This window comes from Cydia fagiglandana, chromosome 16 (genome assembly GCF_963556715.1).
Source record: "Cydia fagiglandana chromosome 16, ilCydFagi1.1, whole genome shotgun sequence".
Classification (NCBI taxonomy): domain Eukaryota; kingdom Metazoa; phylum Arthropoda; class Insecta; order Lepidoptera; family Tortricidae; genus Cydia; species Cydia fagiglandana.
In genome coordinates this window covers 5599920-5740895 of record NC_085947.1, presented here as the reverse complement: position 1 = coordinate 5740895, position 140976 = coordinate 5599920, and the positions used below count along the sequence as shown (strand labels likewise).

At 38.2% G+C, this 140976-nt stretch overlaps 7 protein-coding genes across 14 annotated transcripts; 4 read left to right on the top strand and 3 right to left on the bottom strand.

Annotated features, from left to right (window-relative positions):
- Window positions 1-18226: 18226 nt before the first annotated feature.
- LOC134672293 (venom carboxylesterase-6-like) lies at window positions 18227-20544 on the bottom strand. Its single transcript, XM_063530188.1, has 3 exons — window positions 20205-20544; window positions 18745-20033; window positions 18227-18425 (listed from the first exon to the last, which is right to left on the bottom strand). The coding sequence occupies exons 1-3, from the start codon at window positions 20406-20408 to the stop codon at window positions 18227-18229; spliced, it is 1692 nt and encodes a 563-aa protein (XP_063386258.1). The 5' UTR covers window positions 20409-20544.
- Window positions 20545-31697: 11153 nt separating this feature from the next.
- Window positions 31698-37201, top strand: LOC134672203 (uncharacterized). The gene is made up of 6 exons (XM_063530104.1): window positions 31698-31989; window positions 32135-33477; window positions 33982-34177; window positions 34858-35097; window positions 35296-36641; window positions 36961-37201. The coding sequence occupies exons 1-6, from the start codon at window positions 31792-31794 to the stop codon at window positions 37187-37189; spliced, it is 3552 nt and encodes a 1183-aa protein (XP_063386174.1). The 5' UTR covers window positions 31698-31791; the 3' UTR covers window positions 37190-37201.
- Window positions 37202-51677: 14476 nt separating this feature from the next.
- Window positions 51678-97424, top strand: LOC134671835 (aldehyde dehydrogenase, dimeric NADP-preferring). 5 transcript variants are annotated; one of them, XM_063529684.1, is made up of 11 exons: window positions 51678-51854; window positions 64313-64356; window positions 66485-66724; window positions 69833-70054; window positions 70596-70759; window positions 77178-77408; window positions 79416-79619; window positions 85909-86024; window positions 90782-90917; window positions 92597-92747; window positions 95785-97424. In XM_063529684.1, the coding sequence occupies exons 1-11, from the start codon at window positions 51707-51709 to the stop codon at window positions 95803-95805; spliced, it is 1677 nt and encodes a 558-aa protein (XP_063385754.1). In that variant the 5' UTR covers window positions 51678-51706; the 3' UTR covers window positions 95806-97424. The 5 variants fall into 5 exon arrangements, with proteins under 5 accessions (XP_063385754.1, XP_063385753.1, XP_063385755.1 ...); XM_063529683.1 differs by lacking the exon at window positions 85909-86024 and adding an exon at window positions 83620-83735; XM_063529685.1 differs by lacking the exons at window positions 51678-51854; window positions 85909-86024 and adding exons at window positions 56307-56427; window positions 83620-83735.
- A 12940-nt stretch (window positions 97425-110364) lies between these two features.
- LOC134671806 (ras-like GTP-binding protein Rho1) lies at window positions 110365-111873 on the top strand. Of its 3 annotated transcripts, none has more exons than XM_063529632.1 (2): window positions 110365-110484; window positions 110876-111873. In XM_063529632.1, the coding sequence occupies exon 2, from the start codon at window positions 110881-110883 to the stop codon at window positions 111457-111459; it is 579 nt and encodes a 192-aa protein (XP_063385702.1). In that variant the 5' UTR covers window positions 110365-110484; window positions 110876-110880; the 3' UTR covers window positions 111460-111873. The 3 variants fall into 3 exon arrangements, with proteins under 3 accessions (XP_063385702.1, XP_063385701.1, XP_063385699.1); XM_063529631.1 differs by lacking the exon at window positions 110365-110484 and adding an exon at window positions 110554-110668; XM_063529629.1 differs by lacking the exon at window positions 110365-110484 and adding an exon at window positions 110584-110748.
- Window positions 111874-112292: 419 nt separating this feature from the next.
- Window positions 112293-121168, bottom strand: LOC134671803 (polynucleotide 5'-hydroxyl-kinase NOL9). Of its 2 annotated transcripts, none has more exons than XM_063529626.1 (6): window positions 121103-121168; window positions 119338-120945; window positions 118056-118272; window positions 115370-115852; window positions 113554-113714; window positions 112293-112691 (listed from the first exon to the last, which is right to left on the bottom strand). In XM_063529626.1, the coding sequence occupies exons 2-6, from the start codon at window positions 120941-120943 to the stop codon at window positions 112420-112422; spliced, it is 2739 nt and encodes a 912-aa protein (XP_063385696.1). In that variant the 5' UTR covers window positions 120944-120945; window positions 121103-121168; the 3' UTR covers window positions 112293-112419. The 2 variants fall into 2 exon arrangements, with proteins under 2 accessions (XP_063385696.1, XP_063385697.1); XM_063529627.1 differs by having other exon boundaries at window positions 121024-121139.
- A 506-nt stretch (window positions 121169-121674) lies between these two features.
- On the bottom strand, window positions 121675-129370 carry LOC134671805 (ATP synthase subunit alpha, mitochondrial). The gene is made up of 10 exons (XM_063529628.1): window positions 129216-129370; window positions 128697-128819; window positions 128191-128304; window positions 127006-127270; window positions 125607-125831; window positions 124767-124936; window positions 124181-124275; window positions 123504-123723; window positions 122641-122808; window positions 121675-122132 (listed from the first exon to the last, which is right to left on the bottom strand). The coding sequence occupies exons 1-10, from the start codon at window positions 129279-129281 to the stop codon at window positions 121920-121922; spliced, it is 1659 nt and encodes a 552-aa protein (XP_063385698.1). The 5' UTR covers window positions 129282-129370; the 3' UTR covers window positions 121675-121919.
- A 464-nt stretch (window positions 129371-129834) lies between these two features.
- Window positions 129835-138581, top strand: LOC134671875 (PX domain-containing protein kinase-like protein). Its single transcript, XM_063529734.1, has 11 exons — window positions 129835-130071; window positions 130169-130357; window positions 130430-130526; window positions 130636-130742; window positions 133119-133235; window positions 134174-134417; window positions 135021-135263; window positions 136346-136563; window positions 137201-137281; window positions 137639-137738; window positions 138427-138581. The coding sequence occupies exons 1-11, from the start codon at window positions 129970-129972 to the stop codon at window positions 138552-138554; spliced, it is 1626 nt and encodes a 541-aa protein (XP_063385804.1). The 5' UTR covers window positions 129835-129969; the 3' UTR covers window positions 138555-138581.
- Window positions 138582-140976: the final 2395 nt, after the last annotated feature.

The following is a 140976-nucleotide window of genomic DNA, read 5'->3' as shown; positions in this document are numbered from 1 at the left end:
ACAGCTCAGCATCTAGCATCACCGGGGAAAGCAGCCTGTCACCCCGCTGCATCTGAGGAACGTTTAAATTCTGAGGTCGGTCCTTTCCATGATTTAATTTAGTAGGGCATCAGCGCCAGCTGCAAAGTTTAGAGTAAATTTAGAATTTTGAGCAACCACTAAAGTAAGATAAAGACATTTGAAAATCCTGGTACATAGTTATTTAGTATTAAAATAAATTAGTTCTTAAATAAGTAGAATTCTGTGTGAAGCTTTATTCTGGACCTGTTAAGCGGCCCAGCTTTCCACTGAGCTAAGTTCTAAAATTAGGTGTCGTCAAATCAAGTTAAAGGTTCACACAGATTCGCAGGTTAGGATTAAATCACTAACTTACCACTGGCAAGATCTTAGGTTTAATAAAGTTTCTATAATATAATTTGTGTTCACTTTTTCATCTCCCAAATTAGGTTCCTCTAGCAAGCAATTTTAGACACCACATTTTTTACTGTTTTAATTTCATTTTTTTTGTGCTAACGTGCTATAGCTTTCTTTGAACAAGCCGGAGCTTTGCAATTTTATTTAACCCCTTTAAAATAGCACGTTTCAATAGCACGGAACCCTTCGCGCGCGAGTCCGACTCGCACTTGCCCGGTTTTATTACATATAATCAACAATGCCTATATATACAAAATAAATGTGATTTTTATGTAATTCATCAAACTAACGCTGTACAAATATAGAAATTGCGTCGACAGGAGCCCATCTATAGAAAGCATTCCAATCCCTTACATAGCACATATGACTAGAAAGATCTACGGTCGAGATTTCCTAACCGGCTAACACACAAAGGCCGATTTCCAAATCGCCTCTTTAATTAGTATGTGTCGGCAAGCAGGGACGATTTTCTAGATAAATCCTGCGACAGGGCGGCAGGTACGCAGGAAAGCTCCCTAGATTGCCTTTGACGTTCTGCTTGGCTGTCACATCTAATCTCTACATGATGGGCCAACGCCGCGCCGGCCACTCCAAGGGACGCATTTATGCGTTAGAGGGAGCAAGTGATATTGCTATCTCATACTACCGCATGGCTGCGTCCCTTGAAGTGGCCGGCGTTGGCCCATCGTGTAGAGGAGCCATAAAGAGCAAGCGGGGCAATTCCGCAATCAATTTATAGAGGTCCACGAAAGCCGACTTCGATGTGGCACCATGAAAAGAGCCGGCTATACGAATTATTTGGGCTGCAACAAAAGTGATGAAATCTCAAGACGTGTGCTCAGCAAGACGAACGTTCACTGAGCGGGATGGCATTTATATTTCAAATTTGCCCTCACGCCGTGCCTATTGTTTGCCCGGTATACCTATGCCTTTACGGCTACCATCAGTTTGGTATTGACATAAACGCTATCGTGAAAGTAATTTACTTTCTATATATCTCTTTCGCACTAATATGTCAGTACGAGCGAGATGCATAGAATATTCCGTTCACGATAGCGTTTATGTCAATGCCAAATTGATAGTATAGCCACGTCAAATTAAGCCGAATTTGGGCAAGCTGCGGAAATAATTCGTGTAGTTTTGAAAATTGGTACAGGCATACCTTGTGGTGTCTAGATAAACATACTAAAAGTCCTCGAGGGTAGGGGGTGTGCTGGGGGTGTAGAGGGGGGTTGAAGGTACTTTTTTTCATATTTTTGCTCATATCTCGAATATCTGTACGAATAGCATTATAATTACTTAAGACAAAAGTTTTAACATAAAATTTACTACAAATTTGGTTGTTTATTTTTACTCTGCGATCAATACTTTAGGAGCTACAGGCTGTTAAAGTTAAATAAGAGATAAAAAATAGACGGTTTAAAAAAACTTCGTATTTTCATAATTGTTCATCATAAATAAAATTTTTAATTGAGAATAAGCAAGCTAAATGACCTGCTGATAAAATATAAAAAGAACCGGCCAAGAGCATGTCGGGTCATGCTCAGTGTAGGGTTCCGTAGTTACCCGTCCGTCAAAATAGACTATTTGCAAAAACTCAAAAACTGCTATATCGATTAGGTTCGCTATATTTTTCTCTGAAAGTCTTTACTAAGCTTTACTTTCACGATTTTTTTCATATTTTTTGGACCCATGGTTCAAATGTTAGGGGAACTAAAGTGGAAAACACACCTTTTTTTCTTTCAGATCGATTATTTCCGAAAATATTAAGCAGATCAAAAAATGGTTCTCGAAGACCCGTATTCGTTTTAAAAGACCTATCCAACGACACCCCACACTATAGGGTGGAAGCGAAAAAAAAATTCATCCCCTTTTTAATGTACGGCAGCCACCCTAAAAAAATATTTTTTCTAATTAATATCTTACAACTTTGTCAGCGTAACTGATTTATATATTCGTGTCAAATTTAAACATGAAAACTAGAAAAATTTTGTTTTATGGTGGTTGCCCTACATTAAAGTGGGGATGAAATTTTTTGTTTCTATTTTGACAGACGGGTAACTACGGAACCCTACACTGAGCATGACCCGACATGCATATGGCCTATTTTTTATATTTTATCAGCAGGTTGCTTAGCTTGCTTACTCTAAGCTAATTTTTTGATTTGTGATGAACAATTACAAAAAAAATACGTTTTCTTAAACCGTCTATTTTTTATTACTTATTTAACTTTAACAGCCTGTAGCCCCTAAAGTATTGATCGCAGAGTAAAAATAAACATAACCAAATTTGTAGTAAATTTTATGTTAAAACTTTTGTCTTAAGTAATTATAATGCTATTCGTACAGATATTCGAGATATGAGCAAAAATATGAAAAAAAGTACCTTCAACCCCCCTCTACACCCCCAGCACACCCCCTACCCTCGAGGACTTTTAGTATGTTTATCTGGACACCACAAGGTATACCTGTATCAATTTTCAAAACTACACGAATTATTTCCGCAGATTTTTCTAATTTGCTTAGGCTAGTAGCCGTACTTACGGCATATGTGAGAGTATCCGGCTTTACCCTAGTTCAATGTGGTTCATTCAAACTCGAACCGCCCACGCTCGCGCCACCAACGAGAATACAAGTCCATATCCGAAATGATGTTTCATTGTCAACATATTCCGATATGGTTGCGGAAAAGCGTAAATCAATTTTGTCATTTCTAGCATTCAGATAAAACATGTAGCGGTGAATAACGTTTTTCCTTGCTTTGTAAAAGATGGGCTGCCTCATGTTTGTTTACCTGTATATAAGGACTGTATCGTTTATTATAAATACAAATAAAACCTGGTCTAACTGTTGACGTGTGTATTATTTTGTATTACTATGTTCTTAAGGTATACTCTGGGGGTATTTTTAAGCCATATCTGATATAAGAAGGTTTTACATTTATTTTATTTTAGGGACTTTATGATGATTTTAATACCGTCTAGCAATTGTAATTTGGACAAGCCTATCGAGCTTAATTTGAGACTATTTCACCGATTCCTTGGTACGATTTAAAGAAACAAAAGGTTAATATGCTGCCAAAATATGCCATCTAAGTGTCCTTTTCATGATTGCTCAATTGAACATCCACAGAATAAATGTGGTGATTTTTTATCTTTACATGAAAACGACTTTTTATGCAACATTTTGGATGCCCGTCAATTTCTGACGCCAGCGAAATGAGGGAAACAGCTAAAAGAATCTACCGAAATCCAAAGCCTAACGGACATTCATGGCGTTGAACCATGGCTAGAACAGGTCGATAGAAACGCTCCATGATGGTTATATTGTATACCAAAGTCGGGGTTGTCGTAAGTAACATGCCATATTCTCTAAAAGGCCACCAAGCACAGATTCAAAACTTTTTTTCCAACTAAAAGAAATGATTAGACTATGCCCAGATGTTTCGCTTTACGAATCATATGTAATTGCTGTTTACATAGTACGATTTTTTTTGTGTAATATCTCGTCTTGTTCGCAAACCGTAAATTTTCTTGTAGTATTTGTCCAAAATCGTTGTAGTTACTCGGGAGGATTGGGTAAATATTGTCCAAACCATATGCTTTACGTGATCTCCCAGGACGAAATGTTACTTATTATTAAAGCACTAATTAAACTATATGTGTAATTTTTTAATAAAAATATAATACCAGAAAAAACGGCTAAGTAAAGTTGTATTTATAATAAACGATACAGTCCTTAGTATAGGTAGGTACTGTGACGAGATTCATGTGGGGTATAGTGGGGAAGGATAATAATATTAACCTTCAAGAACCTTGTGTTAGTTTTCTAAATACGTCATATTTTAACACTAGCAGGTTCACTAGTTATGCTACTCAACGTTCTCCAAAATCCATCTGATGATGATATTTATGAGAACTAGAAGTCCTGAAATATTCTAGACTTGGATCATTCAGTTGTTTGTGTGAATTGAAACTCATGAAGAAGACCACATATACCTATAAAACTCCATTATATTTAATGCCAAAACTTTAGTACTTTAGTTATCGTCAGTAACTGACGCTGCTCTCGCGTATTTTGTAAAAACACTGTTATCTTTCTCATAAATTATTTACCTTACTGATGCATGACTAAATATTTGTTACTTAACCTCAAAAATATGCGGTTAAAATCTATATCAAGATCCCGAGTAAAATAGGCAAAGGACTAGTATGTAAAATTCCTCTTGAGTTAGAGTGCCGTACCCATATCACTGTCGCGGGGCAATTACCTGCCGTCTATTAACGCCTGCTGGGACCGCTTGTGATTGAAATATATGCCAAATTGATATCACGCTGTCAGGGTCGGACATCGGATCGTGTGTTGATGGCTTTTGGTTCGTGGCTCGTGTATGTTTATGTTTAGTGTACATAATAGGGCAAACATATTAGCAAAGACATTGTAACTTCGTATAAGATGAATAAAGTCTGAGGAAAAAACGTGCCTCGGAAATCAAGAAAAAGTCATTATCGGATAGATGCCGCACACACCTTTAGCCTATGCTCGGCTAGATGGCGTGACGACACCGTTTTATATTTAACAATTTTAACACATAGATATCAGTGAATGAGCATGGGTCAAAACAATATAAAAATAATAAAATCTTTTATCCATATATATACATTTATTTGGTAATTTTATACGTGTTTATTTTGAGTTTTAGTCGTGTGTCGATAGATGGCAGTCAATTTACAGTGACTACAAAATTTACAATGACAGGACCCCTCTATACTATCAATTCTCTTGGATATTAGTAAACGATACTATTAATGGGATGGTGGGATTACACACGCTGAAAAAAGTATTGTCTGGCTTAATTTCGTATCAACTAGAAACGTCTGCGAACGATAGCATCGACATCGGTAGCAGACAGTTAAATTTTTTCACTTTTAATTTATTTTGTAGTGTCTCTGATTCTGAATATTAAGGCGCCATAGTTTTTAAAATTTTGGTACAGAAAAAACTAATTTTAACCTTAATCTGTGTGAGCTGGACTCTTTGAGAACCGTAGGAATATTTAAAATTTTGTACCACAGTGATCTAGCTAGAGGGTCCAATTTATATTGTAAGGCATTTTTCCCGACCTCGATCAGACTTAAAACGGTCGAGATTGTCCGTCCCCGATTAGCTCTTTTCGGTAAAAATTACCATTATTGGCGAAAGCCGGCCTAATCTTTATCGGTTCAGGGCTATAACCGCGAAAATCGAAGTTCGCAAATTGCGGGGATTTTTCTCTGTCACTCTAATCACGCCTTCATTGGAGTAAAAGAGAAAGATCCCCGCAATTTGCGAATTTCGATTTTCGCGATAGCCGCTCAGATACAACGGGCTTGAGCACGCGATCCACATTGAACTTTGAACTAAAACCCTGTTACATACGCTTCTGAAGACATGTGCATACGTAGATACTTTTAAAATCTTATACCTTAATGATTTTGATGCAATTGTTTATCACGCTCGTATCAATATAATTTCGGCTGCAGCTGCACAGATATTTATCAAGGTTTTTATAGTTCAAACAGGGCGTCTCGTCTGCATTGGAGTAGGTACAATACAATCTTATACGATATAAGAGATACCACACTGTCAACTGACCTGTTACTAAGGTCACAGAATAAATAATAATACTAGGTACAGAAGACTCACTCTCTAACAAAACGCATCTGTTACGATCAGGACAGATATGGCCGCTAGGTGGCAACAGCGCGACGCGCGGCTTATGGCTATTAGCCACCAAAATTGGTGTGGAACGGATGTACTTTTAGCTACCTGTTGCAAAGCGACGAAATCGCGGAGTGAGTCACGCCTGCTAAGGTACAAGGTCCACCAATGATCTTCGGGTGTTGCTGTTAGTATCTACTCATTATACATGTACCCGCGGAGTGTCCATTTGCCACAATTTTACTGTCAGCAATAAACGTTTACGGGAATCAATTCTCGCGTAGCCATCAATACGAGGGGCAAACTGAAAGTGTTTAGAATAGAAAAAGCTGAAGTAGGGTAACAGCACCAGTGGCCAGCCAGGGACCAGTGGTCAGCCTTTTGAGTCGTTTATTGGTCATAAATATCTGGTATATTCGTTTAAACAAATCGCGAGTACTCAAATAGGAGCTTTGATTCCTTATTGGTTAATACGTCACACGACAGGTGCGGTGAGGGAACGGGGGGAAGAAATATACTCGTTCATACAGGTGCTGTTTGTCGATGAGTGCAAAAGTGTCATGACCGCCATATTTTTTACTGCACGTGGTGTTCTCTTAACAGGCAAGCAAAACTATGTTTTAATGTTATAAGTTATTATTTTTGTTAATGATTGGTTTGTTTATTAGTTTATCTATTAAATTGGATCATCTTTTGATGAAAATATCAATATTTCACTTATAAATTGAGGGGGCTGGCCACTGGATAACACTTTTTTCCAAAAAATCCAGTGTTCAGCCCCCCACGGCTGACCTTTGGGTTATTCGTTTATTTTATTATTTTCGAGCCAATGCGACCGTTAGGACCGTTAAATTTACATTTTCAAATTTAGTTAGGCATGCCCTAGTCAATTTTAAGTAAAAGCCAGTAGTCAGCCGCATTTGAAATTACGTTATAATGCGGCTGACCACTAGAACTTCTTCACTTCACTTCGCGGATCCAATACTCAGCCATTGACGTTGCTTGGTACGTCGCCGCCAAAAATATGTCCACATTTTTAAACCCTATCTCATTGAAATAAGGTTCAAAAGTGTATACATATTTATGACGTTAACTATACATAACTATCATTTTGCTTTTTCCTGGTAGGTATATGACTTTGTTTATTAATGATAATTAGATCTGCATAGAATAGTTTCATTATTTTTTACCGAATAGGTACTTTCTTCTTCCTCGCGTTATCCCGGCATTTTTGCCACGGTTCATGGGAGCCTGGGATCCGCTTGACAATTTTTTTTATTAAGTACATAGTACTTAACTAAAAAAAATCATGTCATAAGAATTGTATGTACTTATAAGAAAAAATAATGATAATCATATTGTTGGTTAAGATATAAATATACGTGATTTTGATCAAATTATTATGAATATTATAAAGGCTGAGTACTGGGTACACAGAGGCTGCTTACTGGATTTTGGAGGCTGACTACTGGAGAAAAGTGCCACTTTTTGTTTAAACTAAATTAGAGATATTATAAAGAGGATTGTTATTTTTTTAAATATTTTGTTTTAAAATTATGATAAACAATTGATCTAACTATGTCATTTGTTTAATTATCCGAGTAATCCTGTAGAAATGCCGAACGTTCAAACTTAAAAAAGTCGTTATAAGGCTGACTACTGGTGCCTTTACCCTAATTAGGACGTTACTCTTTATTTGAATGCGTGCTTTATCTCTTTCTGACCACGCGTACAAATTTTCATTAGGATAGGATTACCCTGAAGCGCACACAGCTCATTCTTCCAATGCCTTTTTTGTATGGCGATTTTAGGTCCTCGGAGGTTTTGTATGAAATTCATGAGGTACCCATCGGGATTCAAGCTTTTTTGACACAAAATAATTTAAGTAAGATTTTTTTAACAGTGTCATATGAATACTGAGGGATATCAAAAACTACTGATATACAATTTTTTGCCAGTATTTTTTATTAACCGCACAGCTGTGCGATGTAAACTTTTGACGTCACTCTTGAATGACATGCTTCTCTATGATCATCCGTTGAATAACTACAAAAGCGATTAAATGTGTAATTTAAAAAATAAACAGACGTACAAGAACTAGGCTTCATTATGAAACTATAACTGAAGCCTACTGTAACTCTGTTGTTGGCTGAGCCCACAATGAAAATCGTTATAAATAGTAATACGAAAAAATTCTTAGGTCGAAATTGGAATAACGCTCGACGTACAATTTCCAAATTGCCATCAATCCTGAAACACAGATAACGACCAAATTGCATATACCTCAAAAAAAGTATAAAGAGTTATATTTTCATAAATAATATGCCTCTTTTCGTTATATGATCTCTAAGTAGCCTTTTCTAAGAACTTTCAGAGTTGCCTACGTACTGTGACGTCATCTGACGCCATTTTGAATCTCTGCCTGTTAAGTTCTGGCGATGGCGCATTAATTTTAACATCCCACTCAATTTTCCTCGTCTATAGAATTATTATGGTCTGTAAAATTGTACTTAAGATATGGGTTCTGGTTTGGACGTTGTGATGGCAACAAAGGGTTTAGACATAGAACTCGCCCTCTTATACAAATGTTTACCCTAGTTATTACATGATTACGTAAAATAACTGTCAAGCATAATATTTTTACATTTATGAAATCATAACATTAGAAGGTACGAGTACCTACCTAAGAACTCTGACGAAGTAGGAATGTAGGATGCTTTTCGGGTGTATTTAAATATGCAGGGCTTAATGAAAACAATGGTGGTTTATTACATGAAATGCTTAAGCATACAATCCTTTTTTTTACTACATGAGACCAACAGAGAAATCAGCCCAGTAAAATTACGTCTCAATCAAATCTGGAGCAGCCCAGCTGCGGAAGTAGATACATTACACTGAGAGAAAAATCATCACCAGGAATTAAAAAACAGTTCTGTACTGGGGGAAAAAATGAAGTTTTAGTAATAATTATGGACGTTTCACTATTTCTGTAAAGTTTATTTATTTCTACAAACAGCTCAGTAAGTTTATTTTTGTAATTCTAAGTGTATTTTTGTTGTACTTTTCTCTAAGTGTACAGAAGCCCTGGGGGCCGATTTTTGAATTTCGACCACTCGATTTCGTGTATTTCGTTCAATAATGTCTCCACTACTAGGCATTTAAATTCTACTAATAGAATTGAAAACGAGTCGTCATTACCACTCGATTCCAAATTTCTATCTCTCGTATTTCAAAAATTTGCATTTCGCTGTTTTCCACAGGTTTTCGAGTGACGAAATCGAGCGATCGAAATTCAAAAATCGGCCCCCTGGAGAAGAAAGATAAAACATAAGCCTTCTAATAGCTATGTTTCTAGAAAACAATTGATACCATCTTAAATAAGTCTAACGTTTCTGAGTCAATTAAATTTAAATCAAGAAATTGCGTAGGTAATTTGGCTTTACAATATAATTTTACAGTAATATTTCGCTCACAATCAGCTAAAAGTGTACATCATCGTTCATATTCCGCGTATACGAGAATTTAATTCAATCTCCATTGCGCCGAGTCATACAAACTTGCATTACGCTGAATAGCATGAATAATAGGGTTACCACTGTTACCAGGGCTATAACCGCGAAAATCGAAGTTCGCAAATTGCGGGGATTTTTCTCTGTCACTCTAATTACGCCTTCATTGGAGTAAAAGAGAAAGATCCTCGCAATTTGCGAATTTCGGTTTTCGCGGTAACCGCTCAGCAGACGTCAGGAATTTTGGTCGTTTGTCAGGAATGCGACCGGAATACGAAAATATCAGAAATTTTAGTGAATTATCAGACTTTTTTATTCTATTTTGTCGAAAGTTGTGTGTAAGTCACAGTGAAAATAGTATGAGGTCTCTAGCAACAAGGAAGGAAATGGGTCATAAATTAATACTTTCGACTTTACCTAAAATGGTACATTATTCAAATTTAAGTACATAAATCCAAATCAAATCAAATATATCAAGAATTTTGTCAGGAAATTTTCAAATTTGAATCTGGTAACCCTACATGAATACGACATGAACGAAGCATAAAAATGGCGCTTAAGAGAAGCTACATTGTAGATTATTATGTAGATTGGGGTGAAATCTATATTGACTGGGTAAACTTGTTTATATATGGGCAAACCTGCTTCTAAACACTTCGAGTGCTAATTTGAATATTTTTAGGAGTGAAATTGTGAGTATTTTTTTGGTGTCACCGAAAACTACAAAAGACATTCACTGCAAGCATTCCGTTCCAGAGGGCCTACCGCTACCCACGTTCGACGTGTTGCCTCTCTGTCGCACTTGTAAATTCGTACGTAAGTTGCACTTGTTTTGAGGGTAGGTATCGTCTTGGATCGTCCCATTAATTGTTCGTCAAGTTCTTAAATTAATCCTATTCTGCTTTCGTCACTCATTCTATATTCGTCACAATCGTCGGTGGCTTTCAATGTAGAATGAGTGACGAAAGCAGAATAGGACTAATTTAAGAACTTGACGAAAAACGAATGGGACGACCCAAGACGATACCGTTTTGAGGTAAGTATTATGTAACAATAGTTATTTGTTTTACTAGGGGGCAAAGTTGTTGTTTAACCGCTGGTGCTAATATTGATACCTGAACAAGCGAAAGATTCCAAAATTGAACCACAAGCGTAGCGAGCTGTTCGATAAATGGAATCTTGATCGTTGCGAGGGTGTCAAAGCACGAGGGTTAAACAAAATTTGTCCCCGAGTGAAACACAAAATTTTTCACCACACCAACCCGAAGCAAATATTAAATGTTATAAATCAAACAAAATCAAATCCAAATGAATGAAAATTTATCATCCAAAATCTTCATTTAAAAGTTATTTCTACCAGCAAACATAAGAAAACAACTCAAAATTTGCATTTAATTACTTTCCCTCACATGTGAATAAAATGCAACTTTGCTATCAGTTTTAAAAAGTGTAAGCCTTTCCAAGCTGGTGTGGTGAAATTGCCTTATCGTATTTATTGAAATATAAAAATATTTACATTTGTACCCATTTATTGCGTATACCTAAGTACTTTATATAGCCAATTAGTTTATGCATATACCAGTAGCGGCTGTAAAAAAGGCTTTTAACCGAATACATCATAAAAAACCCATTAGCAAATTGGTCCGACTAGCCATTAATGAACACGAGCGCTATGGTGAGCGCGGTCGGATTTTTGACGACTTGCTATAACCAATATTATGAGCGGTTAGATATTAATTCGAGATAGTTAGGTGCATTGGGGTAACTTCTAAAGCACGGTAATTTTGAAAACGCAAATATCCACAAAACTAGAAGCAATTTCTACTGGAGCAACAGTAACCAAGATGCCTCAGTGAATGTTGCAATAGCGTAAGTGTTGCTAAAGTATGAATTTAATTGCTTCAGGTTTTATAGCCATTGCCATGTTCAAAATTATACAAATTTCGGATTTACCCCAATGCACCTTATTTATAGATATAAATAATTAATTTAGATAATGGCAGAATTCTATATGTGCGTTGTGCGCGACTATGGCGCCGCCCTATCGGGCATAGGACACATTAATTATCAGCTAATCTCCAGTTGATAGCTAACTATCAAATAATATAAAGATGTCGTCAAAAAATCGGGCGTTTAGTACCTACATATGACATTATCCTGAAAAATAAGTAAGGATATATGATATTATTGATAAGTTTGCGACAAAAATTAGAGTTTCCTCGTAAAATTAAGTACATAATGAGGAAACTCTAATTAATTATGTTATCCTTCCATAATTAACAATATTAAGGATTAATTATTTCGCAAAATATTTGCTACATCCATGGAATTTAATGAGGGTTGACGTAATCATGTTTCCAGCAGGTAATTTGGAGCCCGTTTATCGTATACATATACATGGTGTGTCTGACCATGGGGCTTTAAATCCAGGGCTTGATTTTACTCGCTAAACAGAGCTACTTTTACTATGGGACCAACCCTAAAATCGGGGAATTTTTTTTGGCTTTTCCATAGAAAACGTAGACATCTGATCAGCCAAAATGTATGAAAAAGTTAAAAAAAATTCGGGATTTCGGGGTTGGTGCCATAATAAAAGTAGCTCAGTTTAGCGAGTAGAATCGAGCCCTGGATTTAAAGCCCCAAGGCCAGACACACCCTGTATAGTTAATACAAGCTAACGCTGTATGGTAACTAAGCGCTTAAGATGCTTAGTAACTAAACAATAACTTGCAAATACTGTGAATTCATATACATATTTTACTGTATCAAAAAGAATAGATAGTATAGAGGGGTCCTGTCATAGTAAATGTTGTAAACTTGGAGGATATAACCAACGGAGACGCCATGTCTAAAATTTTCGGTACAAAATAGTCTGCCGTTTTTTGCGGGGGAGGGGCACATCAAATGTATAGGTACGTCATGTCAGATAAACGTCAGTCCATACATATGGTTGACATGAGGTTGACCATTGGCCGCCTATTTTCGACAGAGGGGAACGCCTGTTAATGGCGGCTCCATTGTTAATTACTCCGAGGTTGTAAACGTTGTAGTCACTGTAAATTTACTGCCATCTGTCGACACACGACTATAACTCAAAATAAACACGTATAAAATTATAAAAAAAATGGATAAATGATTTTATTATTTTTACTATCAGTTTGACCCATGTTCATTCACTGATATCTATGTGTTAAAGGTCGTTTCTCAAAAAGTTGGCACCGCCACCTGTAAATAGGTTTATGTTAGAACTTTTTTTTCGTTATGTACTATTTTTATATATAAAAAATTAATACATATTTAGAGAGACTTTTTACACAGAGGCCTAATACTTTGAAAAAAATTTAATAAATATTGATTACAAAAAAAAATATTGTAACTACGTTTATCCGTTAACCTGCCGTGTCCCAACGCGAGGTACTGATGTTCCGAGCTATGAAAACCACACAAAATATTAACTTAATTTAACGGCATTACCGTATTTTATTAACATATATCCTTAAGTTTTAAAGTATTACTATAGCATAACAATATTATACTTATATTTTAAGTTATTCGGCTTCAAAGTTTGTCCAAGGCAATTCTTAACAGTCACCTGGCGCGTCACATTCACGACGATTGTATAACCCCCACCGCACCTTTCCCGTCTCACTCCGCACGAGCTGAAGCCGTCACTCATCAGCTATCACCTGGTAGGACGAAGACGTGGTTATTGTGCTTCGCAAATAAAACACAAACGACAAAGTATCGGAAATTGGAGTTTGTAATGGGTAAGTACTCTTTATCCTGGAGTCGATATCTTGCTAATTATGTAACCTATCGCATTACTATCAAGATATGTAACGTAAACAATAGTTTAGTTTTATATGCCTAAGTATGGAGTTCATCAAGCTAATACATTTTGTGTATTCGCGATATAACTGCCATTTTCCCCATCACCTGCATATCGTCCACCTGGCTAAAACTGCCAGGTGGATGAGATTTTGCGGCAGGTTAATGTCACTGATACCACAACTAATACTCGTAACTATATAATTATATAGCGGTTATATCGCTTTTGTGTGTTAATTTAGGAATAAAAACTATCCTGTCTGTTAAAGCTGCATATTATTGAAATTTTTGTACTTTTGTCTTAAGTCTCGTTAACCTGTCCAAAAAAGTCAGGTGAATGATGCAATGGCAGGTGAACGAAGCGTCCTTCACCTGCCATATGACAGGTGATCGATAATTATTTAAAATCCACGTTACATATACTCAAACTAGATTTGTGACGTCCCACGGGAAAAGGTACCTTATGAGGGTTTTTAGTTTTAGACATATATTAAAATGTTTTGTAAAAAGTATAAGTATATGCAGATTAGTCCCGTTCTTGTCAAAACCCAGTTCTGATGATGGGATCTATGAAGAATCGAGGGAACTCCTCAAATCTTAAAGGCATACATATAGTGATTTTTGTGTTTTTATTTACAAATCAAGCATATACATTCACAAAAGTGACATTGGATGAAGTGGAACTGCTGATGAAGATCAGAACGAAACTCTTCAACGACGCATAGTTCACGTTTGGCGATTTGTCCTCTTCGTTATGTTTGTTAAGCAAGATAAGTTTATAAGCTGCATTTTTGTCAATCTCGAGTTCTGATGATGGGATCCATGAGGAATCGAGGGAACTCCTCAAATCTTAAAGGCATACATATAGTGATTTTTGTGTTTTTATTTACAAATCAAGCATATACATTCACAAAAGTGACATTGGATGAAGTGGAACTGCTGATGAAGATCAGAACGGAACTCTTTAACGATGCATAGTTCACGTTTGGCGATTTGTCCTCTTCGTTATGTTTGTTAAGCAAGATAAGTTTATAAGCTGCATTTTTGTCAATCTCGAGTTCTGATGATGGGATCCATGAGGAATCGAGGGAACTCCTCAAACCTTAAAGGCATGCGTATAGTGACTTTTGGATTTACATCAGAAAATCAAGCATTTTCATTAAAAACTGTCGCATTTGATGAAGTGGAACTGCTGATGATGATTAGAACAGAACTCTTCAACGATGCATAGTACACGTTTGGCGATTTAGATTTTGACTTGGATTGGGACTGGGGCTGGGACCCGGACCCAGACTCGGGCCCGGACTCGGACCCGGACTGTGACTCAGACCCGGACCTAGACTCAAACCCGGAGTCGGACCTGGACCTGGATCCCGGCTCTTATCTGAACCTGAACCCGGACCTAACCTGACCTGACCTTGCACCAAACCTGAGTTCCACTAGGTACTGCGAGGGTTCAACATCAGCTCTATCTTGGGTACTGCGCTCCCAAGTGCTCATCAAGACGTGTCGAATGACCAAAACAGCATGTGTCTATGTTGCATCAAACCTGAGTTCCAGTAGGTACTGCGAGGGTTCAGCATCAGCTCTATCTTGGGTACTGCTTTCCCAAGTGCTCATCAAGACGTGTCGAATTACCAAAACAGCGTGTGTCTATGTTGCACCAAACCTGAGTTCCACTAGGTACTGCGAGGGTTCAGCATCAGCTCTATCTTAGTAACCACTTTTCCAAGTGTTCATCAAGACGTGTTGGATGACCAAAACAGCGTGTGTCTATGTTGCACCAAACCTGAGTTCCACTAGGTACTGCGAGGGTTCATCATCAGCTCTATCTTGGGTACTGCTTTCCCAAGTGCTCATCAAGACGTGTCGAATGACCAAAACAGCATGTGTCTATGTTGCATCAAACCTGAGTTCCAGTAGGTACTGCGAGGGTTCATCATCAGCTCTATCTTGGGTACTGCTTTCCCAAGTCCTCATCAAGATATGTCGAATGACCAAAACAGCGTGTGTCTATGTTGCACCAAACCTGAGTTCCACTAGGTACTGCGAAGGTTCAGCATCAGCTCTATCTTAGTAACCACTTTTCCAAGTGTTCATCAAGACGCGTTGGATGACCAAAACAGCGTGTGTCTATGTTGCACCAAACCTGAGTTCCACTAGGTGCTGCGAGGGTTCAGCATCAGCTCTATCTTGGGTACTGCTCTCCCAAGTCCTCATCAAGACGTGTCGAATGACCAAAACAGCGTGTGTCTATGTTGCACCAAACCTGAGTTCCACTAGGTACTGCGAGGGTTCAGCATCAGCTCTATCTTGGGTACTGCTCTCCCAAGTCCTCATCGAGACGTGTCGAATGACCAAAACAGCGTGTGTCTATGTTGCACCAAACCTGAGTTCCACTAGGTGCTGCGAGGGTTCAGCATCAGCTCTATCTTGGGTACTGCCCTCCCAAGTCCTCATCAAAACGTGTCGAATGACCAAAACAGCGTGTGCCTATGTTGCACCAAACCTGAGTTCCACTAGGTGCTGCGAGGGTTCAGCATCAGCTGTATCTTGGGTACTGCCCTCCTAAGTCCTCATCAAGACGTGTCGAATGACCAAAACAGCGTATGTCTATGTTGTACCAAACCTGAGTTCCACTAGGTACTGCGAGGGTTCAGCATCAGCTCTATCTTGGGTACTGCTCTTCCAAGTGCTCATCATGACGTGTTGGATGACCAAAACAGCGTGTGTCTATGTTGCACCAAACCTGAGTTCCACTACGTGCTGCGAGGGTTCAGCATCAGCTCTATCTTGGGTACTGCCCTCCCAAGTCCTCATCAAAACGTGTTGAATGACCAAAACAGCGTGTGTCTATGTTGCACCAAACCTGAGTTCCACTAGGTGCTGCGAGGGTTCAGCATCAGCTGTATCTTGGGTACTGCCCTCCCAAGTCCTCATCAAGACGTGTCGAATGACCAGAACAGCGTGTGTCTATGTTGCACCAAAACTGAGTTCCACTAGGTACTGCGAGGGTTCAGCATCAACTCTATCTGGGGTACTGCTCTCTCAAGTGCTCATCAAGACGTGTTGGATGACCAAAACAGTGTGTGTCTATGTTGCACCAAACCTGAGTTCCACTAGGTGCTGCGAGGGTTCAGCATCAGCTCTATCTTGGGTACTGCTCTTCCAAGTGCTCATCAAGACCTGTTGGATGACCAAAACAGCATGTGTCTATGTTGCACCAAACCTGAGTTCCACTAGGTGCTGCGAGGGTTCAGCATCAGCTCTATCTTGGGTACTGCCCTCCCAAGTCCTCATCAAAACGTGTCGAATGACCAAAACAGCGTGTGTCTATGTTGCACCAAACCTGAGTTCCACTAGTTACTGCGAGGGTTCAGCATCAGCTCTATCTTAGATACTGCTCTTCCAAGTGCACATCAAGACGTGTTGGATGACCAAAACAGCGTGTGTCTATGTTGCACCAAACCTGAGTTCCACTAGGTGCTGCGAGGGTTCAGCATCAGCTCGATCTTGGGTACTGCCCTCCCAAGTCCTCATCAAAACGTGTCGAATGACCAAAACAGCGTGTGTCTATGTTGCACCAAACCTGAGTTCCACTAGGTGCTGCGAGGGTTCAGCATCAGCTGTATCTTGGGTACTGCCCTCCCAAGTCCTCATCAAGACGTGTCGAATGACCAAAACAGCGTGTGTCTATGTTGCACCAAACCTGAGTTCCACTAGGTACTGCGAGGGTTCAGCATCAGCTCTATCTTGGGTACTGCCCTCCCAAGTCCTCATGAAGACGTGTCGAATGACCAAAACAGCGTGTGTCTATGTTGCATCAAACCTGAGTTCCACTAGGTACTGCGATGGTCCAGCATCAGCTCTATCTTGAGTTCTGCTCTCCCAAGTGCTCACCAAGACGAGTTGGATGACCAAAACTGCATGTGCCTATGTTGCACCAAACCTGAGTTCCACTAGGTACTGCCAGGGTGAATAGACAGTAAGATTGAATGTTTAGTTATTCACAGAAACTTGTTGTTAAATTGGGAATCGAATCGAAGGTGAGGTGGGTCAGAATCCAAAATTTTAATCATCATGGTGGACAATAAGGTCCCTTTTTACAGAAGATGACACATTTTTCGATTATTTTTAGAAGGCATTGAAAATGATGTGGTGGACAGGTGGATGACACTCATTACAGGTGAACGATGACAAGAAACCAGGTTAACGGCAACGGACACAGGTTAATGACGCCTCTCGATAACCTGTCAATATTTTCATTGGAATTTGTACTTATTTCTCGATAACCTGCTTCTACTATCGATAACCTGGAGACAAAATATCTTTCACCTGTCCTTGATATCATTAACCTGAATTTCAAACGCCTATATCTCCTAAACTAATTGAAGGAATTGCTTCCCTTCCACATTTTCTAATAGTTAAAGTTGCCTTTTAACGATCCCAATAAAAAAAAATGCGAAAATGCAAAATTTTTGAAAAACGTTAACGTTAACCTGGCGGTGCCAACTTTTTGAGAAATGACCTAAAATTGTTAAATATGAAACGGTGTCGTCACTCCATCTAGCCGAGAATAGGCCAAAGGTGTGTGCGCCATCTATGCGAGAATGACTTTTTCTTGATTTCCGTACTTTATTCATCTTATACGAAGTTACATATGTCTTTGACTGTATTAAACTATATAAACAATAATGTAACTACGTACATCTACATTCTGCTATGGCCACTCTTTACCTAGGTACTCATAATCTTTGTTTTATATCATCCACATCATCATAGTTCGTTCTTCCAGTTCTTTTCGGGATAAAATTCTTGCCGTATTTCATCCCAAAACTCAATTCTTTTCTGTTCAGGAATGTCAACCATCTTGATCTTGGCTCCCAAATTTAGCGCTCTGAGTGGAAATTTGTCTACGAATGGATCCCAGTGCACATTTCCCAGCTGGGATGCGTCGGCTTGCGGTGTCGGATTTCTGTAAAATACGTTAAAAATGGAGATCACTTTTGAGTAGCCAAGGAATGCCGTAACCTCGTAACTATAAATATACGTAGAATGAATATTATTATCTTGGTAAGAAAAACGCGAATTTTAAGAAAACACTAAGACTGGTAGCGATTTATGACGAAATATGTTATATTTCTCTGGAACAGTTTTTAGTTTTACCTGTTTTCCTCAATGACAGTATTAACCTCCAAGTACTATACTAATCAACGAACGTATTTATTAAACAAATTGAAATTGAAATGTAATTACTTTAAGAGCGGATTCAATTAAACTCCTCCCTCCCTTACCCGTATTTAGCGAAATTGGACCATAGTCTAGTGATTTTCTTAATGAAGTCCCTTTCAGTGGAACCCTCGCCGCTATTGTATATGTCATTTGCCGATTTACATCTGAATAAGTAGCAGATTTCATCCCCAAACGTCGCGCCAGACAAATTGAAATTTCCCACCGATGAAATCCAAGCGCTATTGAGTTCACCTTTGAATGAGTACCGGTACAAGTAAAGTTTGGCACACGACACTTGAGCGTGTAATCTCGCTTGCCGAATCAACGGATAAATAACTTGGTCTGACACGTATTTCGCGTACCGCCTCAAACATTGCTCCCCAATCGTTCCGTTCAAAAAATAAAACTCCATTATTTTTCTAAGTATCTTTCTGTATCTCTTAGAGCCGTATTCATCTACCGCACCTTCGAACGGCACCAAATATTGGAAATTGTAATTTAAATACTTCAGAAGCTTCCGATTCTTCGCTAAGCCTTTCAATTTGTAAAGGGATTCCAAGTTCGTGTACCCCATCATTACGTCGGCGATGTTATTCGTCATACGACTCCTGTATATATTTATTGGCAATTTATGTACAAAAGCGTGCTTCTTTGTTTTCTCCACTGTAGGCCCAAAGGCGTTGATCAATCTCTGATTATCTCTAACTTCAGTACTATCGAAGAGATCTTCCGACGCAGATAATAGCTTACGGGTGGATGCTTTAGAGAGTAGATCGTAAAGTTTGGTGCGGTTGAATTTGTCAACAAGCCCGTTCATATTGTTGTACAACTTGTTGGCAATCTCAAAGCTGTAACTCCTGTAGTCGGCGGGTGAAAGTGCGCTGCCACTTTGAATGATTACCCTTTTATACAAATCTTCAGCTTCGCTCGATATTAAGAGCGAGGCCACCAATGTCGCCCCTTTCCCGTGCCCAATTACGGTTACTTTTGCGGGATCTCCATTAAACATGCTGATATTGTCTCGTACCCACTTTAGGGCTGCTAGAATATCCTTGGCACCCATGTTGCCAAGAGCAAAATTGTCTTCTGTATTCAAGAACCCTAATATGTGTGTCCGATAAGAGACCGAGACCACTACGAGGTTCTCGTCGATAAAGAAGTCAGGTCGGTGGAATCCAGAGGTCTCTTCAATCCATACTATCACGGGGAAAATACAGGTACTGTTCAGAGAGAGAGGCATATACACGTTGAGGTGCAGGCAATCCTCATCACACATAGTGGAACATGTCTCTTCGTAAAGAACGCTATAGTCGTACACACCTTTGGTGGGGTTTTCCAATCGCTTCGGTGGCTGAAATGTAGAGTCGGGTAATCATTATAAAAAATTGCATGAAATATGATACATCTTCAAAAATCTTCTTCTTCTTGAAGTTCATTCAGATTAATCTCCCGCATAGTGTCCTGCAAGAATCTAATTTATCCAGTTTTGAAACGCTTATAAATTTAATATGTACAAACCTACCTTAAACCTCAGCAGACCGACCGGCGGTTCGGCGTACGGAATACCCCAAAATGCCGCAAATGACTTATTCTCAAACAAAGTTAATAATTTTCTTCCAATGATCACAATTCCGTCTGATTTTAAATTCACAATGTCCTCAGAACTCCATGAAAACAAATTTAAATACAAAATGAGTTTTACTATAGCTATAATGGAAAATAACATGGTCTCAAGTGCGATATGTTTAACACATTGAATTATATGATATGCTACAAGTTCTAAGTCACAATGGACACGTAATGTAAACTATATTTAAACCATGAAAATGTTTAGAAATGTTGCACCATTTCATTCATAGTCGAATCAGATCATTTTGGATGTTTTAGCCTTATCGCCTGCGCGTTTTAAAGGTCTAATGCGTAAATTATTCAGCGTCTCATACACGGTGTAATATGAGGAAAGGAGGAAACCGAATAATTTTAACAGCGTATTCCTGATCATATTTAGAGACAAAAATGTCCTATAAACTTTTTTGTAATTCGTTTTATTCTAGTTTCAGAGCTAATATTAATTTTAAAAATAACAAGTTTTTATTGTTACATAGTGTAAAAGCCCTATTTGATGGTGATGTTGCTGCTATGGGACGTAGTCTAAATATCCTTATTGGTAGATGTCAAAAAGTGACAAGTAACACTTTGCAAAAAGTAGGTTTTACGAAAAAAAATTTAAAAATCAATTTTTAGTGACAAGTTTACCAATAACTTAATTACTGTAGTAATTTTTTATGTACGTACGTAACGTACGTACGTAATATGTATGTAAAAAACAAAACAAAAATAATTTTTTTTTTGGCGAAACTGACCTAAACTCGTATTACCTTTTTTCCTTTTTTTGAACTCAGAAATGCGTGGTTAAAATTATTCGGTTTCCTCATGTTACACCGTGTATATATTACTTGGCAGTTAAAACAGAAGAAATATTTTCCTGTTTCTGCAAACATGAGTAGGTATTATTTAAATTAGGTATGCTACTAGTGAGGTAAGCAGTGCCACCCAATGTATGGGACGTGAAAATTTTGGTATCAGATGAATTCACTTGGCACAGATGTAGTATACGTAAAGCTAAGCCAATCCAGCCCGGTAGCCAAACGCCACCCCCTGGTGGGTAAGCAGGGGGGCATCCAAAGTTACACGCTGCATATCGACTTCTATTTACCTACCACCTCGAGTTTGGTATCATTTCCAGATAAATCGGGCATAAGGAATTCATTTTTGAGACATTTAATGTAAGTACAGTTTAATAGAAAAAAAATTATTCAATTATTAATATTATCAGCCGAAACTACAACTGCTAGAAAGTTGTAATTTGCACACCAGGTTACATTTATAATGTGTACAAGAGATAAGAAGCGATTTTGAAAAATTCAACCCCTAAGGGGGTTAAAAAGGGGACGAAAGTTTATATGGAGTTCATGTTTTATTTTAAGCTAGGAATTTCAAACTTCGTTAAAAGATATATTATTAGAATACAAGAAAACTAATTTCAGCGTTTTTGAAAATTTATCCCCTAAGGTGGTGAAATAGGGGTTGAAAATTTGTATGGAGATCAACATTTTTTTCGAGTGTGGGGCTTGAAACTTTTTATATGCGCATATTATTAGAATACAAGAAAAGTAATTTCAGCGTTTTTAAAAATTCATCCTCTAAGGGGGTAAAAAGGAGTTCAAAGCTTGAATCCATTACAAATTGGAGCCAGCCAGGGGGTGGCGGATGTCTACCGGGCTCAATTAGCTTAGCTTTACGTATACATATTACATCTGTGCTAAGTGAATTCATCCGATACCAAAATTTGCACCTTATGACACTACTTCCCAGGCTATACGTGTGCAACTGGACAAAAAATTGTTTACAAGATGGATTTAATTTTGGCATATTATTTTTCACACTTTCGTAATTTCTTATTGTTGTCTACAAACATGCAAATAATATGAAACGGAAATTAATTGATACAGGAACCGCGATTACTACCTATTACCTACTACAGTTAGCGATTATTACAGTAATCAAGTTTTAGGACAACCATATAGATACAAACGATAATAATGCTCAGCTATTATTCAAAGTCGATAATTTAACACTACCTTTGTGGCTAGGGTTGCCAGATGGTCGGGATTTGGCGGGATTCTCCCGATTTTTAGCATGTGTTCCCGATTCCCGACAAAGTGTAAACTGTCCCGAAAAACAGCTTCACATTATAAAACAACAATTTCAAGTCCCGAACTGTCGTCGAGCAAGCGAGCTGACGTAGTGCCAATAATGTAAAATATCGTTGTTTTTAATGCAATTACTTTAATTTGAATGTATTTTTTTTCCCGACTTAAGACCCAAAATCCCGAAAAATTGATATTGTTTCCCGATGATAGCGCCTTTCGATCTGGCAACCCTATTTGTGGCCCTTGCCATGTATCAGTGTATTTATGTGTTTTTGACAATTATAGAGCCATCCGTTGGTGGAAACTACTCACGGAATAGTGGCTGCCAAAGTTTTAAGGACGTTGCTCAAAGATGTGGTATACTACGCCTTCATAGGGATACCTTATGCAGCGTTCATACGCTCCGATTTATGGCAGGGTGTTGGTCTAAAATTATTATGCACTGGTGATTCGGTCAAATTATGTTTTTTGAAAAACTAATTATAGCCAGCATTTTATGAATGTAGTATGTAGTATGGTGCTTTACACACACTAGCGTCCCTCCCCCTCCCCCTGACGCAACCCCCCCTTTTAGCTTGAAATATGTCCCGGTTGAGAGTGTTTTTTGTTTTTTGGGGAAAGTATACAATACATATAGGAAAAAAGTGTCAATGAAAGAAATGTTCCCTATTAAATTCTTAACAATAAAGGTTATATTAATTTTTTTGGTACGACGCACCATATTGATGTTTTAGCTAGATGAACTTCGACAAAATTTTACATTCGACAATATAACAGTACGTGACAGTACTGAAAGAAATCTTCACGAAGAATAAGCTTGCAAGCTTATTCACCGTATTATTTCAGTACTACCACAAACTAACTTATATTGAACTTCAACAAGTTAATACATGAATATGGTGAGTCTTACCAAAAAGTTGTATATAACCTTTTTTGTTTAAAATTTATTAAGAATTATTTCTTACCTTGACACTTTTTTCCTAACTCTAATACTTTTCTCAAAAAAAAAAACCGTAAACCGGGACATATTTCAAGCTAAAAGGGGGGATTGTGTCAGGGGGAGGGGGAGGGACGCTAGTGTGCGTAAATCACCATACCCAAAGGTATCATACTACATTCATTGAATGCTGGCTATAATTTGTTTTTCTTGCCCATACATTAGAACATAATTTAACCGAATTATGGAGCGGTATTCGACTAGGGTCATCGCGGTTACATATCGAGAAAAAAATAATAATTTATTAACAACATTAACGATGTCACAAGCTGTGGACAAGCTAAGCCGCACAGCACTCTTGATTTTTAGTGTTCCGTACAAAATTTGTTTACGGAACACTTATGGGATCACTTCGGTCTTGCAAATCAGTTAAATACGTTTTTCTCAGAGACCGTTTGACATAGATACCTAAAATTTGGAACAGTTATAGCAATTACCACCACTCATATTGTGAATAAGTCAAAACTGCTTATTTCTTATTAAAGGGGGAAATTTAGGGGGTTGAGAGGGGTAGGCTGAAACTTTTTTCATTTGTAAGAATCGTGTGGGGTACCATTAGAAAGCTTGCAAAAAATTGAGTCGATGGACTGATTTTGACTTCATTTTAGACTGCAATAGTTTCGTCAAAAAATTCATTAAAAAGTTGCAAGTTTTCATACAAAAATTTTCACCTCTGTCCTGGCGATTTTCGCGAAAACTATAGCTAACAGGCAGCTGACCAGTCAATACCCAACTTAAAGAAGCATGGAGACGGCGGGAAAATTATCAGCTTAACTTTATCTTTATTAGTTTTTCAACTGCAGCTTGACCTTTGGTTGCTTAGGGCTAGCTAACTGATGCTTACACTGGTCAATTCATATTAGGCGAGAAACATCCTTAGTTAAAACTTTGGCATTGAAGTTTATGACTTATGTCTTTGACATAAAGTTTAATTCTGCTTGCTTATTTTTGTGGGATATTTAATTTTATCTTAATAGCCTACTATAAGTATGAGAGAGATCTACAAAATACGACCTTATTATATTGCAAGTAAGTTTCAATTTCGAACGGGCTTTCCAAGCAATGGACTAGCATCTCAAAAATCTGAAAAATTCAAATTAAGAATTCCGTTCTTGACTGTCGTTGTGTTTTTTTTTCCACAATAGGACACATAGAGTTAGTAAGGCGTATAGAGATAATAAAGTCATTTAATATTTATGAACAGCTTTGGCCTCATGTATAGATTTTATTGAGAGTATCTGATTCGTCGAAACAATATACACAATATTCCTTTTCATTAAGTACCATTACATTTCTGTATTAATTGTATAATTATAATATCTATTAATTATATTCAGTACTTATGTATATTTTTGAACGGATCGGTGAGCAACAAGATTCAGGGCTATAACCGCGAAAATAGAAGTTCGCAAATTGCGAGCATTTTTCTCTGTCACTCTAATTACGCCTTCATTGGAGTAAAAGAGAAAGATCCCCGCAAATTGCGAATTTCGGTTTACGCGGTAGCCCCTCAGTCCTGTTACGAGAAAATAATTTTGGAAGACATTAATAAATAGTACCTATATGACAGTTAAATATCACAGTTTTTTAGAAACAAAGGTAAAATTGACGAAATATTTAAAGTAAGCCGATCTTGTTTTTTAGCAGTTCTAAATAATATTAAAGTCTATATATATGGCATAGAACTAGAAACAAAATCAAATAAAATATAATAATGAGTTCTAAATTCAAATTGAAGGAGTTATGTTACATTTTAAGGTATTATAGGCCAAGCGCGCACCACGATATAAATTTTTGCGACACGATTTTAGAATCGCGCTGTAATATATCGCAGAAAATTCACTGCGCGCACTGCGATGAAAATGAAAAAGTCGACCAGTCGCTTGTCATGAAACGTCTCTTTAATATGCGATTGCTGTATGACTGGTGATCCCCGTCTATTTCCATAATTAAATGGTCAACATCTAGCGTCTCATTTTGAGACTCCATTGGAGGTGCAGGTGCCGAGATGTTGGGGTTTGGAGAGCGAAATGCCGACTGAGGTCCGGCCGGGGTGCGATTTTATTATCATAGTGCGCGCGGGGCCATACAACTCCGCATGCTGCAATTCACTTTGCGACAATCGCGTCGCGAACAATTGCGGAAAAATGTGACAAATCACAATTTAAAAATCGCTGCGATTTTTTTGTCGCATATGCGCGCACTAACATATAAACACATACGTTGCATTTCTGCGACAAAATTATCGCAGGACAAAAAATCGTGGTGCGCGCTTGGCCTTACTCTAAATTATTATAATACATCAAGCATTCGCGAGATGCTCGACTTCGGTATTCAAACACAAAGCAATAGTACAAGAATCTAACTAAATGCAAAGGCCGAAGGAGCGATTCGAAGATCCGAAGCGTCCGACAGACGCGCGCCTCCCGTAACTTTTCCAAGTATTTTTAAGTACAAGTGTCTAAGTCGCAAAATCCAAAGGCTGAAGTCGCATTGGGCCGAAAGTCCGAAGCATCCAGGAGGTCAGTTCTAAACACAGGTAATTAATACAAGTGTCTAAATGCGAAGGCCGGAGGCCGAGCTCCGCGTAGGGCCGAAGGCCCGACGCCTGCAAGATGTCAGTGGTTAAACACAGAACTGACAGCCTGGACGCTTCGGGCCTTCGGCCCTACGCGGAGCTCGGCCTTCGGCCTTCGCATTTAGATACTTATACTATTGTTCTGTGTTTAAGTACTAACATCCTGGACGCTTCGGGCCTTCGGCCCTACGCGGAGCTCGGCCTTCGGCTTTCGCATTTAGACACTTGTACTATTGTTCTGTGTTAAAGCACTGACATCCTGGACGCTTCGGGCCTTCGGGCTACGCGGAGGTCGGCCTTTGGCCTTCACATTTAGACACTTGTACTATTGCTCTGTGCTAAAGCGATGACATTTTGCTAAAGCTCGGCCTTCGGCCTTCGCACTTAGACACTTTGTACTATTGTTCTGTGTGTGTAGTTGAATACGGTACCCTAAAAACAGGCAAACAACCTCTGTAAAATGTAACGATGCGAGCGGTACGGCTACCATCAGTTTGGCATTGACGTAAACGCTACCGTGGGCGTGAACGTAATTTACTTTCTATGCATCTCGCTCGTACTGACATATTAGTGCGAAAGAGATATACCTATAGGAAGTAAATTACGTTCACGATATCGTTTATGTCAATGCCAAACTGATGGTAGCCGTACGGAACACTAAATGCCTCGAGCTATCTCGGACTTGGCCAAATTATTTTCATAAGTAATTAAATTATATAGGAATAATAAGATAGTATTAGTATAAAACGAAGTGTCCCGTTTCATTGCTCTCTTGAGTTTGTTACAATTATTCAGTTACCTACGTCCCAATATCTTTGTTGCGATACAATGTAAATTAAATTTTAGATACTTGTCTAAAGGTTAAAAGTACGTAGGTACGTAGTAGACGTCTGACGAGTTTCGATCGTTATAAACGTCGTAGGTAATGTAGATATTATATCTGTTATGTATTAATGTTGTTTTCTTTTTACTTCTTTTCAGGCCCCGCAACCAAAAGAACCATGAAATGGAATCCTTAATACTACTAAGTACAAGGAACCGTGTTATTAATTCAAGCATGTTGTCAAAACTGCGCTACCCTTCAGTTATTTTGGCGCCGAGTATTGCCTCTACCTAAACATTTTCACTCCAGCCATAGACGAAAACAAACGCCCTATTATTGTTTTCCTCGAAAATTCCCGATTCAGGTATTCATTGGATAAATCAGATTACGGGCCGGATTTCTTCATCGAGGAATACGATATTATAACAATAAATTATCGCATGACTTTGTTCGGATTCCTTTCGCTGGAAGACGAAATTGTGCTCGGGAAGGCAGCATTAAAAGGCATCGTTGCCGGCTTGAAGTGGATAAAAAATAACGCGGTGTACATCGGGGGTGATCCTAAACGAATTACATTGATGGGGTCGCAGTAGGGTTGCCAGATGGTCGGGATTTGGCGGGATCCTGCCGATTTTTAGCATGTGTCACCAATTCCCGACAAAGTGAAAACTGTCCCGAAAAACGGCTTCTCGTTATAAAACAATAATTTTCAAGTTCCGAAACTTCCGAACTGTCGTCGTCCGAGCGAGCGAGCGACTGCTAGCGCGCGCATGGCGATATCCCCCCCCCCCCCTCGTTTTATCACCGAAACTTGTAGTTCTGTATAGTTCTTTATCCTATAGATGACAGGAAAACCTATTAAAAATATGCAGTGAAGCGTGAGTCGGACTTAATGTACGGAACCCTTGGAACTTGGGTCCGACTCGCACTTGGCAGGTTTTTTGTTTCCGACTTAAGTCCCAAAATTGATATCTGTTCCCGATAATAGCGCCTTTCAATTTGTAAACCCTAGCTCGCAGGGAGGCGCGGCCGCGGCCGACCTCCTCATATACTCGCGAGCTGACTAATTATTCAATTCGGCCATTTTACAAAGCGGTACATCCTAGAGCACTATGTAGGTCCTAGAACGCGCCTCTTGCCTCGTCGAGCTGTCAGCAGCAGCAAACGCCTACTAAACGAACTCAGAGAAATTTCCCCCGAGACTTTACTAGCTCAAGAAATTGCTGCCAATACTGAAGATTACACAAAGGAGCATCAAAGAAGTGCGCTTACGTTCGGACCTGTAGTCGAAACTCATCCGGATAGTCTACTGAATGAGTTCCCCGAACTGGTCAGTAAAATGAGCACGCCTGTTTTGATTGGGTTCAACTCTCGGGAGGGCTTGGAACCGTCACTGCGGTATCTCATAGAACCCAAGTACAAAGTTTTCTAGAGAATGACTTTCCTTTGCTGTTACCGAGGCGCGTCGAGTTTAAATTCGATCGTGACAGCGATAGTTACTTCGAAGCTGTAAAAGAGGTTAAGAAATTTTACTTCGACGGTAAAGTTAAGATTAGTAGTGTGCCTGAATACGTGACTTACATAGGAGATGTTTTAACCGCTTACTCTGAGAACGCCATGGCGGAAAAATACGCGAATATTTCTTCAAGTTCGGTGTTTTATTACCAATTTGACTGTTACAGCGATTTGAGCGAGAATAAAAATAATTTATTGAAGCTATGGCCGGTATCAGAGGGCACGGCCGCGGTGGCGGGGGACGAGCTCTAATAACCTACTCGCATGCCCCAAATTAAGGAAGAAATATGCGAAATACTACAAACAACAGAGGAAGTTAACGTTTCTCGGGAATTAATGAGGCTGTGGAGTAATTTCGTAAAATACGGGTAAATATTTACTACTCAAGTGCTTAGTTGTTTATTACTGTATTAAATTTAGTCAAGTATGATTTTTATATGTAATGTTTTTTTAACGTAGGTATCATTATAATAATCTTAATTTTGATACACAGCTATAAGACACTTTTATTCACTAAGGTACATCAAAACAAAAACCCATCCATATCGGGCAAAAATACAACCATTTATTTATTTAAACATATTGTACCTACAATTAGAAATAAAAAGTAATTAATTATCTGTACAAAGAACAGTCAGCCATAGTGCAGTAGGTACATATGTATTATTGCACAATTAGTATTTATTAGAAAATGTTTCTACATCGAATAGGCTTTCCTAAACACATTTATCCACATCACCAGGCCCCAATTTCACATCGGTGAAAGGTGCGAGAATTGTAAAACACCACTATTGCTGACGTCACAGGCATCCATGGGCTACGATTACCACTTACCATCGGGCGGGCAGTATTCCTGTTTGCCGCCATCATTATTATTAAAAAAAACTTCATTATATTGGAAAAAAACAGATATTTCTCTTGCGACGTTTCTGACAATTGTCAAGATTTAGAAGAATTTTGTAGATAATTCTTGACAGGTAATGAGTTATTTATGTCGGAATTTTGTGACAATTGTAGTGTTTCTTGTGACAATTGTCAAAAACTTAGCAAGCGAAATATCTGTTTTTTTCCGATATAATAAGGTGTTTTTTAATAATACAATGGTGGTGGCAAACGGGAATACGGCCCGCCCGATGGTAAGCGGTAACCGTAGCCCATGGATGCCTGTAACGTCAGTAACAGTGATATTTTACAATTGTCGCACCTGTCACCGTGGTGAAATTGGGGCCAGATGAACAGAATACAATCCGTATTACCGTTAAGCTGGAAACAAATTATCGGACGCGGCTGACGGACCCGGCTGACGGGCGCGACATAAAAGTGTGCACAGTGTTGAACATCCAGCGCGCCAGATTTCTGTCGGATGTCCGAAGGCTCAAGGTCAGCACAAGGTTACGTCCACGGCTTACCTCCGATAGTTTGCACAGTTCAGTGTATATTCATTATCTAGATACCTATAAGTCGCGGCTGTGAGCCGCGTCCGTCAGCCGCGTCCGATAATCTGTTTCCAGCTTTACAGAAACCCAACACCAGACGGCGACACCGTGCTAGATCTCAAATGGGCCCCTCACAGTAAAACAAAAGACTATCTCCACATCAACAAACAATTGGAAGTACGTAACTCAATCAATAACCGATTCCGATTCTGGGAGCGATTCGTCGGGAACATAGACTAGGAATCCTCTAGACGGAGTTTAGAGCAATTATTTCATGAAACCGATGCTGCCAAAAATACGGGGGTGCGGGGGACGAGGTGAGCGAGGTACCGTGCCGTGATTGGTCCGTTCAAAGACACGGACGTCACACAAAGATAGGTTCGACTCGAAAATGGAGTAAAACTAGAGTCAGTCCATGAAATGTCTGCAGCACATTTGATAGCCCACGCAGTGCACGTGTTATTTTAAACGTCAAACTTCTATGAAATTATGACGTATAAATGACACTTGCACTGCGTGGGCTATCAAATCCGCTGCAGACTTTTCTTGGTCTTACTCTACCGTATTTGTGGCAGAGGGGGTAGAGCTACTATGCGCAGTCTGGAGGATGTCTTGTCTGTGGTCGGGAAGTGGCGCGCGGCCCGCCGAGGCCGAGAGACGGTTGCCGCGGAGACAAATAAATGCGAGCTTTGATTCTGTTGTTTTGTGGTTGTTTTATTGAGTACTTCCTTGCTTTTCGCGATTGGAATTTTACTTGATTTACAGTTTATTGTCAAATACTTATAGCACATCATTTTTAAGTATTTTTACCGTATGTATGTTCAAGCAGTTCAAGTATAGACTTTAGTACAAACAGACATGTATAATTGGCTTAGCGTTGAGACTAGATAATTTCCTTAAATAGCCTTTAATTTCTAGGCTAGCGTTAATCCAAAACTTAGGCCTTAAACGTTCTTGTACAGTCGTCATCAGATATATCGGAGCGTCCAAGGTGTTCACAATATCTGAACACGCACTCTAACGCCCTGACAACAGAGGCGTGTTCAGATATTTGTGAGCGCCTTGGCCGCTCCGATATATCTGATGGCGACTGTATGTATAATAATGAAAAGATGCTTGTGAGAGACTATCCAAATGGGCCACCTCAGCTTTAATAAATATTATTTAAAGAGGGAGAATTCTATTAAATTCTAAACTGATTAAACAGTTGTATATATCTCGGTCCTCTGGAAACCTTACTTCATTGTGACCCTGTCAGATTACTTCAAAACGATTAGGTAAGGTAATTCCGAATTCAGAACATGAAATGCTAAAATGCGTTGGCTTCGCTCATTAATAACTCATTTTTTTTTGGTAACTCAATTATTGAGTGTTAGTTGTTACTGCGGGTTGTTCCTAGAGGATAATGAATGACCTTCTCCATAAAAACGCAGTCCTCATTTTCCTTTCTGGATAACCTCCTAAGACCTACCATATAAAGTATTCAATTTTTTAATTTGAACCTTATTCTTTAAGTAAATTAGAATGAATTTCGTTTGTTTTAAAAAACAATGATACAAAAGAAATGCTACTTTATTTGGTTCATAAAAGGTTCAAATTAGGTTGCACGAATATGTACATTGTAATGTACATTTAGTCTCAGGAGGATATTATGGACTACCTCGGCAAAACGGTCCACTTTCGTCTAAATGTTACTCGTACATATGAAAAGGATGTGCAGTCAGCCAAGTGGTAGACCATTTTCTTGGCTCACCGTACCTTAATAAATATAAATGGGACAAAGTTCACCTGTAAATTTTAATAAACAAAAAAATATATAAAACATACTTTAAAAATCTCAATGTACATACATATGTATTTTAAAACCACTAGGTAACGTTAACCTATACTAATTGATATCGATTAATGCCACTATCGTTCACACAATAGATAAACCAGTAAGTATAACAAGAAAGATTAACGCACACGTATCTTTAGGACACGTCAGTCGTCCAGCAAATAATGATATCAATATTCAAGACTCATAAATTTGACAACCGGCTATAACATGAGACATAAAACATATCTATTTTATTACCTTGCAATTTTATGCTTCGTGCATAAAATTAAAGGAAATTTGATCGTAAATACGAATTCGGGAAAGGTCGAGGGTAAAGAAGTGCCGTCTATATTGCAAGATGAGAAGTACTATACTTTCGCAGGTATACCATATGCTAAACCACCCGTCGGCAGCCTCAGATTTATGGTAAGTGAAAAAAGCCGTTACCTAAACATACATCACTAAAAAATAGTCAGTATCAGATTGAGTGAAAGCGTTTTAGTCTCAAAAAGTTTCAACACGTATTTTATTTGTTTATCCACCGAATCAACGCATTCCATAACATTTTCAGCCTCCAGAGCCCCATCCTGGCTGGGAAGATGTGTTAGAAGCCAAAAAAGAAAAGAAACACTGCGCGCAAAATAATATTAGAAGAAACAAAGGCTTCAGCGGAGATGAAGACTGCTTAACTCTCAGCATCCACACTCCCAGGCCTCCGGCGAGTGACCTCAACTTGCCCGTTATAGTGTTCCTGTACAGCGAACAATTTCGAACTGCCTATAATGGCTCCAGAGAATACGGTCCAGACTTTTTCATGAAAGAAGATGTAATTTTAATCAATGTTCACCACAGACTTGGTGCCCTTGGCTTCCTGTCTTTTGAGGACGATTTACTACCCGGCAATAATGGATTGAGAGACGTAATTTTGGCATTAAATTGGGTAAAGGAAAATATTAAATACTTCGGAGGTGACCCCAGCCGAGTCACATTGATGGGCAGTCAGTCTGGAGGCGTGTTAGTAGAAACCTTACTGCATTCGCCAAAATCAAAGGGATTATATAGTGCCGCTATTATACAAAGTGGGACACTGTGGAACTCGATGTATTTCAACAACAAAGGCCGAGAAAAGGCCATAGAATATTCTAAAGCGCTGAAGGAAGAGACTGCTACAAGTTCCCACTTGCTGAAACGGTTGGCTATTATTCCTGCTGTGAAGCTTGTGGAGGCAGAACCCTACGCCGTCCATGCGGATGAAGCAAGAGCTATCCAACGTGGTGTTCCTCCTTTCGGGCCGGTCATCGAGCACGATCACCCTGACGCCATAATCACTGAGCTGCCGGACAACAAGCCACTTGATTTAGGAGTACCCGTCATGATAGGGTTTAACTCTCGAGAAGGTATGGAGATCTCCGAACGCTATTTGCAAAAACCTCAATACCTCACTTTTGCTGACAGAGATTTCCTTATGCTATTTCCTATTCGAGTCGACTATCATTTTAAATTAAACGAGAATATATATGGCCATGCTGTCCAAGACATCAAGGATTACTATTTCGACGAAGGTTACATTAAAGTCAGTAAACCAGGGGAATACGTAACTTACCTTGGAGATATTATGTCATTCTATCCCACGGACTATGCTGTGAGAAAATACACAAATACTTCGAGCAGCCCTGTTTTCTACTACATGTTTGATTACAGCGGAGAGCTGAATTTAAGAAAGAAACTGATTCTGGAAAACGCACTGAGTATTGATGGGGCATGGGGCGCTACAACAGGGGATGAACTTTGTTACTTGTTTGTATGCAATGGTTTAAGAAAAGCCTACACTAAGGCTTTAAAAGACGAAGATTCAGAGGAAATCAAGGTTTTGAAAAATATGGTCCGATTGTGGACAAACTTCGCGAAAACTGGGTAAGAAAACAAATTCCTCATTATTTTTAAAAAATCTGTAGAAAAGCACGATTTTTCAGAAATTTCAAACTGCATGTAAATAAGCAACCCATTTTAGGTACATTCGAAATTTCTGCAACAGCAGCACACGAATAGGTTGGTTTGTCCTTTCTTTGCTACATGGAATCCTTGCTACAGTGGCTTTCACTTGTAGCGTATTAAAAGCATAATATATATAGTCATCATCATCATCATCATTAGGCCTTGTGCATCTTTACAGCTGATTTAAGCAGCATCTATGACTTACTTATTAATCTTATTATCTATCGACAGCGTCGTTCGTGGCTATATAACCCGATCCTTGAACGGCACAGTCGTCCACATTTGACTTGAATTTATATATATTTGATTGGAATATATATAGTAACTGTGGCAGAATAACACTTGTATCCTCTTTACCTGTTAGATAACCTATAATCTTAATTTTTTAACGGCAAAAATGCAATTTTATTTATTACTTTTTAGTAACCCAACCCCACCGGGCGACGAGTTCAGCTGGCATCCCGCCTCGCATCAGAAGAAGGAGTGTCTGGTGATCAGCGACGAGCTGACGATGGCCGAGCGACTCTACGACGACACCGTCAATTTCTGGGACGACTGGATGGCCAAGTACGGAGCTCTGGCTGTCAACGGGGTTGTGCAAGATGTTAAGGACGAATTATAGAAATAAATTATGTGTTTAAAATAATGTCTATATTATTAGGTGTTACTTCTTATTGGAAGTATCCACCAAGTACATACATACATACAAGTTTATAGCAAGTTTTTTGTTTCAAAACACCCTTTATAAATTATAATTCTCTTGATATTTTATTTATTGATAAAAACAAACAAAGGAATAAACAAACATAATAAAACTTACAAAACTATAGATAAAAAATTTGCCCCAGGTCGCCGTCAACGGGCAAGGTGCCCAGAAGGCTGGCCGTATTTCCCCGCTGTATAATTAATTCTCTTGAATGTACTGTAAAGATACTTCTAACATGGTGAGATTGGTGAGTTGCAACCTATGCGGTAGCTAAATATTCGCGAATGTCAAATTTAGCGACAACATAGGTAATGTAGTTAGTATATGAAAATTAAATATCGTTATCAGCTTTTTGTAAAGCTTTTGTAAGCTTTGCAGTGTCTGTCACAGGCCATCAAAAATGATGGGTATTTACGCCCCGAATTTTTTTCCGATACGGTATTATTTGAAGTAACTTAATTAACTTTGTCTTGGATTAATCTTAATTCCAATGAAACTCGTCTTACACGTTATCGATATAGGTAGATAAACAAAGTACACGTTAGTATTTCTTATCATACCGGTTCACTCGCCGTCACTAATGTTTTTTCAATCACTCTAATCGTTTAAACCTTAAAATGATATTGAGAAATACGTTAAATATCGTGCTGTGTTGCTTAGGTATTATAATAGTAGTTATAGAATCGTGTTACAGTGAAAATAATGTTGATGTGATTTTAAAACAAGGAGTGTTGTCAGGGACGTTGGATAAAACGTTATTCAAGAAACGAGATTATTATGCGTTCAGGGGTATACCTTATGCAGAACCGCCAATAGGAGCACTTAGGTTTTTGGTAAGATTTATGTGGAAATAGTCAGAATATATACATATTTAAGTATTGGATTAAAGTAAATGTTACAACAAATTGAAGTTTCATTATTAGATAAGCACTGCTCGTAAAGAGCTTCTGACCATTTTAAAGAGTATTGACATTTAAAATGTTACACAGAAAGACTATTCAATACTTATAGTATTTTCATTACATTTTCAGCCTCCAAAACCACATCAAGGTTGGAAAGGCACACATGAAAGTCACAAAATCAAGCCAACATGCATGCAGTTCAACTCACGAAGCCGCAACGGCGAACCTATTGGCCTCTCCGGCTCCGAAGACTGTCTCCACCTCAGCGTGTTCACACCCTCCCTTCAAGGCCCCACACCAGTCCTCGTCTTCGATTACAACGACAACTTTAGAACCGGTTTCAACAGCACTGATACGTACTCCCCTGACTTTTTCTTAGAAGAAGATGTCATAGTCGTGACAATCAACCATCGCTTGGATATGTTCGGCTACCTCACTACTAATGACGAAGTTATCCCTCCTAATGCTGGCTTGAAAGACTTTATCTTGGCTTTGGAATGGATCAAAGAGAATATCGAGCAATTTGGTGGCGACCCGAACAGAGTGACGTTGATGGGAAGCAGAGGAGGAGCTGCGTTAATACACATATTGCTGTTTTCTAAAAAAGCTAAAGGCTTGTTTTCAAGTGTGATCATGCAAAGTGGTACAGCGTTAGAGCCTGTATACTTTCCTAATAATTCTAGGAATAAACCTTTCATGCTTGGTGAAGAAGTTGATATCAAGACTGATGATAGTCAAACTTTACTGGAAGAACTACAAAAAATTGATGCCGAGGAGTTGTTTTATAAACAAGTGAACCTTCTTGACAATGAAGATATTACTGAACGGCAAATGTCTATTTTTCCATTTGCACCTGTTGTTGAGATTGATAATCCTGACGCCGTGCTCACGTCTCTACCAGATAACTCCAACGTCATCAATGACGTGCCAATCCTGATTGGTTTTAATTCTAGAGAAGGCTTAGATTTAGCGTTCCCCTATATAGCCTCGCCGCGTCTTGTAGAAATAACCCAAGACTTCTTCATCCACTTTCCAATAAGATCTGGGTTTAGATTTAATCGCAACAGTACTGTGTTCCAAAAAATGGAGCAAGAAATAAAAGAATTTTATTTCCAAGATGGCTACTTTCATGTTGGGAATATTTTGGAATATGCAGTTTACATTGGGGATGTACTGCACAACTACGCATTGGACTATACGGTAGCAAAACTTGCGCATCAATTGTCTTCTCCGTTGTATTACTACATGTTCGACTTTAATGGGTTGTTGAATGAGAACAGCTTGCACATATCCAGTCGAGCCCTTAACACCGTAAAGAACTGGGGTGCCACTGTGGGCGACGAGCTCTGTTACCTGCATGTGTGTACTAGGATTAAGAAGAATTACGAATCACTCACGAAACTTGTCAGCGAGCAAGCTGAGATAAAGCTCCTGAGGAAAATGGTGCGAATGTGGACCAATTTTATTAAAACTAGGTAAGAATTATGTATTTTTATACAGTAAACATAAATAAAACGATCACAAAATGAAAGTTGATGAAACAAAAAAAAAAGTTACAATGGTCAATTGATTTTCCTACTCGTAACTTGACACTTAAGAAACCTTTTCAGTAGTTAGCTATTATTTGTACTGCTATGAGTATGTGCGTACTTATTGCTATACTACCTCTATGATATATCTTAAACAGTAGGTACCTACACAGAATAAGCGCTATTTAAATGTTAAAGTTATTTAAGGTCTACTTACTACAAAAACAGCATAGGTGTAAATTGAGTAACTCATTCAAAATTTCAGCAACCCTACGCCGGATGAGAAAGACGACACCTTGAATAAAATAACATGGACTTCAGTCAACAAGGACTCCAAAGAAAAGCAATACTTGCACATAACTAAAACCCCGCGGATGAAAGCTGGTCCTCTTGGCGAACGAGCTGCCTTCTGGGACAACTTGCTCGAGAAGTATTCTGCAATGGCCGTCGACGGTGTTGTCACGGACCCTGAACCAACACATGAAGAATTATAAATTGAACGAGTACTTAGCTCTCTATTGTTTTTATTCAACGTCAACAAATAAAGTCCAATGCTTATCTACAATACTCTGTCGAGAGAGGTAGAGTTACAAGAAGTCTGCAGAGATTTTGAGAGCACACGCAGTGCTGACATTATTTTAAACGTCAAACTTCTATGAAATTATGACGTATAAATAACAATGGTACTGCGAGTGCTGTCAAAATCTCTGCAGACTTTTCTTTCCCTTTATTGGGATCAACTCTATCAAAAAAAAAACATTTATTCCGGCGATATAAGACTTTATTTGTACAGATTTTTTCTTCTGCCAAACCGCAGGACAGTTTATATAAACCACAGGTTTACTCGTTTAACTGAACTACTATCTAGGCCGTTGGTCGTATTGGGCTCAAAGAAATGTGCAAAAGATGTTGGAAATATCTTATGGATGTACTAATGTAAGTACAAATAAATGAATCATGATGATTTTTCCACAAGAACGATGTATCGTGGGCAGCCGGCAGATGATAATATAAACAAGACCGAAGTGATCCCATAAGTGTTCCGTGAACAAAGTTTTGTACGGAATAACGGTTTCTAGTTTCTATTGCTCTAAATTGAACATTATCGATTCTCATTAAAGTTTGTCTACTTTTTTTATCAAATTAAGTAAACAGAAACACATAAGATAGATAAGGGAATGAAGAAAGTTAAACAAAAACTTGTTAAAACTATCTGCGTTGGACTCGAGATCCACTAAGAGGATGGTGAAATACAATAGAGAACTATAACTATAACTTGTTCAAATATTATAATCATAAAGTTGCTGGCGCTAACGAATAGTGATTTAGCACGGGGGAATTATTTAATTCCCGGGAATATTTCTCTAACAAGAGAATACAATGACTACCTGTATATGAAAACTTTGTATTTATTCGCACTATCAAAATGATTTATAATGTTTTATCTTGATAAATTGTAACCCTTTGGAAAGTATTAAAATAAATATATTTCTCTCGCAGAATAAAACACCCCATTATTAACCATTATTGGGCTCAGTACGACGATAAACTGAAATTAAAATTTCATTATACTCTATCGCACTTGCACATTGATGAAGATATATTTGAGGAATATGTATCTGTACCATTTCGTAGTAATGTAAGTATGTCACAGTTACAATAATATATATGCATTTTAGCGGCATTCACACTGGTTGTAACTGACAAGGCCTAAGTACAGAAATCAAATTCATTGACTGTACATTTAGGTACATTGGGTAAAACTCTTTAATAATGCTACATTTTTGACCAACCTTTGAATGTACGCATTTCTATCATACCTAATCTGGGTACTAACCCCGCCGATGCATTTCCACTAAGCAATTACATCGCTACTCTATAAGACAAAGAGAGGGATGCTGCTAACTCAGCCACAAGTTTCCACTCAACAGGTATTAGTATAGTTGCCGGCTAATAAGTGGCTCAGGGTTGCTAGAGAATTTGCACTGCGAAAAGACTTACTGGGGCCACGGTTAGATTCAATTAGCAAACTCCTAAGCCATGCAAACTCTTGAGAAGAGGAGCCAGTAGGAACCGCCAGTTTCAAGAATCTAAAGCTACTGATTATTAACTGACTTCAAAAAGGAACAGAGTATCGATTCGACTTTTTTATGTTTTTTACCTACCTCAGAACTCCGTCATGTGTGAACCGATTTGATTTTTCTTGTTCAAATGTATACGAGCCCCGATGCACATGTTTTCGTCTAGTGAGACCATTTTTTGAGGTTCTCGCGTTTGTTCAAAAATAATGTTTTTGTTTAAAAATTACTAATATTGAATGCTTATACTAATGTAATTTAATTTTATATGGTAATACTCTGCAATAACTAAATCAAAATAGGTACTTACAAGAATACCGTTTGTACTGAAATAAAAAAATATATATTTTTTTATTGACGGGTAGGATTACAACATATGTGAAAAGGGCAGGGCTATTACTAGGGAAAGCAATAGGGCTCTGCCAATGTACTGACAATTTTGTTTCGAGCCCATGCATGCAGCAGTGCTGTAGGAGAGGACAATATGATTTGGACAACGTTTTTGAAAAGTCCTTTTTACAGCAATAAAAGTCTCATACAATGTTATTATACAATCAAAATAAACTACATTAAACATTGCTATTATGGTTCCCATTACTGGGTCATTTTATGTTCATGTGTAAAATTTATTAAAATAAACAAAATTGTTGCGTGGAACTAGACGAAATAATTTGCATCGGGGCTCCTAGTTCTAACTTGGTCCCATTTTGGGTAAATCCAGTTCTGAGGTTAGTATGCATGTGGAATTAAGGGAACTCCTCAAAGATTTGGTTTGGTACCAACTTCAACATATCATCAGGGATATCACCATATTAAAGGTATAATATTTTATTATTTTTGAAGTTGGTTTTTGAAAAGGTTAATTTATGTGGTCTAAGAACTACAAGTGAACTCAATTATTGAGTGACTTAAAGAGCTGCTTTTGTACAACCAAAGAGCAGCATTGCGGCTCGCAAGCGGCGGTTCGTCAACCCATATTATAAGTGTTTGACGTTTAAGGGACACACGAACCCACCGCCAAAAAGGCGCTCCCATACAATCGAAGTTGCGCTCTCATTTTAAAACTACATTCTGAAATAACAGGGTTGTTTTATTTTGATTAGATAAGACTCAGCTAGCGACATCTGTCTAGCGAGCACAGAACTGCGCCAAGACCAAATACACATTTATAGCTTTCAACAGCTACAGCATTGAAGTTCAGTATTCTCTTCATAGGTGGCGTCACTTAACTTTATCTCAATTTAATAAGCGTATATCTGTCGCAGTCGGATCGTATAATCCGCCGTATTACATTACGGCTAGCCGTTTTCAAAAACAGGGGCGTTTTGAAATGCGGCGGTTTAACGATTAGCCGTATTGAATGCGGCTGAATGAGAATCCGCCGGAATGTATTCGGCGCCATACGTTCTTCAACACGGCTAGCCGTAATGTAATACAGCGAGTCATTAGCCGCCGCTTTGACAGTTTTTAGTTCCCATTTTTAACACTCGTGGCGCTGCCTGACAAACGCTGGGGTGTCCATCAAATCTAGAGTTTGTCGGACTGTTTCTTTTCAAAAAAAATTTTCCTTCGCAACTTAACTAGACGGAGCCCCGCTTCGCGGGGCTCCTATTTCTGAGCGGTTTGCCCTTCGGGCATCTGAAGCTACCTAACGAACCTAACCTACCTACCTATTAATTAAGTGAGACGTCCGTGAAAACTTTACACTTTGGGGAAAAAAGCGTAGGTAGGTAATTAGGTTAGGTTCGTTAGGTAATAACTTCAGATGCCCGAAGGGCAAACCGCCCAGAAATAGGAGCCCCGCTTGCGGGGCTCCGTCTATTTAAGTTGTGAAGGAAATGTTTTGGAAAAGAAACACATGTAGTGCGGTGGGACCATGGTAGAAATAAATTAAATTGCAAACATTGTCAAACTCCGGTTACGTAGGCGACCGAAAGAACTGGTCACTCTACAATGTACGATGCGGCTAAACGTGGGCCGCCTTATTGAAGAACGTATCGCAGTGACAATCCGGCTAATCGTCGAACCGCCGCATTTCAAAACGCCCCTGTTTTTGAAAACGGCTAGCCGTAATGTAATACGGCGGATTATACGATCTGACTACGACATATCGACAACGACGATGACGCGAAATTTATTTTTTTATTTATCTGCGATGAAAATTTAGTAATACGTTATTAATCTCAGTCAGTGCTTAGTTTTTGAGTATTTTATATGATAAAAATACATATTAAAAAAATATTACTTAAATTGACCTAATTCCACCTTAACCTCAATAAAACCTGCCTTCTGGGTATCACCTAAACGACGATAATACACATATAACGTAACCTAACGTAACCCACGAACAAATATTCAAAAATAAATATCATCGGTTTTGAGATTCATGAACCTCCACTATGAGTACATACCTAGACACCGGAGAGGGATATATTTTACGCCAAAACATAGGCGTAACTCATCTAATTAAATGAGATAAGTACGTATTATTGACTTTTTGAATTATCACTACACCTTATAAAACCAAGTCCCCCGCCACGTCTGTCTGTTTGTGTGTTTGCACGTTCACGATAAACTCAAAAACTATTGAACGGATTTTCATGCAGTTTTCACCTATCGATAGAGTGATTCTTGAGGAAGGTTTTTGTATATTTTTTAACCCGTGCAAAGCCGGCGCGGGTCGCTAGTGCAGGTATAAATATTCATCTATGTCGTAAATGCAGCGGCCGTGGGTAAAGGGAGCGGTTATATAATGTTGTTCTGGGTCAATGCCCAGTAAAGTAACTTGATGCTAAATGTATTTCAAGTACAACGAGAAACCTGTCGCTGAATTAATGAGCTTGATCCATAACAAAAAAATTAACTTCTTGTGCAATAAGTTTTTGGCAAAAATTTCATTTTTTTTATCGCTGACTGTACTTTTCTTTCCACAGGCAATTAGAATAAGAATAAGAATAAGAATAATAAATTAATACTCATCGAGACAATTCTAAAAAGCCCAAACACAATTAGGTTTCATTGTTTTATCACGTATAGTTCCTATGGCCACCTCCGGTCTCCGTCATCAGATCAGCTCAATGACACCATAATATTGCATTGTCACCCGATTTACATATGTATGCCAAATTTCAGCTCAATCGGAAACCGGGAAGTGGATCAAATTTAACTTGCAAGATTTGATTACACACAGACAGACAACGGTCAGGTGAAACTAAATAAAAGCTTGTAATAAATAACGAAATAAAAAATAAATAAAGAAGTAGGCCAAGTAGTCACTTGGCCTACTTGGCAACATTCATACCTATCCGATGTTTCATGAGAATTGCACGAGTGCACATATCGAGAGTACTGAATAATATATGTACAAAAAAAAGGAAGCACAGAGTATGACAATACCCTCTTTCTTAAAGCAGGCCACTGACGAGCCTTCCAAATAGATACCGTTACAATGGATTCATCCAAATGGACGGCATCCTAATATTAAACATTGTACGTTTTTGACATTCACGGACCGATTTTGGATTGCAGCCACGCTGTGTGGACTGTTGGAAGGCTCGTCAGAGGCCACCTTAACGTTGCAGAAAGTTAGTTTTATAAAAATACTAATTAGTTTATTTTTGTTTGGCTTTATAACGATAAAGACATATTTATACCTACATGCCTTCACCTGAAAGACAACGAATGTGAATAAAAACTTGTTTTTTCAAATACCATTGTCATTTTAACCAAAGGATAATAAAATATTTAATGCGGAATCATGCAGACTTGGTAATGTCGCAGGTCATAAAAATACTATAAATAAATATGGCAACAAGGATACACGTGGAGGCAGAAAATGTTAATAGACATGCTCAAAATAGACTTGAAGATGTACCTATTATTAAGAACGGGTCACTCACGTATTTTAATTCGAATAAGTTTTTGACAAAAAAATATTTTTGGTATAAGCTTTTATCGCTGACTGTACTTTTCTTACGACAGACAACTAATACTCATCGAGACAATTCTGAAAACCCCTAACACAATTAGGTTACGTTGTTTCATCACAGAGTTCCTATAGCCACCTCCTGTCTCCATCATCAGATCAGCTCGATAGTACAATAATATTGCATTGTCATCCGATTTATATATACATGCATGCAAAATTTCAACTCAATCGGAAACCGGGGAGTGGATCAAATTTAACTTGCAAGATTTGATTAGGTACACACAGACAGACAGACAGACAACGGTCAGGTGAAACTAAATAAAAGCTTGTAAAAAACACTCGACATGTGACGGTCTGCGCCGGTCCGTCACCGTAAACGCAAGCTCCTGATGACAGTCCTCGGTACGGAGTGAAACATGTCGAGCGTTTTTCGACATAAAATACGTGAGTGAACCGTTTTTAATATATTTAATATGTCTGTATCTCACGGAAGTTTTGTGACCGAACGAAAAAAACGTACTCCCATCTTAAATGCCGGCAACACACAACCCCTCTGGTGTTTCCGGTGTCCATGGGCGGCGGTAATCGCTTACCATCAGGCGATCCGTCTGCTCGTTTGCCTCGTATATCATAAAAAAAGAGATTCCGCGTAAAAAAATATATGTAGTTAGCGCGTCGGGGTCTCTATTGTTTCCCAAATAGTTTTAAGTCATAATGTATTGTTTATCCGAATTTTCGTTAGTCATAATTGGTTTTTCTCAGAAACGCGTAACTTTTCAGGATTGCCATAAAACAAACCTAACCTAACCTATAGTTCGTTTTTTTAGCATTAGAAAGAACTTGCAAGAAGGTAAACGATCTTGACATGTCTTTTAACGTTTTTCAACGCTTTTTAAAAATCAAATCTATTACTTATGAAAGCAGAAGAATATAAATGATCGTATTAGATTCATAATTGTTACATATTTGCCGTGACTTATTTTTAAAACGTGTTTTTCAATTAAAAGACACATCAAGATTGTTTACCTAATTTCTAATGCTAAAAAAACGAAGTATATCTACAGAATAACCTTAGGAAAATCCTGAAAAGTTAACGGTTTCAGTTTTATGACTAACGATAATATGACAAACAATACATGATGACTTAAAACTTTATGGGAAACAAAGGGACCCCTAACGGGTCGGCCGGTAAAATAATTGTTTGTGATTGTTCATGAATTTTAAAAACGAAGTGCCGGTGCGTGGCTATTATTCATCACTTAGGTTCAATTGGTGATGGATGGGTTATATTCTCATAATCGGTGCAATTTCCTTACAACGGTAGGGTACATGCTGTGTATTTATTTAAAAACTAATTCCACGCTAGTGTAAATAAATTATAAATATGGTTTTTTTATTGCTGGGTTGCATGGGTTCAAAATAATGACATTGCCATTACCAAGTTGTCTTTAGTACCTATTTATTTTTAATTTCAATGCATTAATTCAATTAACCTTTTGGACGCCAATGACCGATATATCCGCACCGCAGGTTCAACGCCAAAGACTGATTAATCGGTCACAGACCACAGAGCAACATAGACCTACGTGCATTTGCATAAAGTTCAATTTCAGTTTTGACACTTCGATGACGTGGCGTCCGCGTGACAGCTTTTGTGTTTGACACGGCGTCGAAAAGGTTAATGGTAACATTCCATTTCTAACCGCAGCTGCACTACCGGTACTGAACGCGTCGATGTCATTGTCAATTTCCATAGTAAAATTGACAGTAGTGCAACTGTCGTTGGAAATTGAATGTTACCCTTACTTTGAACATGAGCAAGCGCACGAGGCAGATAGTGCTTTAACAATTATGTTTTTTACCTTGATCGTAAGGACCAATATCAATTATCATTGTCTAATCCAGCGGTCGGCAACAGGCGGCCAGGAGGCCGTATGCGACCCGCGAACCCTTCACTTGCGGCCCGTGACAAACGACAATGTCTGATAAAGTCATAAATATTAACAAAGTGCGGCCCGCGTCAACTTCGTTAACTACTGCGGGGCCCTTGGCTGCTAAAAGGTTGCAGACCGCTGGTCTAATGGCTCACGCTGATCGAGACGAAAACGATGAAAACCATATCAAATTGTGAAAACAGAATTGGCCTCGTCATTTAGATATAGCCAAGGCCATTGAAGATTAAAAACGGAGCCCGATTCAAATGTAATAACTTGTTACGGTTTTAAGCTTATTTTGATACGACCTGGATGATTGCTCAAGTGCGTAAAAGTGAAAATCGTGCGTAAGAAGTGCGCCATCGTGCGTAAGAAGTGCGCCAATTACTAAGATTGCCGTCATGGTCGTATCAAAATCAATTCAAAACCGTAATAAATTGTTAAAAAATCTTAATGGGGATCTAGGTATACTAGGTACCCATAAAATTGGGACTACAGCCGGCCTAGCCAAGGTTACAATCGCTATCGCTTCGACAACGAAAAGCATTATGTCTCTCTATCACTCTTCCATATTAGCGCGACAGTGACAGTTGCGTTTCGATCGCTACGGAGCGTAAGCGATTGGCATCTTGGCTACGCGGTCTGTCCTGTATATTGTCGTAGGGAGCCATAAGGTTATTGCATAAGGATACTTGATTCGTACACTTTTTCTATAAAATAAAGTACAATGTTTTCCAACACTTTATTTTTTATTTGAAAGGGTTTCAGTAGAGTGGTAAAAAAATGTTCCAGTCCAAGGATCCCTATAAAGAACGTTTATTTATTAAAATAGGCAAGCCCGTATCGTATAGTCTGTAAGCAATATAATATTCAGTGAGGTGTTGTCGGTTAGCGTGATCGCTCAACTAATACAATACGTTGCATTTTGTGCTGTTAGTGTTCGGGAAGCGTGCAAAAATAAAACAATTTGTTCCTTTATCCCAGGTAACATTGGCCCTAGTCCCACCATACTTTATTAACGTAAAAAACCCTTCACAGCAACATGTTTGTGTTTAATTGATTGATACGAGTTTTTTCCACATTTTATTTGTGTAAAGGGTTTTCTTTTAGTGAGTAAAATTACGCCTTAAGGGGCCCACAGATTACGAGTTCGCCGGACGATATCAGCCTGTCAGTTGTTCGGAGCTGTCAAATTTTGCGTTCAACTGACAGGCCGATATCTTCCGGCGGACTGATAATCAGTGGGCACCTTTAGTGCTAAAGTAACCCGGGCTTACACTACCTACAGTTAAACGAATACCTATACTGCAGTTTTGTGCACTTGGTTCGTCACAAAAAAGGCATAAAAAAAACAAAAACTGGCGGTGACGCGATGTTTATGCTAATCAGTCAATATTTTCTTTAAATGTTTGAGCTATCTCTTGCTAAACAGTTTACAATAGAATATAAGGACCTCTAAAAATATAATCGGCACCTACCTATAAAATTTATATTTATCTTTTCAAAAACTTCTTAACTCGTAGGCTCCATATTTATCCGACGGGAAAATTTGCCGTAAATTTTGATTATTTATTTGTTATGGAGAATTACGGGTAAAGATTCTTCCCTTGTTCATATTTTTAAGCATTTTATTGGCTGGCCCAGTGGCGGATTTCCCATAAGGCACAGTAGGCCCGGGCCTAGGGCGGCAAGATATGAGGGGCGGCAAATTGTGACAAAAAATTCGCTGATGATAACAAAAAATAACTCAAAATTAGACCAGGCAACAAATTCTCAAAAAAAGTACCTATAGAGGGAAATGGGGAGGGGGAGGCCTATGTTCAGCAGTGGACGTCTTATGGCTGAGATGAGAGGGAAATGCTTGCAACACAATTTTTGACTTTGTACCTATTTTTATTTGAACTATCTAGGAGGTGAACATATCAAAAGGCCCCGGCCGTAGCCCTTGAGCCAGGGGAAGAGAGAGGTCTCCGAAACTGCCAGACCAATTAAGTTGAAATTTGGCACACATATGTAAGTTTGTGACCCAAAGATGGACGTGTAACGTAATTAATAGTACATTGTGCAACATGAGGCGTAAGTTGAATATTGCAAACAAGAGTAAGTTAAATCGCGACGGCTTGCCGGAGCGATTTATAGGCTCGAGTTTGCAATATTATTACGCCCCGAGATACACACAATGTTTTTCATCACACTTGCGATACAAAAAATAAGTTTAAAGACAAAAAACTGTTAATTATGGCACTAGAAACTTCATAACTACCTAGGGAAAACGAATTTTCTATAACTCCCGCTACGCCTTCGTGCAATTCCACATTTACTGAGCGAGTGTGATAAAAATGAATTTTAAATATGGCCTCCATATTTTGGGGGGTAAATGAGAAAATTTAAAAATAAAGTTTTTCAAACTATATCGTGTTACATATCAAATCAAAAAGCTCATTGTAAGAATCTCAGATTTTTTTTATAATTTTAGGATAAATAGTTTAGCAGTTATTCAAGAAAATAGTTTTTAATGTTTTTGTAGGTACATGAAAGTAGTAGTAGTAGTAGTATATATAGTCCTCCTCATCGTTTTCGATGACGGCGACCCCAGATAAACATCATGGACGTTGTCTAGCGTGAGCTCTTATGTGGCTGGCCAGGCCGAACTTGGTCTTAAACACTCTATTGCACGTGTGACAATAAAGTTGGCCAGCTTCGTTGAGCGTATACACGTAGCGTTTTGTGTCTAAGCTTTTGAGACGGTTAGTAGTAGTAGTAATCACTTTATTGTACACAACACAGGTTTACAAAAAATAAATAAAAAAAAGTCAATAAATAAAGTCAATGTTATTGGTAAAACTGTCACTTAAAATGAATAAGTATTTGCTTATTTTTTTCATAAAACCTATGTTGCTATGATCATGTCACAAGGACGTATAGTTTCTAAGATATAATAAGCGAAAAACCGAAAAATGTGACCTTCAAACCAAACCCCCCAACTTTTGATATGTTCACCTCCTAACGAGTCCAAAAAAGTTACTAAGTAAAACATGTGTCCCAAGCATTTCCCTCTATAATATATCTTTCCGTTGCCTGATCTAAATGTAGTCAATATGATGGGTGCTGATGCTGAGTAAGGGGCGGCTACAAGGCTTGGGGCCTAGGGCGGCAAAGACTGCAAATCCGCCACTGGGCTGGCCTAATACGAATTTATGCAGAATAAAACGCCGATGCGTAAAAATAACGTGTAATAATCGTGAAAATTTAAAGACGTAAAGGGTCGACTGGTAGAGAATGCCGTGGAGTATTAAATCCACCTTTTGTCATTGTATATTTTTTACTACGCAAAAAAGTTTAAATAAGATATATAAATAAATAAATACTCTCATTCCTAAAGTATGTTAGACCAGTGACTTTTATCAAAGATCATAAAATACATAATTCTCTTTGCTTTCATATATTGTGATTTGCTTTTTGAAAACGATTATTTCAGGCAATTGGTCTCTAAGATAAGATACCTATAATAAATTACAATAAACACAGGTTAAAGGTACGTATTGTGTCTTATCTCTGAAGATAAAAAAATATACATTAATAGGATTTATAGAAATCCCGATAACGGCGATAACCCTAACGAGCATTTTACCACATTTGTATTTAGTATTTAGGTATTCCTATTTTATATCTTAATATGCTAAAAGGACAGTTCGATGGGCCAACCAACTACCTAATGGTTCTGCTATTGTCCCAATTTCGTATTAAAATAACAGATCAGCTAGCTAGAACAATCAATTATAATATCATATATTATATAATATTATGTAATAATGTAATAAAATAACGTTTATTGCTTTCACATTGGTTTTCATAGATGTAGATGTTCTTAACGAATAATGTTCCACAATATGGTACCCTGTAAGGGTATAGCAATTTTATCTAACACCAACACATAATATAGCAGGTAATTCCCACAATTGAGACGAATTTAATACAATCCGTCAAACGGTCTAGGCCAGTGTTTTTCAAACTTTTTCATGACGCGACTCCCTTAGTACGAATATGTTTCGCTTGATTTTATACAGGGTGCCCAGAAATTAGCGGATAACCTTCTAAACACCGACAGAACACATCAGACCGGTCCAGAAAAAACACTTATAGTTCAGTAAAAATTTCGTGGCTTTCGATATAATCGAACTTTTCTGTCTAGTGAAACAAGGAACCAAAATTAGAAAAGTGCGATTATCTCGAAAACCACGAAACTTTAACTAGACTTAGTGGCAGTCGGTGGTTAGAAGGCTATTAATTACTGGGCACCCTATATATCTTGAAAATTAATACTTAACCCTCTTTCTGCATTCCAGTAAAAAGTGTTAATGAAGTAATGGAATTTGAAAACACAACATAATACTTCCAATATAATGAAAATCCTAATTACGAAGATTAGTTTTCACTTGTTTCGTAATACTATAAACACTATTGTGCTAATAATTCTAGAACTTTCAACACCTAGACAGGAAATAGGTATTTAATACTTGTGGAGATTAATCGCTAATGAAGATGCTTAAGATATTAAGTTTCTAATGATGCCCAGACTTATTAAACTCGTCGATTAAACATTGTTTTAAACGATAAGCAATTATATATCCATTATTCATAGTTATCTTTACTTTGCAAAACGGGGTTGAATCTTGTTAAATAACTAAGTTTAAGTATGTATACCTATGTCAAGACAGATAAACAATAAAAACTGTAAATGTCTGTACTGTTGTAGATATTTTAGCGTCACATTTTAGTTTTTTAAATGTCTGTACTGTTGTAGATATTTTAGCGTCACATTTTAGTTTTTTAACGTCTGAAGACCGACCGGTTTAGCCTTGTCGGTGTAACCTTGCGCACAAAACCGATGATCCTGGGTCAAAATCTCAAAAGAAACTTGCTTTTGTAATGAGCAAAATATGTATAACCTTACTAATTTTAACATACCATGCGACTCAATCTCGAAAACAGTATTTGCAGAACAGATCATTTTAAAAAGCAAAATGAATAACTCCGTAGAGTCCGTAGTCAGGTAGAGCGACAAAGATGGTGTGATGAACTCAGGTATATTTCGTGGTCTACGTGGCTAATGACCAGTGACCACACCAAAGGAGGATGGGCTAATTGGCCTATTCACCAATAAGGACAAGCGATATGTCACTGATTAGCTTATTCTAGGCTAGTCCCAAATCTCCGCAAAAAAGTGAAAAAAGCTCTGTGTGAAAAAAGTTATCGCCGCAGAAAGTAGTATGAGTTGAATTGAAACGTGACTGTTTAGTTTTTTTTTCGATACTAAGTTCCTGTGTCGCAGATCATGAAGGTTTTGTTATTGTAGATGATTTTGTGTTACGATATTTTAGTTTTTTATTCGTTTTCTTACGTTTTTTTATGTCAAAATTTTTTTTAACAGCGATTTGACAATTCTTGCCATACAAAAAAATAGAGTACAAAAAAACTTTTCCGATGGTATGTCACTTATTTTTATTGGCTCATGGGCCAGTGTCCATACAAATCTGCCCATCCTCCATTGAGACAGAGTTGATTTGATCGCGATCATCAACAATAAACGAGCAAGATAAGAAAATTAATTAACAAAAATGAAAGCATTCAGTTCAGTGGCGGTCAAAGGACTATAAAATTGCAAAATACATTTTGTGTAAATTTAATAACATCGAGTATTTAAACTTAACGCGTGTCTTAATAGTATATTTAAACGTTAATAAGAAGATACGAAGACTTTTATTAAATTTTGTCTTAATTGCTATAGAGAAATTATATTACTCCAATTTGGAATTTGTAATTCTTTCAATGGGAAGCTATACTTAAATTATTTGCTAAACTAGATCATTCGATTTCTTTATACGAGTAATGTTCTTATTGCATATATACTATCTTAACGAATTGTATGTTTTTTAACAAAACAGTAATCGATTTTATTGGATTTAAAGACACTACAAAGCAATACAAAGTGGCGCGTTGTGGCTTGTGGCGCCATCTCTCGTACTAAACTGAACAGACAGAGGGATTGACAGTCTACATTATTGGTTAGTCACAGGTAGTACAGGTATGTGTTTCTAGTGTTTCTACCGCCTCCGTAATCGGTAATGATCATGTAATGATCCAACGTGTTATGGAGTCACGCCAGTTTTTCTTCCGGCCGGCGAGGTGCAATTATGGCCGATTTGTTACATGCACTACTGTACTAGTATAGTCTCACCAATAAAATTCTGCAGCGGATTTGATAGCCCACGCAGTGTAAGTGTTATTTATACGTCATAATTTCATAGAAGTTTGACGTTTAAAATGACACTTGCACTGCATGGGCTATCAAAATCGCTGAAGACTTTTTACGGTCTAACTCTAGTCCGTTTTCTATTGGGAATGCTTGTATGGAGAGGTATACAATTTTGAGTAGGTACAGAAACGCCATTTGTTACGGGTATTAGATGCACAATTTTTTCCCCATACACACTTTTCGCTTAGCTTGGGCTTGTGATTTATATTATGTAGTGTTTAGTTTTGGATCCCTGTAGCTAACTTTTTTAAGGTTAAATCGATAATAAATTCGGCGTAATAAATACAGTGGCGTAGCTAGGCGTGGGCGAAGTGGGCCCTCGCCCCAAGGGGGGCCTCGCGCGAGAGCTCTTCGGGCATCGGAGATGCGACTTCGCCAACAGCAGGTGTGGCTCACTCCGCGATTTCGTCGCTTTGCTACAGGTAGCTAAAAGTACATTCGTTCGGCCCCAATTTTGGGGTTTGCCATAAGCCGCGCGTGGCGCTGTCGCCACCTAGTGGCCATATCTGTGCTCATCGTGACAGACGCGTTTTGTTAGAGAGTGAGTTTTCTGTACTTTTATAGTACTATTATTTATTCTGTGTCACGGCTAGATTAGTTCACGCTACACCACTGAACCTATATCTACATATACCTGGAAGCTCTACAGATCATCCGTTGTATCTCTTTCCCGCAAATCACAGTAAATAATTAAATATTAATTATTAAGTATTAGCTCAGTCCGTCGTCTAAGTTGTTTACATTAGTTAGTCGCGATGCCATCGCCGGGCGACCAGCACGCGAGTGATAACAGTGACGTGCACGTTGTCGATATCGATGCCGATATCGATCGGATCATTAGCGGTATCGATAAGAAGGATTCAGTCGTGGTGCAGATCGAGAACGGAAACATGAATGGAAACGGTGAGTCTTAATTTTTTCTTTTGATACAGTAGGTACACGATAATAGGCTGGCCCAAAATACGTTGGCATTTTGTTTTTACTATGGCATAGGTACAGTTTTAATTTTGTTTTTTGTAAAAAACTTGTCAGTAATAAAAATGTTGTCAACGTATTTTTGAGCCATCCTGTACAGGGTGAGTCTGAATTAGATGCTTTATTGGAGTATTAAAGTAAAAGTAAACCAACTGTATTCATAATATTGTTTTATGTAAAGTAAAACGGCATAGTTTGTGTGGTTGGAGTCTCCTCTTGCAAATATACTTAATCTCCATATAATTTCCGTGTGAATTTTTTCATGGAATATTTTCCTTTGTAAAAACGTGTAACAATTCAATATATAAACTGCAGTTATGCATTACCCTCCCATCTTAATACTTACGTAGAAATGTTAATTTACCTATAATACCGTCAGGAACAACATATTAAATAGGAATGATGGTGTCACGTGTTGTATTTTATAAGATTGGATCGAAATGATCTTCAAACAAAACTAATTTCTTTTTATGAATATACAATGTTAAATCTAGCTAGAGTAGGTACTATTCGATACATTACACTACACTGTTAAATAAACTATGTAGATAAATACACACATAATAAACAACAAGGTAGAAAATGATTTACGTAGGTACCTACACATAAACTACTTTATACCTAAGCACAGATTATATAATAGTTCACCTAAGCATAGTTTACTACTGCTATAATAACAATTTCCTTGTTATTCCACACATTCCGAGGCTGCTACTGCGACAGACTTATATATAGGGTAATTCGCCAGTAACTGGCCACCGGCAAATAACTGATCACCCTAAACTACAAATGAATTCGATTCACCTTTAAACAGAATTCATATTAGTATAGGAAGGTTTCAATAAGTTAATTGCTTCACCCGGAATGAAACTTGGATGTTGCCTTAAGGCCCATTTACACGATACAAGATTCTTGTACAAGAATCGGCAATAATTGTATTCAAGTTTTGCCGTGCAATAATTGAATTCAAGAATTGAATCAAAATGTTTATACATGAACAATAACCAAAATCTTGAATGCAATTATTGTATAGAATTCTTGATGGGCAATATTCTTGACCGTATTTTGTTTACACCAAAGACATTTATTGAACGGCAATAATTGCATGCAAGTCTTGACAGGTCTAAACTTCAAATTGAAGGCCCATTTACACGATACAAGATTCTTGAAAATTCAATACAATAAAATTGAGGCAACAAAAAACTTGCACTATCTAAACATACGTGACAGTCTTGTATTCAAGTAGCAACTTGAATTCAATACTGGCATACGTATAAACGAAGCCTAGTGCAGTTAATTGAATACAAGAATTGCCAATCCATATTTTATTTTCGACATGGATTCCGTACGCGAAGGTGTGTTCCTTGTCGCTGCTATAGTAGCAACTGTGTTACGAGAAAAACGTCAGCACTGCTAGATCCAGTTCCCATTGAATCCTTCACTTTCTTATTTTCAGCTAGATATTGCGTTCTTCATTATTTCTTTGGGACCAAAACCTTCTACCCCAAATTCTATAGCAAAATCTACAAGGGCAACTTCTCGAGCCTCACGGTTTTTATAATTTTTAACCTCTGTGTCCCACAAACATTGATGACTTCTATAAATTTCTATGAATTTAATTATCTCCGAACTACCTAATTTAAAATAATTTTTGCTCATTTTATCAGTTTTACCACCCATTCAATATTGAATGAAAATCTGCCAATGCAAATCGGTTCAATTCTTGCTTCAATATGGCTTCAATACATCATACTTGATTCAATTTGAAGTTTAGACCTGTCAAGACTTGCATGCAATTATTGCCGTTCAATAAATGTCTTTGGTGTAAACAAAATACGGTCAAGAATATTGCCCATCAAGAATTCTATACAATAATTGCATTCAAGATTTTGGTTATTGTTCATGTATAAACATTTTGATTCAATTCTTGAATTCAATTATTGCACGGCAAAACTTGAATACAATTATTGCCGATTCTTGTACAAGAATCTTGTATCGTGTAAATGGGCCTTTATAAATAAAAATACTGTGTATACAATTTTTACATATGTGACCATATCGCCATACGATTAAATAAATTCACCCGGAATTTCTTAACAAAAGTTAAAAGTTAAAAAAATCATAACTCGAAAACTACGAAAAATCGCTAACACATGGTATATTCTGATAGCCCAAGATGTGAGGAATCTAAAAAAAATTTGGACACAAGGTTTAGGACACCCTGTATAATATTCACCGTTGTTCCAAATTTCATTAAAATGACAGACGGACAGGACATGACGTAACTATAAGGGTTCCGCTTTATGTCATTTTGGCTACGGTACTCTAAAAAACGTGAATTAAACTATAAAATAAATTTTATAAAAATAATTGATTATTTTACGGTTTATACTCGTTAAAGTTACTCGCGCGACATGATTCGGAGAGAGTCTTCTTTTCTCAAGCACTAACAGTGCGTGGACCTAGGCTCTCCGAAACATATCGCGTGAGTGAGTTTTTTTCGATGTGGCGCTCGCACAGCTCTTGTGAGCAAGGACCCCTAAGGATACGGGCGAGCCTTGCTCATATGCATATCGGTCGCCAGTTTTCCCTTAGTCGCCTTATACGACACCCACGGGACGAGATGGGGTGGTGCTATTCTTTCGCGTGAGTGAGTTAAAACAAGACAGTCTAAACCGTAAAATTATTCAATGTTATTATGTCTACAACAGTTTAAATTCGATTATAGGCACGATGGCACAAACGTTTCTTTTCGAATTGACTCAGAAATACTGATGACATTTTCCTATTTACACATGTTGTCTCTAAAATAAGTAGTGAAAACATCATATAGGTACCTACCTGGTGATGGTGATGTAAAGAGCATGACTCCCATCTTAAATATCGACAGCGCACACAGCTTACAACGTGTGGCAACTGTGTACAATTTTATAAGGTGTAGTGATACTGATAATCCATCTAGTTATACTAGTTGTGTGCGTAAAAGATCCATAATAGTCTGTATAGTTTTAATGGAGTTTTAACGAGTAGAAGTCGTCGTCGCCATTCATAGATATTTTGTAGTTAAGATCAATTTGATAATTGATAACATGACTCTGTTTGTATGGACCTCATTCTATAGTCCAAGTCGGCGTCTATAACCGGCTTTCTAATCACTGTGGGCATTCCATAAGCATTTTAGTCAGTCGATAATTATTTAACTGAGAGTTTGACACATCCATTGTGATCAAGAAAAACTCCTATACCTCCAAATCTTCTTTAAATTCCCGTTTGTACGGTCAAAATCTTCGTGGAATGGTCCAATTGGCAGTACCTTGTCGGGTCGCAGTGCACACCGACAAGTGAGGAAGTGACCGAACCGTGATTAGTTGATTACCTACTTTTTACTTTACCGTGGACGTCCACGGAAAAGGCACTTTTTCGCGATAAAGAAGGGGACCTATAATGGTATATATATACAGGTCCAGTCGCTTTTAATTTACCGTGGACATTACCTACTACTGCATATAGCGCATCATCCAGGGTTGTACACAGCTGTATACAATTTCATAAATTTTAATTCCCTACTTCAGCCATTCTCAAACTGTGTTCCTCGAAACCCTAGGGTTCCACAAAGCCTCTGTTGGGGTTCCGCGAAAATACTTGTAATAATAAGAAAAAAACCAGCACTTCTATAGGTATATCTGGTCCACAGTGACGAACGAAAATTTTTAATTTGGGGTTCCGTCAAATATTTCGCTTTCCAAAAGGGTTCCGTCACTAAAAAAGTTTGAGAACCGCTGCCCTACTTTATCGTGACGACAAAACGTACCATGGCCATGAACAAATGGACATCCACGATAAATTATGAAAGGGGCCAATTTGAGAAGGCGGCATCGTCCCGCCCCGTCCGTCCGTGCCCCGTCTGTGTAAAAAGTGTAAAAACTACATTATAACCAGTCTTCATCTTTGTTAGTTTTACTTTGATCTCTTTGACTTTGATCAGATAAGTGACATGCACACTACGCACAGGCGCGTATCACGGGATACCAAAGAAATTTTGATCAGGATTTGGTATGGATATGATGGACAGATTATTCATCAACCAAAAATGTCACTTGACAGTTAACAGATCATAAAATAAACAAATTTAAATTTTAAATTTTGCATTTTACACCAAGCAGGGTATGGTTGAACTAATTAATTTAATATGTTATCACCTTTGTAGGTAAACTCATATTCAGCAAATAAATACAAATACATACAAATCCGGATCATATTCATAACCTGTTATTACAATCCGAATAAGCCTCCTGCTCCATTTTATAATAGTTCCTGCCAAAACGCCACCGGTTACATTACATACCATTACATACCGGCCTGATTACGGCTAGTCGGCCAGTTATGATGAGCCCGCCGGCCTCGCAGCACGGCGTTAACAGCGTCGCACCAGTGGTCGCGCGCGAGTGTGAAACCGTTGTGACCATAGACACCGTAGACCAGGATTGTAAAATGAGTGAAGGTAACTCACGATCCAAAAAAGAAAAAGAAAGTTTTTTTTCTGTTGGCTAGTTCAGGATGAGTGAAGGGTAGTGACCCACAAAAAAAGACAATTGTTATAATTAGTATGTAACTCATTCAATTCCAATTCATTCAGTCTTATCAATCGTAACATGATTAAAGTACTCCCAAGAGTCTTAGAAGTCATAAAAAAATGTGTATATTTTTACATTTGAAGTAGTACTATTTAATATAGTTCATCGACATTCTTCAGTGTTTTCGCTGTCGGCATCGTCGTCATGGTGACGGTTTTCGGCGTGTAATCGGTGAAAGTAATTGTGTAGCAGATTGTTAGGTATACAATATGCTACACTACTCGTGGTATACCTACTCCATGTGATATTATTCTTCTTTATTTATTTATTATTATGCAGAATTTGTGGACTACGCTTAGTAATCTTTGGTTTAGGGTTAATAATTAATACTAATTAAAGCTACTTAAATCAAAACATTTTTCTTTCTGTTTTGTTTTGTCTTGCTACGCTCGTGGTTCAAAATTAGAATATTTCGCTTGCTCGGGTATCAATATAAGCACGAGCGGTTAAACAACAACTTTTGACCCCTTGTAAAACAATTGTACATTGTGCAACGTGGGGCGTAAGTTGAATATTGCAAACGAGAGTAAGTTAAATCGCGACGGCTTGCCGGAGCGATTTATAGACTCGAGTTTGCAATATTATTACGCCCCGAGTTACACACAATGTTTTTCATCACACTTGTGATACAAAAATTAAGTATAAAGAGAAAAAACTGTTAATTATGGCACTAGAAACTTCATAACTCCCTAGGGAGAACGCTTTTTCTATAACTCCCGCTAAACCTGCGTGCAATTCCACATTTACTGAGTGAGTGTGATGAAAATAACTAATCTACTCCTGAGCTTAAGGCTGGTTTCCGAACCAGCATTATATTGTGGCTGGTACCTTATTCTGACGTCTATTTCACGTTGGTCCAATAATGTTTACAATCTACTTGATATACCGCCAAAATGTTTTTTTTAAGTGTAGACGGTATCTTCATGCTAAAATAAACATAACAACGACAACGATTTGACGCCGCGGCGGACATTAGTACGAGCATGAGTACGAGCTATGCATACAGAATTAAATAAACAAAGAGTTTTTATGACCGGCACACAACCGGAAAATGTCAACAAACAATACATTCTTACAATTCCTAAGACTAATATGTATGTCTTTTGGACAATTAATAATCTGTCTGTATCTTTAGGTATTTAAAAAAAAGTCAAATAACAATTTTTATTCCTACATTTTCGGGTAGTTATAACATTTATGGGGTTACCAACCAAATACAAAACCACCTGGATCAGTCAATGAACGATCTGACTTTAGCCACCTTTAGCCAACGTTACCTATTTGATCATATAATGTTTTCAAGTACCCTCAATTGGCTTAAGAAGCCATTTGAGGGTAGATTCTGTTTACTTTTATTTAAATACCTAAAGATATATATATAGTATAGTTTACGAATTAGCGAACACTATCTAATGTAAAAATTTGGAATTGTTGTGGTTACCTTACATTAACTAAAACAAAAGATTTGTTCTCCAATTCACACACACCCACACACGCCCACAAAGGCGTACCTACTTATTAAATACTACCTATATAAAAATTTTCAGGAATTATCCCTATGCCTCTATAATAATCCCCGCCTGAGTCTCTTTTCAGAAATTTACATATTATGGACAAACTATGGTCACGGAAGATCTGGATTCATTAAGTGACCGTAGAAATTCATGCTCTGAATTTCAGAACATTTCAGCTGAAGCCATAAACTGATAAGTGATAATGAGGGAAAATCATCATCACTGTAAACAAAAAATTATATGTAAGTAATAAATGGAATGGAATCCCCACTCGAATCGTCTTGTGTGGCCCAACAGATCGGGGAACAAAAAGTACAGCCAATTTGAATGTCAATCGGTCTTTTATATTCGCAGCACGATTCGCATCTATCTATTACGATGAATGATGATGAAGCGTCAAAACTTACACGCACAGCACCCACAGTTGAGAAAGCCTTTCATAATTAAATAAATAACGAGTTACGAATAGGTAGGAATATTACTTAAAAATATATCAAGTTATTTTCAAGAGACTAAGGGCCAGTTGCACCAACCACATTTGACAGACTGATCAACGAAAGCCGGCGCGCCCCCGCGCCTTACTATGAAACTTTCCATACATAAAAATTTAGCAAAATCTTTAACGATGCGAACAGTTTGGTGCAACCGACCCTAACCCTATAAAAAACAAGACAGACATTACTTGATACGCAATCTCCTGCTTATAAACTACTACTGAACGGATATTCATGCGGTTTTCACCTATCCATGGAGTTACGGCACGATTCGGGAAATGAATTAGAGACTCGCTAGATATGAAATAGTAAAGATATGTGACGTTCCATTGCAAAAGGTACCTTATGGCGGCTGGCGCCGCGATTCGGGAAATTAATTAGAGATTCACTAGATATAAGTAGTGAAGATATGTGACGTCCCACGGGTAAAGGTACCTTATATCGATTGGCGCTTACGCTATTAATAATTTAATAACGCCACTCCAATATTATATCGTATCTAGTTAATCTCTAATTCATTTCCCGAATCGCGCTGTGACTCTTGAGGAAGGTTTAAGCGTATAATTTGTTAACCCGTGCGAAGCCGGGGCGGGTCACTAGTTCTTTAATAAGCTACTATACTATAGATATTTGTAGCTATAATTTGGACCCCATAGGTTAGTTTAGTTTTAATTTGTATATTACGTTTATTAAACTTGTTTAGTTAAAGCTTGAATATGAAATAAAAGTAACTTGCTTCTCGTTGGCGTGATTCGTGGTCAAGAGAAAGGCAAAGGAAGTAGGAAGTAAATAGGTATACAACAAACAACTGTCTAGATGGAGGACTGGTAGTTATAATAGTGTTTCTTTGACTAGGACGCCAATTGTAATTTATATTAGGTACAATATCAAAACGCATTTTGTATTCGCGTGCGCATTTTGCTCGTATGTAGGTTGTTCGCATAGGTATATGACTAATATTTTTTAGGTATCTAAAAAACTACATATTAGTTATACTATACCTACATAAAAAGAAACAATAAGGTATCCCTACCCTACCAACACCCTGCCGCAAAATTGCATGGCCACTTTATGAATTAATTCATTCATGTGTCCATGCAATTTTGCAGTTCGCTGTACATTGCCACACATTCTATACTACTTACAGTTTGACTTTGGAAACCACGTGGAAACGGCAGAAATTCTCAGATCACATGGCAGTCATTTTCGTAAAACCAAGTGCCCGTGCCATATCTTCAGATGTTTCCGAGCGTGTCCCAGGCTTCCTAAATGAACTGTGCCCAAAATGCTGGGAAAATCTTGAACGATAATAACTGACCTAGTACTTACCTGAAAACTGAAGGCACTAGGTAGGGTCATTGCGTCAGTTTACCGTCCAGTGCCTGTTTCCGTCCACTTAGCGTAGTTGCTACTATTTCTACGAATTATGGATGCATCAGTGATGTTCTTGGTTTCTTTTTCCATTTTACTTGTTACAGGTACACATTAACACGCACACACGCATCACACACGTACAGAAGTCCAAGTTGTGGAAAGTTCCCAAAAAGTTGGAAATGTTCTCAGTCCCGTCAGGAAAATTTCGCAGGAAACAAAAAAACTTTATTTTTGGAAATGGACCATTTCGATTCCCGTACAAAAACATGATATATTGCCAACTTTTCCACGTGGAGATTTCGCAATTTTGGACATTTTCCGGCGGCACATCACATCACACACACACACACACATGGTGTGTACTTTGGCACTCGCGTTTAGTGTTTACGTTCCTGATATATCAGTAAAGCAAACAATACACACTATTTTTATACCACAAGTTTAGAAACTTATACAACTTTGGTTCTAAATAAACCACTACGTAAATAGCAGCCTCGTTGGCCTTTGAATAATTAACTTTGACTTAGAATACATGACAGCAGGAGTTCATGAAGACCGGTTTAATATCTGTGTTAGTATTTATTGTCAAAAGAGGTTGTGTAAAATTTCCAGCCAATTAGAGTTACACCAAGAAAAGTCTGCAGCGATTAGTAATCGTCGATTACGATAGCCCATCCGATACAAGTGTTATTGTTATTTTAAATGTCAAACTTCTATGAAATTGTGAATTATAAATAACACTTGCACCGCGTGGGCTATCAACATCGTTGCAGACTTTTCTTGGTCTAAGTCTATCAATTTGCATTTGCACATGTAACTTGGAGGCATACAGGGTGGATTTGCGTGCTTCATCGTATTGAGACAACTTTAAACCCGGATCATATACGTTTACCTATGCAGTGGCCTGTGGCTGATTTGCCCTAAGGCCCACTAGGCCCGGGCCTACGACGGCAAAATAATTAGGGGCGGCAAAATGTGACAAAAAATTTGCTGATGATAACAAGAAATAACTCAAAATGTAGTCAATATGATAGGTGCTGCGAAAGGGGCGGCTATAGGGCCTGGGGCCTAGGGTGGTAAGGACTGCAAATCCGCTACTGCGTTTACCTATGTATGCCTATGTATACATTCCGTAACAGTTATCTAATACCTGATAGATTCAATGCCCTGACGAGGACAGGACAGGCTCGCTCACCTTGTACCTCTAATGGCCTAAACCTAAACGAACATGTGTATAATTAATGCTAAGTTGATAAGCAGTGTTAATAATACCTATCTAATGTGTTAAGTAAATGACAATTTTATATTACCTAAGCGTCGTTAATTGAAGCCATCAGACGTGAAAATAAAGAATCAAAATACAAGACATTGTTAAAAAAGTACTTCCATTTCCATACACTGCAGTAATTAATTGCTATATAAGTAGGTTAAGTAGGTACATACATACAAAATATTGTTTTTTGCGCTGTATAATCAATACTTATCTTAGTAACTAACTAGAGAGACTGATGATCCCACAGTCAAACTGGTCATTGGGTTTTGTGGGGCACTGACTATTTTGTAAGATTAACATGTACCTACCTAGGTTCCTAGAATATATTGTATGTAGGTAGATGATTGAGTTATATACGAGGACCATTTCAATGTATGAGTCTGATGAATAAGGTTTTTTAATATAATTACTATCCTTAGCTGTCCCATTTTTCCCCTCATACAATGACATTATTTTAGAACAAAACAAAACTGAGTTAAGCCTCATTAATCTCTCGCATTTTGCAATTTAAAGTATTGTACCTACTTCCTATCAGTAGGTACCTGCTTATAAAAACACCCTGTATCATCAAAACAATCTTATTGTTTACACATGTTTACTACCAAAAAACCTGTTACAATTTCGTCATTTAGGAAATGTCAAGATTACCTACTTATAAAATGTAGCTTTGCGACTCTCAATATGACCTCAATAGGAATCATTGACAATGTAACTCGTAAAAGTCTAGATTAATTCAGTCAGGGTTGTCCCAATGTTGTCCAGGTTGTTAGGATGGTGACATATTGACAATGAAAACTCTAATCTCAGATTAATATAGGGTCATTGAGCTAGTTTTCGTCCGGCTTTTTCGGCCACTTGACGAAATTTGAATATATATAATAAACCTTCATTACTACACAAATTTGGACTTATTGCAATCCTTAATATCTAAACAATATCTATCTAGATAACAATTATATTTTGCAAGTAGCAAATTATAAATGAAATTACCAATAACATAACAAAATACTTAAGTTTCATACATCACTGCCTACTTTCATACTTAATGCCCTTAATGGTATGTTGTGATACATATTGCAACAACACTACAAACAGGCGCTTAATATTTTGATCAATCCCACGTTTAACGCTATACCAAAATTAAAATTATTACCATTTCATACCATTAAGTACCCAGTATCTTTTGCTTTGATTTTAAAATCTTAAATTATCCCAAACTTACCGCAGGTGGCATGATTTTAAAAATCCCCCCACTTCATTTCATTCGTCCATTCACAGCTCGTGAATGCGATAGCGAAGTACGATTCGAACTGTCAGTGTCAGTGTAGTGTCAAAAGTGAATTGTGCTTATTCCGTGTTATCGTAAATTGCTCAATCATTATTCCATTAAAATACGATTTATGCGGTGAGCTAGTTGTCTTGGCACTTAGATAAGAAAGCACGGTTGCTACTTATTTTAACTTTGTTTACTCTTCCTCGAAATTTAATCCAAAACAATGACTCTCGGTAAGTTATTTATTCCAAACTTGTTTGCTTCATATACTATGTTTTATACATTATCAACCACCGCGTACATTGAACTTAAGATGTCTACTTTGCTATATAAATAATTTACTAGAAATAAAGCGACATATATTTTGCCAGATGCCACAAAAACTACATAATGATATGTTTACCTTTCACAACAAACATTAACCTAGATAGGTAACTATGTATCGCGCACTAAGTTGCTAGATTGATTATGTAAACTATATGTCAGATTGGTAAACACTCCAAAGCTTAGAACTTTAAACTCTAGAAATGTTGCTGCTAGAATCACTAGTTGGTATGTTTTAAAAAGTGTGTGCAGTCTCAGAAATGTTTTAGTAAAAAAAAAGTTCACAAAGTTGTAGTGAGGTGAACAGGTTAGCCTTGAATGTGAATATTAAGTGGAAAAATTTAGCATTCAGGTTTTCCTGTTGTTGTTTTTTTAGTAGGGTACATAGTGTATTTAATACTGATACTTTTTAGAGTTCAAAGCCGCTTAAGATGATTCTAATGGGAAATTATCAAAAAAGCATTTTATGCGGGAACATGAATTAAAATATATAAGAACAGGGACCATTGTAAATTGGTGTATTACATGAGAAGTCATATTGAAATGTGATTTTTATGTGGGTTCTACTGTATTATTATTTTGATAAAGTAGGTGTTTGTTTTGAAAATATTTCATGTAACTTAGGTTCATGTATTAAATCAGAAACCAAGATATTATTATTAGTGATGTACCGACTATTGATTTGGCCGACTAGCCGACTAGCCGACTAATCGGCGCTAGAATGGCCGATTAGTCGGCCGACTAGTCGGGTAGTCGGCCAGATTATTAGTTTCGTATAAGTTTAGGTGAAAAACAATAGTTTTGCTCTTTTGGTTGCGCAATTCATATATTAGCTTGGCTAAAAGGTATTCTCTACAGGTTCAAAGACCTATTACAGGAATCCTCGTTCAATTTCTGTCTTTCTTTTATTTCGCGATCCTGAGCAGATCGTCAGTAGGTACAACTTGTAGGAGGTATTTCCAAGGCTCTATTTCTCGTACGTAGTCGCCAGTTAAGAACCTATCCCCTGTGGTCAGCGTTTTTACGAGCAACGTGCCCTGTTTATAAGTCTCTAAAATTTGCAATAACATTAATAAAAACTGAATTATAATAAAATCCTTTAAGTATAGAACTTGGCCATGAAATTACACGAGAATCAGTTGAGATCGACCTGTAGAAGAAAACACCAGCCACCACCACCATACGATAACGATCAAACGGTCAATTATATGAACAAAAGTTTTCACACCCTGAATAGGTATTTTGGTAAAATAGACATAATATGCTAAATATTGACTGTTGGTTTCATTTTTTCTGTTTTTCTTTCACTAATAAAGTGCCGACTAATCGGCCATTTTTGCCGACTAGTCGCCGACTAATCGCCGACTACAAATGTGGCCGGATAGTCGGCTTTCCCGACTAGTCGGCGACTAGTCGGTACATCCCTAATTATTATCCTTTAACCCTTTAAGGGCAAACTGATTTTTTTTTATTTAATTTTGTTATTTTTCTTTGTTACAGGAGCAATATCAAGTTCAAAGCCAAAGCCGGTTAACATTGAGGAGGTATGTAACCTGGACACAGTAACTATAAAACAACCTAACTATAGTCCAGTACCATAAAATGGTCCTACTTTGCTCCTTAGGGGTAACTATGATAACTCCTTAGGGGTAACTATGGGGTAACAATTCAGAAAAAGAACTTAACATCTAAAATGTATTATTATTTGTATGTCTTTTCCATATCTCGGGACCATGGGGTCCCGGACCTTTGGGAGGCGTACGTGGGGCCGAAGCCAACAGCGCAGAGGCCCTTTAAGACACTTTAATCTAAAAGCAAGGGATACACGTGGCGGATACCATCCCCGAACGCACAATGTGATACATCCGGAGATGGTCCCCGCCAGGTGCAAAGACTATTGCAGTGCAGCACTTTTGTGCTGCGATGGGAACTAAGGTCATGGGCTATAGATTTGAAAGTTGGATGGACTGGATAATGGGCTATGGGAGAGACTAGCGGACACCTGCCGTGACAATCAGTCTCAAAATTGTATCAGACAGGTGGTGACTCGCCAACTCATTGAGTGGGCCCCGCAATGGCCGCACGCACAGTGCGACAACAGGGCAACACTTTGGAGTGGCTGTGAGGTTGTCGAGAGGTGAGTCTGCGGTAGCCAGATCCCGGTAATCCGTTCAGCAGGCCGCCGGCGTTATGACATTTTACACTTCCAACCTGGAGCATAGGTCCCGCTCTTGTGACTCCACTCTGGCCGGCCAATCAAGGCAAGCACAGAGGCGAGGGCCAGATGACAGGGCCCTCTGGAATAGGGGTCCGCGGTGTCGCCACTCACCGTCAGCTCGCCACAAGCTGCCCCCGCGGGGGTATTATTATTATTATTTTATTTTTATTATTTTATTTGATACACTAGCAGCTCTTAGAGCTGATGCGTGTATATCAAAGCACTTGTATTTTATTTTGCACTTTTTAAAGTTCTAAAATGTGTATCCAGTCTATTTTTGAAAGTGTTGACCGACGGTGCACTAACAACAGTATCTGGTAGAGAGTTCCACACATTTACCACACGATTCGGCAAGAAGTGTTTTCTAGGGTTACTAGCACACGGAGGTTTGACAAGTTTTTTAGAGTGTCCTCTCAACCTTACATTCTGACTTGATGTGTATAGGTCTTTAATATTTGGAACATTGTAGTGACCGGACAAGATTTTGTAAGTCTCAATAAGATCGCCTCGCTTCCTTCTGTCCTCCAATGTTGTAAGACCTAATTCTTGAAGCCGTTCTTCATATGGTTTGTCTTTCAATGAAGCAACCATTTTAGTTGCTCTTCGCTGAACTTTTTCCAGTAATGAAATGTCCTTTTTAAAGTAGGGGGACCATATCTGAAAAGCATACTCAAGTAAGGGACGAAGATATGATTTGTATATTCTAATAAATAGTTCCTTAGTAATAACATGGAATGCTTTCCGGATCATATACAGCATAGAGTTTGCTCTCTTGGTGATTTTGGTGATATGTGTGTCCCATTTCAAGTTATGCGAAACAGTGATGCCCAGGTCTCTTTGACTAGCTACAGCTTGTAGGGGAACAGAGTCAATGTGGTAATTTAGTTTAGGGTTTGTATTCCCTATGTGTAGAACTGTGCACTTGTCAGCATTTAGTGATATGAGCCAGTCTTTAGTCCACTGAATTATGCGATCTAAATCACTTTGGATAATATTATGAGTTACCAATGGATTACCCATAACTTTGGTATCATCAGCAAATATTGACAGTTCGGAATGTACTACACTCTTCAGGTCGGTTATAAATATGCCAAACAGGATTGGTCCAAGGACTGATCCCTGAGGAACACCACTATAGACGTTGTGTGCATTCGATAGAGTTTTCCCTACTCTTACTTTAAATATCCTGTGGGTTAGAAAGTCCGATATCCATTCAAGGAGCTGACCACGTATTCCAAAGTGCTCCAATTTAGCAATAAGCCTTCGAATAGGTACACGGTCAAATGCCTTTTCGTAGTCTAGGTATATGACGTCCGTAGGCTGACGATTGTAATATAATAATTCTATATTATTATTTTTTGTCACCACTTATGTATCTCCCTCAGGCCTAATCTTTCCCAAAAATGCAACACACAATATTTAGCTAGTTCTTGAGTTTGAGTTTTTTTTAACAGGTAGTCCAAAGGGCAAGAGACACATTCGCTCGCGGCGTGACCAAACCGCTAGCATGGCGCAAGCAACAACTGAAGAACCTCTTACGTATGTACGAGGAGAACTACAATGCTATGGTCGAAGCCCTGCACAAGGATCTGAGGCGATCCAAGATGGAAGCCGTGCTGCTGGAGGTCGACTACCTTATCAATGACTTGAAGAGCATGTTGCATCATATTGATGAGTGGGCCAAGCCAGAACATGTAAGTGAATAGGGTCCATACGGAACCAGTGTGTTGCTTAACTTCAAACTCGGGTAAATACATTCAACCCGCAGCAAATATCTAATCTTTTACCTAAAAAAAATTAAAGTTTGAAGTGTATATTTCTTATATTTGTTAGCTTGTTGTGTCCCACTGCTGGGCAAAGGCCTCCCTCTCTTTCTTCCACGCGTCTCGTTCTATGGCAATATTAGGCCAATCTTTCCGAAAGACGTCAAGATCCTGCCGCCACCTCCTTCTAGGTCTGCCGTGACACACTACAAACCAAAAATAGTGATGATTCCATGCATCATTAAGTCTGTATTTTTATTTTTACCTGTACTTTTACAATTAATATCAAAGTCAAAAAATATCAAACTTGTTATGCGAACTTATGAACCGTGTACTCAAAACATAAACATATAGGTAGCTAATATGTTAATTATGTAAACATGCGCAAACCATTGATGCAAGTTTCCGACAGTTGATAAGTCACAATAACACATTTTTAATGCCTTTATTTACCTCTGTCCTGACTTATTTTATTAAAATTAGGTACCTACAAGTACCTAGATCTAGGTACCTACTGTAACAAAACAAACAATAAAGAAACATTTTCAAGCGTGGACATATCTGGTGGACTAGCCAGAAACTTTACAAAAAATATTTTAAATAACATTGTTTGAAATGGCTAGTTTTTTAGCTATTAAACACCTTCGTGTTGTGACTGCGCCAACAAGTGTCTAATTGATTCCATCAATTAACATAGCCTATTGTGATATCGAGTCTCGGCCGCATAACTACCTATATCTTAATTGAGACGTAACCAAGCATTGTCAGTTAATGAGTCTTAGTTTCCCCTTATCATGTTGCGATTGTGTTCAAAGGTTAGTAAGGTGCAGTACATGCCGGTCAATAATAAAATACATACATCCATCTATATCTATACACGGTGTCGCGTTCAGGGGCATTCCACGAGACTGTCGCTTACATAACGCTTTTGCCTTGTATGGCAGCTATCTCAATAAAATACGTGAATATACTCGAGAATATACTGACAATTTGTTAGCCAAGTCATGAAATATTACCTGACCCAATATCGCTTACTCAGCATTTCCAGAAGTATTAGAAGAATTGCGTTATGTAAGCGACAGTCTCGTGGAATGCCCCTTCAGTCCTCCTGAGTCCCTGAGGCCTTTATAAAAGATTTAATCCAAATGGAATTTTGAATTAAAATGGAATATAAGAAGGTTCTAAATTCAAAACTGCAATAATGACAAGGGGGATTTAGGACGATACCTACGTAGCGTAAACGATTGGCACGTTGGCTATTCTCGCTGGCTATATGTTATTTACTTTTCGATTGGCGTTTACGATTACCGATTCGCCTTGGTATGTAGCCAACATGCCAATAGTTTACGCTCCGATGCGAACGAAATGCAACTGTCGAGAACACTAATATGGAAGAGTAATAGAGACACACAAAGTGTTTCGTTAGAGCAATCGATTGTCACCTTGGCTAGGCATCCTTGTCTCTCGGATCTCCTGCTGCATTAGGCTTAATATCCTCGAGAATAAACGTTGCTAAATTAGGATATTATTACAGATGTATTTTTCGATAAATGTTATTTACTTACATAAGTACATGATTACGGACGAACTTAGTTACATGATAAATACTAATACCTGATTAAATAAATTATGTTGTAATCTTTGATTGAAATATATGATAACTAAACTGTCTCATTAAGCCAAATGCATCTTTTTATTAAATTGCTTGATTTTTTTAAATTGTTTTTTTTATAAATCTTTGCAATTTGAGCCGTTGTTCAATTCAATTCAGTCGCTGAGCCCTGAAATTATTATACACTAACTTTTCACCGCGACTTCGTCTGCAAATAATGATGATTATAGGTACTATTTTAAACTATCCTATGTGCGTTGCGTTGCGTATGTCTTCCGATACTCGTATAATAGTCAATTTTACTTGACCCCATAATACAGTACTGTTAATATAGTATTACAGTTCGAAATCCCACCAAAGAAAATGAGTCGTGGCTGAAATTTTGACAAAACAAAACAAAAGTTTTTATGTAGGATGAAATGCACCGCCACTGCAACAAATTCAACTCACAAATGCTCATACACATTACCCGATATGGTCAGTGACATTGTAAAAGGACAAGGAGGGCAATGAAGGACGATAAGAAAAAAAATTAAAACCTGTAATATAAAATAAAAAATATCAATAAGTCCTATGAATTGAGGAATTTATATGGTGTGTTTTTGACGTCCATACCTACTTCAACCGTGATAATGACCGGCGTCCGATGTCCGTGGGTCATTACGGACATCGGACGCCGGTGTCCGTAGTGTCCGTAATGACCGCCGGTTTAATGATGTCGATGACTTATCGCCGCTGTTGGTAAGGCAACCCTGTGCGAGCAATCAAGAGGAAATTAACTGATGAATATATAAAACATATATATGGCCTTTTGATCCCTAAGTGTCGAATAATAAAAATAATGTGCCATAGATGAGGTAGGTGCGAAGGACAAGACGATAAACTTAAAATAATGAAATTCAATCTAAAATCGAAGCTATTACGTATTTGTTGACATGTCTGACCTCTGTCCCACGATTTTAGCAACACATATACGAAAAGTTAAAGTACATAAGTATATTAAAATTGTTTAAGGTTTTGGTAACGTAATAAGTTAAAGATAATGAAAGCGTCACTATTTGAATGGTTTCAATTTTCTATAATGATGATTATCAAGGAGAGACAAAATAAATAAAGGTATCAATTGTAATACATACATACTTACGCCGGGGCTCGTATTCCGTCCATATTGTGTTGTCCAAGTAGCATTGATGTTGATTTAAACTTTCACGATTATTAAACATTATCAAACTGCACAACGGGATTTAATCGCGTATTTAAGTTTTAAAACTTACCTCCGACGTTTTGAGGACGGCGTTGTCCCCGTGGTCTCGGAGAGTCAGTTTGATAGCATTGATGTTAGCAACATGACTAAGAAATATTTTGAAAAGGTAGGTAACTATAACATACTTAATTCGGATGAAGTTGACCCTTAATCTGTTCCACAGCCGCCAAAAGGCTTCGTGAACATGCTGGACGAGGTGGTGATCTACAACGACCCGTACGGCGTGGCGCTGGTCATCGGCGCGTGGAACTACCCGCTGCAGCTGCTGCTGCTGCCCATGGCCGGCGCCATCGCCGCCGGCAACACCGTCATCGTCAAGCCCAGTGAGCTGTCCGTCGCCTGCGCCAACTTCGTGGTGGAGACGCTGCCGAAATACTTGGATAATGTGAGTTATCCCACTTCTGATGTCGGGGGTTGATGCTATCGCGGCCGGCAACACTCATCGTCAAGCCCAATGGGCTGTCCGTCGCCTGCGCCAACTTCGTGGTCGAGACGCTGCCCAAATAATTGGATAATGTGAGTAATATATTGATGCAGTGAGTAAATACCTATAGTGGTATAAAACCAACTTTTGAAATTGTGGTCGGTGTCATCGCGGCCGAACACCCTCTACTCCTATCAGAACTAAAATTATACCTATTAGCTAGTAATTACCAATTTTACCGATAATATCAGACTTATAATTGTTAATTATGTCACTGGGTAGTGTGAGTTCCTATAATTGGCTTCCTGTATCCACTATATTTTCTATGTCAATGTCATAGCTGTTATTAATTGGATCTCCAAATGAATAAAATAAAATAATTGCTTTAGAATCGATATAGTGCTCGTACGTATATGTATATACGAGTATATTCGTCCCATCAAGGCTTAGTATGATAAACAGCCTTTATTTTGAGCATCCTTGAAGCAAATTTCCCTTACAGGACGCAGTGCAAGTGGTAGAAGGAGGTCCAGCAGAGACAACAGAACTGCTCAAGCAGAGGTTCGACTACATCTTCTACACGGGCGGCACCAACGTCGGCAAGATCGTGCACGCCGCCGCCGCCAAGTTCCTCACGCCCGTCACTCTCGAGTTGGGAGGCAAGAGGTAATAAAGAGTTAAACCGAATATTGTACATAGTGGTCCAGCAGAGACCGAGCTGCTCTAGTGGTTCGACTACATCTTGGGTGGCACCAACGTCGGCACTATCGTGCACGCCGCCGCCGCCGCCGCCGCCATGTTCCTCACGCCCGTCACGCTCGAGTCGGGTGGCATGAGGTAAATAGACAGTTACATAACACGTTAACGTTTATTGTATGTTTGTAGAGCGGTCCCACAAAAGAACTGCAAGTTTTTCTCACCTTCTTACATAAAATAAAATATTTCCTTAAACGTTAATATTGTTGATTTTTTGATGTAGGTAATTGGAATGGAAGGAGAAGCGCCCCAAAGAATTTTAAATTGTCAAAAAAAACAATTATAGTTATATTTAGACTTCATTGTTGTTTAAAAAGTACCTACATGATTTCTCTCAAGAAAAAATTCCGCTTGCTTATCCAATACTGAATGACAAATAGAGTCGCCGAGGTCGAGGTCGTTTCTTTTCGCGTCGTATATGTGTAGGTACAGTCAGCCAAGAAAGTGGTCTACCACTTTTCGACCACTGACTGTACTAGTAGAGAATGCGTCTTTTGATGCTATGAAAAGTTAACGGTTTGTGAAGCAAAGAAAAACACAAAAAATACAATGTATAACAATTTTAGTCTTTTAATAAGCAATTGCGTTGAAACTGTCAGTTTACCCGAATGTGTTGTTTCCATAATAACCGGCAATTTGAATTGTTAATAGTGCTATAACGAGTTAGCGTGTATTTTTAACTGACTTGACAAAAGGAGGCGAGTCCAAGAACTGTTGGTATCTTTTATACCTACATATTGTATGTATGTATATATTGTACTCATACGTATAATTTAATAAGGATGTGATGTTCGTATATAACGAATAATTATTGAATGATTGGTGGTAATAAGTGTGATGACGCGATTCGCGTCCAGAAAATGGTAATAGTATGTATGTATTTTACGATTTTCAACTACAATTTATATATTATGTATGTCTCTTTTAACAAACTTTATCCATTGCCTTAAATTATAAAATCTTACTTCATAATTTTTAAGAAAAAAAAACCGACTTCCATGGGGGCCGATGAAAGATTATTGTAGATGGTACACAATGTAGAAAAGGAGGTAAAACCACTCACTTTTCTACTAGCATTTCGCTTCTGTATAATGGCTCCTCTACAGGATGGGCCAACGCCGGCCACTCCAAGGGACGCAGCCATGTGGTAGAATGAGATAGCAATATCACTTGCTCCCTCTAACGCATAAATGCGTCCCTTGGAGTGGCCGGCGTTGGCCCATCGTGAAGAGGAGCCATGAGGGTCGTAGTTCTAGCCTAACCTAACCCACTCCTCAGATAGCAGTTCGGTTCTGTGCGGATCGCAGTTCGAACCTAATCAAACCCACTTTTCAAGTAGCATTTCGTTTCTGTAAGGCTCGCAGTTCTAACCTAACCTAATCCTTGTTCGGTTCTGTGAGGATCGCAGTTCAAACCTAACCTAACCCACTTAATGGCGCATGCCGTGCGGTGTACGCAGTGGCGTAGCTAGAGGATATGGCGCCCGGGACAGGCACCAAATTTGCGCCCCCAAAACTAAATGAACTAACGAAAGGGTCACTTTGTTACTTTACTTAGTTTACTTTTAACTTAGACAAATACAGAGTATATGTGTTTTTTTAGTACATCGGTGGCTAACAAGCTTACGACCCACCTGATGGTAAGCGGTCACCGCATCATATGGACGTCTACACTCCAGGGGTGTTATATTACATGCGCGTTGCCGGCCATTTTTAAACTTATACACTTCCTTTTTGGAGGTCACCATAGTCTGTAGCCTCTCGAGAAAAGGGAACTTATTGTGGAATGAGCTCCCTTTTCTCGACGAAATTCCTCCCGCCCGCTGTGAAAGGAATTCCTCTTAAACCGCACAGAGCGCGACCATTTAGATTCTAGGGTGTGAGGATAAACACTCTGCCTATGGCGAGCGGTGCAGTGATGGCAAGTTGTAACTTGGCAGTTGCTTAGTTAGGCAGCATGTCAAACAATTTTTCAGACAACAGCTCATTGTACTTTACCTACGAGCGGTAGAGAACACCCTGTATAAATGGTAGCTAAAAGATTACTGCATTCCCGTTGGCAGGGAGGGTTTGGGTTTATAATGAGCAACTTTTACTATGGGACCAACCCGCGAAATCCAAGTCGCGAAAAAAAATTTGGCTGTTTCATACATTTTGGCTGGTCCATTTTCTTTATAAGGTAAACTTTTTTTCGCGATTTCGGGGTTGGTCCCGTAGTAAAAGTTGCTCAGTATAACCCCGAAACCTCCCTAGCAACGGGAATGTAGTTATTTTTAGCCACCCTGTATAGGAATCCCCAGTACCTACTGTCGTCCGACAGATATGCAGGAGCAGCTATTGGAGCAGGTTCCGCGTCTACTACGGCTCATATGCGCCTGCCGGACAAAGGGCTAGCGATCCATTTGCATAGGTAGTCTCTTGGACAGTCCATAAAATGGTAACTTCCCGACAGGAGACCCCTGACGGAAAAGACGCGCTAACACGGGACACAACTCTGAAGCACTCGGCCCGCTCGCCTTATAAAATGAAAGCATAGCAACTCCCGCCGAATATCCCTCTGCTTGATAGTTTCTGGCATAGGCGCTACCGTCGTCTTTCAAGGTGGAGTTCGAGGAAAAAAAGAGTACCTAAAAGATCGGCTTTCTCTTTTGAGCTGTGGGCCAGATTACCATCCGCATTTCACACTTCACAGTGGTGGTAAATACGACTGACGAAAGTATCCCTGCTGTGCCTTTGGCAAGACGGAGAGGTAGTCTTTTGCCCATTTTGGCGCCCCCCCTTGGACGGCGCCCGGGGCACGTGCCCCCTCCAACCCCCCCCTAGTTACGCCTCTGCGGTGTACGGGGGTTTAAGCGGGAGGGGCTAGTAAGATTGGCATCTACGTACTTTATACCTACATTAATTTTATGGTAGGTAATCAATAATCATAGTTGTTTATTTAGTTAAGGTATCATAGTGGTTTTCTGGGTCAAGATCCGGGTCCGAGTCCGGGTCCGAGTCCGGGTCCGAGTCCGGGTCCGAAACCGGGTCCGTGTCCGGGTCCGAGACCGGGTCCGAGTCCGGATCCGAGTCCGGGTCCGAATCCGGATCCGAGTCCAGGTCCGGGTGTCCGAACCGGATCCGGGTCCGAACCGGATCCGGGTATGAGTCCGAGTCCGGGTCCCAGTCCAAGTCAAAATCGAAATTCGTAATCACCAAACGTGTACCATGCGTCATTGAAGAGTTCTGTTCTGGTCATCATCAGCAGTTCCACTTCATCAAATGCAACAGTTTTTAATGAAAATGCTTGATTTTCTGATGTAAATACAAAAATCTCTATACGCATGCCTTTAAGATTTGAGGAGTTCCCTTGATTCCTCATGGATCCCATTATCAGAACTCGAGCTTGACAAAAATGTGGCTTAAAAACTTAACTTGCTTAACAAACATAACGAAGAGGACAAATCGCCAACCGTGAACTATGCGTCGTTAAAGAGTTCCGTTCTGATCATCATCAGCAGTTCCACTTCATCAAATGTCACTTTTTTGGGTGTATATGCTTGATTTGTTGATAAAAACCCAAAAATCACTATATGTATCCCTTTAAGATTTGAGGAGTTCCCTCGATTCCTCATGGATACCTCCCCTTATTTGTTAAGTAGACTTAGCTTTAAAACCCCCCGCTTGAACACACGACGTAGCAATAAATTATTCCATATTCCCTTCACTAAAAAGAAATACAAATCAAACTCCTTTCTGATAAGAGCTTGTAGATTCCACAATGACTTTTTCTCAAAAATTGATATATTTAATGACTCCTTGACTAAATTCAAACATCAAGTACTTCTGGTTTTAAATGAACGATCGAATTAAAGACACTGTAACTTTACACTTTAATTGTATATTTAATGTATAAAAATAGTTATATCTTCATTAATTAAGCCCTTGTCCTAATTTGACTGTTGTTGTTAATTTTTAATTTTAGTTATCCCGTATTTTGTTTTTCTTTAATGAGCTAATAAGTGGTGGCAACTGTATTGGTTTATGAAGTTTGTATAGACATTAGTTATAAGAAACATGTACCGTTTGTGCCCAAATAAACATTAAAACCTCCCATCATCAGAACTGGGTTTTGACAAAAACGGGACCAATCTGTATGCATATGTCGCAGTAAGATAGATGTAGCCGCCGTGCAGGTCAGGATCTCGACGACTCAAATAAAAATCTTCGATTTGAAGTAAACTATTATAATTTCAATAGGTACTGGTTTTACAAGGGTTCCTTGACTAAACGGTTAAATGTAAAAGTGGTGTGGTGATTGTATGGAGGCTGATGAAAGAGTGATTTGCATAATTTGAATGTCCTAAAATAGTGGTTAAAATTTGGGTGCCTCTAATTGGCCGCGATACATAATATGTGGAGCGCTCCTATTGGTGCTTTAGAAAAAGCTTCCAAATACTAGCCGAGCCCGACGGCTGCGTTTAGTTACTGTATTATACAAATAAAGGTTGCGTTCGCAACAATAGATATAGCCGTTATATAGTTATAACCCTAGGGATATAATTATATGACGTAACATAGTTATAGGAAAGCGATTCATTACTATCTTACTAGGTATATAACTATAATACGGCTTTAGTTTAGTGATATAGTTATATTACTGGATTAAGTTTAGTGAAATAATTGTAAGTAGGAGTGCAGCGGTGCGGCGGAGGTATAGTTATATCCCTAGGGATATAGTTATATGCCGTATAGTACGTAACTACGTATTATAATCATATTCCTAGTAAGATAGTAATTGTAGGTATTAGGAGTGCGGCAGTGCGGCGGAGGTTTAGTTATATCCCTAGGGATATAGTTATATGCCGTATTATAATCATATTCCTAGTAAGATAACTATTATATATATTTTCATGCTGCTATTTTTAAGGGTTTATGAGGCATTGCGATCGATTCACGAAAGCTGGCGCGAGATTTGACAGAATTTCAATGAAAATAGCTGTCACTCAGTAGAAATCTCGCGCCAGTTTTCGTGAATCGACCTGTACTTTTACGTAATATTGCTAAAAAGTATTATACGGCATATAACTATATCCCTAGGGATATAACTATACCTCCGCCGCACCGCTGCACTCCTACCTACAATTATTTCACTAAACTCAATCCAGTAATATAACTATATCACTAAACTTAATCCAGTAATATAACTATATCACTAAACTAAAGCCGTATTATAGTTATATACCTAGTAAGATAGTAATGAATCGCTTTCATATAACTATGTTACGTCATATAATTATATCCCTAGAGTTATAACTATATAACGGCTTTATCTATCTTACTGCGACACATATACATTCAAATAAAAAAATAATTTTCAAAATCGATCTAGTAATGACGGAGATATGGAGTAACAAACATAAAAAAAAAAACATACAACCGAATTGATAACCTCCTTCTTTGAGATTTGGAAGTCGGTTAAAAACTGCATACCTATAGCTTTTATACTGTACCGTTGAAATGGTGACATTTTTATTAAAGGATTTTAAGTTACTTATATTTGGTCAGGCCATGTTTATTGACCTCAGCATAGTTATCGTTGAAAATTGACGAAAAAACCGGCCAAGTGCGAGTTGGACTCGCGCACGAAGGGTTCCGTACAATTACGCAAAAATCGGCATAAAAATCCCATTTGTTGTATGGGAGCCCCACTTAAATATTTATTTTATTATGTTTTTAGTATTTGTTGTTATAGCGGCAACAGAAATACATCATCTGTGAAAATTTCAACTGCCTAGCTATCACGGTTCATGAGATACAGCCTGGTGACAGACAGACGGACTGACAGACAGAGTGGAGTCTTAGTAATAGGGTCCCATTTTTACCCTTTGTGTGCGGAACCCTAAAAAACCTCATTGCCTCATTATTTACGTCGTCATGCAAATAATGCTTTATTATACTCTCTCGTCTAAGCGCCACTTGCACCATCCCGCTAACCCGGGGTTAACCGGTTAAACCATTAACCTAGTGTCAAATTGTGCTGGCAATCATGGTAACTCACGGGTTTAAACGGTTACGTTACGGTTACGGCACAGAATAAATAATAGTACTAGGTACAGAAGACTCACTCTCTAACAAAACGCGTTTGTTACGATCAGGACAGATATGGCCGCTGGGTGGCAACAGCGCCACGCGCGGCTTATGGCTAGCCACCAAAATTGGTGTGGAACGGATGTACTTTTAGCTACCTGTAGCAAAGCGACGAAATCGCGGACTGAGCCACACCTGTCAATGGTGCAAGTGACCCTAAATATGTTTACTGCAAGGATTAATTTTATTTTTTCCCACAGCCCAGTGTATATCGACAGCACAGCGGACCTCGAGGTGACCACGAAACGCATCCTCTGGGGCAAGTTCATCAACTCGGGCCAGACCTGCATCGCGCCAGACTACATACTGTGCAGCAAGGAAATTCAAGATAAATTTGTGGCCGAGGCCAAGAAAGTTTTGAAGGAGTGGTATGGCGAAGACCCGCAGAAGTCTCCCGATCTATGCAGGATTGTGAACAGCAGGCATTTCAGGTAATATTTACTAATATAGGCTATACTTTAGCAACTTCTCTGGCCAGTTTTCGACTACATACTGTTCAACAAGAAGAATAGTCAACCAGGATATAACCAAAATTTAAAAATAACATGGCCATATATCTCAAATATTCCATAGTCTTCAGTATTAGGGTGGTATTCCACTGATATGGAATACCATCTGTCCAATATCTTGGTCAAAGAGAATTATACTTTCCTTTGTCGATGTCTTGGTCCAATATATGTACATTGCATCTAACTCTCTCATTAAGCAAAATGTGAGACGAAAATACACATTGGACGAAATATGGGACAGATGGAATGCCACCCTTAGGATTAATTGCGAAACATCTTCCATAAGCCGTGGCTAAAAGCCGGCAAGGGAAGATGAGTAATCAATGATGTGTTCTTTCTACAATGTATATTTTAGGAGCATTCCATGCGAGTTTTTTCTCGGCATTTAAAGCAGGCGATTATTTTTCAGTGCATATTTTTGACCATTTGTCATAGAAAAGGAAACTCTTATACCTTTAAATCTTCAGAAACTTCGCGTTTGTACGGGACAACGGTAGACAATTTCATGGAATGCTCCTTTATTATTTTACATCGTCAATGAGGGTTTCCGCGATCGAGATTTTCACTAGATGACAGCACCGTGGCGAGATCTAGCCGTCATAATCCACCAATCATGTTTAACCATGTTTTTAGGGTTCCGTAACTCAAAAGTAAAAAACGGAACCCTTATAGGATCACTCGTTTTATTAGTGTATTTTGACAGCAGCTGTCACAACGACCTGGTCACGGTGCTGCCATCTAGTGAAAATCTCGATCGCGGAAACCCTCATTCTTCTACTTACACGTGTCTGATAGGTTCACGTCAGAGCATAATTATGTTATTAATCTCACGGACCTTGCTACTTAGTATACTGCTTGTAAATTACAATACCTGCAATAATTTTATTGTTTATGATTCAATTTATAGACTTACTGTGTAGGATAATAAATAATATAAGAAAAAGTGGAAAAAGAAGCGTGCGAAATCTACGATTTATACCTATTGTTTACACGCCTAGGGCTGATTTAGACGGCGCGCGAACTCGCGCGCGATTTTAGTTACATTGCGTACTGTTGGTTACGTCCAATTCAACGAACCAATCAAAAACCGCAATGTAATAAAACTCGAATCCTTACATCGTCTAAATGAGCCTTAAGGGTGGTATTCCACCTGTCCAATTTCTTTGTCCAATGTGTATTTTGTCTCACATTTTGCTTAATGAGAAAGGATCAATATATTGGACAGATGTAATACCACCCTTAGGGAGTGGTACCACATCTACCGTGATGGAATACCACCCTTAGGGAGTGGTACCACATCTACCGTGATGGAATACCACCCTTAGGGAGTGGTACCACATCTACCGTGATGGAATACCATCCTTAGGGATTGGTACCACATCTAACGTAAGTTCTTGGCCTCTAGTCAAACTTCTATAGTTATTCTAGTCCGCTGGTTGAATGTACTTTAATTATACACGGTGTAACATGAGGAAACCGAATAATTTTAACAGCGTATTCCTGATCATATTTAGAGACAAAAATGTCCTATAAGCTTTTTTTGAAATTCGCCTAGTTTCAGAGATAATATTAATAAAAATAAAAACAAGTTTTTATTGTTACATAGTGTAAAAGGCCTTTTTGACGGTGATGTTGCTGCTATGGGACGTAGTCTAAATATCCTTATTGATAGATGTCAAAAAGTGACAAGTACTTTGCAAAAAGTAGGCTTTACGAAAAAAAAATGTTAAAATCAATTTTAAGTGTCAAGTTTACCAATAACATTTATTTTATGTACAAATACATTCAAAAAATTGGAAAAAAACAAAACAAAAAAATTTTTTTTGGGCAATGTTGACCTAAACTCATGTTACATTATTTCCTTTTTTTCTCCTCAGAAATGCGTGGTTAAAATTATTCGGTTTCCTCATGTTACACCGTGTATTTCAGCCGCCTCCAAGCCCTAGTTGACGCCAGCAAAGACAAGATCGCCATCGGCGGCAAATACGACGCCCAGGAGCGGTTCATCGCGCCCACCATCCTCACCAACGTGACAGGTTCCGACAAGATCATGGAGGACGAGATCTTCGGGCCCATCCTGCCCATACTGCCCGTGCAGAACGCTTATGAAGCCATCAAATTCATCAATGACAGGTAAACCTGAAAGTTTTAACCTTTATCTAGACAGAGGTGATTTAGCTTAAAACATGTATCTACAGGCTTAAAAATAACTGTATACCCATTGCCAGGCAGGTTTGGGGATTATACTGAGCAACTTTTACTATTTTAACAAACTCCGAAATCGCGAAAAAAAAAATCCCTCCTATAGAAAATGGACCGGCCAAATTTTTTTTTCGCGATTTCGGAGTTTGGTAAAATAGTAAAAGTTTCTCAGTATAATCCCCAAACCTCCCTGGCAATGTGAATGTAGTTATTTTTTAGCCACCGTGTATATTTCATAAGTAAGACTGACATTCGACTGTTATTTTCTACCTGTCAGCCTGGATAAGAGTTATTCAACAACAGGCAATGTTGTGTGAATCGAGCGTCATGTGGGTGACGTTTTTTTGTTTTTCTGGAGTTGCGTTTCTTTCGTTTTGTAATCGGGTGCTGTACACAGTTCTTGTAATTACGTAATGCAACGTTTTTTATACATCGTGTATCGCCTAGAGTTAGACAACCTGATGTTATGAGCGTTGTGTGCTAACCGAGTAACAACATTCATGTAAGGGTCTCCCCAGATATATTGACGCGCATTCAGCAAAAGTCTATAGGAAAAAGCCTTATGTCCGCGCAATAAGAGCGAAAAAACCGCAGACGCGTCGGCAGGCGCCGGACGATGCGAGCCGAGCCGAACAACGACTTTCGCTCTTATTGCGCAGACATACAGCTTTCTCCTAACGTATTTTGCCGATTCCGCGTCGACATATGTGGGGGAACCCTAACATGCACTCGGTATTTTAATAACATGAAACATGTTATTAAAAAGACCAAGTGCGGTTTGTTCAAAATACTCGTACGGTTATGTATGTATTTACTCAGTCATTATTCGAGGCCACGAGCGCAATGTGGACTTGAAATATCAATAACTACATTCCAAATCTATGATTAAAATGTATATGCTTAAAACCAATGTCTCTCATATGGCTTAAAAGTCTTAAAACTATATAGATATACATACATATGTATAAATAGATATTACAAGAACTGTGTATTCCGGGATACATCACGTCCAATTATTTTAACAATAGGTGTGTGTCATCGTTTTAGGTGGATTATTCATCTCAGAAATTCGTTTAATTGGAGGTTTCCATTAAGATAACTCCATGTAATGGGCTCCATATTGTAACTCCAAACTTATCAGAAACATTACAATTTACATACCATTACTTTAATGGAATTCATAGTACATCACTTTGAAATATCGTCACGCGATGTTCCGTACAGTCAGCGACAGAAGTTGCTACGGCATAACCAGCTATAAAATTGTCTGAGTCTTCTCTTGACATTAGAAACGCATACGTGGCATATTGTATGCGCGTTCGTGTCATTAATAAATATTATCAAACTGCACAACGGGACTTAATCGCGTATTTAAGTTTTAAGATTTACCTCCGACGTTTCGAGGACGGCGTTGTCCCCGTGGTCTCGGAGAAGACTGGCTCAAGTTGACATCAACATCTTCTAGCCGCGCGAGTTTTTCGAACTACCCGCACTTGGTCTTGTTTACCCTAAAATCCTCTCCACGGATCGCCATTTCTACAGTAGAAAAGTGCGGGAAGCCATTGAAATCAAAAAACATTGCAATTTTAATCGGGACGAGGGTTTTAAGATCTCATCCACATGGAATCCAGTCATTAGTAAATGTAAGCGGAAACGAATATCGACAGTCGATAAATCGAATATCGTTAGTGTTGTGTGTCGACAGAGTGACATCCCTAGTGCGCAAAACGTTCAAACTGATAAACAAGACCAAGTGCGGGTAGTTCGAAAAACTCGCGCGGCTAGAAGATGTTGATGTCAACTTGAGCCAGTCTTCTCCGAGACCACGGGGACAACGCCGTCCTCGAAACGTCGGAGGTAAATCTTAAAACTTAAATACGCGATTAAGTCCCGTTGTGCAGTTTGATAATGTTTAATAATCGTGAAAGTTTAAATCAGTGTCATTAATAAATACATTATATACGCATGTTTTATGAAAGTTCGTCTCGGTACATATCTTTAATTGTGATTTATATTTGGTATAATTATGTTTATGATGAATGGGAATTTATTAGTCAACAAACAATGAATCTTAAATACTTATATAAAACTACTTTATAATAAAATTAATACCTAAAATTAAAAACTAAACTAATCTAAATTAAAATATAACGTCTAAATAAGATCCCCGCGGCATTGTGCCAAAGATGCTGGCAGCATTCCCTCGGTGAATGGCAATGCTAATGCGCTGCGACAGAAAGCTGCCAGCTCTATAAAAACAGAAGCTTAATCGGTTTTTATACATTTATAGATTTTGACGGTGACGCAGACAGAAATTCGGAAAATCACTACAAAAATACCTACATTAAATTGACGTATATATTTACCAAATATGTACCTACATATGTACTGATTGACATAATAGCAACTTTTGTCGTTGACATCGTATCATTAAATCTGACTATTCATGGAAGAAGGCCGATCTTATCATAGTCATTGTTATAAATTGTCGCCTAGAGGCCGGATGTATGACGGCTGCAATTGGTTTCCATACTTATCAATATGTATGGCTGTCGTAGGTACTTATCGTCGACTACAGTCTCTATCGACCGGTTGAGGGGTTTGCAACTTTAAGTATTGAGAGCTAAAGACGCAATTCCCTTACTTACCTCTTTCAAGAGTTACGTTTGTATATGTAGTCGCAGTTAGGTATTTGAAATACTAAAACTAAAGAACATAGGCCACGAATAATAGCCGAACATTTGTGACGAACCTACAAAAAATGTGTAGACGTATAGGTGGATTATTTTAAATTAAAAAAAATTGTGGCCTACTGGTAACTTACATATGTCATAAAAGTATTCAATCAATCAATCAATCAATCAATCAAAATATACTTTATTCATGTAGGCCTAGCAACAAGCTCTTATGAATCGTAATTAATCTTAATCTAATTATCAGAGCAATTTATTGAGGTTAATATTATTCCATAATAAAATTGGATTATTATACATGTCAAATTTAACACTAAGAATTTCACAAAAGGATCGTCATACATTTAAAAAAAAATTGTATAAAAAAAAATATTGATATTTAAATGAGTGCTGAGAGTAGGAGAATAATAATAGCTTTACTGATTGTAGTATACTGTTCAAAGGTTAATGTCATTCAACACATTACATTACTGAACTCGTACGCATAATACGAGTGACGTATCATATAGACCAGAGTCAACAAGGTCAAATATCTTTAAACTGGAGTACAGACACGAATAAATTGTTTATGGTTTGTCGATGCAATTTACTCTTTTGTACCGGCCCATACAGTATTATGTCAGAGTATATTATTAGTCCAAGTTTGGAATGTTTTAGAGTTTGAGTTTGGTACGACAGTTGTCTTGCCGTACTCAAGTCTCCCATATCAGATCGTGTTAATGTAAGAAATCAAATAAGTGCGAAAGCGTAAGAAAACAGATGCTTAATCGGTTTTTTTTACATTAATAGAATTTGACGGCGACGCAGCCAAAAATGCGGAAAATCACTACAAAAAAAGTCCGTATCTTAAGGTATTTAAAAAAGAGTAAACCAAACCAGGTTTTAGGTAGGTCCTACCCTCAAATGACTTCTTAAGACAGTTGAGGGTAGATGAAAACGTTACATGATCAAATAATGTAGATTAAAGTCATGTCGTTCAGTGACAGATCCAGGTGGTTTTGTATTTGGTTGGTTAATCAATAAAAGTTATAACTACCCGAAAATTTACACATCATTTGTTTACTTTTATATAAGTACCTAAAGATACAGAGTAAATAAATATCATCACCATCCAATACATCGCCGATTTCCTGATTGGGCCTCATGCCATAGCTAGAGGGTTATTTCCACAGCCATATTTTTTTGTTTCCGTTTTTTTTCCTGTGTTGTCATTGTCGTGTGTTCATCGCCGGTTCCAGGGAGCACCCGCTAGTGCTTTACGTGTTCAGCACGGAGGGCAACATTCAGCAGTTGTTCAGGGAGCAGACCCGCTCGGGCAGTCTGGCCTACAACGACACTATCATGTTTTACGGCGGTAAGGACTGGCACGGCGGGAACTCGGGAAATAGATGATAAAAGGCCTTTTTTATCTATATCATAGAAATAATAACGGCCCAATTACACCGCGTCGATTCTGGGTCGTTCGCCGCATCACAGAAAGTTGATTGATTGTATTAAAGTGTCATTCTATGGAACTTGCTAACTATGTAAACAAACCGCCACATTGAAATTGTCAAAGAATGATGAATTTACTATAGTTCATTTTTTTTAGCATTAGAAATAAGTTAAACAATCTTGATGTGTCTTTTAATTGAAAAACACATTTTAAAAATAAGTTACGGCCTTTAGCAGAAGATGAGATGCTATAGGCCGTAACTTATTTTTAAAATGTGTTTTTCAATTAAAAGACACATCAAGATTGTTTAACTTATTTCTAATGCTAAAAAAAATGAACTATAGTAAATTCATCATTCTTTGACAATTTCAATGTGGCGGTTTGTTTACATAGTTAGCAAGTTCCATAGAATGACACTTTAGGTGAAGAACCCACTGTAATTGTCCACTTAGTCGACTTGCAAAAAACAAGAATTTGTGGCATAAATATAGAAGCATCACTAAAGGACATTTACACAGTGCTGTTTTGTAGTTTGACAATTATGTCACCACGAAATAAATGAAATTGCGAGTATATCAGTGCAATCTAGTGATTCTATTCATATATTGCAACCAATTCCAATTTTATTTCAGTTGCCTATGAATTTACCTTCTAAAACTACTTCATCGCTGTTCATTTATATTTATTAGAGTTCGAAAGAAAAAGGCCTTTCATCACTATATCAATCGATTTCCTTTCTGACATTTAGATAGCCAGTATAGGTAATGGGCCAGATTTGCTTGTCCATCTATATAATAACGGTGGAGGCTAGGCTCACACGTTCCTGCTAATATTGTGGTGTAGGGTACCTACAGGTTGTGGTTCATGTTTTTGGTGGTGGTAAAATGCAATTTTTAGTTTATGTTTGTTTTTTTTTTAATTAAGTTTATATCTTGTTGTTATAAAAATAATCTCAAACTTACAGCCTGGCAAAAAAAGAGTAGAAATTAAAAAGTAACAACACTGTAGTGTCGTCCCTTTCAAATCAATTTATATAAGAGAACGGGGCAACACTACAGTGTTGCCACTTTTTAATTTCTACTCTTTTTTGCCAGGCTGTACAAGCGTTTTAAATATTGTTTTTTTTTTGTATTAAGGTAGAGAATATGGTTTTAAGACATCAGTGAAGTATAAACTCACTGTAAAATACCTGCAATTAGAATTAGACGCTATATATATGTTATTTGTACATATAAACTGACAGCTAGATTTTTCGTATATTAATATTTTAGTGAAACAATTATTATTGGTAGATTAGATCTATATAATTTTCCTATAAATGCTACTTTGTAACAATTTAATCTATAAATTTAACCCAATCTTCTGCATAGCATACCAGCAACACCTGAATATGCCTTAGAGAGTAGATAGAAACCACATACTGACTGTAATAAAAAATAATGCACTAAATTTTTCTTTACATAATTCTAATTAGATTACATACGTGGTCCTCTCTAAGGCAATGAGGTTGAAAACTTGACAAGATTAATACAAAGGATGACTTATCCATTAAGATCAAAACTGTATAACTGATTTATACTTACATCGCAAGATACTTGCCAGTGTTCAATTAAAACCAATAAAAATCAATTAAAAAAAAGTTATACCATATATGGGTGCCAGTATTCGAATGACCGGATCAGTAATATATTACTAAATTTTTCTGATTCGGCTCTACGACCGCTTGCATTGAGAGACGCGAGTAATGTGAAATCTTGACAACCCTAGAGAGCCAAAAGAAAGCGGGCCAAGCCTAGAACGGTCTGCATGATTTGATCTTCAACTGTCGAAAATCAATTCAATTATTAAATGACATTTCTTTACGATAACATATCAATCCCGTGAACGGGCAACCCCGGCGCGGTATCAACATTAATCAAATTCATTTCTAAATTTAAATCCGTAAAGTCGTTTTTTGTCTAGCAAAAGATTTCCGGGAGAGTTAAAAGCCTGGCATCCGTACATTAATCTGAAGAGGCGCCCTTTTAATCAAGTCAGTTTTCAACGTCATCCGCACGGTGGCAGCTCGCCTGACCCCTCCTTTGCTTGGTAGAGAGAAGCCGCTGACGATGTACGTGTTCAGCAAGGACAAGGCGCTGGTGTCCACTATAGTGGACAGCACCAGCTGCGGCGGCATGTGCGTCAACGACACGATCATGCATATGGGAGGTTTGGAACTTGCACCTTTTATCTCTATGATTTGGTCGAGCGTAATGTGTTGTGTGTGTGTGTGTGTGGCTTTGATTTGCCGCTCGCCGCGCGCTGCTTGCGTCCAGTCCACGGCATCTATCTTAAGAAGGTCAGTTTTGAACCTCATCCGCACGGTGTCAGCTCGCCTGACCCCTCCTTTGCTTGGTAGAGAGAAGCCGCTGACGATGTACGTGTTCAGCAAGGACAAGGCGCTGGTGTCCACTATAGTGGACAGCACCAGCTGCGGCGGCATGTGCGTCAACGACACGCTCATGCATATGGGAGGTTTGGAACATGCACCTTTTACAATGTGTGTCAGTTTCAGTGGGAGTTGAAAAGGTTTTGAATGAGTGAAAATCTTTATTTCAGGCAACTAGTGGCCCATAGATATATACCATACAGATGTAGTGCATAATTATTTTCCATCGTATTTTCATGGAAACGTACGAACGTGTCTTACTGTTTCAGACAGTGTCGGTCCAAAAAAGCACTGAGGTTGACTGAAGTAGCATGACAAATACGAACATTTCCGAGAAAATACGATGGAAAACAATTGGGTAGGTAAAGTTTTTTGAAGATAGGCAAATTACATTTTTTCCCGATAGTATTCATTATAGCGATCACGGAAATGCAGCTCTTTTATTTTTATATTATTTTATTGATTAAATATAATTTTTTAAATGATCGATATGACGTTTGTGAGGTGAAATGGCAGATTCAGGTAATTAATTCCTTTGCGCGTAGTAAATGGGACGAGATAGAAAAAAAAACGATGTCAACTGTCAGTGTCATTCTTTGAAAATAACTTGCAAATAATTGGAAAATAATGGTCGGACGAAACATTTGTGTTTTCTTGTAATTGGATGTCGGTGTGATTTCTAGAATAAGTATTTTTAACGTCCCTAGCACGATCAACACGGATATTTTGATAATGATAACGATTGCTTTCGACTACTTGGCACTGCTTCTTGGAGAACATTTTCATTAACGCCTCCACCACGACTCTTGGACTGCTACACGAGTCATTTTGGATCTCAGTATCAACACAATAGATGGAGACGATCCTGGAAACGTTCGAATGGAAATATAATATTACAGAGATGAACTCAAAGTGCGTCGTACCGTCTTGTAGGAAGTACAGACGTTACTTTCCAAATTCAGCGTATTTGAGCACACCAAAGTCTTTAACAGCGATTCGGTGCCAAGCTTTGAAGATATATTGGCCAAAATGGTAACTTATACGTTTGTGAGGAACTATATAAACGTGATTGTTGTATTATACATACATAATGATTAAGATTGTAATAGTCTTATAACTAGGTCGTTATTGGCTATTATATATGGGCTCGGCAAGGTGTTCACAATATCTGAACACGCACGCCCTGATAATAGAGGCGTGTTCAGATATTTATGAGCACCCTAGCTGCACCAATATATCTGATGGCGACTGTACTTTAGAAAACTTATAATATAAATCCAAAATAATATAATATAAATCCAGTAAATTTCGTTTCGTTTTATTTTATAAATCCACAAATTATTATCCTTAAGCATTAACATTACAACAGTATATAGAATCACGCTGTGTGGCGTGCCCTTGAAGAGAGTTGAGAGGTTCAAATATGGTCAATATGGATAAGTATGTCTGTAGGGTAAATGTGCTTCACGTTGGGGCCTGTTTACATATTGATTAGTGTTGATTGCGGGTTTAATACATTTGCCACTATACACAAGTAGCAAGTGTATCAACTCCCAAAAATACTACATTTTTGCTTCCATTGAGGTATACATAGTAAGCACTATTCTCAAATTATGTGAGGAAATAAAACAAATTCAATTTAGTAAAGCGTATTTAATAGGGGTAAAGTGACGCGAATACAATTAAAAAAACAACGCATATTCTTAGTTTATATTAAATGTAGATGGCTTTTTAGTTTTCACTTGGTCACAGAAATACGCTAAAAACCACTTTCAGAGTAGGTGTTTCTTGCGTTTTGGCTGTCCTTCTTGTGTCCTTCCACAGCATGAGCATGTCGTAAGTCCTGTTGTATTTGTCGCTGGACTTAGCAGGAAGCTAGTTATTCATTATTAAGTTTGCTTCTGCTTTCAAATGAGGCGGTGTGCCGTCTATTCCAGGTCGTTTTCGTCACTTGAACTCATTTTGTTTATTACGAGTATTAAAATAACAAGCGGTAACTTATTGAGTATTACACAACGAATAAACTTTGCCGCCTTTTATTTGCATATTTTTTTAAATTATATTACCATAGATACTAAGCATACGGTACGCGCATATTTCAATCCGCGCGCACCGCGCAGCGCCCTTTCGCGGTGCTAAAGCGGTATCCAGACGGGACTGATCAAATCGGTCGATTTGATCAGAAATAAAATTGGCGTCAATCTCCAATTTTAGATTTATGGTGATATTAGAGCCATTTAAATTGAAAAAATGCTCCATAACGAAAATACTAGCCTCACAAATTGGTGTTCTTGTGTCCGCACCTCATTTTATCGGTCATTATCGGCGGCTGAATTCGGCGAGCCAAATTGGCGTTTGCGTCCGTACGTCCCGATTCGATCGGGCAATTTAATCAGATTGGCGAAAAATTGACTAATCTGGATACGCCTTAAGATACATCGAGTTCACGATAATTTTACATACAATAATAATAGATTTTTAGCATAAGTTGCATTTCATAAAACTTAACCCAAATCATTTGTACATTTTCAAGGCAAAGATAAAGACATGTGACATGTTGGTTTTAAAATTTTAATAAGTATAGACCATAACATTGTCATGATCTTGTAACATTGTTAAAATAAGAGAGTCTCCCATTTTCATTTTATTGCATTTTTTTATAAAATGTCTTTAGATTCTCGGGATATCTTGGTCCTAATTCGATTGCTCTTTTTTATGGAAATAATTATATCCTTCAGATTCACAGGATGCTCGAGGCTTAGCCGAATAACACTGCAAGGAAGTATGTCATGGCTCAATGGTTCTAATTAGCCATCAGTATAATACCGCCAATGAATGTTTACATCCACCTGAAAATAAGAACAACATTCATAAAATGAGGATAACCACACAAAACTAACAGATGGTTGAAATTGTTAGAAAAAATTAGACCGATTTCTTGTTTACGAACTTAACAGCTCATGGCAATTTAATAATAAAAATCAAAACACAAGTGAAGAAAGTTTTACGTACCTATGTATTTCACGGATACGTACTCCTGTACGGCCATTGCTCCTCTAATTCAACGGCATTGTGCTTATCACTGTTATGATAATAATTTCAAATTTGTAGAATCTGCTCGCAATCTCGTATGAACTCGCTTATTTTTCTTGCAAAACTCTGTCCAAGGGTCAGCGTAGGGGCCGTCGTGTAGGGGTGGGGAAGAAAACGTTGTCCAATAATTATGCAGTGCCAAGTTATCGAAAGTAAATTCAATCTTTGTCCAAATACGCGCAGATGTCGTGGGGAATCAGAAGTCCGTGGGTCGTGCTGAGGTCGTCGAAAATCTCAATGATAACATTAATAGCAATTCGCAAGGTAACATGAGGCTTGTCCGTTATTTTTCGGGAATGAGAGCTAAGTGACACTGACAGTTGACATCGTTTTTTTTCTATCTCGTCCCATTTACTATGTGCAAAGGAATTACTCGGATCTGCCATTCCATCTCACAAACGTCATATCGATCATTTAAAAAATTATATTTAATCAATAAAATGAAATAAAAATAAAAGAGCTGCATTTCCGTGATCGCTATAATAAATACTATCGGAAAAAAATATAATTTGCCTATCTTCAAAAAACTTTACCTACCCAATTATGCACTACATCTGTATCTGATATTTATTAGAAACTTCGTGGTGTAAATGTTCACTTTTAGATTTGCCACGGTCGAATATAAATTAAATTTTACCAAGTTCTTAATGTTAAACAGTTTTCTTTTTTAAATAAAAGCAACAAGTACTTTTCTACTGCTTTTAGAAGTAGTTGCTTATAACTATTATGTAGATTTTGGGTACTTGATTACCTATTTTGTATATGGCATGCTTTTTAGCTATGTATTACTGAAGTCACTAACAAAACAATAGCATGCTCAGCGCAACCATAGGCAAAGGAATACTAAGACGCACATAGTAGTATACCCGTAGAAATTTACTAGATGGCGCTGTACGGCACCTCCGTTTTTTCGTAATTTAAGTATAAAGATTGCGCCACTTTGTACGTCTTATTATTTCTGGCCTTATGGCATAATGGCACAACTGTAACTTGCTTATATTTATTATGTATAAAGAACTTTAGCTATAGTATTTACCGCAGGACCATAGATTGAAACAAAACCACCTGTCGATTTTTCATACCTTTAATATCGTTACTGTTTGATCTTTTCCTATCGACGCCATGTCTTCAGCAAAGAGAATAAAAATTCGCTAATGTAGTTAGAGCTTTCGATGTTGATAAGTAATGATTTATATTGCACGAAATAGTAGCTTGACTGATCGGTGTTACGTTGACTTCAATATATGGTTTGTGGTATTAACAATGAAATTAAAAATCGTTAACACATTCACTGCCACGCTGCGTGTGTGCTCATTTTGTATTTAGTAATGGGGCGATTACGCTTGGCACTGAAAGTGTTAAACTGGACTAATTGACTCCAGTTTTCGTGTACTTTCAATCCGTAATATGTCGTAACTCGTATATAATAACGATGAATTTGCAGTTGAAACGCTACCCTTCGGCGGAGTGGGGTACAGCGGCGTGGGCGCGTACCACGGCAAGGCGACCTTCGACACGTTCACGCACAAGAAGAGCTGCCTCATTAAGAACTTCTCGCCCATAGGAGAGAAGCTCGCTTCGTGAGTATAACAATTTTTATGGAACCAATATACATATCTAGAATAGGGTCTCTATTGTTTCCCAAATAGTATTAAGTCATAAATGTATTGTTTGTCCGAATTTTCATAATTAGGGTTGCCAACTGTACTGTATTCTATAGTATTGTACTATATTTTGGCTCTCTGTACTATATACTTTTGGAAAAATACATAAATAAATAATAATAAATAAATAAATAAATATTATAGGACATTCTTACACAAATTGACCAAGTCCCACAGTAAGCTCAAGAAGGCTTGTGTTGTGGATACCCAGACAACGATATATATAGTACGCTAAAATACTATATTTCCGATTAAACGTATATTACACTCATGTTTAGCATTTTATCTAAAAGTACTATATTTTTTGAAATGTACTATATTTTTGATGCCTTATTCTGGAAAATACTATATTCCACCAAAAAAAAGTTGGCAACCCTAGTCATAATTGTTTTTTTCTCAGAAATGCGTAACTTTTCAGGATTGCCATAACACAAACCTAACCTAACCTATCTATAAAATAACCTTACGAAAATCCTGAAAAGTTAACGGTTTCAGTTTTATGACTAACGATAATATGACAAACAATACATTATGGGAAACAAAGGGACTCCTCTAGAATATTATATCCCATAGATGGATGTCTCGTCACGTGTTGAGCATCGGACTACAAGTTGCCTTCATAAAATTATGATATATCGAACAATAAATGTCAACTTAAAGTGCATACACAAAGTTTGTGAGAACGGCCAGATCCTTTTGCATAAATGTTAATGCTTGTCTTATAAATACTTCGTGTTTGGGAAATCCTATTTACCATAATCGATTTCTTTTTTGTTACTTAATTTTCCAGATGTAATATAATAGTATATTTAATTATTTATCCCTCGTTTAATGACCTGTTTTGACGTCTGAATGGAAAAACTGCTTCCGGTTACTAGTTAGGTATTCGCTTGACGCTCATGTCGATTTGTTAATTCTTTATACGACGGCTCTGGAAGCCAGCAACCGTACAGGTATCACATACGCGTTGCCGACTCCTTAAAAACCTGTACACTCTTTTTTTTTTCCTTTTGAACGCCAAACGGCGCATCCATTTGCTGTGCCACTGACGCCACGGGGGTAAATTTTTAGTTTTGTGAGTAAATAATGCCAACCTAAAAGAGGGGTGTTTTTAGTAGATTTTCATCAGAAAACAATCAACGTCAAATGCCGTCTTTGGCGTCGTTGTCACGAATTTGCGTTGACGTCAATTGCAGTCTGTGGCGATCAAAAGGTTAAGAACCGCATACTGTACTCCCTCCCGATGTAATACGTGATATTTTATTGATAAAAACAAAGAAAGAAATAAACAAACATAATAAAACTTCTCCGTCAACGGGCAAGGTGCCCAGAAGGCTGGCCGTATTTCCCCGCTGTATAGCGATACTAATACGCTGGGCGAAATAATGGCCAGCCCTCTGGACACCAGAAACCTCTATTAGGCGCGCCGACAAGTCTTTGTACAGTCGACGCGCACTTGGCCCCCACGGCCCCAAAGTTTCGACACCAAACGCCGCAAATATGTAGCTGCTTCCCAGAGCGGCATATTTGCGACGCTTGAGGCTTTCGGCTGAGGAAATACATGACATTGAAATAAAATGGTAATTGTTATCCAGCGGTCGCTACCCGCCGTATACCGACGGCAAGCTGAGCTTCATAACCACGCTGATGCGCAAGCGTCACGGCCCCTCGCTCGCCGCGCTGCCCTACCTGCTGTGTGTCGCGCTCGGCGCCGGACTCACATACGGCATCGTGGCTTGGAACAAGGTAAAGAAGTAAATGGTAGCCTACCCTCACTACTGAACTGTTAGTAGGCACCATGGACTAAGAATCCTCTAGACCGAGTTTAGAGCAATTATTTCATGCAACCGATGATGCCAAAAATGAGGGGGCGTTCAAAGACACTTTCGACTCGAACATGAGTAAAATTACCGTATGAGTGACAGAGGGGGTAGCGCGACTATGCTCAGTCTGGAGGATGTTTTGTCTGTGTTAGGCCCACTTGCACCATCCCCCTAACCCGGGGTTAACTAGTTAAACCATTAACCCAGTGCCAAATTGTACGGGTAACCATGGTAACTCCAGGTTTAACCGGTTAACCCCGGGTTAGTGGATGGTGCAAGTGACCATTACTGTAATAGAGAGATAAAGTCTAAGAAAAGTTCATGGCCCCTATACTCTGTATCTTTATTATTATATCTTATATCTGTATTTCAATAAAAGTAAACAAAATCACCCTCAAATGGCTTAAGACAGACTATAGTTTACGCTGTATTGCGCCATGTTTTGTGACTGTCACTGAACTGTCAAATATCTACTTTTGACAACCCGCATAATGTACCTACAGACCAGTACAGCGCCATCTATTGTCATAGTCGAATCACGAATTTGAGTTAGACTTTACACCTCCTACACAATCTTCAATCAATCTTAATCAATGGGTCACTCATGCTCGAGGACGCTCAGAAGAGCGTTCGGTCCAGCCCACAAAGGTATATATCTAAAGCGCAGTCAGCTCTACGACCAAAAAGTGCGATGCGAAAGAAATCATCAAATCCAAGAACTGCGTCTCACTCAGGCGTCTCACTCAGTATTGACATCTTATATTCTCGTATTTATTACTTTGATTTTTCTTTCGATCACACTTTTTCGTTGTAGAGCTCACTCTGCTTCTAGTTATACTTTCGTGGCCCAGTAACAGTCACTGCCATGTATCTCCTTCGCTGGGTAACTAATGCTAATATTTGTTGCGCGTTTCACTTGAGCCGGTATCCTAGAGTAATATAGATAGTTCAATGCCAGCTCATTCGGCTTCAGTTCAGCTATGCTCGTTTGCCACAGTCTAGATATTTAAATCTGTTCTGTCACTAATAAATTTTATATAAATCGAATGTATTCCAATTCTTGTGCTATTACATTCAATTGATAATACGACAGACGATTAAATGTTGACAGCCGTTGTTGATTAAGGATGCTGTTTAGCAAAAATGTGTCAAGCCACATTCATTCATTCATTTTGCAATAAAATGTTAGGCGTCAATTTTTGAGTTGACGTCTTATTTTAAAATGAATGTGGGTTGACACATTATTGCTTATCAGGCCGCGTAGTCAAGATGCCAATCGCTTACGCTCCGTAGCGATCGAAACGCAACTGTCACTGTCGCACTTATATGGAAGAGTGATAGAGAGACATAAAGCTTTTCGTTGTCGAAGCGATAGCGATTGTAACCTTGGCTAGGCCGGCAGCTACTTACTAACAGCAAAACTTTTGTAATTACAATCTATAAATATAATAGATCCTATGTCGGGCAATAAAGTGTCAAAATATTTTACTTTTATGTCAAAAATATAACAAAGCACATAATTATATTATGTATAGTAGGTTATTTTTAGTATTATTAGGTAGGTTTTAAAAAACATATTTCAAATTCGCATACTTACCTAACAAAAACATACAAAAGGCCCCAATCGATGATGTTCAAAATATGTTTGTGATAATATTTAGTTGCTAGTTTTATTTATCTAATGTTGGTAAGAATACTTAACTTTCAAGCAAAATGTAGTTCAAATAAAGTTGTAAGATAATCTTGTTATTGTTTCAAACTGGCAAATAACTTGTGTATATTGCAATAAATATTTAAAAAAATAAACTTTTTGTTTTATTATAACGTCAGTCTCGAAAGCTGAAGCCACTGGTTCGATTCCAGACCTGGGCATAGACATTCCATCTAATTACGGCAGGGCCATACCATGATACTTCTATTTAATTGATTATATTAAGATTTGGTCAAATTAACTTTGTGATTTACACAAGGAAATATCTATTAGAGTAATCATGCCAAAACTAAATCAAAGAATGCGTATCTTATCGACATAATCGTGTAATGATTATCTTATCAAGACATAACTAGTTTTGAATAGACAATAAAAGATAGCATAACACCATTTGAAAAAGAAAAAAGATCTAACGTGAAGTTGCCATTCGCAAAAATACAGTACCCTATATTTGCTTCGACTTATAAAACAATATTATCACACATATCCCATGTATCAAAATCAAATGAAATTAATGATCGTTAATTATTAATGATTTTATAGGTACTGGGGGGGCTACCGCGAAAACCGAAATTCGCAAATTGTGGGGATCTTTCTCTTTTACTCCAATGAAGGCTTAATTAGAGTGACAGAGAAAAATACCCGAAATTGACGAACTTCGTTTTTCGCGGTTAGGGGTCATCCATTAATTACATCACACGTTTAGGGGGAGGGAGGGGGTCAAGAAAATGTGACATATTGTGACATGGGGGAGGGGGGAGACACAAACTTTGTGACGTCACTTTAACTTCAACAGTAACTGAAAATTTATTTATATTATTTTATTCGCTGTACATTTAAATAACAAATTTTTAAAACGATAATCGTTTTTATTCGTTTAATTTTCTTTCCTAAGCAGTTTTGGGTTTTAAAATTAATAATATTTATATCGTAAAAATATTTTGATAAAATATTAGTAATACTTAGGTACTTACTTAATTCGATTTGGCGATTTCGTAGGAAAAAATGTGACGTCACACTAGGGGGGAGGGGTTTGTCAAATGTGACCAAGTGTGACAAGGAGGGGGGGAGGGTCAAAAAACCTAGAAATTCCTGTGACGTAATTAATGGATGACCCCTTATAGCCCTGTTCCCCACAAAATTTAATTGAATCGTAGCTTAGAGTGGTGGTATTCCACCTATCCAATTTATTTGTCCAATGTGTATTACGTCTCACATTTGGCTTTAATGAGAGCTTTTTTGTTTTCAGGCTGTGTCTGAGGAGCTATAGGCGGGTGGACTCTAAACAGACTCAAGAAACGAAGTACCAGGGATATTTGTGATAATATTGTTTTATAAGAAACGTTATATCTTTACTACAGACGGTCAAGCAAATCTTGTCAGTAGAAAAAGGCGCGAAATTCAAATTTTCTATGACGCGATATCCCTTCGCACCTACCTTTTTCAAATTTGCCGCCTTTTTCTACTGACAAGATCAGCTTGACCAAGTATATTAACTATTTTAAATAATGAAACTATAAGTTTGCAGGCATTCCGCTCAACTTTTGCATTTATATGTTTATTTTTTGTTATGTATTGTTTGCTGTATCATTGTTTTTATTAACACGCTTGCCATCTGCTACAATAATTTTATATTGATATTTGGGTACAAATGTTCTTACTTACTTAAAGGTTTATACTGATCTAATTTATACCTATAAAAATCTATATTATTTTTATTCTCAATCTAAGTCACTATTCCACTAACGAAGTTACTTGTACAAAAATTACTATATTTGTTTTAGTTAATGCGGTATCCAGACGGGATGATCAAATCCACCGATTTAATCAGAAATGTAATTGGCGTCAAAGTACAATTTAATCACCAATTTTAGATTTATGGTGATATTAGAGCCCTCTAAATTGAAAAAATGCCCCAGAACGAAAATACTGGCGTCACAAATTAGTATTCTTGCATCCGCACCTCATTTTATCGGTAATACCGGTCATTATCGGCGGTTGAATTCGGCGAGCCAAATTGGCGTTTGCGTCCGCACGGCCTGATTTGATCGGACAATTTAATCAGTTTGGCGAAAAATTGTCCCCGTCTGGACACGCCTTAAAGGTGATGGTTTTTGAAGATTTGTGTTGCCTACCTTTGAAATAAATATTTCTTACAATTGGTACAGCTTGGCAAAAAAGAGTAGAAATTAAAAAGTGGCAACACTCTATTGTAGTGTCGTGCCTTTCTAACCAATTCATATAAGAAAACGGAACGACACTACAGTATTGCCACTTTTTAATTTCTACTCTTTTTTGCCAAGCTGTAGGACTAGAAGCGATGTATACGCGTCGCGTAGGTACCAATGTTTTATTAAATCTTTAAGAGGTTAGATTTTAACTGTGTGATTTTGGTTGGGAAGTGTAGGGCACTTGAAATAAATTTGGTACCTACCTAATAAACAAACACATTTGAGAAAAGAAGTCCTTAAAAAGTTTTATTTTTAGGTCCTTGCGTGTATGACTGACATAAAACACTCTTCCCTCTCGCACTTAATACATAATTTGACCATAGGAAGAAAGGAGTGCACATGTCAGACATATACATACGATTTCTCCTACTCTGTTAGGATCTAGACATGACAATGGAATGGCTGTGTATGTTTTTATTGGTTGTATAAGGGACGTTGTAAAGATATTTCAAGAACATCGTAATAGTTAGATTAAATAATTTTTAAAGCATTACACCATACGTAACACTTGTACAAACTATTACGATGTAGGTACCTGTAAAATATTTGGTAATTTTGGTATTCATGTTATTCATGTATATAACAGCAAATAGCTTCACCTGACGGAATGTACCATATGGGAGAAACAACACATCATTAAAGTGCCTTAACAGTGAAAGTGACTTCGTATTATTTTCATTCTATTGCCCAAATCCCCTTTTGTCTTATTCCTTATTTAGCAAGTAAATATAAAAAAACCTCATTAAACCTTATATGTATAATGGAGAACGATTCGATAAACCTCGTTATCGATAAAAATACCCGGCTGTTTGTTTGGGCGTCAGTTTAGCATTATTCACATGGAATGATGCTATATAGTAGTATACCCTATAATGGACGTGGAACCAGTAATGGGATAAAAAAACATAATTCCTCTAAAATAAGTATCTAAAAGTAGTTTATAAACACTGGCTGTATATTATCATAAATAAGAGTCCTAGAGGTGTTTCAGTTTGAAGTTTCATTAAATTTGGTTGCTTTTTAAGAAATTGGCGTCAACCCAAAAGTTGTCGTGTCACTGAAAAAAAATACCACTACGAATTCTTAACAACTTCGCTAAGAGAGGTGAGTTAATTTATTAAATTTCAATTAATTAATACTTGATGAAAACTAGAATGTGTTTTGTTAATTGCATTTATCATGAGATAAGGTATACAACCTTCGAGCAACACCGGCTTCCGACACGTCAGAAGGGAGGGGCCCAAGCGATATCTCACCGTACAAATCTTTCTGCCATTTTTCGCGGGGGGAAGGTGCACACAGTGGCACTTCTCACACACTTACATACAAAATCCAATCAGAGGCCCTACCGCGAACCACGTTCGACGTGTTGCCTCTCTATGGCACTTGTAAATTCATACGTAAGTGTGACAGGGAGGCAACACGTCGAACGTGGTTCGCGGTAGGCCCTCTGTAATGACGACACAAATACATACAAAATGACACACGTCAAAGACAAATCTTGCAAACCTCGATCTCTTTTTGTGTACGGACGAGTGACTAGTGTCACAACACGCACACTAACACATTTCCGTTGAAGTATGTCATTGTATTCTGAGAGATGAGAAGTCGGATTTGTCGCTCGACCGATCCGCAATTTGTACTGAGCGAGCAAAATCGATAAATCCAACAATTACTTGAGACTAAAATATAATAATTGTATTTAAATGTAATTAAACGTATGATATGTAAAAAAAATATTACATGTGAAATGTAACACTTTCTTTTTGTAAATTTGACGTCCCCGACCTCTTTTTATAACAAAAAACCGAGCAAACAGGCATTTTTGTGCAGCAGTGTTCACGCGCGCGTCTGGACTCGGTCTAGTGAAAAATCCAAGTGCAACTAGTTTTATTACCCGCGGTAGATTATATTGACGCGCTAATCTTGTACCTCGGCAGAGGGGAAATAGTGCGAATGCCGCCTCCCTTCCGTGTTGCTCGAAGTATACAACACACTATATTGTGACTCCACAGATGTAAAAAAATAGTGGTATTTGGCCCAATCCCATTATAGGAGCTGTAAAACTGCGTACCTCCTATGATGGGACAATTGACAGAATGATGCTTGCCATGCCATAATTTCATGTTTAAACAATACAGAAGTAAAATGTAGTTACGAAATATGTCAATCAGGAGGTATTCTCGGACTTCGGATAAATGAATATCGTTTTTCCAAACTTTTATTTAACTTGCCCTGTTAGTTAGTGTGGGTCAAATCTTGGTAGCTGAATTTGAGCCACTTTTCGATTTCCGATTCAGTTGAATTTTGTGTAAGTACGTAATTAAGTATGCAAATCAGATGATAATCTATCTATATACAGGGTGGAAAGGCACGACGATCCTTCCCGGAAGTATTAGGTCGTTTAAGTGATACAGAGCAGATTGGTAATGGTAAGAATCGTTAATTGAGTTAAAAATAAAAATACAAAATTTTCTACTTTTTAACTGTGGTGATAACCCTATAACATGTGCACATGACGGCTAGATTAAGGATCTCCGTCGGGAAAGCTCGGGACTTTACGCTTTTTTCCGATCGTTGACAGAATCGCAATGATGTATGAATGACGCATAAATGACAAATAAATCAAATGAATGCAAAAATATTACAAACAATTTTATTACTTTCTTAGATAATTACTTTTTGCAAATATTTAACACTATCTTATCTTCACATACGGTGTTCAAATGTACCTCCGTGTCTTATAACCGCCGTGTACGCCGCAGCCGGCTCCCGAGCCCGCGCACATTGCCCATGCGATAGTGTACTATGCTCTTCGTCATTTTTCCTCTGCAGATTGTCAAAAGCAGCAATTAGCCTTTAATGTTTCATTTCATCCGCAGTTTAACATTCCGTTTGGTACACCATATCTTTTACACAGCCCCACAAATTTAAATAACCACGAGCATCTACTTAACATTACACATAAGAAAATGACATTAGATAAGTAAAGTTCAATGACAATTTAATTTCAAATATCAGACGTCTTGTCTATTTCCTACCACGCAAGAAGGTTTGTTAGTTAGGTATTTAAGACGTATTTATTCTTGATTTATTCTTAGTATTTCATTTTTGCAACTTCATTTGGTGCGTCAAACACAATCTACTTGTAATTTTTATTATTTTAGATAGTTTCCAATTAATCGAAAATAATTTTGTGAAACGTGTTAAGAAACTAAAACCTTTTTTATCAGTCAAGGAAACCAGAGATATTTATAAGACGATTGCGTACTTTTGAGTGGTTGTCAATGTCACAATTTGAACAGTCGTTGTAAATAATGTTGTGGTTAGTATTATTAATATTAAGGAATAACATAACTACTTCATTCAAGTATTGAACAAGTGGAACCACTAAGAAAGCGAAAATCTTGCAACGATTCTTACCGTGTTGTAAGCAGACCTAAGAATGGTTAGATGGCAACAAATAAGCATAATTTCCTGTCGTATACTGATTGTTTACAAGTAAGTTCATTGACCCTGTCACCTGTTAGGGTTAGAACAAAGTAGTTTTTTGCATGGATGTTTAAAAGGCCATAATTTAGAAACGGTTGCCCATATTAACATAGTTTCTATGGAGAAAATATAGAGCTTAGGCTAAACAATCCCCCTTTTGCGGAAAGGATCGTCGTGCCTTTCCACCCTGTATATAAATGCAAGTGTCCTGACTGACTGACTGACTGACTGATTCATCAACGCAGAGCCGAAACTACAAAAGCCAGAAAGTTGAAATTTGCACACCAGATTGCATTTATAAAGTGTACAAGAGATAAGAAGCGATTTTGAGAAATTCAACCCCTAAGGGGGTTAAAAAGGGGATGAAAGTTAGTATGGGGTTAAAGTTTTCTTTTAAGCTAGGAATTTGAAACGTCGTAAAAAGATATATTATTAAAATACAAGAAAACTAATTTCAGCGTTTTTGAAAATTCATCCCCTGAGGTGGTGAAAAAGGGGTTGAAAGTTTGTATGGATATCAAAAAAATTTCCGAGTGGTGGACTTGAATCTTTGTATTTAGGGATATTATTAGAAGACAGGAAAAGTAATTTCAGCGTTTTGTAAAATTCATCCCCTAACAGGGTTAAAAAGGGGTTGAAAATTTTAATCCATTACAAATGCTTTGAAACTTCGTAGAAAGGCATAATAGCCGATAAGAAAAAAAAGTGATTGCAACGTTTTTGGAAATTCAACCCCTAAGGGGGTTAAAAAGGGGATGAAAGTTCGTCTTCGGGTGCAAATTTTATTTTAAGCTAGGAACTTGAAACTTTGTAAAAACGTATCAAATTCAAAAACAAGAAAACTAATTTCAGCGTTTTAGAAAATTCTGTTAAAATATATAATCTCCCTAAACCATCCATATTAGTACATGTTAGCTACTTAAACTCACTCCTATTTGTCTATGCTCAGAACCTATATATAAGTCTATGGTCTTTGACATCTTCCCTTTTTCCTTCCCGTCATGGCCTCCGTCAAGATATCTATGTATCGCTCTGTCCAAATAACCTGATTAAAATGTAGTTAGTGTTTCGTAATTTAATTAATTGTGTTCGTCTGTGCCGTACAATGTAAAAATCTTTCTTCGACTCTTTTTAATAAAAGAAATAGAAGAAGCTCCGAGGTTTCATTTGTGGTGAGCGGTCCACGCGCCTTTCCTGCAACTTCTACAAAGCTCCTACGTAAGTTGTTAGATCTGCCGGCCCATCCAGGGTCTGCAGGTCTCTCAAATTCATCCCTCAAGGTGGTGAAAAAGGGGTTGAAAATTTGTATGGATATCAAAAAATTTTTCGAGCGCGGGACTTGAATCTTTGTATTTGGGGATATTATTAGAAGACTATAAAAGTAATTTCAGCGTTTTGTAAAATTCATCCCCTAACAGGGTTAAAAAGGGGATGAAAGTTTGTATGGGGTTAAAGTTTTCTTTTGAGCTAGGAATTTGAAACTTCGTCAAAAGATATATTATTAAAAACAAGAAAACTAATTTCAGCGTTTTTGAAAATTCATCCCCTAAGGTGGTGAAAAAGGGGTTGAAAGTTTGTATGGATATCAAAAATTTTTTCGAGTGTGGGACTTGAATCTTTGTATTTAGGGATATTATTAGAAGACAGGAAAAGTAATTTCAGCGTTTTGTAAATTTCATCCCCTAACATGGTTAAAAAGGGGTTGAAAATTTGAATCCATTACAAATGGTTTTCAAACTTCTTAGAAAGGCATAATAGCCGATTACAAAAAAAAAGTAATTTCAACGTTTTTGGAATTTCAAACCCTGAGGGGGGTAAAAAGGGGATGAAAGTTCGTCTGCGGGTGCAAATTTTATTTTAAGGTGGATGTCTAGGGATGGGATGCCGATTATCAGCCAAAAGATGGCGTCACTGTGCACGAATTGTGGATTTTCACTATTTCTCCCAAAATACAAAGTTTCATAAGATGTGTTGATATGTGCGAAAACTATAAAAAATACTACATCCAAATCGAGACATGTTCAACTCAACATTGTCTCATTTCGTTATTACCGGAATCCAACTGCAAAATATTGCAATTTCTTGCATTCACGCACACTTACGTACTTAAAGTCACCTTAAAGTCAGTGTCAAATGTCAGCAGATTCGTAATGTTACAGTAAAGTAACCTAGAGGGCGCAGCGGATGAAATGTTTATTGTTGAAAAAAGATTGGAAATTAAATAATAAATTCTTGTTTGAGCAACGATTAAGAATTACAAGGCATTCAGAAGCAACTAATGTTTTCGACCATCAACTGTCATGTGCTCGTGGCACCCGTAGCCTCTATTTTGAAAAAAAATCAGATTGTAGCTAAGATACATGGTTCAAACCCCGACAATGCCAATTTTTTTTTATTTTATAATTTTAACATTCTCTTTTGAATTATTTAAAGCGTATGTTATTCTTCGAAACTAAACTTACGTGAGTAAAACATTTTCAGTAATTTGATTATTTTTTAATAATATTATGGGAAGATATATAAAAGTATTTTTATTTTCCGGTTTTCAAAGGATATAAATAATGATTAAAATAATTTAAAAAAAGGCATGCATGAGGCTAATTAGGATCGCAGAATAGGTACATAAGAAGTCAACTATCGACGAAGTATAGCTGGTCAAGCAGATCTTGTCAGTAGAAAAAGGCGGCAAATTTGAAAAATGTAGGCGCGAAGGGATATCGTTCATAGAATAGAATAGAATAGAATAGAATATCGTTTATTGCACCATGGTAAAAAACAAGTTGTTACAAAATAATAGTATCTCATGGACCCTAATAGGGTATGGCAAACATTTCCTTAATATAAGTAGGTACATATTAAGAAAAAATACTACAAACTAGCTTTATAAGTTTAGGAGATCAAAACTTATTTACTATAAACTAACTTATTTAACAAAACTGTCAGTGAGAAAATCGGTTACTGAATAATATGCTTTTTCAGCAAGGAACGATTTCAACTTCTTTGTATACGAAGTGTCACTTTCCACTGATTTTAAATAATTTGGGAGGTGATTATAATATTTTACTGCCGCATAATGAGGGCTTTTGCGGTATATTTCTAAGTTTGGCTGGGGTAATTCAAGTTTGTATTTTTGTCTTTTATTCTGTATCTCTTTGAACAAATGTATGTTTTTTCTTACATATATACATAACTCTAAGATGTAAAGGCATGGAAGAGTGAGTATGCCGTGTTTGATGAAATAAGGTTTGCAGCTATCCCAATTTCGGATTCCGACTAGCACACGAACGCATTTTTTTTGCATGACAAACAAGTCATGCACATCTGTGCTGTTTCCCCATGTTAAAATTCCATATCTGAACCATGAATTAGCGAAGGCATAGTAAGCGGCTAGTGCAGTACTGAAGTTAGTGGTTTTGCGAAGCGTAAAGAGTCCATACAAAAACTGTGATATCTTGGTTTTAGTGTTTAATATATGTGTTTTCCAGTTCATATGGTTATCGAGAGTAATACCTAAGAGTTTGAAATTATCTACTTCTTCAATTTCTGTGTTATTAAGCGATAATTTTAATTGTAATGGAGTTCTTTGGTAAGGATAAAATTGAATCAATTTGGTTTTGTTTGAATTTATTGCTAGATTATGGTCGCGCATCCACAGATTGATATGATTTAAGGTTTGTGTCAGTTTTAAATTAAAATTTTCATTATTTTTAAAATCAAAAAGGAGAGAGACGTCATCTGCAAAAAAATAGAACATTTGGATTTCGCGCCTTTTTTTACTGACAAGATTTGCTTGACCAGGTATAAAATAAAAGTTTCCAAAATTTTATTGAAATGATATACCTACATGAAATAATCAAATACAACACATTTACTTAAAATAACTTTTAAAATAAGGCATATAAAATTACCAAAAAGATGAAATAAAATAAATACAAAAAGAAATGAGTCTTTGTTCGTGGTTTGAACCCTGTCATGCTGTTCAACTTGTTAGACTTATACTCAATAGCTAAAAGCCACTAGACCATTTGACCATAGTAGACCCGGGCGAAAAATGCCTTCTTATTTAAGTAACCCATTACTGTCAAAAATATCAAGTTTGAATTGATTTGAAATATAATTTTTCATTGTCGACTTATTGACATCCAACGTTGCGAGCATGTTGTACTTTAAACCATTTGGCAACGTCGCACGCGGGGAAATCTTCTGAAAATGTATGTCCTTTTATATTTTGATATTTATGGATATATGAGGATTCTTCTACTTATGTTGCAAATTGATTAAATTATCGAGAGACAAGAACAAGAAATATGATTCGGTTAAATTGTGTTCTAATGTATGGGGAAGACAAACTAATTATAGCCAGCCTTTTATGAATGTAGTATGATACCTTAGGGTATGGTGCTTTACGCACACTAGCGTCCCTTCCCCTCCCCCTGACGCAACCCCCCCTTTTTGCATGAAATATGTCCCGGTTCACAGTTTTTTACATTTTTTGAGGAAAGTATATATTTTAGGAAAAAAGTGTCAATGAAAGAAATAATCCTTAATAAATTCTTAATAAAAAAGGTCTTATTCATTTTTTTATATGATGCACCTAATTCATGTATTAGCTTGTCAAAATTCGAAATAACATAGTTTTTACTTAGGATTCGAAACTCATTTATTATACACAGTGTAACACGAGGAACCCGAATAATTTTGACAGCGTATTCCTGATCATATTTAGATACAAAAATGTCCTATAAACTTTTTTGAAATGCGGCTAGTTTCAGAGTTAATACCAATTTAAAAAAAAAACAAGTTTCTATTGTTACATAGTTCAAAACGCCTTTTTGATGGCGATGTTGTTGTTTGGATTTAGTCTAAATATCCCTATTGATATGTCAAAAAGTGACAATTAAGTAACACGTTGCAAAAACTATGTTTTACGAAAAAAAAGTAAAAATCCATGTTAACTGACAAGTTTACCAATAACATTTACTTTTTATGTACATACATATATAATATATATATTCAAAAAATTAAAAAAAAGCGGCCAAGTGCGAGTCGGACTCGCGTTCCAAGGGTTCCGTATATTACACAATTTTTAACAATGTATTTTTTTATTTTTTATTTATTTATTTAGATATTTAATTCAGGGAACAAGGCCCATATTACAAATACCTTACAGACTAACATACATATGTATTTTATAAACTTAAAACTAAACATTATTTATGCGAAACGTGAGTGAAATCTTTAAAAAATCCGTAGGAGTCGGATCAAAAACTGTAATTAAGTCCGACTCACGCTTGACTGTACATTTCTAATAGGTTTTCCTGTCATCTATAGGTATAGACCTATTTTATGTATTTTTTCAAAATTTTAAACCTTGTAGTTTCGGAGATAAAGCGGGGGGGGAAAGTCATTTTTGCCTATTTTCTTGAATAACTTCTAAACTGTTTATTCAAAAATTATAAAAAATATATATTTGAGATCCTTACAATAAGCTCTTTCATTTGATATGTAACATGATATAGTTTGAAAATTTTTATTTTTGAATTTTTTCATTTACCCCCCAAAAGTGGCCCCCATGTTTAAAATTCATTTGTTTACAAACTTACATATGTGTATCAGATTTCAACTTGATTGGTCCAGTAGTTCCGGAGAAAATCGGCTGTGACAGACGGACAGACAGACAGACGCACGAGTGATCCTATAAGGGTTCCGTTTTTTCCTTTTGAGGTACGGAACCCTAAAAACAATAAAAAAAATTGTTTTCGGCGAAATTGACCTAAACTCATACATACATTTTTTCCTTCTTTTGACCTCAGAAATAAAATCTTTCGCATTTCTTGAGGACACCTTGTATAATAAGTGTTATAAAATGAATATAACCTTTTTTACTAAGAATTTAATAAGGAACTATTTCTTTCATTGACACTTTTATCGTAAAATGTATACATGAGGTCAAAAAAGGAAAAGATGTAATATGTGTTTAGGTTAATTTCGCCAAAAAAAAAATTTTGTTTGGTTTTTTTTTTTAATTTTATGAATGAATTTGTACATAAAAATTAAATGCTATTGGTAAACTTGTCACTTAAAATGGTTTTTTTTCGTAAAACTTAGTTTTTTCAAAGTGTTACTTGTCACTTTTTGACATATCAATAAGGATATTTAGACTAAATCCCATAGTAGCAACATCGCCATCAAAAAGGCGTTTTGAACTATGTAACAAGAGAAACATGTTTTTTTTTTAATTGGTGTTAACTCTGAAACTAGGCGAATTTCAAAAAGTTTATAGGACATTTTTGTCTCTAAACGTGATCAGGAATACGCTGTTAAAATTATTCGGTTTCCTCATGTTACACCGTGTATAATAAATGAGTTTCGAACCCTAAGTAAAAACTATGTTATTTCGAATTTTGACAAGCTAATACATGAATTAGGTGCATCATATAAAAAAAATGAATATGACCTTTTTTATTAAGAATTTATTAAGGATTATTTCTTTCATTGACACTTTTTTCCTAAAATATATACTTTCCTCAAAAAATGTAAAAAACTGTGAACCGGGACATATTTCATGCAAAAAGGGGGGGTTGCGTCAGGGGGAGGGGAAGGGACGCTAGTGTGCGTAAAGCACCATACCCTAAGGTATCATTCTACATTCATAAAAGGCTTGTAATTAGTTTTTCAAAAAGCACAATTTGGCCGAATATATGAAAGAGGGTCATTGTTGTTGTAAAAGGTGTGCAAGAAATGATACGTTACTGCACTAGAGCAGTTTAGGTTCCAATTCCAAGTACGATTTTATTATTCTTTTTACAATAAGCAATTGAAATTTGGGTATAAATGGATTTGTTATACAATTTCCATTCTGATATTTGACTCCCCATTCCATAAATAACGATACTTTTGGCCAAATTGTTAATTGAAAATACCTACTCTCAAAAATACCTACTATAAAAATGTATTTAAAAAAACACATGCGTTTTACTTTCCTCGTATGCGAAATGAAAAGTAGAGTGTTTTAACTCGGGTGAAAAGCAGCATTTTTGGAAAAAAAACCAGGCAAGTGCGAGTCGGACTCGCGCACGAAGGGTTCCGTACCATAATGCAAAAAAAAACAAAAAAAAAGCAAAAAAAAAACGGTCACCCATCCAAGTACTGACCACTCCCGACGTTGCTTAACTTTGGTCATAAATCACGTTTGTTGTATGGGAGCCCCATTTAAATCTTTATTTTATTCTGTTTTTAGTATTTGTTGTTATAGTGGCAACAGAAATACATCATCTGTGAAAATTTCAACTGTCTAGCTATCACGGTTCGTGAGATACAGCCTGGTGACAGACAGACGGACAGACGGACGGACAGCGAAGCCTTAGTAATAGGGTCCCGTTTTACCCTTTGGGTACGGAACCCTAAAAATATCATCTACTAATGTTATTGTTATGCACAAGCAGAAGATATTATAGAATCTTGTTTATTTACAAGAAGATGACATTTTTCTCCACATAGGTACCTATATATTTTTGAGAAAAATATAGCCAGGTATTTTAGTTTAAAAATCATTGTTACAATAAATATAGGCTTTTCCAGAGAACATTTATATTTCTACCGAAACGAAAGCAGAATTCACAAGGGTTTTCGGTGGACGACTGTAAACGCGAATGATTGTTTGGACTGACCTTTCTATAAATATGTAAATGTATTTTATTGTGTAATAATCATAATAATTATTAAGTTATATTAAATCTGGGAATGAAATTATATCAGAAAGGAGATTCTTAAATGAGTAGGTATACTCGTAACATGCTTTGTGCATTAAATATACCTCCCTCTATTGAGTGAAAATAAAACAAAATACACAGGTAATCTGTGTTGCGGTTTTAAAGTGCCATCTGTTACAGCTTTGACAAATTAAAAATGATTGCTTGTCAAATGAAGTCGCCATGTTAGAATTACACCGATACTATAAGCATCACTCACACAAACAAGCAATGAGGCAAAATTTTACCAATATTCAAAGGCTTTTTTCTTAATAATTTTAATCAAAATCTAGTATTTTTTTACGTTCTGCGAAGACAGAAATATATATACTACCCAAACATTACATATACAAGTGAAGAAACCCTATATAATAGGAGCTAGGGTGCCAAGAAAGTTGTATGAAAATCGAGCAAGGAGAACCACCTTAAGCAAGGAACTTGAAACTTTGTAAAAATGTTTTAAATTAAAATGCAAGAAAACTAATATCAGCGTTTTTGAAAAAGGTGGTGAGAAAGGGGTTGAAAGTTTGTATGGAGATCAGATATTTTGTGAGTGCCGAATTTGAATCTTTGTATAAGGGCATAGGTACCTATTATGAGAATACAAAAAAAGTAATTTCAGCAACCAACATCAAAATCCACTTGACTTAAAACTTCATACAACTTGCTAAAAAAGAAAAGTACTTAATTTCAACATTGCTTGGATATGAAAATTATAGGTACTAAAGATGTAAAATGTTGAAGATAAGATTCCACGCGGACGAAGTCGCGGGCAACAGCTAGTGCAATATTATGATAACATGGACCTAATCTGATGATGGAGACAGGAGGTGGCCATGGGAACTTTATTGAAATAAACCCTAACTAATTGTGTTTGTTTATATTAGAATTGTCTCGATGGATCTAATACAATAATAATTGGCTGTGAAAAGAAAAATACATTCAGAGATAAAAGCTTATACCAAAATTGATTTTTTTGCCGTAACTTATTCCCCATTTCAATATTTTATACTGATAGAGCAATGTCCATTATAGGGGGCCCATTACTGGATCCACGTCCATTACCGGGGGCCCATTATTGGAGATTTGGTGTCCATGACTGGAGAAAAAAAGCATAGTTTTAATTTGTTAAATATGTGGAAACTAATTGCTGTATCTTTGATACAACACGCCTAAAACATGAAAGACGGATAGGACTTTCATCTTTTAACACGCTAAGCGGTAGACCATTTACATGTATACGGGAAATATCATAAATACTCCAAATTTCCTCTTAAATGTCCCATGACTGGTGCTGTTACTATATCTAATTCAAAAAATAGGTACTGATGATAGATCTTTATAAAAACCGGACAAGTGCGAGTCGGACTCGCCCACCGAGGGTTCCGTACTTTTTAGTATTTGTTATAGCGGCAACAGAAATACATCTGTGAAAATTTCAACTGTCTATTTATCGTGGTTCGTGAGATACAGCCTGGTGACAGACGGACGGACGGACAGCGGAGTCTTAGTAATAGGGTCCCGTTTTACCCTTTGGGTACGGAACCCTAAAAAACTGGAAAAAAGCATTTGAATCCAGAAAATATCCAATAACATGTAATGACAGTTTAATAATTTATTTATACCTGTTAATCAAACTTTATATTATTTTACTTCTCGTCTCGCGTTGATAAAGAAAATTGGAAAGTACATGAAACGACTTTGTAATTTATGGTGCCGAGTTAATTTCAAAGGTATAATGTTATTAAAAGTTCTACATACATGACAAAAAACATACAACTAAGGCTTACAAATAAAAATTGTTATTGTAATTTAGGGGGTTTCCGAAAAATCTCCTTTTTTTAAAATAGGTAGCCTGTTACAGTGTCCCACTGCTGGAAAATCAGTGTGCTCCTCCCAAAGAGAATAGTAAGTAAAGTTGGTCAAGCAGATCTTGTCAGTAGACAAGGCGGCAAATTTGAAAAATGTAGGCGCTAAGGGATATCGTCTCATAGAAAATTTGAATTTCGCGCCTTTTTCTACTGACAATATTTGCTTAACCATCTATATATTCTTGATTTCCACGACTCCTTGAAATTCCAAGACTTTTATCGATTTTTTTTTCCTTTCATTACAAATATACTTGGTCAACAAATCATGTCAGTAGAAAAAGGCGTATGGGACGATAACCCTTCGCGCCTACATTATTGCCGCCTTTTTCTACTGTCAATATTTGCTTGACAATCTATACATGTATATTAAAAGTAAATCTGAATGAGTGCTGGATCGTGTGAAACTGTCTTTCTATAATTGTATTGATATCTGCGTACAACGGAATTTAAAAATAAAACAAAATGTCAAATGGTGCGGTCATCAATTTAAATATCATTATGGCAACTCAGCGCGCTTATGTCATAGGAAAAAATAAAGAGAGAATTATTTTCTTGGAATAAAACTGTATCATTCACTAGTTATTCGTTGGAGTAGACATTTAAGGTCGGTTTTTTGTTATTTACTATTACTTTGTCAATATTTGTTTAAATAATTAAGGTCTAAATTAAACTCGTTCATTTTTACATATCGCAACACTCATTGCACGAACGAAAGTGCTTGTGATGAGCAAAGACGATTAGTAGTGTCGATAAGCCAATATTCTGCAGAAATTAGCCAGAATCTTCAGGTATCTACAAATAAAATAAATAACCACCCTCGCATGTGAGGGTACTATGTGGTGGTGCTGTTCTTCTTCCGCTAGTTCAGGTGCTTATTCACAATTGAGGGCTTGTCTGACTACTCCCTACCCATAATCCTATACGGCGGCCATATTTATAAGTCACGAAAGGCGTTGACGCTCACTTGTAATTATTTGCGTTGCATTGTTTTACAGGACCGATGGCTGCGATACGCAAAAAATTAGTGATCGTAGGTGACGGTGCTTGCGGTAAAACATGCCTGCTGATCGTGTTCAGCAAGGACCAGTTCCCGGAAGTGTACGTGCCTACCGTGTTCGAAAACTACGTCGCCGACATCGAGGTTGACGGCAAACAAGTGGAGCTGGCGCTGTGGGATACGGCCGGGCAGGAGGACTACGACCGGCTGCGGCCGCTGTCCTACCCCGACACTGACGTGATCCTCATGTGCTTCTCGGTGGACTCGCCCGACTCGCTCGAGAACATCCCCGAGAAGTGGACGCCCGAGGTGAAGCACTTCTGTCCCAATGTGCCCATCATCCTGGTGGGCAACAAGAAGGATTTGCGCAACGACCCGGCCACGATCAACGAGCTTCGCAAGATGAAACAGGAGCCCGTGAAGCCGCAGGAGGGCCGCGCCATGGCCGAGAAGATCAACGCGTTCGCCTACCTCGAGTGCTCGGCCAAGAGCAAGGAAGGCGTGCGCGAGGTGTTCGAGACGGCTACTCGCGCCGCGCTACAGGTTAAGAAGAAGAAGAAGACTAGGTGTTCTCTGCTGTAATTGTGCCGTTGTTGGGAGACTCTGATTTATGAATGGTTCGCATACTGCCTGAACACTTACGTTTGAAACGACCGGGCTGCAGCCGCGCCGCGGGCTCTGCCTGCCGGCGCCGAGTCTCGCCGCTGCACGCACATCCACTCAGTATTCGTGTGGCTACACTTTCACAATTGGTACTTGTATATTTTATAGATTATCTATAAAGATTAAGCATAAATGCCTTAACAAATGTAGTCGGGGACGAAAGTGGGCCCCCCTGTCTATGGGCCCATGGAATTTTTGTGCTATTCTGTCGTTATATAATCAAGTAGCATTTCTTCCTGAATAGATTATTCCTCACGCCCGTCTCAATGAGACTCGTTTAGTTTCATATTTTGTATTTTAATTTTTCAATAAAATAGTGATGTATAATGTGTAGGATGTTTGTTTGTTTGACTCGGACGCCCTGACGCAGCCAAGTGCCTGTCAGCTGAGGGCTTACCGCGAACCACGTTCGACGTGTTGCCTCTCTGTCACACTGTAAATTCATACGTAAGTGTGACAGGGAAGTAACATGTCGAACTTGGGTCGCGGTTGGCTCTTTGATGCGTCTCTGAGACGTCCAATCAATCTGATTCTTCTCGTGTAGGGCAGTTTTTTTGTAATCTATTTGTTTGTGTGAAATCTTAACTTCTGTATGATTACATTGCATGCTAATATAATTTATTAGTAATAAACGAACCCCATGTTTTAACAATTCTTTTCTAGACTCTTTTTGACTTTTATAAAAATTTAATACAGCATTTATAAATCCAAGGTGTTTAGGATGGGGAAATATTTAAGTTAAAATCAATCAATCTATGTTATGTTTTATTAGTATTGTAAGTACAAAATTATCTTTCAAATATACATGAATTAACATAAAATTAGACTTCCTTTTATAATTTAAGACGATATTTTGGATCTACTCCAATTACACTTTTATTAACTAACGGAAGCTTTCACTTTAGGAACCCTAGACATTTTGAGTAGTTGTAGCGGGTTGTAGCGGCGGCGGGGCGCCGACATGAGCTGGCGCTGCAGCGCCGCCGCGGCCGCGCGGTACGGCAGCGCGGTCCCCGCCGGCACGCCGCCTCCCGCCCGCGGCTCCGGCGCCCAGTCCGCGTACAGCAGCGTGTCCGCGCCCAGCCGCCCCGCCGCCGCCGGCGTCACCACGTAGCACAGCCCCTTCTCCGAGTCTATCCCGCGAACTAGACCTGTGAGTGATACAACTATTACTCTTTATCTTTAATCTGCACTTTATTGCCTCTATGTATCTGATAACGGAATTATTTATGACTTAACATTACTGAAAGGAAATTTTCAACTAGAATTGGTTACGTGCCAATAGTTAAAATGCTGAGTTAGAATTCTTTATCGCACATGTATCTGCGCCGGTCATTGATAAACAGTTATTATTTTGAACAAGTTTTTGGCACTCGTTCGCGCGCATCATAACTGCGGCGCATGACCTAGTTACTTTTGATCGTGCAACCCTCTATAATTTTATTTTTACATCTCAAATTGTTATGACGTCACATAGGCAAATTACTCAGTCCAAGTGTTGTCATTACGTGAGTCACTGCAATGAGGAAACACCAACATTACAGATTCAGTAATTCATTGATAAATTATGTTTGTTGGAGCTATTTCCAGAGGCTTTAAAATTCTCGTTAAACGTGTGACTAAGTAATCGTAAAATATTAAATTACCTAGATTTGAAATAAACATGGGATCTGCTTAAACCATTTTATCGTATCCAAAAATGCACATATACCAACATTTGCATTTGTATACGCTAATAATTTTCAGGGTTCTTTGTATCAAAGAGTCAAGGGCCTGGTCTCTAAATCCGGGCCTAAATGCGCAAATTGCGGGGATCTTTCTTTTTACTCCAATGAAGGCGTAATTGGTTCTACGCAAACAAAAACACGAGCAAAGGGTCTACCGCGAACCACGTTCGACGTGTTGCCTCCGTCGCACTTACGTACGAATTTACAAGTGGAACAGAGAGGCAACACGTCGAACGTTCGCGGTAGGCCTTCAGACACTAGGATATAAATAGGTATAGAAACAAACCGTGTCCGTAGCACCGTAGCGGAGTGTCTTTGAGCGTGTATATCTTGCCGCCATCTCCCTGGTGTTTGCACAGCGCTACTATTTTACCGTTGATCACCCGCGCTATGTTGTCTTCGTTGATTCTAACATTCAACGCGATGTACAAATTGCGTAGGTCCACTCTGAAAACAGTTGTTAAGTTTTGAACCTACGCTTTAAAGAATTAAAACAAGTGCGAGTCGGACTCGCCCATCGAGTGTTCCGTACTTTTTGGTATTTGGTAACAGAAATACATCATCTGTGAAAATTTCAACTAGCTATAACCGTTCATGATTCATGATATACAGCCTGGTGACAGATGGACAGTGCAGTCTTAGTAATAGGGTCTCGTTAATTTTTACCCTTGGGTACGGAACCCTAACAAGTCTTTAGTAAATAAATAGTAGCCGGTCATTCCCACAAATTCAAAAATAAAACAAACAAAAGTGCTTTTATGGCGCCAGAGGTTACGTCTAAAATATAGGGTGAGACAGAAAAACGGGTCAGTACGAACTAATTACGTAAGGGCGAGGCCTATGTTCAGCAGCGGACGTCTTATGGCTGAGATGATGATGATGACGAACTAATTTCATCCATCAAGAGGTTGTCAGAAAGAGATCGCTTTAAAGCGATAAAACCGCCTAAAACCTACATTAGTTAATTGTTAACTAAAGTATTTTGGTGCAATAAAGAATATGGATAATAGGATGTTACAATTAAATGATGTCATCGATGGAATTAGCTGCACAGTGATAAGGGCGATGGATCGCGTTGTCCGCGATGAGTCACGGCCGAGACGGTCTCCATTCACATTCGTACCGGGAACTCGGTAGTAACGGGAAGAGGTGGGCACGATGTTTGTGTACATACTACGTGTTTTTGCTAAACGTTTTCAAGGTTAGCTTTTTGTTGGCTATAGTTTTTAATGTCGAGTCTGTGTGCGTGGTGATGGTGAGGACAATAAAAGCGATGGAGTTCGGTAAGCGTAAAAATGTGAACAAACAATGCTAAATATGTTTACCTGATCGATGAAGACAGTTTTATGTATGGGAGAAAAGAGTTTTAGGCGTAAGTATGCCTGTTTTTAAGCACCTTGCGCAGCCCTAACGGCTTGATGGATTCTTGAATACAAGGGGTCGTTATATTTACAACTTGGACTGGGTCCACATAAGTTATTCTGGGTTGTACAGCCACGTCTAACAATATCGTTACGAACAAAGTGACAAAAACATGTTTACCACCTTAATATGTGACGTTTTCAACGAAAAGGTACCACTTTGTCGGTTGTTGATAAGGTTGATTTTAAATTGAAGCTTTATGGAAAAAGCGCCTTATTGACAACCGACATTCAGTACCCTTTTGGTTGAGAATGACATAATAAAGATTTTCATTTCAAGATTTACATACATTTGGGCAAATCGTGTATACATATTTTTGGCACTTTGTCCGTATCGATATTTTTAGACGTGACTTAACAAGTGTATTTTAAATAGGTAGTTCAACCAAACTAATTATGTAAATGCGAAACTATCCGTCTGTTACTCTTCGCGGCGAAATTACTGGACCAATTTTGATGATATTTGGCATGTAGAAAGTTTCCCAAGCGAGTGGGAGTGTAGATATAGCTAGTACAGTCACCTGCAATAATGTTACACAACGTAGGCCGCAAAAACATCTAACACGATCTTATTTGTAGAGCCATAAGAGCGTGTCACAATTTTTTTGCGGCCGAAGAGTAGCATGTTATTGCAGGTACTGTAACTGTGTGTACCTAACATCACAATTAAAACCAACTTACTCATACGGAACAACGCTCAGCAGGAAGTCGTCAGTGGCGTTATTAGTCATCATACTGCCAAAATAGGCCAAAAAGTTTAGGTATCTCTCCTCCTTAGGCGGCAGCGAGAAATTGCCCTTAACACTATCAGCGTTTGACACTATCAAGGCATAATCCAACTCATTCTGCAACTTAATTGGTTTGAAAAGATAGTTATACTGATACTTGTAATACAGAGATTTGACTGTGTCAGAATCAAGATGATGTGCGTATCTCTTTTTAGGGTTTTTAGAGTCGATTTGGAGAATGAATGTGGGTTGTAGAAGTATGGTTATCAGGGCCATGAACTGGAGGCCTAGGGCGTTGACCATGCCCATCGTGTTGACGATCCATGGCAGGTCGTGGAAGCGGGGCTCGCCGTGGCAGTAGGCGATGAGTTGTTGCACCGCGGTCGCGTAGCGTCTCGGGTTGTCCATTGTGTTAATGATGCCGATGTTCAACATCCTGGAACAAAATGGTTTGTAAACAACGTGTTGGTTTACTGAGCAAGTATCTACGTTACTTTACTTCATCATCATCATCGTCTCAGCCATAAGACGTCCACTGCTGAACATAGGCCTCCCCCTTGGACCTCCATTCGTATCGGTTGGAAGCGACCCGCATCCAGCGGTTACTTGGTTAAGTAAAATTAATCAAAGCAGAAATGTAATAATATCACATCGAATAGGCGCTCTTCAATAGGGGAAGAGTCGGTAAACCGTGGCTGTTTGGAAGTACAAATAATAGGTACTTAGTTCTTAGACCACATAATTATATCAACATTTCCAGCTTTTTTAATTCTTAAAACTGACAATATTTTATATTAACAAGTACGCTTTTGTGTCTTAATCAGAACCGGATCATAGGATTGGCCATTTTTACGATATCCGGTCATTTCATAATAATAAATAGGAGGCAGATAGCGTTAGCTTAAATTGGCTATAAGGCTATATAAGTCAAACGCATAATAATTTATCTTTTCCAAGACTTGAACTCAGGACCGTAAGTTAGTTTATTATAGTTCGTTTTTTTTAGCATTAGAAAGAACTTGCAAGAAGGTAAGCGATCTTGACATGTCTTTTAGATGAAAACGCTTTTTAAAAATCAGTAATTATTACTTACGAAAGCAGAAGAATATAAATGATCGTATTAGATACATAATTGTTACATATTTGCTGTAACTTATTTTTAAAATGCGTTTTTCAATTAAAAGACACATCAAGATTGTTTACCTTATTTCTAATGCTAAAAAAAACGAACTATAGGCAGATTCACTAGGACATAGATTACTTTTAATCCTAAGCAGACAGGCAAAGGAGCAAACAGATAAGCGACCCATGGTGGCAAATCTTGAAATACGCCGTGAATGTTTATTAGTTTTGGGTAAACTTGTAAAACTACATATGTCATTAATCATTATTCTATCTTAGTCAGCGGTTTGATGAATTATTTACTTCAGTCTAATCTTTTGCTATGACTAATCACAAGATACGAAAATAGGTACGAATACAGATCAAACTGACTGCCTACATCATCACGACAGCACAACAACGTTGTACGACATGTTCGTGTGATATTTTAATACAGGTACTGCCGGTTGACTGGCTAATACCTGTGACGTTAAGCAAAACCTACGCAGGTTCCGTATAAAATTAGGAAAATGTTCAATCAAGTAGAAGAACAACCAAAATAGCCGTTAGGGCGTTTCCGAGTGACTGAACGCCGTGGCGAGTAAAGAACGGTTTTCCTAGGATAGCGGTGCCGTCATATAGCGGCCTCCATACTAAATAATACGGCTAAATATGGATGTCGTAGTATTTGTAGGGAGATGGTACCGCTATCCTAGGAAACCAGAGCATAACCGGCAGTGGCAACACCAGGTGTATCACATGCGCGTTGCCCGTGAAACGGCAATCTCTTTCTATCACTCTTCCATATAAGGCCCCCCCCCCACATCGAGCGTCTTTCGAGCGTCGGCGTCTGATCAGCGCTATGGAAAATGACGTCGCTGCGCAGTTGCGTCGAGCAGCGGCCATAGAGTTGTAGACGCCGACGCTCGAAAGACGCTAGATGTGGGGGGGGGGGGGGGGGCTAAGTGCGTGCGACATTAGCGTTTCGTTGGCTCGGCACCCTGAACTGAACACAACTTTATTGTTTGGAGAATAAGAGTGTGTGTTGTGTAGAATACTGTAGAAGTGTAGATCATTAATACATCAACCGCTTGGCCACTTGCTGACTGTACCCTCTGTAGCAGTATGTTAAATTGTTAATGTTGTATTTCTTCTTGATATACGACTTTTAAACTTTAAACAAAAGTTTAGTTTTAAGGCTCATTTAGACGGTGCGAAAACTCGCATGCGAGTTTCATTACATTGCGGTATTTGATTTGTCGGCTGAATTGGATGTAACCAATAGTCCTCAATGTAACTAAAATCGCATACGAGTTCGCGCGCCATCTATCAACCCTTAGTTCAAATTCAAACCTAACGCAGGTTTGCGTTTAAGGTAAGTAGAGTTACAAAGCCTGTGGTCCTTTGTAAGTGGGATATGCACAGCTCCTAACATAAGCGTGAAAACTCCTTGCTCTGTCCTACATGAAGTCCAGTAACTAAGAAACCCAGTCCAGTATAAAATAGAAAAAATACCATAAGAAAAATAACCGACTAACCTTTCGGGTGTCTTCAAATGCGTGAAAGCCGGTCCAAGCAGCGGTTCCTCCACCACAGTAGCCGAAACGGAGCCAGCCGGAGTGAACTCGCTCTGCCCAGGATCGAGGTCCAGCACCAGCGCGGGCCCGCGGGCCAACATTTTGTTCACGTAGTAGCGGAGGAACGAGCTCTTGCCTGAGCCTTTACCGCCGCATACGATTCCTCGGCTTTGGTGCTCTGAAAGAGTTTGCTAAGATATATTTTAACACATTCAGGGCCAAGAACCCGATTGTCGGGTACTGTTCATAGCGACTACGCGCTACATACGGCGAAGATGTGGCTACGCGCTACGAGCTTAACCCGTAGCAAGTGCTACACACCAAGTGGTGGCAATGAATGTGTAAAAGTGGTAGGTTGTAGGTACAAACGTGTAAAAGTGTAATAGGGCAAGGTGTAATTTCATATGTAATAAAATTAAGAAGATACATTTGCTAACAAGAGTTTCCACTACACAGCCTTCATACTATGGTTCGTTTTTTTTCGCATTAGAAAGAACTTGCAAGAAGGTAAGTGATTGTATTAGTTAGATTCATAATTGTTACATATTTGCCGTAACTTATTTTTAAAATGTGGTTTTCAATTAAAAGACACATCAAGATTGTTTACCTAATTTCTAATGCTAATAAGGGTTCCGTTTTTCCTTTTGAGGTACGGAACCCTAAACGAGTCGGACTCGCGCACGAAGGGTTCCGTACCATAATTAAAAAAACAAAAAAATAAAAAACAGTCACCCATCCTAGTACTGACCACTCCCGACGTTGCTTAACTTTGGTCAAAAATCGCGTTTGTTGTATGGGAGTTTTTTTTTCCCCATTTAAATCTTTATTTTATTCTGTTTTTAGTATTTGTTGTTATAGCGGCAACAGAAATACATCATCTGTGAAAATTTCAACTGTCTAGCTATCACGGTTCGTGAGATACAGCCTGGTGACAGAAGGACGGACGGACGGACGGACAGCGAAGCCTTAGTAATAGGGTCCCGTTTTACCCTTTGGGTACGGAATCCTAAAAACGAACTATAAAATGACAGTTTGATTGCCTCAATATATCTATCTGAGGGCCGACCAGAAAAAACATACTTAGTTGAGTATTAATTTAGTATTGTAGATACTAATAATACAAAATGTACAAATACAACTTCTTACAACACTATGTTTTCTATTCTTTTTTAACTTCTTAGAAACAATGAATTTTTTACAATATAATGGCATTTCTAAGTGATAATATTAAACAAAATCTTACTATATCCATGTTGCAAAGCTTGGTTCCAACAAGGATTCTCTTCAAAACTCTTCCAAGGTTTCATAAGGTACAGTGAGCATCCCAAAAAGTCTGATGCTTTTCTGAAGCAGCCATCAACATTTTTATTGGTCTTGGAAAACAGATCTGTAATAGTGCAGCTGTTCTCTACAAACTGTGCTACTCTATCATGCAATGGTTGCAATTGTACAACACTGTCATGGGGACTGAGGGTCGTTACAATTTCTTCAGCAGCCACCACGGACAGACCTGATCCTGTCAGCTTTGCAAATAACCCATAATAGCCCTTATCATGATCTAGTGTCCGTAAGTATTGAGCACAGTTGTAATTTGGAGCGTAAACCCTGTAAGTCTTATCTTGCAGAGTGTAGCCACCAATTTCTACTAAACCTCCCAATGATGTGACTTTAACTTTTCCATGAATGTATATTTCAGTAGGATGCTTAAGGATTAGTATGCAGCATTTTTTTCCATAGAAAATATTTACAGGATTGACATAGTTGGTGTCAACTGACTCTGTTGATGTCTCTCTTTGGAATGTTTCCTCTGATTGTATGGTATCATCATAAGCTAATGAGCTCTCCTCTACTGGCATGTCTGAACTGGACTCTAAGTCCATGACTTCTGGGTCATCAACCTCACTTCCTAACTCGGGGAGTAAACTATCATTTGCATCATTCACATCCTCATCGTCCAATGTTGGGAATATACCAGACTTATTAGTAGCAAACACATTCTGGGCTTCAGATGGCAAGTTTCTGATGGTTGGGTATGTGTAGTCTCCGAGTACATCGCTGAGGGTTTGATGGGGCATGTCTACTGCAGTTATAGAAACAAATGAAGGTGATGCAGTATTTGAGTAGTCAACAGTGTCTTCTGAATGTCTCTCTAATCCTTTATCAGAAAGCAACTCCACACTTGAGTCACTTTCCATCAGAATAGATTCTTGACTATAATTCTCAGATTCTGGTATTTGACCTAGTTTCCTTTTTCTCTCCTTTTTGGAAACTTTAGGATTGTCTCTCAGTTTTAACTTTTCAAATATTTTTGAGGCCAAGCTGCCATCGGGATCAAATGGTTCACTAGCGCTGGACTCAACATCTGAGGCCGAATCTACTGAAGTGCTAGTCATTGAGAAATGATCATCACTCTCATTGCCTTCAATAATAGAAATAGAACCTTCAGAGAGACTTTCGATGTCCTCGTTTATATCAGATAGAGACACATCACTGGTCTTTGGCAAACTAACATTCTCCTCAAAGCTACTGTCTAGATTTGAAGATTTATGTGATTGACCGTCTACAGAATCTTCTAAGTTGACAATTGCAGTATCTCTTACGCTTCCGGGTCCTATAAAAGAAATCCTTTGCCGTGTGCTGTTTCCCTCGCTGCTGGATGCGGTTAAGTCGAGGTCGGAAAATCCACTTACAGATGTGGAGTCATCTTCCTTTTCCACATTAGCCGCGTCTCGAATGAGCCGATTATCGTTTTGTTTGTACCCGTAAAGCATTTGCTTTAGCTGTTTCTTCATATTGTCGTCTGTGTTGTGATTCCGTTTTACAACATGCGCTTTTTCGAAAAACTCCATACCTGCAATGCAATCAGTTAAAGCATAATAGTTCAAATACCATCATATGTTTATAGAAAATACTTTGATTTTACTCTTACAAATCTAATAGCTTTGGTCACTTCTTATTGAACATTATTTTCAACAAAACGTAAATTGTACTTTATCAGTTCTACTAACTTAAAATAAACGCGGTCAGCGCCGTCGGTGGTATTATGACATTTTTGACAAGACGTTGTCAATAAACATTCAAACTATTTGAGACAACCTTAAACCCGCTCATGTTTATCTATAATATAACGACATCTACCGGTAAGTAGAGTAAACGTGAAACTATATCAAACTTTGAAGAGCCGCTAAAAGATGGCACTGACTTTCTCCACCCTCATGAAACCGCGATAAGCGCACAAGTGTGGTGGGTGGAGAGCTGGCTAAAGATAGAAACACTCAGGAATTTTACGTAGCGCAAGTTATAGGCGACAGTTAACCAACTTTACTTACATATTACTAGTTATTACTTTAGCGTAGGCTAAAGCATTTGGCTGCGATTTTGATTAACCCCCGCCACAAAAAGAGAGGCGTAAATAGTTTGATTTATTGTGTCATTTGTACTGGTAGCATAAGCAAAAGTTTCTAACAATAATGAGCCCTTCAGTCAATAGCCTCTATTTTCTTAGAAGTCTTCAATACTGCCTCAAAATAAGATCGACACAGACTTAAAAACAACCGCCATAAGAAAAGAAACCACCATACATTTTTAAAGACGTATATTTTTATATAACCAATACTCCTGCTCCTGACATTGCGAGAGATAAATACATTCCATGATTCGTATTCACATACAATACAGTCCATACGAATGTTATACTACGTGAGCTGCTGACGGAAGCATTGTGCGTCAATGCTTCCGTAGGCGGCCGCTAGCCCGAGGTTGTACTGCGAGCCAGCCGATTTCTTGTACCGCAGTACAACCCCGGGTTATAAATAATATGCTAGTTTAAGACGAGGTGAAGGTAGCCAGGAAGTCGGTGACGATCTTCTTGAGCTGGGTGTCGGATTCAGGCGTGATCTGGCCGTCCTTGGCGATGGTGGCCAGCAGTGCCTGGTGGCTGGTCTTGATGTGGGCGGTGAATTCCTTCTCGAAGGCGGTGATCTTGGTGGGGTCCAGCTTGTCCAAGTGGCCGCGGACACCGCAGTAGATGATGGCGACCTGAGATACACAAAAAATTTAGTCTTGTAATGATTCTGGATACCAATGTCCAGTTTACTTCTGTGAACTGGACATTGGTATCCAGAACCAAGTGGAAGTCTCTAATGTTCCTCCCGTCCAATATCTCTTGTTGAGTCTCACACTCTCACTAAGCAAAATGTAAGATGCAAATAAACACTGGACAAAGAAATCTGACAGGTGGAATACCACCCTTAGAAAAGGGCCTACCGCGAAAATAGAAATTTCGTTATCTGCATTTCTTCGTATTTATTTCCTCCTCCTCAGTCGTTCACTCTTGACAGAGTGGTCGTGGTTGCATGATGAGACGTATCTATCGTGGGTAACGCAGCCCTCGCAATGCGCCTCCATTTGCCACGGTCTTCGGCGTTACGGGAACATTGGACTATGGTGGTTTGTGTCGCAGATTTTATCAGGTCTTTCCAGCGCGTAGGTGACCGACCTCGTATTTATTTAGTTCAGAGAAATTATAGTTGAAATAAAACATTACCTGCTCTTCAATAGCCATGGGCACGTACTGGCCCTGCTTGAGCAGCTCGGTGAGACGCATGCCGCGGTTGAGCAGCTGCTGGGTGGCCGCGTCCAAGTCGGAGCCGAACTGGGCGAAGGCGGCCACCTCACGGTACTGAGCCAACTCCAGCTTCATGGAGCCGGCCACCTGAAAGGGAAAGTGGCTTAGTTTTCTAAAGGAAATTTCTGGACTATTTTATACTGTTGGGGACAGTGGTTGTCTAATATGTACTTAAAGGCTCAGCTTTGTGAACATTTTACTTTCCTGTTTAAAGTAGGTAATAAAATTAAGACGACATTTTAGAATACTAGTTCGAGTGTCTAGGTTGATCTGACTGCATATGTGCCCGGCGGGGACAAATGGGAATAAAGTGAATTTGAAATAGAGGCGAATTGTCAAAGTAAATTATGTAGCCACAGTACATTTACTGTCATCTTTCGACAGAAGATTAAAACTGTTATAATTAAAACGCCATTTGACTTTCAACTTTATTCTTAACAGTAACTCTCTAAGTGTAACTACTAGTGCTCGACGCTGCTCTAGTATTTGACATGGGCACTTTATTTCAAAGTGACAAGGATTAAATTTGAATTCAGAAAAATCTTCGTCATTCAAATTTAACCTATATTACTTTGACATAAAGTGCCCATGTTGAATACTATTTGCAGCGTCGAGCACTAGTACTTCTACCTTATACACTCTATTCTCTTTGTCTTAAATAAACAGTTTTTCAAACTGGTCAAATATAATTTATGTTTAATGAATTCATATGAAAGTACTGAAAGTTTATGCGATCCCGACTAACACAGCCTCTGTATCTAGATAATTTTCAATATAGTTACCTGCTTCATGGCCTTGGTCTGGGCGGCGGAACCGACGCGGGACACGGACAGACCGACGTTGATGGCGGGCCGGATGCCCTTGTAGAAGAGCTCGGTCTCCAAGAAGATCTGGCCGTCCGTGATGGAGATCACGTTGGTGGGAATGTACGCGGACACGTCGCCGGCCTGGGTCTCGATCACGGGCAGCGCGGTCAGGGAGCCGCCACCCATCTTGTCGGACCTGACAACATAAAATAATATGTTATAGATGGTCAAGCAAATCTTGTCAGTAGAAAAAGGCGCGAAATTCAAATTTTCTATGAGATGATATCTCTTCGCACCTACATTGTTCAAATTTGCCGCCTCTTTATACTGACAAGATCTGCTGGTCAAGCAGATCTTGTCAGTATAAAAAGGCGGCAAATTACTATAATATACTACTTTATATTGGATAGTTTTGGGTATTTTCTCAAATTCAAATATTGTTACTCAGTTATTTTGAACAAAGTTTGTTGTTCCCATAGCAGAATAATAGGCCTGTTTAGTTTAATAATAGGGCGTAAGTGCCATATTTTGCCCTGTATGTTTCTTTTTAGTTTTTATCGTGTCATATAACAGCATGGGGCCATCCTTCAAACAGCAGTTGGCCGATTTTTTTTTTAATTTCAAGCATAACTTGTCTCAACTCGTCTACTTACATCTTAGCGGCACGCTCGAGCAGACGGGAGTGGAGGTAGAACACATCACCGGGGTAGGCCTCACGACCTGGGGGACGACGCAGCAGCAGGGACATCTGCGCAAAACATTCACATTAGACTTACAATGGTAAAGCATGTTGTGCTTGAGGAAATCCAATGTTTTGTTGAAAATTCCATAAGTTACAGTACTGTATCCCTTTAGTTTTTGGGCACAGAAACTGAGGACCTACCGCGAACCACGTTCGAGGTGTTGCCTCTCTGTCGCACTTGTAAATTTTTAGTGTGACAGGGAGGCAACACGTCGAATGTGGTTCGCGATAGGCGCACATACATTTTAATACGAGACATCATGCTTTTTAGACTTTGACCCTTTGGTATTTGATTCTGAACCTGATCCCACCAAACCCTTTTTTTCTAACCAACTGTAGACGTTAGCATCGTCGAAATATAAGACGCAGCTTGAATTATAAGCTATAAATGGTCAAGCAAATATTGTCAGTACCAAAAGGCGCGAAATGCAAATTTTCTGACAAGATCTGCTTGACCATCTATAGCTGACAATATTTCTGTGGTCGTGTGTTTATACCTGGCGGTAGGCCACGGCCTGCTTGGACAGATCGTCGTAGATGATGAGCGCGTGCTTGCCGTTGTCGCGGAAGAACTCGCCCATGGCGCAGCCCGAGTACGGCGCCAGGTACTGCAGGGGCGCCGCGTCGGAGGCCGTCGCCGACACGATGATGGTGTAGTTGATGGCACCTGCATACGACATATTTGTCATGCTATTTAATTTTCTTACTTCAAATTAACTTCTAAGTGATAAACTAACTCCAGCGAGTGTGAAAAACCTCAAACTCCCAGGAGTTTAAGATTTGTCATAGATTCTCTCGCGCGGCTGCCGCGCGAGTCAATGTTAGATGGTTTGCCGCGCGATATGGAGACGGGGCTTAACGTAACGCGTCACATAACGTTGGGAGTTGACGGCATAAATTACTACTAATATGCTCCAAAGTAGTTTTTTAAGGCCAACAGAAAACATTAAATTATATATTTCTAGACATGGGATTTTTTAGTCCATTTTATGACAATAAGCATTACAAATTCAAAGCAGTCAACTCAGGTGAACACCCACGAAATAACAACCTATTGAGATTTCTCCAAAGAGCTAAACTGTCACATTCATCAAGTAATGAATTTTTTTAAAAAAGGGTTGACTACATTTCAATATCCACAAACCGTGGTGGCATTCGGAATCATCATGGTTTACAAATCTAAAAAATCAAGATAATAACTGCGAAAATCTTCAATCTTCAATTGTTTTTCTATTTGCCTATATTGCTCTTGCATTTTCCAAGCAGTGGCTAATAGACAAACGAACTAAAGATTGGATGTTTGCATAGCCGCTGATAATATCATGCCATGTCTTTACCAGCATCAGTCAAGCGCTTGACAATCTGCGCGACGGTGGACCTCTTCTGTCCGATGGCGACGTAGATGCAGTACAGCTTCTTCTTCTCATCCTCGCCCTTGTTGAAGCGCTGCTGGTTGATGATGGTGTCGATGGCCAGAGCGGTCTTGCCGGTCTGACGATCGCCGATGATCAGCTCACGCTGCCCACGGCCGATGGGCACCAGGGAGTCTACGGCCTTGATGCCTGGAATTAATGGGTTGTTTTGTTAATAGTTTGCAAAAAATTTTAACTTTTTGACCGCCAACGACGTCAACTGACGCGCGCGGCAACAGCCCAATATCAACCTTCGTGCATTCCAGCAAGGTTCACGATGACGCGCCGCGCACGATACGCGTTCAATAGGTTAAAAACAGGAATTTTAGACCATAATGAAATTAAGAAGAACTAAGTCATTTTAAGAAGTCAATCTAAGCACATCATCATAATGGCTTGTGTAGAATTGAGAGCATTGGCACAGTTTGCTGTCAAAGCTTGCATAGTTGCATTCATACCTATGTAGGACTGAAAATCAATAACTAGTGACCTATTTTAAATAGAACAGGTTAGTGGGTATGTATTATGTAACATGACACCCTCAGATATTTGTTACTTCTGATCATGTGCTGCTGCTCTAGCCTTATAATAATATACGATATTAAATCAACCTCAGTCCTTATATCAGAGATAAGAATTTAGCACACACTACATTTTGTTTAGGCTCACAAACTCGGCATTACGGCACCTTTACGCTTATAAATTGTGCTTATATAAAAATGATATATGTATCATAGCAATTGCAGCATACTAGCTTTTAGAATGACTTAGCCTATCCTTGTTTCTGAAGCTGACCTACAATTACAATAAATACAATAAATGGTTTCAACTTACAAATAATCATATTTTTATTGATTTATAGTCAATAAAAAGATGTCATGAACCTCTAAACAAAATCTTAGGCAGGTAAAGGGTTTGCGACTTTAACTGCTTTATAATAAAGTCGCATCTCTTGACTCCATTTGATGGAATTTAGCCTTAGTATGCGAATTAAGCTAACAATACGTTAGGTACTGATTTAAACTTTCACGATTTTTACACATTATTAAAAATTCTACAACAACATCCTTGAAATCAGACATCGGGACAACACGTCCTCGAACGTCAGAGATAAATCTTAAAACTTAAATATGTACGCGATTAAGTTCCGTTGTACAGTCAGCAGCAGAAGTTGCTAAGCAGGCGAGGTGTTCAAAATTAGCTTGACACGCTCTTATTCTCTTAACAATAAAGTAGCGTCAAGATCATTTTGAACACCTGGCCCACTTAGCAACTTCTGCTGCTGACTGTACAATTTAATAATATGCTAGGTTGCAAAACTCACCAGTCTGCATAGGCTCGCGCACAGACACACGGGGGATGATGCCCGGGGCCTTGATGCCGACACGCTGGCGGTTCTTGGTGTCGATGGCGCCCTTGCCGTCGATGGCGTTGCCGAGCGCGTCCACGACGCGGCCGAGCAGCTGCTCGCCCACGGGCACGTCCACGATGGCGCCGGTACGCTTCACGATGTCGCCCTCCTTGATCAGCTTGTCGTTACCGAACACGACGACGCCCACGTTGTCGGGCTCCAAGTTGAGGGCCATACCCTGGGGATTGCTCGCTACTTTTATACGTTGAAGATTGATAAGGAGGTTATTAATTTAACTTTTTTTAAATATGTTTCCTTTTATATGATTGAAGGCCTGTGCACCCCGGCTGCGTGTGGCCGCCGGCGTTGTAGTATACAGATCCTTATGAGAGATGGCACACCGTTTGCGTGACGTGTGCGTGTGCGGCTCCAACATTTTAGCGCACGTGCACGTCACGCACACGCAAGCCGGTGTGCACAGGCCTTCACTCTTGCAAAGACAGAAGGTCTATAAATCCTGTTGCCAAAAACTGCAACCCAATTATTTGGGTAATAGGATAGGAAGTTGACATGTCATGTCGCGAGGACCAAATAACAGCAAGACTCTACTTCTTATTGTTGCCATTTTTACTTCAGCTTTTTTTTGTTTTAATGAAATTGATAGCAAACTAGAATATCTGGCACTGTGCCAAGATATTCAAATAGTGTCACCATAAAATACCTTTTTTAAAGACTAAGCAAAAAACAAATAAACTTACTATTTAGTGCTTATAATTAATTAACATCATGTTTTTTTATTATTTTCCACTCATCTACACTAAGGTTAGCTGGAAGAGATCCTGTTCTTGTACAATAAGGTGATAGGAGTAATTAAATGTCCCAAATCTAATTCTCTTTAAGAATACTTAGAATTCTGAAATATCAAAAAAAAACATTAAGTCCCTATTATAGTAGGATTTCTCATTGACTACAATCTCTCCAACTAAAGTAACTGCACTAGGCATTTCTTATCTCTCATATTTTATTAACCTTTTAACCCGTGGAGCCCCCTACTGTCACATGTGTGCTGGTAACTAGTATAGGAGTTCCATACTACGGTAATTCTGGGGCGCTCCACGGGTTAATGCCGATATAAAACATGTGTAGTAGTGTACCAACCTTAAGACCAGAGGAGAATTCCACCATCTCCTCGGCCTGGATGTTCTTGAGGCCATACACACGGGCGATACCGTCACCGATGCTCAGCACACGGCCAGTCTCTTCCAAATCGGCCTGGAAATAAAGCCCTATGATTAAGTATTGATTTACTAGTAAAATGTTTTTTGGACAATCAAGAAGACAGCACAATATTATTTACAAGTGGGTAAATCAGACTAAAGATGCTACAGTCCAACTGATTATTTTATAAACCTTAATGCAATAAGTTAGGGCCTATATTCTATTGAAGTGTATCTTTATTTGTATGTCTGTAAGATTAGCACTTAGTACAAAATCAGCTGATTGACTTTATATCAATGTCAATGCTGTATCTGACCTAGCAATAATATTTGAATGAGATAAAAAAAACTGTAATTTTCCACAATTTTCTAACTGATATACATACAATAAATTGTCATTGAGAAAAACTTGTTATCTTAACCTCAACAGTTTATGTAATCACCCACCTTAGGTGCAGCACCGAGGATTCTCTCCTCCAGGATGGTGGAGATTTCGGCAGCCCGCTGCGTGCACGAGACATGGAGCTTGCGCGCCGCCACGGACACGGCGGGGACGGCGACCTTCGAGACCTGCCGCAGCCATAACCCAACTATCAATAATCAATTCACTCATAAAACACTTCTTAACACTATTATACGGGTTACGGTTGTCCATTTTAACGATCCACTAATTAGATATGCACTGTCCATTGACATTTCCAGTAAAATACCGACGTCCTGCAGTATCGCCCTCTGTTACATAACACGAATCATACGCGAAAATTAACATCATATTAGACACAAATTGTGAATGATTAAGAACAATATCACTACACTGATGAACTAAAATCGTAATTCCACTGTGATAATTAGTTGCAAGTGGCAATTCATGTGATTTGCCAAGTTATATCGCAGGCTATCATATCACCGGTTAGGACACTAGGGTAGATCAAAACCTTGAATTTTAAGTAACGTAAGAACGCATACCTGTGTCGCGGCATTTGGGATACGCCTGGCCACCGAAGAGGCCAAACGAGCGGAGATCAGCGACATTTTTCACAAATTCTTATAACACTGGTGGAAGGAAGGGCCGTGTGGTTCTCCGCTCGTTTCTTCGTTGGTGCTAAGCCGGAAATGACATAATCGATCCTTGTCTGTGGTCTGTCGATGAAAATGTAGGTCGTTAAGAAACCAACATACTTATTGCTTCTAAAGTAGTTTTGACGAAAATAAAATTTATATAAGTAACAATTCTGCATTTTATATATTTTGCTAGTCTTACATTTTTAAATTTGATCCATTTAAAATAATTTAGTTTGTATCTAAAGACTTTACAATTGTAAAGTTTCAGAGATGTAACTCCAAATAAATCATCGAAACTTTCAGAACGCATTTCAAAGCGGATATTGAATTATTGAGACGCTGTAATTAATATAAAATTCTTGAATTAGACCATTATGCTGAATGCTACAAAGCTAAAAGAAAACCATTAATATTATAACAACAAAATTTTTAAAAGTATATCTTTAGATTTTACAAAATGATTAGAGATTTACCATTGCCAAAGTAGAGATGAAAAGAAAAAAAAATTAAACGTCATGTGTCTTTAATTTTAGTAGCTGTCAAACGAAATCGCCCAGTTTTTAGCCTTTTTTAAAATGTTTTTCCAGTGATAACAATAAATTTGTTATTCTTGTATAATGCAAATCGAAACCAATGAATTCTTATTACTTTAAATGTGATGGCTATATTTGAGAAAGAGTCTCATTCCAAAGTTATATTAGACGATACAGAGAAACTTATTTGTATCATAGAAAATGCACAAAATATCAACAAGCACACTGTAAGTAATAATCGTTGCGAGATATTTCACGGTTTGTTGAATCACATAGGTCATTGTCTTGCGAACATATTGCCTGAATACCAAATTATATTTATAGGAATACAGATTACAAGTGCAAAGAGGTCCCAGCAAAGAGATCAAATGGACGGTGTCTCGACGCTACAGGGACTTCGCAGCGCTGCACTCGGTCCTGCAGCAAGCTAACATTGACTTGCCATTGCCACCAAAGAAACTTATTGGGAACATGCAACCATCTTTTATTGCAGAAAGACAAGTAGCCTTGCAGGTACACATCACCTCAGTGTGAATGAGTGGCGCAATATGCTGACCAAGTAGCTAATGCAACATATATTTTCAGGAATACATAAATCAAGTATTGAAGCATCCTATTCTAGCATTATCTTTACCAGTGAGGAGCTTTTTGGATCCAAATAATTATTTATTAAATATTGCAGGTAAATTTTTCTTTTTCTATAATTGTTATAGAGTTGTTGTACATGTTACTAAACACACCTTTTTGTTTTAAGAAAAAATGTTGTATTTTATATATATATTCTTTTTCAGAACAAGCACTGCAAACAATGTCAATAGCCCTGCGGGGAGATGGACAGTTTGAGTTGAAGGGGCCTCTGGCTGCTATTGGCTGGAGAGTTAGGAAACACTATTTTTTGGTAAGTTCTAAAACATAAGAATAAATGAAGCCTTATGCGTTGCTGAGTGTCCCACTGCTGGGCAAAGGCCTCTCCCCTTAATTTCCACGACTCCTGATTTGGTGCTTCCTCCGGCCAGTTGTTCAGGAAGCCAGCAGTGGGACACTCAAATAGACTAGGAAAAAAAATTTAATGTGTTGCTATTAGCTAAAAATAATGTCATTTTAAAACTGGGTATGTTTTCCTGTTATCTCCTGGTTTATGGAACATAAATATAGCAAAAATAGACTCGACAAACTATCTAAATCTATACAGTGAAATTGTGCTAAGTGAACTATGATTTAGACGTACCAGCATCAGCTGCCTGTCTAAAAAGAAATAATTAGTAATAAATAAATAAAAATTTATAAATGCAATGAAGGATATTTCTTAGGGTGGTATTCCACCTGTCCAATTTCTTTGTCCAATGTCAGTGCATCTCACTCTCTCATTAAAGCAAAATGTGAGACGCAATACACAGTACCAACACCCTTAAAAAAAAAACATTTATTTCAGGCTTTTAGCCCATAAAACACTGAGACAAATCACACAATACACAATACAAGTACTTAAACGACACAATAGCAAACAATATAGGTACAGAACAATATAAAATAATCAATATAAAATGTCAACAAATAAATTATAAATTACTTAATATAACTAGAATCTAAGGTACGTCATTTTATCCAGTTATGGGACACTGGTGCATGCAATGACAACCAGTGTCCCATAAATGCACCGTCAAGCCTGTCGGCGACGACTGCCAGCAGAGCGCTGCCGCTGGCGCGCACGTGTCGCACTGCTGAGGTTGCTCTCTTGCGCATGGTGGCGTAAAAGCAGTCCACACGCGCCTCCGCGAACATTCCCGAGGCACTGCAAAACCTCGGTAAATGCAGCAGCGCCCTTAATGCGTTATTGTATTGAACACGGAGAGTGTTGTATGCCTTCTGTGTGTATTTAACCCGCAGGCTGCTCTGCTCTCACTGGTGTAAAAAGTGGTACAATATGCACGGAACAGTGTAGTTTTGATGTTAAAAGAGCAACAAGCAAACCTGCGGGCCATCATATTGCCTTAGCCAAAAAAAAACTCACATTTAAAGTGGACCGTCAAGGAAACCACTTGACTTTTATGTTTATTTTTAGATATACATACATTGAATGCGTGGTTGTGAGAACTGAAGTCATAATAAGCTTACACCCACACAGTGTTTGGCTGATGTTACTGATGTATTCTAGTATGCTAATTATAATTTTCTGAAGTAACTTGCCAAACTCCAGTAATGTCCATATTATTTTATTTTCTTTAGGTATATCAAATTAGTTTCCGCAATATATAAAGGTTTCTTATTCTTATGTTACCAATTTTTATTTATACCGAATTAATCTATTAATCCAAATATGGCAATATAAAACTAGGATAATAATGTTCTGCTGTTTTTCATTTGGGGTCATCCATTAATTACGTCACACGAATTTCAAGGTTTTTTACCCCTCCCACACTTCGTCACATTTGGCAAACCCCTCCCCCCTGATGTGACGTCACCTTTTTTCAACGAAATCGGCAAATCGAATTAAGTATATTATTAATATTTATTCAAAATATTAGTATGTAATTTTATAACTCATAACTGATTATGATAGAAAATTAAACGAATAAAAACTATTAACGTTCCAAAAACTTGTTATTTAACTGTACAGTGAATAAAATAATTTAAATATTTTTTCGGTAACTGGTGAAGTTAAAGTGACGTCACAAAGTTTGTGACTCCCCCTCCCCCTTGTCACAACATGTCACATTTTTTGACCCTCTTCCCCCCCGCCCCCTAAACGTGTGATGTAATTAATGGAAGTCAAAAAAGATCCCTTTCGGTCTTTCGGTATCCCTCACAGCAGGCGGCCTTACACCAAAAATAACTCTCTCTATTATACTTCAGCATAGATGTCCACTTATACATCACAAGGGCCTGAAGGGCCAAATCCAATGGGCGTTTCTTATTACAATTTTCCCTTACCGTTCACAGTAAATTAAAAGATCCTGTATACATTCATACATTTAGTTCTCCTGCCTAATCTTGATGGTAAAACTGACTGTGGGTGTCCACAGTAAAGTATTATAACGCCCATTGAATGAAGCTACTAACAAAGATAATTCTTTGTGTATTAATTATATGCGGAATGATGCATTAAATACCTAATTACGATAATATAATAACATATTTTGCATAATTATAACACTATCTTTGTTATGAATCACTGCAAAAAATATTTAGAATACACAGTTATCACATGAATGATAATTCTGTTGACTACTTTTCTTATAAGTTCAATGTCCTGAATTACCTTGATTTTTTTCAGGTGACAGACTCGGAGACTAGAACGAATTGTCTGTTATCGTGGCAGAACTATGGGCCTGATAGGTATTTAAGTGATAAGGATCTGCAGGCAGCTTTTAAGAGTATAAAGGGTGTAGATGTAAGTTGCTTTTTGTTAATATGTAAAATTGTAAATCTGTTATTTGTGACCCTATTTACTCCGCTCGCCGCTTTCATCATCATCATCATCTCAGCCATAAGACGTCCACTGCTGAACATAGACCTCCCTCCCCCTTTTTTGGGGGGTGAATGCCATAATCGCCACGCTTGGCAGGCGGGTTGGCGATCGCAGTTGAGTACACCGAATTTGAGGGACGCTGCTGCCCGTCCACCGGTGGTCTTGGACGTGGTTTAAGGACATACTCGGGTCCTGGACGTAGTTTAAGGACATACCCGGGTCCAAGGGTCGCCGCTCTAATCTTATAAAATACCAAAGGTCTTTTAACAATGTTTACTTTGGTGAGTATGTGTAATTTCAAGATGAGCCACTCTTCGCGAAAGTACAATCGGATTTGAACCTTAAATGCGAGTGCAAAGATAGAAAACTGACATGTATACGTTAAATTGGACTATTAAAAAGGGTTACTAAAAACTAGACGCAGCGCAACATAAGCGCCACCGCTTTATGGTCCATTTTCCAATGGAATGGTACAATCAACTGTATGTTAACTGTGTGTTGTCTTCGACGGGCTGAACCAATATCTAGTGCTTGTGGTAACTCAAGCGTGCTGGATCAGATGAATGGATTTGGATGAAATTTCATATTCCAGTTACAGAGTGGCTTTAGGAGTATCTTATTCGATATTTAGGTCATAGCTACCTATCTAAAGTAAAGCAAAATACCACCTTATATATTGTTTTTTAATAGTTCATAAGTTCAATGTATAATTTAATCAATACAATACATGTACAGTGGCGTTCAAAAGTGCTTGGATAGATGAAATGTCGACCGTAATGCCTTAATATTACGGTTGAAAAATCTCCACGTATTTTTGAACGCCAGCGTGCATAATAAATCAAAGTATACTTTTATTGCAGCATCCACATATAGATAAAATATTAGCAATTCATAGTTTGGAATCGGGGGCCTATGTAGTACGAAGAATACACGAGACCGGCAGCCTAAGAGACATACTATACGGGACCGAATACACGCGGAACCATCTGGCCAAATATGGGAACCCTAAAGTGAGGAAACCACTGACTGAGGGACAAATAGCGCATTATGGGTACCAAGTGTTACAAGCGTTGAAGTTTTTACACGATAAGGGATTACCGCACGGTATGTACGCTTATCTGTTTATATCCGGTTATTTTAATACAGATATGGAGATTTAGAGCTTTGTTATAGTATTTGATAATGACTAGTCAAAAAGTAATTCTAAATGTTGAATAAGCCCAACAAAGGCATCAAAACCGTAATGGTTGCCATCTAGTGAATTATAACTCATTTAATCTAAGAACCATAAGAGCTTAAATATCACAAATCAATTATAGAAAATTGCTTTTAGATCGATTCATCCGCTTGGGAGGTCGGATGCTACAGATAGACACAAAGATATACATTGATAAATATGTATTTAATTCTATTCCAGTGTTGTTTAGTTGTATTGTAACACCTTTCTCTTGGCGAGGTCTATTGACCGGGTTATTACCCGTGTCTGTAACTTAGTATTTAGTATTTAGTAGGGTAAGGAAAAAAAATATAGATATTTAAAATGTATAGTTTTAAAAGCCAGATTTTTCTTTCCCCTAGATTTATCCCCTTTCTCAATTACTGCTCTGATTAATTTAAGTAGGTACGTAATTGTTTAAAGTACGCCACAACAGTTCGAAAGACCTACAGATACTAAATCCTATATTTTGAAAGCTATCATCCTTTCAGGTCACCTCCACCCTGGCAACATAGCGATAGAAAACCAAAACGCCCTCCTTATGGACATAGAGAACAATATCCTCGGTGTGGCCAGCCTACACCGGCCGTACCTTTTAGAATTAAAAAGAGTCTGGTCGTCTGAAGCGGTAGATGTGTACTGCTTTGGGCGGACGCTGTACGAGCTGGCCTTTGCAGAACCGTTAGATAGCTACTACTGTGATGATTACCCTCATGGAATCTCAGCGGAGTTAGGTAAGTCTTATATACATGGACTTACATTGCAGTTTGCATCGGCCGTAGGTATCTGTTATAACTGAAGTGAATTTCGTCATCTGAAGCGGTAGATGTGTACTGCTTTGGGCGGACGCTGTACGAGCTGGCCTTTGCAGAACCGTTAGATAGCTACTACTGTGATGATTACCCTCATGGAATCTCAGCGGAGTTAGGTAAGTCTTATATACATGGACTTACATTGCAGTTTGCATCGGCCGTAGGTATCTGTTATAACTGAAGTGAATTTCGTCATCTGAAGCGGTAGATGTGTACTGCTTCGGGCGGACGCTGTACGAGCTGGCCTTTGCAGAACCGTTAGATAGCTACTACTGTGATGATTACCCTCATGGAATCTCACCTGAGTTAGGTAAGTTGGTCGTTTCATATTCTGGGTGTATAATGGCTCCTCTACACGATGGCTAAGCCCTGGACCAGTGAGATGGCCATGCAATGGTTGAGAGCACGCACTATGGAATAGGCCACGTATAGCTGAGTACGCATAATCGCTGGCCCACTACCTTTGATGTGGGGACGAAAAACCGACACCGTGGCCATCCCATCGCCTTCCCGCCGCGCCAGCCATCCGACACCACTACCCTCTCTACACGCTGGCCCATCTTAGTAGGTATGATGGCCCACCGTGTATAGGAGCCATAACTCGACGGAGCGTAGCCAAAGTGACCATCGCAGAAAGCAGCTATGCAGTTATTTGCAATAATATATTGCACAATCCAGTTCAAAATTATAATCATAAGAACGAACTTGTCATATATTTTTGAGCGCTTCGTTGTGCATTATATTAGCGTATCCTCTTGGGGTTAATTGTCCTAATACTAGCACAAATCACTTCAATTAAATGTAAATCTTAATTAAATGGACAAGAGTTGCTTTTGTTCTGTTTCGTTCAATTTTAAAACAAAACTAATTGAACTCTATTGTCTAATACCATGATTCAAATTCGATTGCCAATGTTCCTTGTATGGTGGGCCGCTAGAGGGTCTACCCTTGACATTGTCATATCACCGTTTGCAAAAAACCCAATCATATCCTTATCATTTCAGAATCAGTCCTCCAGCTGTGTATATCGAGCGTGGCGTGTAAGAACGCGCGCGTGTCCGGAGCCCTAGAGCCGTTACTGCAGCACCCGTTCTTCACTCGAGCCACGTTGAATGGGTCGCGGCTGGAAGCCCACCACCTCAAGTTTCCGCTGCCGCTTAAGGAAGAGCTGAGAAGAGCGGCGGACGCGGTCGAGGCGCGGCTGAAGGCGGATCAGAAGTTGGTACGTTAATATTAGAGATGCACCGGATATCCGGTTACTATCCGGTATCCGGCTTATCCCGCCATGATTTTAATATCCGGCCGGATACCGGATAGTGTCCTGCTATCCGGCCGGAACCGGTTAGTAAAATTGCTTGATTTCGGAGTAAACTACTTTGATCATAATCGTACTTGTTTATTATTTTAAAACAATTTAAACATTCCACTGACTTGCACACGCACTCACGCGAGCCTAGAAACGAGTCCGCCCGAACGTTCACTAGGAAACAGGTCAAATCTGCAGAATGCGCACCTGTAAAACCGAAATGTAGGTATAGTTCCGCTGGCCGAATATTCGGCGGCCGGATACCTGATATTCGGTATCCGGCCAAACAACTATCCGTTGCATCTTTATTCTTTAGTTAATATTGTCACGTTTGTCACCTCCTGTATCTATTTACCATTTGACCGACAAAGACGTCTACTGACGCGCGCGGCGACAGCCCGATATCAACCTTCGTGCTTTACAACAAGGTTCACGATGACGAGACGTTCAAAGTGTTAAAGACACGCTACAAAATCCAAATTCCTTTCTAAGTGCTCTCTCAAGTGCCTAATTGATTTTGCACTCCAGAAAGGTTTTTTTTTTTAATTTTCAGGTGCGGAGTGCAAAACGTGAAGTGCGTATACAGGAAATACTCAATTCTGAAACGGAACTAAAGAAACAGAAGAAAAGAGCGGTAAGTTATTTTTAATGTTACAAAAATGCCTATAAACAGACATTGATTAGTATATATATATATATATATTTATTATGTTTTGGATATCCAACATCTATACAGAGTATCCCAAATTAATAAGATGGAAAGCCAATTACAGGATCACACATGTAGCTACAGATTATTACATTCAAGTTTACTTAATACATTCAAGTTTACTTAAATGGAAAGTGTCGACGTTTCATTTATATATTTGGAGATCTCAAGTATAATAGAAGCTCAATAGCTTACTGTGGGACTAGGTAGATCTGTGTAAAAATTGTCCTATAATATTTATTTATTTATCTATTATTTAATAGAGGTTGTTTTCACTTGCAGAGAAAAAGAGATAGCATGTGGAAGTCGACTTCGTCGTTGGCGGAAACGGTGCGCTCGCAGAGTGCTAGCACGGCCTCCTCTCCTACGCCGCCACACATATGTAAGGCTACGTTCTGTTATTAATCTTCATTTATAATTTAATCTAGCCATTGCGCATAATTAGTTCAAATAAAGTGGGTCTATTCCGTGAGAATATAATATGTATACTTTGTAATATAGAGTCGTTACACATGAGCCAGAATCCATGCCATAAAAATGGTTTCAAGAGACCCCTTATTCATTTTGAAAGACCTATCCAACGATACCCCACACTATCGGGGCAAAGTAAAAAAAAAACGAAAAATATTTTTTTTAATGGGAGGTACACTAAAAAAAATTTTTTTTTGTTATTTTGTCGCAATGCATGTTTTATGTATCCATGCCAAATTACAGCTTTCTAGCACTAACGTTCACGGAGCAAAGCCTCGGACAGACAGACAGACAGACCTGGCGAAACTATAAGGGTTTTTAGGTGACTACGAGTACGAAACCCTAAAAATTAGTGCCATCTCAAAGGCAATTCGCGCTTGCAGTCCGAGTGTATAGTTAAACTTAGTGAAGCCGCTAAATTTTAAAATAGTACAATACAGAGGTATCTTTAAAATGTCCCACCTGTTACACCTCATCGTCGCATTCTTTTTACCATGTTGTTTTTCACATACCACTCACTTCTGCGAGTTAATTTTTTTTTGAAAACGTAATGTCGGGGGTTAAATAATGTTGTCAGCTTTTTGTATTATCTGTCGTAGCGGGCGAAACGAGCGGCGCAGACGCGAGTCCCCGGGCCGCGCGCAGCCCGAGCGACGCCCGCGGCGCGCTGCTCAGCGCCATCTGCGGCTTCGACCGCGCCCGCCTCGCGCGCGTCAACTCGCGGTGAACCACTACACTACCCCAAGGGCACAGAACGCACGCACGTCGCTGATGCCGCCCGCCATACATAAGTTTTTTTTTTTAATTTGAGATAAACCACAATTACAAGCAACGTTAAACCAGAATGGTTAGTCTCGGTACTGCTTTCCGCAGTACTTGGCAGTACTTAAATAGGCACTTAAAACACATCCAATTCGTAAACAGCAGCTCGATAGGCGTCAAGAATCGAGCGTGCGGGTCGTGGCCGAGGCGTTGAAATTGTGAAATGTAAAACTTCTTTACCAACAAAACAATGGCGTAACTATAGGGTGGCAAAGTGGGCTAAATGCCTCGGACCTGGTCCGAAAAGGGCTCCAAATTAACTGAAAGGCCGTGAGCACAGGCCTCCATTCGAAAAATTAGCAACAGGCCTCTGACGGTGCAGTTACGTCATCGATGTACAATCAGCGTCATATAGTAGGTAGCATCCAAAGTATTCATTGTTATAATAGTTCGGTACACCATACAAATAATATGGTGTACCGAACTATTTGAATACTTTGGATGCTACCTTCTATACGACGCTGACTGTACACTTTGCTATATACAGATAATATTTGACTTTCTACCTTATTATACAACATGTAATAGTTATTTACGATACAAGTGCGGAAAAGAGGAAATTCGAAACGAGTGGCGATAAATTAAAACACGACCGAAGGGAGTGTTTTAAATCTACACGAGTTGAGAATTACCTATTCGCACGTGTATCGTACAACGTTTTGCAGTACTTTAGTTTTGATTATCGACCAAAGGCTTTGTGGCAGATCTCGGTTGGTTATTGTATTGATGTTTTACGTGTAAGTATTAATTGGTGCCACGCAGTAACTTTATGTATTGTTCATATTACACTGAGATATTGTTTAAATTGAGCTTAGTCACCACATTCACCTATCGTTATTTAAGTGTTTTCCTTACTTTGTCACACGGATTTAAACTCGGCACTATAAGTTTTTGCAGGACAAGTAGGACACGTCACAATTTTTACCTTTTATATTACACTGTGTTATAAAGAGTTCAAGGGATTCACTCAAATTGACTAAATAAGTTAATGGATTATTTAACCCTTTAAGGACATAAGGGTATCGGAAATTATGCAAAATTGAACCCTATCACTTTGAAATAAAGTTTTAACTCAGGTGGGAAATATATTGCATCTGCCTTATAAAGTTAACCCTTTGATCGCCAATAGGGTTAACCGGGTTTTAGTATAAGATGTGGATATTAGAAGATCTCTTTTGGCGACGTATAAATGCTTTATAGAGAGAGACAGATTCTAGCCCTTTCAGTGCAGTGCATGTTTTTTTATAGTGTCCCAATGTAGCCCATACTACATTCATATGCTTTTAATGGGTCCTCTACACGATAGGCCAACGACGGTCACTCCAAGGGACGCAGCCATGCGGTAGAATGAGATAGCAATATCACTTGCTCCCTCTAACGCAGCCATTCTCAAAGTGTGTTCCGCGGAACCCTAGGGTTCCCAAAGCCTCTGCTGCGGCTCCGCGAAAATATACTTGTAATAAGAAAAAAACCAGCTCTTCTATAAGTATATCTGGTAAACAGTGATGAACGAATGAATTTTCAATTTGGGGTTCCGTCAAATATTTCGCTTGCCAAAAGGGTTCCGTCTCCAAAAAAGTTTGAGAACCGCTGCTCTAACGCATAAATGCGTTCCTTGGAGTGGCCGGCGTTGGCCCATCGTGTAGAGGAGCCATAAATAGAACTCAGGTGGTAACGAATCCTACCTACTGTAGGCTAAATAAGTTTATTTTATTTAAAATACACTTGAGTTTCTAGTCGCGGTTTTAATTTTAGTAAACGAACAAATAACTTGTGGTATTTCATCTTTCCAATAGGTGTATTGGCCCAATGCGTATTTGCGTCTCAAATTTTGCTTGATGGGAGAGTGAGATGCCATGCACCTTGGGCCGATAAATTGGACAGATGGAATACCACCCTAACATCCACAGGCACTATATCACGTTATTCATAAATGTCCTTCCAAGCTTTGGAATATTTGTGATCTGTGACTTTTATATTAATTGTGCTTGGTCGGATGAGACAAAACAAAATTTAAGTAATAAGGGCTTTGTTAATTTTATGAATAACGGGACAGTTACAGGTACAGACAGCCAAGAAAGTGGTTTATAGTCGCACCAATAAAAGTCTGCAGCGGATTAGATTGCCCACGCAATGTAAGTGTTATTTATACTTACGTCATAATTTCATACAAGTTTGACGTTTAAAATGACACTTGCACTGCGTGGGCTATCAAAATCGCTGCAGACTTTTTACGGTCTAACTCTACCACTTTTCGACTCTATCAATCCGATGATAGAGTCGAAAAGTGGTAGACCACTTTCTTGGCTGACTGTACTCCGGTTGCC

What these genes read in the sequence shown, in the direction of transcription:
- LOC134672293 (XM_063530188.1), bottom strand. Translation starts at nt 20,408, where the DNA reads ATGTTATTTTCCATTATAGCTATAGTAAAACTCATTTTGTATTTAAAT. An exon ending in TCGGTCTGCTGAGGTTTAAG is followed by an intron (nt 20,034 to 20,204) that starts GTAGGTTTGTAC and finishes TCTACATTTCAG; the next exon opens with CCACCGAAGCGATTGGAAAA. An exon ending in TCCAATTTCGCTAAATACGG is followed by an intron (nt 18,426 to 18,744) that starts GTAAGGGAGGGA and finishes CGTATTTTACAG; the next exon opens with AAATCCGACACCGCAAGCCG.
- LOC134672203 (XM_063530104.1), top strand. Translation starts at nt 31,792, where the DNA reads ATGAGACATAAAACATATCTATTTTATTACCTTGCAATTTTATGCTTC. An exon ending in ACAAACTTCGCGAAAACTGG is followed by an intron (nt 33,478 to 33,981) that starts GTAAGAAAACAA and finishes ATTACTTTTTAG; the next exon opens with TAACCCAACCCCACCGGGCG. An exon ending in TAGGAGCACTTAGGTTTTTG is followed by an intron (nt 35,098 to 35,295) that starts GTAAGATTTATG and finishes TTACATTTTCAG; the next exon opens with CCTCCAAAACCACATCAAGG.
- LOC134671835 (XM_063529684.1), top strand. Translation starts at nt 51,707, where the DNA reads ATGCCATCGCCGGGCGACCAGCACGCGAGTGATAACAGTGACGTGCAC. An exon ending in CGGAAACATGAATGGAAACG is followed by an intron (nt 51,855 to 64,312) that starts GTGAGTCTTAAT and finishes TCTTTGTTACAG; the next exon opens with GAGCAATATCAAGTTCAAAG. An exon ending in GTGAACAGCAGGCATTTCAG is followed by an intron (nt 77,409 to 79,415) that starts GTAATATTTACT and finishes CGTGTATTTCAG; the next exon opens with CCGCCTCCAAGCCCTAGTTG.
- LOC134671806 (XM_063529629.1), top strand. Translation starts at nt 110,715, where the DNA reads ATGTGGTGGTGCTGTTCTTCTTCCGCTAGTTCAG. An exon ending in TTCTTCTTCCGCTAGTTCAG is followed by an intron (nt 110,749 to 110,875) that starts GTGCTTATTCAC and finishes ATTGTTTTACAG; the next exon opens with GACCGATGGCTGCGATACGC.
- LOC134671803 (XM_063529626.1), bottom strand. Translation starts at nt 120,943, where the DNA reads ATGGAGTTTTTCGAAAAAGCGCATGTTGTAAAACGGAATCACAACACA. An exon ending in AGCTTTGCAACATGGATATA is followed by an intron (nt 118,273 to 119,337) that starts GTAAGATTTTGT and finishes AAACTCTTTCAG; the next exon opens with AGCACCAAAGCCGAGGAATC. An exon ending in GCTACGGTGCTACGGACACG is followed by an intron (nt 112,692 to 113,553) that starts GTTTGTTTCTAT and finishes TATCACTCACAG; the next exon opens with GTCTAGTTCGCGGGATAGAC.
- LOC134671805 (XM_063529628.1), bottom strand. Translation starts at nt 129,281, where the DNA reads ATGTCGCTGATCTCCGCTCGTTTGGCCTCTTCGGTGGCCAGGCGTATC. An exon ending in AATTCTCCTCTGGTCTTAAG is followed by an intron (nt 127,271 to 128,190) that starts GTTGGTACACTA and finishes AGCAATCCCCAG; the next exon opens with GGTATGGCCCTCAACTTGGA. An exon ending in CAAGCGCTTGACTGATGCTG is followed by an intron (nt 124,937 to 125,606) that starts GTAAAGACATGG and finishes TGTCGTATGCAG; the next exon opens with GTGCCATCAACTACACCATC.
- LOC134671875 (XM_063529734.1), top strand. Translation starts at nt 129,970, where the DNA reads ATGGCTATATTTGAGAAAGAGTCTCATTCCAAAGTTATATTAGACGAT. An exon ending in AGAGTATAAAGGGTGTAGAT is followed by an intron (nt 133,236 to 134,173) that starts GTAAGTTGCTTT and finishes CTTTTATTGCAG; the next exon opens with CATCCACATATAGATAAAAT. An exon ending in CGATAAGGGATTACCGCACG is followed by an intron (nt 134,418 to 135,020) that starts GTATGTACGCTT and finishes TCATCCTTTCAG; the next exon opens with GTCACCTCCACCCTGGCAAC.